Below are 125878 nucleotides of genomic sequence, written 5' to 3'. Positions count from 1 at the left end.
CTCAACATTAGATCTGTGTGGGCCAAAAGTTATTGAATACTAAAATACTAATACTGAAACTACTGTCACTTTGACTTTTTTCAATCTTATCTTAGTATTAGTATTTTACCAGATTAACAGCTATAGTTAATGACGTGTTTAATTTGAATAATTTAAACATTACATTAGCAGCTAATTATATTGAAAATACTATATTTTAACAAGATATTATACTTACTGTCATTTTTCATATTTCATTAACTTTATTATTGATTTAGTGATTTATTTCTTCTTATCTAGCTACTAAATTGAATAAATCATGGTGCATTCACTTAGAATTGTTATGCTTTAATATTTTTTCACTTTGCCATACTACTACCTGTTAGTAGGCTACACTGGAGGGTAACTGTCACTGTTTCATTTCAAATCAATATTGAACTCAAGATGGCCAGGATTGGCAGCTAATGTTGCAGCTCTCTAAACATGGGAACAGCATGTAGAGCAGCTGGAAACATACTTGTGAAACAACAGTTTAAAGTTGAGCTTTTTGCTGTTCTTGTATGTTCAGTCACTACTTAAAGATGAACTGTAAGGCAGGTGCCTTGTGGCTTAGCATTGGCAGTGGGCCAGGTTTAATTAAATTGGCAGGCTCCTGGCTAAACATCTCAAGGTGAATTATGATTGCTAATTCTGCTTGATCTCAGTGCAGGCATCTTAAGAAATTGTAGCAGTGCTCTGACAGGCGATAAGCTGCACTCCCCCTTCTTGCCCTCATCGCCCTCTACCTCTTTTCTCACTGGCTCCCACCACTGCATCTCTCCTCTCTGCTTTTTCACTCCCTCACAAACTTTACATTTTCAGTCTACCCTACACAGCTTTTTTTCTGTGCTAAAAAGCAATGCTAGCAAAAAAAAGTAAACTTTGAAAGTATGAAGGAGAAATGTGTCAGCAAACGAGACAAAATGCAGCACATGGTCAACCTGCTTTGAAGGTGATTACAACTTATCATTGATATTTGAGAAAACTAACCTGAAGACAAGGGGATAGCTACCAACAGCTACCAACATGACAGATAATTTGTGATCCCTTGCTACCACCTACTAATCTCAACCTAATCTGTGATACTCTGAAGAGTCAAGTCCCTTTCATCGTGTCTGCAAACACCTGTTGTTGAACAGATATCTGATCCTGCTCTTTCCCAGTTTGGACCTAAAATTACTGGGATCTGATATCAACATTGAAACAGAAAAACCTGAAACAAATTTCTCTTATAAAAAGAGAAACAACTTGTCTCAGTTGCTATTGTCAACTCAGCTACTCCTCCTGTATAAAATATGGAAGAAAACCAAAGCACTGAGTCTGGTCTGTTATTTAAAGCTGGAGTGTTGTACTTTTAATTAATGTCTGTTACATTCAAGCCCAAGCCAAGGTTAATCTCTCTGTATTCTGCAGAATATCAGCGTTTTAAGTCTGTGGTGGCGTCTGTGGTGACTTTCCTGTGCTGTGCACCAGTGTTTTATGTGTTTTGCGTCAACCAGGTAGTTTGCCTGGGCTGAAGAGGGCACTCTGTAGTGTATATGTACATTGTAGACATATCTGGAGGCTCAATTAAGCACCCGACAGACAGCTGTGTTATTTCTTGGACTTTTATGTGTCCCATTTGCAACACAGTACAACCTGCTGGAGGTTCCTTGGTGAAATACATAGATAGGAACCTGCAGCATGTACTGTGTTCATATAGACAACAGAACATGACAAAGATGGAGCAGGCAACTAGGAGTATGGTGGAACCTATGGTGGAAAAATCTAGGAATCATTCATGAAAAGTTTTTGATACGGCAGATAAACAAAGAAACTTGGCCTCCAGAGAAAGGATCACAGTCTGAAAAAGAAAGCGACCTCTGGTGTGACTTTTCCTCGCTGGAGAGCGCTGTGGTGTAACTATGTACTCTCTCTGCCAGAAGGGGGAGACAAAAGTTTCACGCTGCAGGTTTAATTCAACAGCTAAGCTAACTATCTTGTCGCTCCGTATTCAGAGAGCAGACACTAGAATGGTATTAATCTTCTCAGGAAACTCTTTGTAAAAAAGAGAAACACTTCCCCTCAAACTATTCCTTAAAACATATTCAATGAAAAAAATTCTTAGCATAATTTTTAGAAACTTTCAGATGCATGTTCCTTGTTGGTTCAAAGATGCAAAGTCAATGCTGTGCCCACCTTTGGGTCTTTTGGTCACAAACAGCTGATTTTTCCAGCGTTCATTCAGTTTCTTGTTCAGGGTGCTTACTGTTTCACCAATGTAGTGTTCCCCAAACACTACTTCAGTCTCCCTGTCCTTAGGCTTTACCAGCAAAAATCTTACAGTATTGAAAGGTTTCTTGTGAGTGATGACTCCTTAGGACTTGAAAAGTATAGCCAAGCAAGTACCCTGGATGATATTGTTGTCACTGTAATCACTCTGAAATCAAGCACTTTAACCTCCTTATCACAGTTTCATTTTAAATCCAGTACTCTGGAGCTCAAAGCGAACACAAACAACAGTGTGTCCCAATTCATTTTGCTGCTGAAAAGCTTATAGAACTTTACTTTTCTTTGTGGCCTTTGTTGTTGGTGGGACCTGAGGAGGCTTCATCTGACAAGTCCAGACCAAATAGGCTATTAAACAATCCCATAGTACACTAAATTAAATCTAACAGGGATTTCCATTTCCATATCAAACCCATCTTCCTTTATTGATTATAATGGCTTGCAGTGTGGCAATAAGAATCATATTTCTGGTATTACTTTGTACTCGTGGCTATTAAAATGACTGCTCTGGTTAAGATCACGCACTAAATCATGCACAGCAAATGATTTTGCACATGTCAGTGGGGAATATGTCATACACAAAATTATGTAGTAAAACTCGATATTCATTTCCCACCATCCAGAGCAAATTTGAAAAATATTTCGTTTTGCAACTCATCACTCTCAGCGTAGGTTGATTTCTTTCCCATGTGCCTTCAGCAAAATGACTGTTTTCATAACTCAGAGTGGTGCAAAGTCCGTGTGAGACGACATGACTCAAGATCATAAAATGCAAAGTGCTTTGTGGTAGAATTTAGCAAATAACAAACAAACGACAAAGAGAAAAATGTGGAGAAGAAGAGCCCGTTCACTGCACCATTTCCTCTGAATCAGACAACACAAGGTCCAACTCTGGTTTTTCATTCACTAACAAAACAGTGGAAGTCTTTGCCATTGCAGTCCTCCTCAGTGTGGTATAAATTGCTGCCGTGTCTGTTTCAATCAGGCAGGAAGCAGATGTGACCGCTGTTATCTTCTGTTTCACTCGATGATGATTCATTGATGTTTTCCCCATGATTTAAAAATATCTCACAGGCAGCGAGGAGGTGAGGTCACTCAGGGTAGGATATAAAATTCTTGACACTCGACTGTCTAATGCAGCTGTCAGTCACTCTACTCATGACTTCATTTTCCCCTGTCAGTTCTCACCCTGCTAAATTAACAATCAATATCTGCTCCTCTCTTCTGCTGTGGCCTCTGCTCTGCTTGATAAGTGAGGGTCTTTCTTCCTCAAGCCTCCTTTATCCTCCTTCATTGTCTTGTTTTTTGCTGCTTTTTATTCCATCTCTTCCATCTTCTTTCTTTTTCTGTTCACAGGAAATGACCATAGATAATTTTTCAACTTTTTAGGAAATGCAATTATTCACTTTCTTCCCAATGAGAAGATTGAAATCACTGTTGTCTGTGCTTTAAGTGGAACTACAGCTGAGAGTCAATTAGCTTAGCTCAGCTTAGCATGAAGAGTAGACACAGAGGGAAGCGGCGATCCTGGCTCCCTCCAAATTAAAAGACACACCTATCGACATCTCTGAAGCCCATTCACTCTCTCACGAACAGTCATTTCATTTTTTGATGAGAAGCTCTTTGTCTTAAGGGGGCTGTGTGTTTCCTTCAGTGCTGTTTTCCATCTGAACGTGGCCTGAGGAACTTATGTTGTTAAAAGGACAAATACAAGTATTGTGTATAACAGAGAACTACAGTATCTTCCGACATGGCTACATGGGGTTAGTATTTTAAATGAAAACTGACACAAAGGTCATCAGATACTGTACAGATAGTTGATATTGTTAGAGTGATAATCAAAATAATAGTAACAAAGGTAATAAACATAATGATGCTAACTGTGATAATAACAATAAGTAGTTATAATTGTGTTTATTGACTACTTCTGTGTTTAATAACCACTTTAATAAACACTGACCTACATATTTTCTCTAAACTTGTGTTTGATGTGTGTATCTTATCTAATCCATAATACTAATTTTATATTAGTTGTTAAGTGTATGTCTTGATGAGTGCACATCTCATTGTGTGTTGAATCCTTACGTAGACTCCAGGAAGAATATTGATTTGAAACCACAGCTAATATGGATTTAAATGAACAAACAAAGCAGCCAGCTAAAGATTAACTTGGTCAAATTTGCAAAACATGAGGGTAGCCCCTGCATGGTGAGAAAGAAGGAAGTTAGGAAGTAAAAGGGGAGATTGAGATATGTTCTTAAAGCAATTAGTGCGAGGGGAGTAGATAAGATTCAGAGCTTCCCTCCCTTACACCCCCTCCATCCCACTTCTCTGTTGTCTGATGGCTCTCTCCATCTGAACTGCCTCTCTCCTCCTCTCTCTGTGTTATGCTTGAACCCAGTGAACCAGCCTTTTCCCTACAGCTCCTGCCACAGCAACGAGGATGAAAGGCTCCTCTCTCCCTCCACTCTCTCTCCTCATGTGTGAATGAATAGTCTGACACAACCTCTCTGCCTTCTATCACTCCAGCTCACATTGACTTCTCTATCTGCCATCACAGGGATTCTGTCTGATCTGTGTGTATATGTGTGTGTGTGTGTGTGGTGTTTTATGTTGATGGGACCTGTAGTACAGTTGAGATACACCTTTATAAGAGGCCTGAGTGAGTCTTATATAGTGAAGTGTGGATACTGAATGGATTACTCTTCTGCGTGGTATGAGTTTACAGACATGATACAGCTACATGTGTGAGCATGTGTGTTTGGACCAAAGAACTGTACACTGTGTGTGTGTGTGCATATTTGTTGTGTTGTTTTTTTTGTGTAATGCAGAGGTTGTAAGCAAATCCCGTTTCCTGTATATGTGTGAAAAAGAAGAGTGTACACAGTGTAAGCAAGCAGATAGGTATGTGAACACTAGCTCACCTCAGTGCAGACTATCTGCTTAATATGTGTTGTGTTTGAGAGTGTGTGTGAGAAACTGAGAGAAAAAGTATGTTTGTGTTTGTCCTCCTGAAATATGTCAACTGACTTCATGACTTCCTCCCCCATGGGGATCAACTGAAGGAGGGACAGGAAGCAACATGTTTGTGTGTGTGAGGGGTAGATATTACAAACCTGAAACAACACCATGAATGTGTGTACCAAATTTCATGGCCATCCATCCGGTAATTAACAAAACATTTTGCTCAAAAACGCAAAAGTGGAGGAAAGTTGAGGGGCTCATCAAAATCATCAGCATCTATTGTCTGGCAACTATATATAAGCCTAGACTGAAGGGGTGGACCAACAGACTGACACCATCATCCCTGGACTCACAGTGCTGTCATCTGTCTGCGTGTCTGTGGGCTTATACTGCTGCCTACAGGACCATTAAACAACTGCTTGTAAAGCGGTGGTGTTGTTGCCACCTCTCCAATCAGAGCTGAAATTGGTGAGTAAAATGTTACATCACAACTGAGGGGAATGACAGCCAGTTTCAACATCTAGTCACGTGACTGTAGATGAATTAGTTTACTCAAGCCTCCTGGTCTCATTTGGCCCCTCTTTATTCCACAGGGCTTTAAAAACCAGGCAGTGACTTTTAATATAATGATCAAAAATGTTATCACTGTCACTGTGAAGAAAAAAATGCAAATTTTCTGGAGATTAAACTGTGGTTGCAGCAGAGTTACATGGGTCAAAAATTCAAAGTTTTGTGTCCTGAGATAATTAATTTTCTCCCTCTGTGAGTGCTGCAGGATCAGGCTGCCTGTAGCTGCCTATAGGATGCCCAGCTGTGAACAATGAGAGCTTATTAAAATGCAATTAGAGGAGACCATCAGGCCCCTTTTCATTGTGTGTCAGTGTGCACCAGCTGTAATCCTGAAACCTGATTGGTGTCAGATACTGATGATGGTAGTGTTTTACATTTCTGCTGATGAGTTAGATACTGAGGTGTTATCACACACACACACACACACACACACACACACACACACACACTCTCTCTCTCTCATTCATTTTAAATGGGGAACATGGTTTCCCAAACTTTTCGTATCTTCAGTCTAACTGAATGAGTGACACTGCTTGGGAGCTGAAAGGTGAAAACACAGACACGGTGATACTGAATGACTTGGAGACAAGAAGAGTTTGGCTTTTTTTTGTAGTCATGAAAACAGTGGCTTTTTAATGTAAACACTACATTCGATTGGTTTTTCCAGCACGGACATCCCACATGAAATAACAACCATTCACTAAAGAGGAGTACAGGGAGAGAGAGAGAGAGAGAGAGAAAAAAAGCTGCACAGAAAAAAGCATTCACTGGGTAAAGAACAGAACATAGAGGAGGTCAAATAAAAAATAATGAAGGTAACAGGAACAGAATGCCAAAAAACAGGTATATCATGTCATTATACACAGTTGTTTTCTCTTTTAAAAACTAGAACTCAAGAAGGCAAGAAAGAGAGGTCTATATAGATAGATGGATAGATAGATTGATGAGGGGTAACATAGATTAGGTATGAATAGATAACAAATTTCCAAATCTACTTATTGTGTCTGTATGTGTGTGAGTGCGAGAAAGTGTGTGTGCGTGAGACGTGAGAACTGTGCTTTTCATTGTAGACCTGGAAGGTGTGTCAAACTGAAAAGAGACAGAGAGAAGAAGTAGAAGTAGTAGAAGGAGAAAGGAGCATGACTTTATACAGCATTGATGTGTGTACATGCGGCGTCCCTAACTAGCGAACGCAGCGAGAAACGTGCTCTCCCCAAAAAAAGTGGTTTGTTTTTTTTTCTGAAATAATAAAAAATAGATATTGTTATAATATTATATTTAATCGTTCTGAGTCAGGCTAAAGTGAGGACACGGTTCTAATGCAGGGAAACAGGCAAAACGGTAAAAGGAGAGGGGGGGTGGGGCACAGTTCAGAGCATTACAACAACACGGGGTCGGTCTGAGATCGCCGCGGTTCCAAATCAGCTCGCTGTCCAACTGGAACCCTTTGCAAAACATCTTTTTATTTAAAAAAGGGAGATATAGAGAAAAATGTTCTGTAGCTACAAAGCACAAGAAAGATTATCTTTTGAGAATATTACAGGATCATCACGATCATCGTCGTTGTTGATATTGTGGTAATACCCATGTTTTATTTATTATTGTAGTGTAGATTTTTTGTCCTTTTTTGACTATGAATTCTACGTGTCACAGCAAGAATCCCAAAATCTACACTTCTTCTTCCAAACCTCCCACACGACTTTTCTTCCCTCCAAAACTACGACTCACTTTTTTTTTTTTTTTTCAGATTTGACCCCGTTCCATCCAAATCAGGATCAGGATCTACTTCAGTTGCTGCTATCCATCTTCTTAGCTCTTTTTTTTGTTTTTTTTCTCATCTTTTTTATTTACCTTTTGCAATTTTTATTCAAGTATTTTTTTATTATTATTATCTGAACAGTATTGATGAGAAGCTTTTTTTCTAAACTGGTCTCTTTATACAAAGGCTTGAGTATCTCATGCTATCTGTGTCAGGGCTTCAGGAGGAACAGGAGAAGAGGAGGGAGGGAGGGAAGGGTTGGCAAAAAAATGACAGGGGCCTTTGACTCCCCTGAAATCTGGGCGTCATGCCAAAAGAAGGCAAAACAAAAAAGAGATGGATAGATGGATGTGAGAGAAGTAAAGGAATGGTGGTGTGTAAATGAAGAAAGAGAGAGCGAGCGAGAGCGAGAGAGAGAGAGAGAGAGAGAGAGAGAGAGAGAGAGAGAGAGATTGGTATGTGTGGGACAGGTAATTAATCAATAAATATATTAATAAATTAATCAACCATTATCAAACCAAGAGTGAGGTTCCTTACATGGAGAATGTTAGTAGGTCTAGAGGTTATAACAGTGAGGAAGGTAGAGTTATAACGTTGTGTACTTGCTTCTAAAAGCGTAGCTATCTACAGTACAGTACCTCTGTTACATGGCACTGATAGGACGTGTAGCACATTTCCTATTGGCTCTCAGGCCCGGCCACGACCGACAGTTGGCTAATGGCCAAGGCCAGGTTCAGGATACAGGAAGCCTCACTTCCTGTTGATGAAAACCGGGTCTCGAACGCAGGGAGTAAAATGATACTCAAAAACAAAAGAAAAAGAAATTGACAGCAAACACTGTAAAATGTCTTGGCTAATGTAAACAAAAGACTAATGTTAAAATCGGTGTTGTCAGTTTCAGCAGGTCTCAAAAGTTGTTTTTAAGGTTTTGGCTGACCTGTCTGGTGTTTGTTTTTGTTATCGACATTTTTAAAGATTTTCGCAAAAAATCGTTATTACATAATCACTACTATAGCAAAAACAAACAAAATAATAACAAATAAAGGTGTCAGGTGAGGCAAAGTGTGAATAAAAATCAGTGTACAGACTTATACTTATGTAATAAATACACACATGATCAACAAAAATAAAACAGAAGTCATATTCATATTCATAATAATAAAAAAAAATCTGCAAAAAAAAAAAAAGGTTTTGTTTTTGTTATCAACAACACTGAGAAAGAAAAAGAGGAGAACTGGAACGGAGGCTTTCATCGACTTTGTTCAAGAAGTTTTCAAGGCTGCAGGGTCTCATGTTTTCTACTCAAACAAATTTGTTTACTTGGCAGCAGGCCAAAGGACGTCAGGAGGAGAGGTCGGAGCAGGAAGAGAAGAGACAAGAACTAAAAACATTATATATATATATATTTATATATACGTATGCCTATTTTTTTTTTTTTAATTATCCTCATTATTAATATGTACCTAGTTGCATTTTTCTTTCTTTTTTCTTTAAATAATCAGCAGAATCATCATCGTCATCATCACCATCATCATTTCCACAGCAGTGTCAAAGGAACAGGAACGAGGAGGGAGGAGGAGGAGGGCAGGAAGGGCGGGAGAGGGGAGGGGACAAAGAGGAAGGATGTTACGGGGTGTGTGGGTGTGCTCAGTACAAGCCACACCCTCGGAGATTGTTGGCGATGATGATGTCGGTCACAGCGTCAAACACCACCTGGATGTTTCCTGTATCCGTGGCGCAGGTCATGTGACAGTAGATTTCCTTGTTTGGAGAGCGATTCTTGCTCTCGAACTGTGCTTGGATGTAAGCGGCTGCGTCCTCATAGGTGTTGGGTCCTGGAGAGAGAAAAGAGGGGCAGAGAGAAACTGAGATGACACAGTTCTAATACATAAACAGAATTATCACAAACCCAATATTTCTCAATAATATCTGGCCCCATCTCTGGGGAAAACCCTTTAAATGGGTCGGTGTGTTGTGTACATAAGGGTGTGCGCGCCTGTGTGCTCGCTGACCACCTGTGAGGGCTGCAAAAATTGTAAAACAAATGCACCTCCTTGCCATCCAAGGAAGAAATAAGTGTGGCTTTATGTGCTCATTGTGACAATGCTGTTGAACATTTCAGCAAAAGTTGTAAAAGGCTGATGGAGTTGGTGTCTGGCACATGTTCAGCTAGCCAGCTGATGTTTATGCTAATGCTAAACTGGACGAGACAAAGTTTGATTGAACTGATAAGCGACGGTATCTGTGCATCCCTGTAACATCTGTCCCAGCTGAGCAGGTGTTTCCGGCAGCTGTACTAACATCAGCTACAGTGAACAATTCACAAGTCACTTCCATCACGTGGATAAGGTTGTGTATTTACACAATACCAGTGAAACAGGAATTCACCTATGTTTATTTTATGAAGTTACGCCTTTTTACTGCTGAAGGTTACAGCCATTTTGATAAAGGAAAAATGGGCCAGACTTTTGAATTGTTAGATATGTCCAACAGGTTTAATCTGTCATAATCTCTGCTCTCCAGTGAAGTCTGGATGGTGGGCAGCACTGTTTGCTCTAGTGTTTAATATTCTGGATTTTGCTTGTCTAGTAAAGCAGGAGAGACAGAAATGAAAAGGATCAGCCCAGAGAGCTGTGTGCCTGTGGTAAGGGCAGGAGACAGCTCTCACTCGCCATCTCCTCTCCTCTGTCTTCATGGCTGACCATGCGTGACTGTCTCCTGCTCTCTCACTCCCGGTCCCTTCTCTTCTCTGCCACAGCTGTGTCGGCATCTCACCTCCACATGAAATCTACTCTATTCTCGGCTGTTCCTTTGAAACACAGTCAAGTAAATCTTCATGTACTCTATATGGGTCTTTTGGCTGAACTGTATAACCTCAGTTCTTCAAACAAGTGACATCTAACATTTGGCTGATTTGTTTCATCTATCTCCCCTGATAATTCAAACTGACTCAGCGCTGTAAACAGCTCTGATTTAAAGCGCTGCATTTCTTAGTGTGGTTTATAACTCAGTGACAGCAAATGTTGGGCCTGGTCAAAATAACTCATCTACTGTATCAAGCAGAGGCTAATCAGTGCCCACAAACATGGGAGGAGTTTTAGAGAGCTATTTCATCCTGGGAATCACATTTAGATAGGACAGATGGTAGTCATTCATCCTTCATATAGTAAGCTTCACCCATACTACTTCACGTCATTTAAACTAGTGTTGCTCTCTTTTCTCCTGCCTCACATAGTATTACCTAAGTATCTTTATATTAGCTTTCAGACAGTTGTAAAACTCATGACACACATTTTAAAATCAAGCGTCTCTTAAAGACACTTTGACACTTTTGGAAATAGCCTTATCTGTTTAGATTAATACCACTCTCATGTCTCTATGATGAATAGGAAGATACCACCACTAGTAGTAGTTAGCTTAGCTTAGCATAGCAGAAAGACTAACTAGCTATTGTCTGTCTACCTATTGAATGTCTAACTATTCCTTTAAAATTAAATTCATTATGCACATGTCAAGCTGGACCTTTATGTGATAGTCCACCTCATTTGAAATGGTCTGAAGATGAAAAGTCCTGTAAACCTGTTTCCACGGACAAACCAAAAAATGATATTCCTGTTTTTTTGTCCATGTTTTCCTCATTTCTGTTCCCTACCAAACGCCTGTCTGCTATGGTATATCCAGTGCTGTCCTGTGTAATTGGATTCAGTTTCACCGTTTTGTGTTCTCGAAGAAATAAATTTTGTGCACCTGTCAACTTTTGTTTCTTCGTACGTGTTTTGAGAGCTGCTGTGTCTCACCACTGCACTCCCCCCAAATTTTTTTTAAATGCTTAAATCTTTTTTACCTGTGTATTCGGGGAAGCAGATGCTGAGCGGAGACTTCTTGATCTTCTCTGCAAACAGATCCTTCTTGTTGAGGAAGAGGATGATGGAGGTGTCGATGAAGAACTTGTTGTTGCAGATGGAGTCGAACAGCATCAGAGACTCGTGCATGCGATTCTGTGTTGGGAGAAGTAAGGAGAAAGAAAGGGATGGAAAAGATGGTGAAAGAATTAGAAAGAAATACATCTAATTTTCTGCACATTTGCTGCTTGTGTAATTAAACTAAATGCAACACTCTGCATGTACATTGTAAACTAAAGAAGATTCACTGCGGAAGGATTTATTTTTACAAGAAACAGTGGCAGTTATTAAATGAGCCTGTTCAGGAAATACTTTCAATAATTAAATAATTATAGTTGAGGAAAACACTGAGAGGAACGAGAAAGAAAAATATCATCAAACTTTCTTCACAATTAAACGTTGTTTAAAAATTTCCATTCAAATATTCAGAAAATACAAACACACACACAAAATAATCAGGTCACAGGAAAATAATCACAATTATTAAGTTACTCATGTGGTGCTTTATTATCATTTCTCTCATGTATAAATACAACGTTCAATAAATTATCACAGCAGTGAGGGAGTTACAGCAGATACATTTTACTCACAGTGCTCAGTAAAATACAGCACTCATTCACACACACACACACACACACACACACACACACACACACACACACACACACACACACACACACACACACACACACACACACACACACACACACACACACACACACACATTTGCTGTGGGTGATCTGTACATTATAGACAGGTGTTGGTTGGTACTGACGCAGAGTGAACAGATGGGTTACATGGACATTAAAGGCAGTTGCAGCAGTGAGAGCATGAGTGCAACAACATTTACCAGTTTATTCTCTGCCTCTTTAATTCTACAAGTTCATCGTGATCATGTGCCCCGCAGCTTTCTGACTTCTCTCCCAGTTCAGCAGTCGAGCAGGGATCTCACTGACTTTGCAGGGGCTTAAGTGCTCATTTCATCAGTTGGCAAAGTTGAGTGGGAACTGAACATATTACAAGATGATCCAAAAGCATTTGCAGGCAAAACTCTGTTTCTAAATTTAGCATAAATAAGTCAGCAAAAAGTCGGCAAAAAGACACCACAAGAGCTCATTTAAATCTTACATAGGAAGCATTTGATACTACATTTTGGATTGAAATTCAGTCTGAACAGTTCTTCATTTGGCTGCAATTGTGACATTTCAACAGCTTTTTTATGTTGCTAAGGTTTTGACTTGGCACAAGGTGCTAACATTGCTTTTGTAATACCACCTGCAGCCCAGAAAACCAGCATCATAGGACCTTTGTTATCTGAATGGACCACTGATTGTATTATATATCCCCACCAGGGCCAACCACCGAAAAACAAAAACAAGTGGTATTACCCATAAACCCTCCCTAGCTCCCTCTCTTCAGACTACACTACCCACAAATCTCTACTTCACTGCAGCATAAGGGAATCCATGATTTACAGTCGGGATTGATGCAGGACATAAACTACATTACCCACTATCCTCTTGGCCTCGCCTGCTGATGTGATTTCGCACAGGTTGTTTGGGGTTTATTGGCAATTCATCAGGAGTAGGGTCAGGTTGGGAAAAGCACAAACACATATATACTGGACACACACACACACACACACACACACACACACACACACACACATACACATACACACACACACACACACACAGTCAGTGACCTGCTCATAGTTCTTCTCTGTGGAAGCATCAATCCTGTCTTCACCTTACAAACCACTCATAGCTGTCAAGCTTCAGTGTTGCAGAGGGAAGCGGGCGGAGTGGATCAGAGACAGAAACTGAGGAGGTTTAGGTGTAAGAAACAAAGAAAATCAAATGATCCTATGTGAGATGAGACACCTTTTACGCTTGTGAAGGACTACACCTTTCTCATTTTGTGTGTCTGTCTTTCTCTTTAAAAGATAACACTGGGCTCAGTAAGATGAAGCACAAGTACAGCGCTTCATCGAACTGCTGCCCTCTATTCTCCAATTAAAAAGTTTGTTTTAGTAGCTTCTGAGTTACTTTTTATTGTAAGGGGCATGTTTTTGTCCCTTCTCTTCATAACACATACACTTTAATTTACAGTTCATGCTGGTGTTTTTGAGATTTGTGAAACCCTTGTCGCACCAACATTTAAAATGGCAAAGTCTTGCTGCAAAATTCAATCAATTTCAATGTAAATGCTATAGTAAGTGGACTGATAAAGTTTTGTCCAAAATTTGACTTTGTTGAACTCTGACATGCAACTTGGCACTGTGGACCAACGACAATGTGTAGTTTACCAACCAGCCCTGCAAGTAGTCCACATGTCAATTTAAATTTTGAATTTTCACACAATGGTAATGACTTTTGACAACAGTAAAAGTAAAACATGATGTTCACAATGCCTTAGATTACCTAAAAAGAAAATTTTAAATGTATGCAAGGTGACTTCATTGCTGTATAAAAATAAGTTGAATACAGTTATGGCCTATTCAAAATCAATTCCTTGCTAATCCAAACTATGCAAAATATTGTTGTTAAATAATGTGAATAAACTGATTAATTTATTTTTAAATGTATCTGATATCACTCTGACTGATTTAGGATGCCACTGAAGAATCTGTACAGCAGAATCATGGATACATCTCGCTCTGTGCACTGCCTGAGGTTAACACAGACATGAAAGAAGTTGGAAGACAAAGCTCGAACAGCGTGCTCCCGTTACAACCCTGAGGGCAAATAAATCATCGCAATGAGATTTGGAACTTTCCAAATTAGCGTGGATGGAAATTTCACCAGCGCCTTGTTCTACAGCTTGTGTCTGCTGCTACCAGTGCAGTACTGTGTCTACTGCTGGCTGCCCTTTAATCAAGGCTCATATCATAACAACTATTTAGGCGAGGGGTGTCTTCACAAAAATGTGTGTCCTCTCCTGCATTATGTGAGGATGATGTTAAACTAAATTCTTTACACAACAAATGCTTAATCAAACCCATGTTACAGGAAAATTATGTAACTTAACTGCACAAGGGTTAAGATTTAAGTCAAGTTAAAATTACCAGTGAATAGATTATTTTTTCTTTTCTGAGTAGTGCATTTGAAAGACCCTCACAATTGAAACATTAGGCACAGATGCTCATTGTTTTCAGCGCATCAGTGTCAAACATTTGTTCTTCTATGCAAATGACAAACAAAGCTGGACACATGCACACTTATGTACATGTGTATTAAAAAAGGAGGGAAGCTTCTACTGACAGATGGTGAGAAGAGAAGTAAATAGTAAATTAATAGAAATTGATTTTTTTTTTTTTCATTACACCAAATATATTTCAATGCAGCAACATCACTTCATTTTCACATTGTGTAACAGATGTAATAGATTAGAGGAGAAGATGATAAGCTAAATGTCTGAGGCACCAGCAGCAGCAGGCTGCTTATTTGGCAAGAGAACCACAAAACATCTGAGGCTGGTTGGACACGGTGGTAAATTCTGGCACTGGCAAGTAAGGTGTTGTGACATTTTGAAGTCCCAAGGGCATGTTTGTGTCCTCAGTGCATGTGTATGCATGTGTGTGCATGTGCGTGCGTGTGTCTAGGGCCTGTCTGTGTGGAAAGGGTAGACAGGTGCCTTCTGGGTAATTAATCCACAGATACTGACTCCACCACAACACCCATGGGCTGATGTTGTCTCTCTTAGGCAAAAATCACACACACACACACACACACACACACACACACACACACACACACACACACACACACACACACACACACACACACACACACACACACTTACCTTTCCTGTACTATCAACAGACACACATGCTCGTAACTATATACAATCTGTAAACACAGACACATGAATACACACAAAATAGACAGAAACACACGCACACACACAAAGCAGGCTGATCAACAGCCTTGGGCAGCTTTCTGTCTCTAATTAGGAAATGTTGGCACAGATGTGCTAGGAAGAGCAGATGACGTCATCTACCTGTCTAAAAAAAGTCGCAGCTTTGAGCAGTGGGAGGAGACACACACCCTTGCTGTTTGAGTGTGGAGGGAAGAGAGGAATAAAGCAAACACCTTGCTCATGAATAAATAAAGACGCTCTCTACCTCTGTTTGCCAGGGAGCACTCATACCTGCAAAGCTATAAACACAATCAGTTCAGCCGATTCAACAATGTCCCACAGAAAACAGGAGCTCAGTTTCGATTGATGCTGTAAACCTTTGCTTATAAAGAGAGGATGGAGGAGATGATGATATTTTCCTGGTATAGCATGCACCTCTCTGGCTTTAATACCAACACTCAAATTCAAACTGTTCCTACAAACAGCACACATCAACTTTCATTTCAGCTAAAATGTGCACTACATAAAACCTCAATCCTACAGCAGCTGTGGGACGTCTACCCACTGACAGACATGGACCTCATTTAGCACAAGGCAAAAAATCAGGGCTAAAACAATAGTCACAGGGTTGACATTCTTGTCCCAGAGGACAGTATGTACTCACACAATCTTTCAAAGCTCACCTCTGGTTTGTGAAGGCAGAGTGGTGGACTACAGGGATATGACACTGTGCAGCCCAACACAATGGATGCAGCCCTAAGGCCTTGTAAAATCAATTGTTTCACTAAGCATTATCTGAGAATTGTGTGGTTGAGTCAGCACACCAGCTCTTGTACCTCTTTGTTTTAAGTGACTTTATAGTGGACCAATACATGCCGCAGCCTGAGCGCCAGAAAATTCAATCAGCAGCCACATTCCCACATAAACAGCAACTTCCTCCAAGGGAACAAACAGAAACAAACAGATAAATTCTTTTCTCAATTTGATCAAAAGTACAGTTTCAACTAAAGTATTTTCTTCCCCTTAGTGAAATCCAATACTAAAAGATATGGGCTTTGGAATAACAACACTAACTGAAAGTAACACTATTCATTTCTACTACGTGATGCCTATGTCTTTTTTTTTTTCTTTTGATGCTACCGCTAGCAGTCACCAAAGTCAGAACTGGTCAAATCCTACACATAGGGGCTTTAAGGTGGGAATATTGGGCCTTTAAAATCTTAAGTGGTCTACCAAAATGCCATCGATTGAAATAAAAAAAAAAAACAAACAGAAAAACTAGAGACCATCTTCCGGGAGCAAACCAGCCGTGACACCCATCAATATGTTGACATTCTGACCCACGAGTACTGTTGTTAGATTATTCATACATTAGAGTATTCATGAGTTGGATCACACCATCTTCGAACTTGGCCTTCATTGTGATCTAAACTATGCACCTGTAAAGCTTCGTGATTGTATCTTGCACGGCTGTGACATTTTTGCAGTAACAAAATCTGTCCACAGACATATAAACACCTGCCACAGTACTCCAAACCACCTCTGTAGTAGTTCAACTACAGTAGGTGCCTCCAGTACCACACACACACACACACACACACACACACACACACACACACACACACACACACACAGACAAAAGGTAAATACAATAGCAGCCACATGTTGCAGCTGGTAAAGGAAAAATGTGACAGAAAATGTGACGAGAGCCATATTTTATAACTGAGATTATTTTTGGTCTCATTACATTTAGTATTCTGAACAGTCCACTCCCTGAAAACCCCTCCGCTCCCAGAGGGTTTCAGTGAGCGAAGCTTTGCTATATTGAAACTGACGTTAAGCTGTTATGATTCTACATGTTTCTCTGAGGCCTTTGAGGGTAGGATGAGATGAATAGACAGGGTGCCATTAATAAGTCCTATTTGTTGAATCAAGTGTTAACAAAGGTATCACACTTTTTTTATATGGAACTCCACAGGCCAATATCAAATAAATATATGTAGTTTTAAATAATAAAAAGACATTGTGAACTTAAAAATCATATTCGGTGGTTCATCTATTTTTTCTGTATTGCTGTATTATGGTTTAGGACATATTGTCTTTTATATATGTTTGCATGTATTTATTTTAGATTAGCCATTTTGAATTCGATAGTTCATTGGGCATGGCTAAAGGGAACAGTCTGACACTATGCAGTGTACTGCAAACAAACATCAGAGCAGGATCTCAGTTGGAAAGAATATCACAACATGGAACGAGCAAAACGACTTTGTTGGGAGGGTTTATGACATGGAATAAAGGTCCCCAGCTGGAAATCGTAATGTCACAGTTATATAGTATGTACCTTAACCACTAGGCTGCAATGGTGCCCCTGACATGCAGTGTTACTTTTTTTATGATTTATCATTTGAACCTGTTCTTGGGAGCAATCTTGTAAACAGTTTAATGTGTCATTCACATAAGTACCTCTGAAAAACACTGAACCTCTGAGCAAGACTTGTTCAACACAGTTTAAAGCAGTTGCATATTATTGGTCTCTCATGTAACTAAGGCACACATACACAACATATATGAGTGACAGCTAAAATTTAAATGAAAATAATTAGAAATACTTCTGGGTAGAAGAGTGATTCTCACTACATGACCACTCCTGGATCTCTAAGAGGGGTGCACTTAGACTGCATCCAGTCTAGTTCTTTGAATAAGGCACTGCTATATGTACAAATAGGTCTCAGGAACCTTGTGTCCCAGAAGAGTTAACTGAAGATATTGTGCAAAATTTCTGCAGCACACCAGCAAGAGATTTGAAGTTTAGGTACAACTAGACAAATAAAGTACAAAGTACCTGGAATGTGCCAGTGGTTCTCCTCTAGGAACTGACATGATGAATTAGAAAAGGCAAACACGATAAAACGTCTCAAACAACCAATCAATTCATTAATTAAGAGTCAAGTTGAACCAATGGTCAGCCTTATGGTTAAGCAGTATGACATCATGAACACAAAACCACACATCATATTTGACTGGCTGTCGGATGATGACATCACTGAAATGAGCCACACAACCTATGTGGTATGTGATATACCACATAGGTTGTGTGGCATATACCACATATACAAGTCAAACATCAATTTTGCATTTTGGCTAACATTTAATAGCATCATCAGTACAGGCCACAGCCCCGCAGGTTATTAGCTATGATGACATCAGTGACGGCATCAAAGACAAACTGGATGTTGTTGGTGTCTGTAGCGCAGGTCACGTGGGAGTAGACCTCCTTGTTGGATGACTTGTTCTTGCTCTCATATTGAGACTTAATGTAGGCTATTCCTTCCAAGTAAGTGTCTGGACCTAAGGAGAGAGATGACACATAGTGGGAGTTAGGTGAAGGCTTAAAAGCTGTTGTCATCTGAACCATTGTATGAGAAGGCTGTACCTCATTTTCTGCATCAGCAGGATTTTTCTGATATTTCCTGAAAACATAACCTTTGACTTTCTAGCTCAGCACACATTCTGCTGAACTCTGTGGTGCTTACTGCTGGCTAACAAAATATAATACATGGACAACTTTCTTAGAAAAAATGGAAGGGTTGTTTTGAGCAGACAAATGCAATGTAGTGGATGTCTTGATATCTTTGGCAAAAGCTGCCAGTTTCTGAATATTACCAATGTATTATACAACAGAACAAGACTGTGACAGAGGGATGAAGGACAAAAAGGATGGAGAATCATACTGTATATTGATTAATTTTACAGCAGTGCCAGATCTACTATATTCCCTTTTAGGTCAAGTCAATAATAAACTCTGAGAATTGGTTCTGCTGTAATGCAAGCATTTGGCATGCTGTGGCTTTAACCAGGAGCTTTACTTTGTTATAATGCTTTTGGAATGAGTCAGATCTCAGTGATTGGAGTAATTTGTGTTGGAAGTGTCACCAGCATCTATCTGGGTCTCAGCTATTAGCAGCACTGTGGTTTTTCTGGCTGCTCCAGTGGCAGCTTCATCAGAATAGGAGAGGGAACAGGTTCAGAATTCTAATTTTCTCTTTCTCACAGTCTTGCTGTTTTGGTTTCTTTCCATCTTGCTTTCCCACAGTCTTGAGCTGTGTATTTTTTTTTTTTTTTTTGCAATTTTCTCACACTTTTCTCTGGTGTTCTCACGTTCTGTTGTTTCTTGTCCCCCACTTCTTCTTGTCTCTCTTACACTCAAGCTCCTCTTGTAACACTCCTGATTTCATTCAGTTTCATTGGTTTAACTTGTTTGATTCTCATTTTTGTTTTGTTCCAGAGTCTGAGCCAATCTGCTTTGCCTTCTTCTCTTTGAGTTCCTGCTCTATTTGTCCTCTTCTCCATTTCTCCTTCATCCCACAACCTCTTGCGAATAAACTAGTGTGCATATTCAGTCTGTTCCTGCCTGTTGAATAGCTAATGCTAGCAAGCATCTGCAGATAACAAACTAATGTAAGATAGAGCAGTTTGCAGACTCTTCTTCTCTATCTATGCTGAAACAGATTATGAATGTGGTACTAAGTTGTAGCATCTGCAAAAAATTACCCTAAGTCAACCAAAAAAACGTAAAACTACTGGAGGTACAATTACAACATCCATATTTACAATTAAAGCATTTTTGGGGCCATTATAACTAATTTAATTAGGTAATCTAATTGGAATACTTATTTTTTGTTAGTTTACATGCACACATAATTCAACCTGATGAGAGCTCTATGGAGCTATAATGAGCCACTTTGGGAGAAGCAGCATCTCCACCATGAGACATGATGCCTCTCAAACAGCAGCATTGTTGTCAAGTAGCAACACTTTAGGAAACACTGCTTCAGCTTTGCATGGTGCAGTTATTTGAATATGCATGTAGTGTGTAGAGTGTAGTTCTATCACAGATCACTGAGATCAGCTCAAAACATGGACCCATTTGAGGCTACACATATTTAACAGGTCACAAAATCTCTCACAGCAGTGACCTGACTACAAAGCAGACTGGCATCAGACTGGGTGAAACCTAAATTTTCAGCTGGTTTTGGTGTTAAAATACTTGGTCAGTAACTCTTTAGTAAGTTGCAAGTCTTAAAACCTCAGCTGCCACAGTGTCTCCTAATGTCCATATAAATATACAGTATGTATTGATGAACACTGACTCTGAAGTATATAGATATATACCAGTGTATTCAGGGAAGCAGATGGACAGTGGTGATTTGCTGATCTTGGTTTCAAAGAGGTCCTTCTTATTCAGGAAGAGGATGATGGAGGTATCCTTAAACCACTTGTTGTTACAGATGGAATCAAAGAGCTTCAGAGACTCGTGCATGCGGTTCTGTAGGAGACATTAGCATGGGCTTAATGGGCTTTAAAACATAACATATATTCTCACACACACACACATAATGTAGATTCTGAGACATGTATTTAAATGAAATGTAAATGTGTTCAGAAAACACATGCAAACTTCTGCACACAAGCAATCAAGATAACACATACCGCGCACACACTATTGAAACAGAGAGGAACAAAAAGAGCAGAACAAAAGTACTGTGGAGTTCCTCTTGTCTATGGACACAATGTTTTTCTGCTGCATGTTGAGCATATATTTGTCTGTGTGTGTTGATCACCAGCAACAGGAATTATTAATAAGCTGCTTGCTGCCAATGAGTTAAACAAAGCCATGCAATTTTAGCTTGTTAGCTGTGCACTACTGTCTGCTCTTACTGAAGTTCACTGAATAAGTGATCACTTAAAGATACCCTGTGGAGTCTTTGACCACTGGGGACACTGCAGAATAATGTTTTGTATGAATTGCATGTTCAGCATATGCATGAGGACAAACCTACTTGCCATGAGCAAAAATGTATGTATACATTTTAGCAACTGCAGAAGTCAGCAACAGTTTTGTGGAAACAATAAATTGTAAGGTAGCAGTGTACCATAAAAGGAAGAGAGGCAGAAGAAGAAAACTGATGTCAACAGTGCACATTACATTAAAAGCCTTGCAAGTGTTTTTTGGATGGCAAATTGAAATACTTGAACTAACTCAAAATTTTTAGACCAGCTACACACAATGTAAACAAGATTTCAAAAATGCTGTTTACAAAGAAAACTCCACAGGGTTATAATGAATAAATACTATGTTAAAAACAATATATTATTCATAAATGGAAATACTGTTGAATTTTAAAACTAAGCTGAAATGGTTACAAAGCATGAAAACTTCAGTCAATCATTGAAACTATCGCTAAAACATTAAAGATTTAATTAATTTTAGTATTTGATTTTTTCATCATTAGGCACTTCTTTATATGATGTTTTTTTTCCCACTAAACCACTGCTTCTCTAGATTGAGTTGTAAGCAATGCTGCAATTCTTTGTTAACAAACGTGCTTTATAAATCAGACTACCTTGACTTTTTCTCACCAGAATCCACTGTTGTGTTCGCTAATTAAATCTGTTAAAAGCAAACTAGCTGTTGGCAATACCTCTTAATGCTCATGCAAAAAAATAAAATATAAAAAATCTGGAAACATCAATACACATTCATGACATCTAGTTGCACTGCATGGAAGTGCCTAATGAAGAAAACAGACTGATTCATTTAAAGAATGAGTTGAAAGCAGTTTCTCTTTGGTTGTGATCCTTTATTGCCAATGAAGAACAGATGATTGATGGGGCTCATCAACCAATCAGATTAGTGGAAAAACAGAAATGTTGCTAATTACTGCAGATTCAGGCAATGCAGTCTCATATACAAAGGACTGACAGAAGACAGGAGGTTTGAACAGTTAATAGTAATTTAGAGGAGGAACTTAGGGATCAGACAGAAATACACACAGACACACAGAAGTAGATAGATATATAGATAGATAGATAGATAGATAGATAGATAGATAGATAGATAGATAGATAGATAGATAGAATTCCTTGGTTAACAACACAAAGAGGCACTGCTTTCAACTCTTGGTGTGTGTATTAACCTATCAGGAGGTTTCATACCTGTCTGTGCGTGGAGCATCTGTAGAAGATCTTACTGCTGATTGTTAGAGAGGACAGTCGATGGCGAGAGTGACAGGAGGAGTGGAAGGAGCCAGAGATGCTGCAGGGCGGAGCTTAGAGCAGGAACAGAAAATGCAAGGCCCCCCCCCCCCCCCCCCCATGATAAGGTCTGACCAAATTATCTAACTGCTAAGGAAAGGTGCTCCTCACGGCAGCAACATTCAAAGTGACGCACCATTACATGTCAATAACATAATTACTTAGCCTTAGTGCTGTTGGATTCTCTTAGCGCCATGGTTTTCTTTTCCTAAGTCCTTATGAATCATCTTGAATGAATTCTCACATCTTTCCTTGACCTCATGATGTTTTCCATTGAGGTCAAGGAAAAGTGGTTAGTAAAGTATTTTTGACTTTTCAACCGCTGCCCATGTCTGTGTGTCTGTGTACCAGAGTGTTGTCAGAGAAACAAGACAAAGACAGCCAGAGGAAAACACAATGCAAGCAGTTCTTGAATAGAAGGAAGTATGTAGAAGTATGTATTATAGAGGTAGTGCGTGTGGCACTGGATGTGTTTGTGTTCATACGGCACACAGATGTATATATCGATATACAGTTAAAACCTCTAGCATGGGGCCAGTGGTCTATTATTTCTTTCATGTCCTAAATAAGAACAAAAGAAACCCACAAACCAAACTGACATCCTTTTCTGGCACCTTATAAATCTTGCGGTAGCAAATGTATATATTTTAGGTACTGCACTCTTAATCTCAAATTTTTCATTTATCTTCCTCAAAAAAGGCCTTAGAAGTTATTAAAAAGTCCTTAAAGGCTTTGGTAGATGGAAATGTTGGGAAATGTTGAGAAATGTTTTTGAATTTGATTGCAGGCTGGTGGGAGACATTTTACTACTGCCAGCTGCATTAGCCAGGAAACCTGTCTCATAATAGGGAAGTGTAGACTTTAGAGAAGTCTTTTTTTGGATAGTGCATCCATCCATGTTGTTCTGCTTTTCTGCTCCAGGCCACGTTAACTTGTATTAATTATATCATTAGGAGTTACTATATATGCTGGTGGGAAAAAGTATAAAAAAATATTGGTTTTCCATTATACGTTCATACTTTGGCTGATATAATAACATAACTTGGTGAACCATGCAGAAACCCTGAGTGAGCAGCAAAGGAGAATGCTGGATGTATCTGACAGTAGAACTGACAGAAGACTTCTGAAAAACATTTGGTTATTTGCCTGGTAATTGTAACTCTTTTATAACAACACATAATGTTGCTACCATTACCAGACCTACAATCGTGACTGGTAATTTTCCTTTTTGGCACACATCTTACCTTGTGTACTTCTATTTCTGTTAGGTTTAGTGGATTTCTCAAAGACACAAACAAATAACAATGGAAAAACAATGGATCTGAACTTGTATTTCAGTTGTGTACTATGTAGGTGTAGGGTAACAGAACTCAATCACATTATTATGGTAAAAAAGCCTCTTAATTAAAATATGTTTTATCATTGCACTGCACTCTGATTGAGTGAGGAATCTATATTAAAATATGCAACACACAAACTACAACCCGTTTGTGAGTATTTTATGATGGATAGTTACGTTCCTCATCTGACGTTCTTCTGGCACTCCCAGCTCAGAGGGAGGCTTGATGACATCTGCATAAATAGAGCAGCTACTGAACACAATTTCCCTGCCTGGAATTCTCCAAGGATACACTTCAGGCTTTTAAATAGCAGTGAGCACTGTGCATTCAAATCAGCTTATTTGTTTTAGACGACATGGCGTCATCTTTATAGCCACATGGTGGGTTGTGGCCTTTTGTTGAGGAAATACTACACCATTGTAACTGCTTTACCATTCACAGACATTTATTTTAATAAAACATCAAATCGCCCAGAGCCCTCGACGTTCTCCAACACTGACTGTTTTCCGATGTGCAAAAGTTATTGTAAACCAAAAAGAAATATTTATTCAGTGATCATATATTAAAGGTATTTAATTCTAGGTTTTCCTTTAAGTTAGGTCAATAAAGTATTTTTCAAAACACACTATGTATTTCAGAATCCACACTCACCAAAATTTGGCTTTAGTGTAACCTAATGTATGCAAATTACTATACCTGTCCTTCCCATTATTTAAAGCAGATCATTTGCTCTTTCCAGACTGCAACTAAATTTACAGTGTCTATCCAGGCAACAATGTTTTGCATAGAGAAAAATAACTCACAGATACAATTATCCTTTGTATTTTTACACAGGAACCATCCAGCAGTGTGTGTACCAGAGCTGGAGCACTGTCCAATTCAATGTTTTGTTAAACAAACAAACAGTACTTTCAGTGGAGCCTTCAGTTGTATTCGGTTGATTTATTTACATGTTCTGTTAGTCAGCACGTTCAGCAAGAGGAAGAGGAACAGGAAGGTGTACCAAAAGGAGATCCAGAGGAAACACTGTGGAATTCCACAGAATTAATGTTGTGTTTTGATAGTGAGAAAAGTATGAAGGCAAACCAGTGTGATAAGCCTATATGTCAGATGATGTGACAGATGTAAAATAAGAAAAGCAGAAAGTCCGCCTATAAATCCTGTCATTCCTAAGTCATTCTATAACATGAATATCTTTCATGCCTTAATTTATGTAGCAGCTCATGAAAGAGCAACAGAGACATTTATCCATTCCTGTCTCAGGCTGTTACACAGACCATGTGTTTAATGTCAGCTTACATGTTCATTCTACATGAACAAGCAAACACTCTGTCCTTATACTAGCTATTATATAGCCTGTGTCAATTTATATTAAGAGACTATTTGCAATGTTGTTCCACATCCTAAACATACAAAATAGCTCTGGATAGACTACAATACAACTCTATTTTTATATAGTGTCTGTCTTTTAACGATGTGTTCCAATATTTACCGTATAAATGGGTCATAAGGCTACATAGTGACAGAGAGAAGGCCTCAGTGAGAGGGGCAGAGACAGAGGGAGAGAGGGCATACATGTGGACATGTGTCCTTACCGTGGTCTCGTCCTCATGCAGCACCTGGTCGTATCCGCTGAGTGCCACACAGAAAATGATGGCTGTGACATCCTCAAAACAGTGGATCCACTTCTTCCTCTCCGACCTCTGACCTCCCACATCAAACAGCCTAGTTGCCACAGAGAGAATGCAAGATATTTTTTACATGTAACTATACAGAGGCACAGGGTCTCATCAATTCTGTCAGTTTTTTTCTCTTTGTAAATTCTATTCTTGAATGTGCCAGTAACTAGTGCATTTTGATGTGTAGCATCACTGGGGAGATTGTGTGACATTTCCTCTAACCTGTGTATTTGCTCAGTAATACATTGAAGATAAGACGGCCATTACTATGTCCGGGCCATTGGAGATTTACTGACAATATCTTTCTTTTATGGTGCTTTTTGGAAAATGATGATGATTTAGACCTGATTTATACTTCAGAAGATACATTGAAATTACTTAATTTTAACACAGAATCATACATAAGGTACACGAGTCTGCTGTAGCATTCATTTGACCTCTGATCAGTTCAATCTCTGAATGATCTGTGTGGCTAGGAGAGCATTAATCTTTATGGGTTTGAATTGCTTGATGGAGACTTGTTAGCTAGGTAGCTAAGCTGTAATAACTGAAGAAAACAGTAGCAGCGCACACAACTCCTTACACTGATGATGGCTTATGGTTGAAACGCGTTTGTTGATTGTCCCATATTAAATATTAAGTCTATTTCAGTATGAGAACGAACATCTACTTTGCTGTCTGATTTGTGATCTAGTAACTATAAAGTATAAATGAAAGTGTTTTGATATCCAGTTTTAATATTCCATTCATATTTTTGCTGGCCAAATCAAATGGTGAGACAGTGAGACTGTTCTGACCTTAGGAGGAATTAGTCTGTGAGTGCTGTCTTACGCTGCACCATAATCCACAGAGAGAGAACAGTGGCAACACCACAAGTCACTGGGCAACTTCTGACAGGACAAGTAAAAGACCATCTGATGGTACATGTACAGAGCACAAGCTACGGCCTTATGAGGAAAACAGCAGAGCTGAACCTGTCAAGCTAACTCAACAAGAAAAAATAGCTCACAAACAGGATACGTTATCTGAGACTACATTCACCTTTTCAAGTAATCACCTCATGTCTTGATAAGATGGGAATGACCACTTTCTCCTGTATAAGTTGTATTTTTGAGTTCTAAATGTGACCAGTATAATGGCAGGTTAATGGTTTATGCCCAGTACAAGTATAGTGTTGTCTCCCACTCACTGCCTCAGTGTCAGCAATAGCAACTGAGCTGACAATATTTAGGCTTCTAGACAAAACACACCCTGCGCACCGCCTACTCACCTGTAAGCGTAACAGTAGAAACATAATTTAGCAGAGCTAACATCGATCTGCATGTTTAAAATACATGTGTGCGTCTGAACAATAAATATGGTGTAAGTACATGACAAAGACTGAGACAGACAGCAAGAGTAAAAGTGAAAGAAATATCATTAACAGAAGAGGGGCAGATGTAGTAATTAAATTAGAGCTCAGGCTAAGACACCTCCCCTCTTTCCTCCTACCATCCCATAATGCCTCTCCTCCTCTCTGCTATCAGTCCCATAGCTCCTTGCACTAATTGAATCAGATCTTATTAAAAAGGCAGACAATCATAAATATAGACACATGTTTAACGCATTTAATTTTATTAATTACAGACTGGAGTTCCTACTGTAAGCATGGATAGAGGAGCGGACAGATAGATGGGTAAAAGGGAGTACTAGTGAAAGTAGAAGAAAAAGGGGACAAATATGAAGCTACAAATATCACTGACTGTCAAGAGTTAATTCTGACCTGAAGTGAAGGTTTTTGAAGGTAAAGTGTGTCTCAACGATGCCTGTGGTCTTCACTCGGGTCCTCAGGATGTCCTGCTCTGTCGGCTGGTAGTCTGCTGCACCAATCCGATCTAGGCTGTCTAGGTAGCTGCACAGACACACAAAGAAGCTACCATAAGGTACTGTAACAAAGCATAGCAGGCCTGTCAACCTTTGGGTTCCTTCACATGCTGAAACTGTGTGCATTGGGTTGTTGTGAGGGCAATACTCAGTACACAAAGAGTTTGGCGGCTGGTATCTTTTTATAGTTTTTCCAAAACCAAGAACATGATGGCAAAAGCACAATGAATGGATTAATCTGCACTCTAATGTCAGCTGCAGTTGTTAGCATGTCTGGCTAACTAGTTTACTACCTATAGAAGTAACTGTAACCTAAAATTAAGGTTTCTTTGTTTAAAAAAATTCTGCGAGGGTAAATCTGGCCGTTATCATTGTAACCTGTACATTTGCTGTGTGAAAACTGAAAGCTTAACGTAGTAACAGTTACTACCGGGAACGGGGCTTCAGGTCAATCACTAGCTCCATGCATCTCACCTCTTAGTCTCATTTAGTGTAGGAGTATGATTACTTCAAATGGATCTATCTGCATTCAAGTGTAAACCTAATGATGTATGTTATGGCTCAGGTGGGCTCAACAGTTAACATTACATAACAAGCACAATGAGACAGCCACCCACAGGATTACTGTCATTAATAATGAGAGTAAATGCGCTTCTCTACTTTCCCTCTATTGACGGCAGTTTCTTACCTCTACCCAGAGGTCAGAGGTCATCTACAGATCAACACTGCTATAACAGGTAGGGAATCTATGTCCTTCTTATCCCTGTTGGACAATTTACATAAAATGAAATAAAAAAATCTTTTAATTTGCTTTAGATTGCTTTAAATTTTACTTTGATTTACTGAAAAACAAAAGAATCTATAGTAGTAACGTCAAGGATTGCATAAATTTCCAATGATTCAAATTTCCTGTGTAAAATACGAAGAGAAACTAAGTTTGCACATTAAGTAGCCACTTGATAAGCGGTGAGAAAGGGAAGAAGGTAGGCGAGATGACTCTGTTCAGTTATGTAATGGAATATCCCTGGAAGTGGACCTTTATTTTTTAATGTAGAAATATAAATCAAATAATCCTGAACAGCCCAGTTCAAGAGATTCCTTCTCTCAGCACTTGGAGGGCGGTTCTCCTGCACATAACTGCATCGCTGGCACAATGCAGCATTTAAAATGACAACACTGCAACTTGCAGGTTTAAAATGACACTTCAGCAGTGTGGAGGGACGCCAGTGAGAATCTTTTATTGGGATCACATGTCATGCATCCCTTACTTACTTTTAACCCCCTGTATTTTGCCTCTGCTGAGTTATAATGGTGTAACGCCCTCCTTGGAAGGTTTTATCCTTTGCATATTCTGTTCTGATAGACAGCTTCACACCTAAAATCAGGTGCAGACTGAGGGCTCTGCAGCTCAACCATACTAATTATTTTTCCACACAACAGCTATTCAGACATTGGTATTCTAGGACTGACAGTCAGGCAGTAAGTCAGAAGAGCAGGAGAGAATATAATATACCCACATCATGCATCCATCTAGTGTAATGGATGTTTTTATTTATAGATCGGTGAGAGTGTTGTTTGAGAGCTTTTAAATGGATGCAGTTACTTCCAAGAGCACAAGAGAAAAAGATAAAGGAGATATTTGGCTGATGTTACCAAGAAGAAGATGGCGCGCGCGCACACTCGCACACACACACACACACACACACACACACACACACACACACATTGCACTTGCACACAGCTTCAGTGGTAAGAACTATTGATTACACAGAAAGGGGATATGGGTTAGATCAGGGTTTGGAAAAGAAGCAGCTAAGGAGAGTTAAAAGGGAGCAGACAAGGCGAAAGCATTTTTCTCCTGGGCCACAATGAAGCGATCTGCTGGACCTTTGACTTGTTTTTAAATTGAAAATAAATACAAACATGTAGCAGGTTGTAAACAAATCTGTGTGCTGCACTCATAAAGAACCACCTGTCAGGATGAATGACAATGATTTGGTGTCATGACACATTTAAATTTGCAAAATAAAGGCAGTCAAACAATTCAGAACACCTCATTACAAATGCAGTCCTAAAGCAGGATCACTTTTAAAGCGTGCCTCAGACCTAAACTAAAATATGTGAAAAATACTGTGGGTATATTTTATAGTCAAATATATTCCAATACTTTCTGAAATGTGAGGGATCTGACCCTCATTCCATTACAGGACTGCATTAAAGCCAATGAAATTGTAATTCTTTCTTGTTTAGTTTTTTCAATTCTTCACCTGTGTAAAAATTAGAAATGTTAATTTTGTTTTGTTCTTATTTTCCAATGATAGTACTGCGGTATACTGTATTCTTTCTTACACACAGACAAACACTGCTTAACAAGCTGTATAAGTAAAAACAAAACAAAAACTGAACGCAATGTTAGTGATAATGGAGCAGTTTAATGAGCTGACCAGGCTGTCTGTCCCTCATGTTACCTAATGATGGCTGTAATGTACATTTTTGTTGACCGACAACTGAAAGAAGAGTGAGAAGTTTAGAGGATTTTTAGCAAATTTAAATGTATATTTCAGTGTGGACAGAAACTTTTTCAGAAAACACTTTGGGTAGCTGAGAAAAGGATATTTCATAGATGAACAGATTTTTCAATTAATACTGATAATAATTGCTGGATAAAGCCCAGTATCTGCTCTACCATGTGTCAACTTTTTTTTCCTGACAGATTGTCAAGTCTCCAGTATTTTTAAAGGAACTATTAACACCTAAAAATGTTAGTCGGCTGCAGTGAAATTTGCCACTATTGCTGGAGCTTATTGCTGTCACTGTTATGACCTTTACCACCACAGGAGGTTGAACCCTCTCTGAAAAGAGGCAGTCTGCTCCTCCTGCTTGCTGTTTTTACTCCACAGTCACTATTCATACAAGTATTTTTGACATGAACTCATACTAACACAAATGCTGACATTATTTCATGCATGGAACTGCTGTCCCCTGAAGATTTTATCATTGTGTGGCCTGGTTTGTAGCTGGCATACAGTATGTGGACCACCACTGCATTAGTCTTTTTCCTCATCCTGACACTACTCTTCATGGTGCACTAAGTCGATTAACACCATGCCCCAGTGTATGCTTGTCTCATTTCCCTGGTGATGTGCAGCATTATAGATTATCACTGAAAGAGTGTTGGGCACAAAAGAGACAACCAGAGAGAATGTTGTCTTGGAGGTGATAATGACAAGGCCAAGTGCATTTGTGTGTTTCCAGCATAAGAAAGCTACTGAGTTCTCCTGACAAGCTGTGATATTCAACACCACCCCCTCAACAGTCTGTTAACACACACACACACACTCCACCCCTCCCTGTTTCAGAGACTTCTCTGCCTCCAGTTTTGTTAATGTGTACAAAGACTCATCACACTGACCACTAATTAACATCAACTAAAACAGTGACTTGATGCTAAAGTGGACCGGTCTTTAGTGCCAAGTTAGAGCACAGTCATATTGATCACTTGCTGTAATAACTCAAGTGCAGTGAGCTTATATTAGCCAATTACACTGGCATGTGGTTCACCACAGAAATAAAATCCATCAAGCCAGGGCAACAAATTATAATGCAGTAGCTTGCCAAGCCTACATTCACTGTACTGTAAAAGAACAAGGCAGTTTACATCAAAACCCTTTGATCTATCAGTATAGGTGACACTTCTTCAATACATGCCAACATACTGTATCTGAAAGAACATGCAAAATATGATTTGCCAAAGCAAATATATAAAAATTATGCCAATACATTTGCCTTGAAATAGGGCATATATAAAGAAATACACATTAAAGCATGACTACGATTTTTACCCAGGAGAGGTCGGCTCAACTGTCCTGCTTGATAGCTGTTGCTAAGGAACCAGCTTTTAGATTTTTAGATGTCTCGCCTGCTGTGATGTTCTGACACATATTTACAACCAGCACTTGTCACTTCTACAGAAGCTGCAGTGACATGATGCAACATGATACGACCTGGCCACAATATAAAAGGGACCTGAATCAACAGAGGAATAAACCCGTCATTTTTTAGCAGGGAGACGAAGAGGAAAATTAACCAGGAAACTTCATGCAAGCAACGAATTCGCACACCTGACAAGATCCTACTTAAGTAGCTTTGCATTATGGCCTGTTGAGATGTTCAATTATGTTAATTAACCAAATGCAAAGCATGTTGCAGAATCAATATCCGTAGCAAAGAGCTGAGAGTTATGCCATTTCGTCCAGCATTTAACTACAATGCTAAACAGGTACACGGATTGCCTGCTATTAGTGAGCACTATGCACTTGATCAATTTCATGTCATTCATTTAATTCTCTCTTGCAATGTAATAAACCAATGCAACGAGGCCACGCTAATGTCCAGAGTCCATTTAACTACTTCATCTGACATTTTAATGTCATTGCATGTGTGTGTATGGAGGATGGAGGCCAAGTGGCTACATGCACACCGTTGTGTCACAAAGGCAGGGGATGTAAATCATAGACAGAGCATATGTGTATTGTAGTAAATAGGTCAGTACATGCAAGGCATTTGCACACAGATAGAGAGAGAGCAGTGGCTTCAGGGAGTACTTTCCTTTTTCAGAATAGAGCTTTCTGCTTTCTATGTATTAAAAACTCACATTACATGCGCGTGCGATTACAAACACATTCCCACACAAAACCCCCTACTCTTAACATAACTTTCTTCACTAAATTACCAAACTGATCTGACATCTGACAACCCTAACCCAAAAGACTGACAACATGTCTTAACTTTGGAGAAATATCAGACACACACACACACACACACACACACACACAGTCAAACTGAGTGTGGTCTGATCATGTGATATCTGTCCTATCAGTTCGTTGGCTGGTTGGCCTGTTCTACTCCACAGGCCCCAATATAATAGGAAGTGCGCATCAATCTTTAATGTGACATTTAACATAGACACACAAACTGACAGACAGACACACACACACACACACACACACTGAGCCAATGTTGTTTGAGTTAACTGACCACATGTAAATGTTGATAGGAGTCAACTCCTTCCAAGACGTCTGCCCCAATGAGAAATTGGTTCTCTCTCTTTCTCTCGCCATCCTTCTTGCTCTCTCCTCATTTTGGACTTATTGACTCGCCCTTTTCTCCTTTTTAGTCCCATTTGTCCTGCAGTCTATATCGTTCAATCATGTTTTCTATTCCTACCCTTCTACACTTCTGTTTTATTCTGTAAATTCCTCATATTTAACTTTCTTTCCCTTATCTCACTCTATCCTTCCACTATATTACTATATCCTATCCTTGTTATTATAGTGATCCACGTGATCCAAATAGGTGCACTTGCTGTGATCTCTATAGATTTGGTTTTTTATTTATTCTATTCAGTTATCATGTTCGGAATTGAACTGCTGGTCGTTTGCCTCCTATTTATAAGTAAGCAATAAGACACAACAATGAACACTTGCACAAAATAATATATAAGATGTTGTTCCATCAGACATGGCATGAAGCAGAAGTTCTGTTGCTATGGTTACACTGAAAATGGTGGCATATATGATTTTACCAAACACCTATTAGCCAGTCACAGACAGTTAATTAAAATATGTTGTATGGAGTTGGTGGCCATCATGCAAATAATACAGTGCCTTACATTGGTTTGATAGTATAAGCTATGGTCACTTCATCCATGGCTGTAGCCTGCTGTACCAGAGAGGTGTATAGCATGTGTACTGCACACAGAAACATCGATCAGTGACTCCCTCCATCATTCTACTGCAATGTTCCTTCATGTCACTCTGTGTAATTTCTCTGGATGTACGGTACACAGTTAAACTAGGGGAACACACACAAACATGGCACTTGAAGGAAATTACCCCCCCATTTTCGCTCCCTGTGTTTTCCCTGCTGCGCCTCTCCACCCACACACAGGCACTCAGCATAAATCAGGCCTGGTAGTTTGAATGGTGATTGACTGTGTGTCTTAGTAGTACAGTGTATGATTGCATTTAGAAGATTATAAATACATAGAGGTGTGTGTATGTGTGCATGGGTTTATAGTGGGTGGGTGGATTGGGGGGGTAATGACTGATCTATTGATCTGGACTTGAAATAAGGAATCAGCTGGGTGGGTGAAACACACACACACACACACACACACACACTGTGCTGACTCAGTGATACGGTACTCCTGGGAGTGCTATACAAACATCACTACATTCAGAACACACACGTTTTGTCCAGTCGTCCACTGTAAACACAAACCTACATTAGTTCATAGCCAACAAAAAGATGGTAAATGTGCCCAATTTCTAAGATGATGGTGTGAATTACATGTAAATTATGAGATGATAACAGCAGCCACAAAACTCAGGAGCTTCATTTGGTTGTGATGGAGCTGAAGCATCTTCAGATGAACTGTAGCTCAAAATCTATTTTACAGCTAACCTGACACACACTAATCCAATTGAATAACTTTTCAATTACCCACCCCTAACACATGCATTATACACAAATAAATGGCCACATGTACGTACTACTGTGCTGAATCATTGAGCTGGTACTCTCGGGCGCGACTGAAACACTCCTGGATGCCAGAGTCGGACCACAGACGAATCATGGCGGAGAGCAGCTCAGCGGAGTAAGGCTCCGTGTCCTCCATACGACTGACGACATCACACACCATCTTAGCATCCGCCTAAAGGTGACACAAAAGGGAAGAAGCAGCAGGTTAGTAATCTTAGCAGCCTGAGTAGGAGCAGGATCTTTTGAATGACTCTAAAGGTGCTGAAATGTACCATTATTAAAACAAACACAAACATCACACTGAGACTGTCAACCTGTACCACGCATTTTGAACAATGTGCATCTGTGTAAACAAAGATTATTTGTTCAAGTGTTCTACGTGAGAAACAATGCATGCAATTTGACTGTGCATGTGTGAAAAATGTAAATGTAGAGCTATCAGAAACAACAGAAAAGCTAGAAAAAAATTTGTGATCCAAAACGGGAGGGTTAACATAGATGGAGGAATAAAAGGAGAGAAGAGGAGGTTAGTGGTAACAACTACTACAGAAGGTGATTACTGTAGATGACAGAAGAAAAGAGCAAGATTAAGGGGAGAGAGAAGAATGAGAGTGTTTTCAGTTCACTTTGGTCCATTTTCTTGGTGAAAAGCTTTCACAAAAGCATCATTTAAAATCCATGTGTCATTACAGACCCTGAGCCAGGGCGGATACAGAAACACCACAAAGCCACTGCAGTTTATGGAGAGGCACGAGTTTAAAATTCTGTTGTAGTATCATCATACTGTAGTGTGGGCAAACCTTGAAGAAAATGCTTAACCAACTCTTTTAAAAATCCTGCTGACTTGGCTTGGACAAAGGTACAACTTCCTTGTCTTTGTGTAGCTGCAGAAGGCCAAAGAGGGGGCTGTTGTCATGCAGCAGTGATCTGGTTCTGGGTCCTTCAGGGGCAGAGACTGTTGGTCTGCACTGGGCCCCCTCCAGACAAAGAGGCAGATAATTCAGCTGCTGGTAACTGACATAACTGAAAGGGAGTCAGTGACTTAAAACCTAAAGCTGTTTGGGTCATATGATTATTGACAGTCCAGTCAGTCAAGTGCCAAGCTGCCAGCTCTGGTTCTCATTAAGCTATTTAAATAGCTTTTGACTACTTGATTTAATTCATATTGTAAAATTTAATGTCAGAGAAAGAGATAACATTTATTCACCGAGATGCTTTTGGCAGAGTTTAATCAGTATAATTTGTGATTATGCATATTACATATACATATGCATATACAGTGCACTATAAGCATCTATTTAATAAAATAACTTCCTTGTTTCTTCAAAGGTTACAAAATCCTGCCCTGTCTTGCATGCATGAGTGTTACAAGATGATTTCTGAAACATTATATTTCATTGTTCAATTTATTTTAGACACGTCATCCTGTGTTTATGGAAAATCTTTCTAGCCACTTAGCTATGAGTAAACCTGCTGCAGAGACTTCAGTTAGATGCCTCTGCCATTACCAGCGTCTTGTCTGAATCCAGCAGTGGGTCCCCACCCCCACTTGCCTGCTCTCCTTTGCTCTTTGTGGTTATTGATTTCTGTTCCTGGCACTTGCCTCTTCCTACATGATCATTCTTGCATACAGTAATATTCCTAGGGCCCTGACCTTTGTACTTTATACGTTTGGTGGCTTCATATGCTGATAAACTAGAAAGACTTTTACAGCAGCACACTGTGTACACAAACTCTGTGCAATGGCAGAAATATTCAGTACGATGTAGACATATTTCAGCAGATAGATATATGTAAATGAGCATCATATATGTTTATATAGATTAAATAAACAAGAAATAATAAGAAATTACAAAAAATAAATATATTTAACATAAATTATAGTAGTAAAAATAATATCTCAAATGATAACAGCTTTGTGTTTGTGGTGAGTCTTAAGGCATCTACTGTTTGTAAAATATAAATTCCATTAAAAAGACATTTGCAATTAAGAGAATGAGAGTTACAAGAAAAGGGGAATGGTTAATTCATCATTTATATTTCATGAAATTGTAACAGAATGACCACTGTGCAAGCATTTAATTGAAAACTGCCATATATCACGACTAATTCTATCCCTGTCTGTATTAAAAAATGTGCACTTAATTTATTACAGAGGTAGATATTACGTAAAATCTAGCGATGCACTGTTTCCGTTTGTCAAGTCTGACCTGCCAAAGTTTGATTTTGGCTGATTTACTTTCTAAGAATAGTAATTTAAAGCTAAGAACATTTTGTAACTTTTCTGTAATGGACAATTCAATCATATGTTGTGTATATTTAAAACAAATTGACTATTCACTATTAAATAACTGTTAAGGGCACACTCTCTCTCTCTCTCTTATCTTAATATGGGAATATCTACTTTTTAAATAAATAGGATACAAAAACTAACTACTTTGTATCAAACCCACTGGCTCAAATTCTCTGAGTGAGCAAGCTTGAAATATGACCCATGGTACAATACACCTGCTGTACGGACACACACATAGGAATCAAACATACAAATAATGTAACATTAGTCCAGTATATACAGTTTCAACCTATTTCTATACATGTGACATATTCAGCAGCGCCCTAGAGATAGCTGAGTCAGCAAAACCAAATACATAACATAGTGATCATAGTTAAATATCTAGGCTACTGTACTGCACTGAAATCGATGCGATCGAACGCTATACCTGCTTAACTCCATCGCTGGAACAATAGAAGAAGAATTCAATCCTTTTTTTTAAACCAATGAAACAGTATAACATCAGGATGAGTGTAGTCATCCCCCTTACTGTAATTTTATCCAGACATTATAATTAGATTGCATAGCACTCACACTGAAATTACAGTAACTGCAGGCATGATGTGTTTGAGTTTCCACATTGTCCTGAAATTAAAAGAGTGCAGAGCAATCGGGAGGAGATAATAACAGGTCACATGAGTTTGGAGATCTGACAGGGTATGCATATGTTCCTCCAGCATCACCAGGCAACAGTGCCAGGCTAACCCTGCGTCCTCTTACAAAGTCAAGAAAGCTAATGGTGTCAGCAAAGGCTTCTCCAGCAGGCAGGACATTACCTCCTCTCTTTCCTTTCTTCCCTCCCTTTTCTTATTTATCTATTCTCCTCTTTTTCCTTTCTCCTCATGTTCTTCTCTTTCCCTGTCTCATCATTGACAAAATCAAGGCCCCTCACTGTTTCTGTAAACAGTAAAAAAAACAACTTTTAACTGAATTTGTCCTCTAAACCTTTTTGTCTACAATGTGTAAGCAATTGTGGCACCTAGGCAGCTTTCACACCAAACGTGTTTGGTTCATTTCAAATGAAGTTTACATCTTCTGTGTGGTTCGTTTGTGCTGGTTTAAAAGTTGTCATCAAATTCTGGTGCAGATCAAACAACCAAATGTTTCCATAGTGACGAACCAGTGCGGTAAGATGGTCCATATATGTATAAAAGTCTCAGACCACTTTCTAATTTACATATATATATATATATATATATATATATATATATATATATATATATATATATATATATATATATAGAGAGAGAGAGAGAGAGAGAGAGAGAGAGAGGGCAGCAGTGCTCAGCTGAGGAGACAGGCTTTTATATATATTTCAGTGGGTCACAAAAATAAATCCTCTCATGTCCTGCTTGACAATAAACAAGGTGACTATTTTCCACAACAACTTTCTATTGGCCCCTCACCCTCCATCTCTCTCTCTCTGTTCTAATCAAGGGGTTGGAAACAGACTATTCTGAAACAAGAGGGGGAAATGACATGTCTTATAAATAGGCTCACTAAAAGAACAGGAGAATAAAAGAATTTGGTCTACAATCTTTTCTGAGTGTGTGTGGAGGAGAGAAAAAGACAATTGTATTCTGATTGCCTCATAGTTCTTACACTCAGTAGAAGTCTTGGTCTTTTCTTGGTGGAAACACTGTATGAAAAAAATCTAAACATGAGAGGGGCAAGGCATGATTCATTTGCTCTCTGACACTGTGGCCAGACCTGTCTTTGAAAAAAGCAGCTATGGCAGTGACAATGTCTATAAGCCACATTTAAACCCAAGTCCACAGTCTGATCTTTGACGCGCTGAGACACCATGACACTCCAAACATGGTGTCTTTGAAACATTAAGCTGAAGCGCTCCCCATCTGCTGTCCTCTGCTAGGCAGCGATCCCTCTTGAAGGGATTTGACTCGATGTAAATGTGTTTTTAAGCAAGGGGTAAAGCTCTGTCCCAGCTTCCTCTCTGCCACTGTCCTCGGTCCTCTCTGTCTGCAGCTACACAATGCCTGATAAGGAATGAGAAAGAGTGCATGTGTGTCTACATCTGGGTGTGTGGGTATGAATGAGGGGACAGTACAAGGAGAACTGAGCCTGATTTCTGTTTGTTCGTGTGTGTGTGTGTGTATGTGTGTGTGTGTGTGTCCAGACAAAGTGTGTCACAATTTAAGTGCTGGGCAGTGGGCCACAGACACACTTTAAACCCACAGCCAAAGCCAGGGATAGTGTCTAAACAGGCATATTGGAAGGCACAGGGACAGTATGTATGTCTGTGTGTGTGACAGTGTGATAATAATGGGCTCATTATTTTCCTTTACAGCCATCTTTGCTCTCTACTCAAAGTTCTACACATAGAGACATAAAGGAGACTGGGAAAGTAATTATCTTTTAACCTTTGCACAATTTAATTGCACACTCTTATCAAGGGAGATATAACTGGATCTATCTATAATATGAAATGAGTGAAACACCAAAAGCACACCCCTACCAAGGTATGGAAAAAAAGAAAAAAGATCCACTGAAGCATATTGCAATTTTAACCTTAACAGCCATTTACTGTAAGAAAATTGCATAATGACACACAGTGCAGTCGTAAAGTGTTCAGACCCCTTCAGTTTTTTTTTACATTTTCTTATGTAACAGCCTGTTGCTAAAATAGAAATAAAGATTCCCTCATTAATCTGTACTCAATTATTAAAAATGAAAAACTGAAATATCACACTGACATAATTATTTATGACACTTTTATTTATTTACTTTAATTTAGCTAAGATGCCTCCCATTTCTCCTGATCATCTTTGAGATGTACACCTCAAGTCCACCCATGGTACATTCAGCTGATTGGACATCATTTGGACTCTTTGAATGCACAATAGGATTATGAGAATTTCTTTGATTAGAGTTTGCAGTTGACAAATAGTCTGTTGCTCAGACTCTTTTCTGAAAAGAGTTTGCACTTTTCCTGTCATGGTTCAATATCATGCGCATGTGAACGTATTATAGACTCTGCAACTCTACAACTTACTCAGTGGGAATTCTAAGGTCGCACAAGTTTATGGCTTTATGAGTATTTAGTAACTACAAGGACATAAGGTTATAAAAAAGCCTCTAACAAGAAAACAACACTTACAAGTGAAGTAATCCTTCACATTTTTGTGAGTGATCCCACTGTTCACCACAAAAAAATAAAATAATCAGGACTTATAGAGAAGGAATTTGCTCATCCTCCTAAAGTCAGGGCCAAGCCACTAACCATCTGAAGGGATTATTAGGATTTTATCTATATCTTGTCCATACCCTTATTGATCCAGCTCATACTATTACTGGTTCTTTTTCATTACTAAAGAATTGGCTTTTAGATAAGATAGATAAGATAATCACTTAGACTAAACAAATAAAGCAGAAACCAGAGGCCAGAGATTCAGCATGACCATGAATGATAAAATAGAAGATAAATAGTGTATGTGGCAGTCAATGTGCCACAAATAAATCAACGTATAAACATTAAAACAATTAAACAATTGCGACAGCCCTAATCACATATCCCCAGCAGAATGTAGCTGTACTAAATGGGTTTCTTTTAATCCCCATTAGGTAAACCAAGTTTCTTCTTAACATCATGTTTTACAAATGAAATCACTGCAGGAAACTGACAATAACCAGATGACCTGGCTGCATATAAATAAGCTAAATTGGAGTACTTCCCATCGTGTAGGCCTTTTTCTCTGACATGTAAAAAAGCAGACATAAAGATGATGCTGACATAAAGATGATCTTGAATCTGCCTCTTGGGGAGCTGATGCATTATTCTTTTTGTTGGGCAGCCATTTATCAACATTAATCATGTGACACCAAACACTGACTTTAAATTATTTTACTACAAGCTTGAGTAATTTAGGGCCTCCACGGTAACAGATGTGTAATTTGTTGTGGCAAAACATATGGCAAACTAATTTAATTCTAAATTGACAAAATTAACCTCTTGACTGCTGATTGTTTAATTACACATGAAACAGTTACATTAAGTGTGTTTTCAGAAATAACATACCTTAGGATGTGTTTATGTGCCAGCTTAATGGGCCACAACTAGGCTAGCTTCGTACTGGTGCACAATAAGTTTCTGCTAATTGTGTTCATTACATCTTATGAAAAGTGAGATTAAACATCTGTTTTATTCCTCTGTTATCACAGTCACACAAACCATTTACACAGACACACAAGATCACTCTGAAAAACTTAAGTTACATAATTTAGGGATAAATTCAAGCACAGGTGTTTCTGGGGTGTTCAATTTTTGTAAGTCAAGGCACAATTAGCGTTCAATAACAGATAAATATTCAAACAGGTATTTAAATGCTTGTTTTTCACTAAGGATGACTGTTACTTGCCCATATAAGCTACTGTCCTTATTGAGAGGTTTATATGGGATTAGACATTTTACTATTTCTGCACTCAGTTACATTTATTAAGTCATGACATTGCCACAGCAATCCCTGCCCTCGTTACCTTACACAACCATCACTCCAGTAAGCTCCATGCAGTAAAGCTTAAAAATTTTAAACGTGAAAAAACAGAGCACTAGTACTGCACTGGTATTCAGTATTGGTACACACTCTGAGTTGTGGTATTTAAATCACTATTGGTATTAAGCAATGGATCACTGCATCCTGACTTTATGATGTCACAATAGTAGACTGTCAAGATGACCAACCAAAAGAAACTTTGAGTGTAGAACGTAGTAGAACTGGAGCAAACATATGTATATGTTATATGTTAAAAATCAGTAATTATAAACAAATCATGGCAGCACCTTCAGTGATGAAGACCTGCACATAGGCAAGAAACATGAGATCATGTGTTGCCTGTTAGCACTGGCCAGATGTCAAAGGCAACATACAAATCCCATTTGTTATGAAGCTGACATGTATGAAGGAGCACAGACACAAACAGCACGTATAACACAGTACTATGAATGAAAAAACAGACACTAAGGAAAAAAAGACAATGTAACAACAGGCAATGAAAACTGTGAGTGTCTGTTGATGTCACAGTGACCATCAGGAAATCAGAAAAACACAAAAACTATTTGTTCTCACTCCACTTTTTCTCTCACATCCCTCCTCTTCTTCTTGCTTTTACTTCTGTACTTTACACTGTCAATCAGTTTCTTCTGATTGAAACACACACACCCAACACCCCCACCCACCCCGACACACACACACACCCCTTGTCTCTTATAGTCTAACGATCATTATTCCTCCTCCAGACAGGCATCACATGACGTCACCATTAATACAGAGGCCTACAAAACCATCAGCGATAAATAAGTACACACTCGGAAACACTTGTGAATGTTACACACACCTCATGCATTCTGTCTATCCCTCCTTTTCTATTATTTCACCTCATTACCATCTCTTTCCCCTTCTCTCCTCCTCTGTCGTTTGCTAGCAAACCCCACCCTCCTGCTGTGTCTCTTTTTCGCTCTCTCTCACACCTCTCTCTCTCCCTCCTCCGCATCATGTGACTCTCAGCTGCAGTTGCCATGGTGACCATCCTCATTTCCCAGGAATGCAATCGTGTCTTTGATTCTCTCTCTCTGTTGCTCTCTCTGCCCTACCCAGCCATTCTGCCGCACCCTCTTCCTCCTCTTCCTCTTCATGCTCCATCAGCATCCTCCTTGCCTTTCCATCATCTATCCCTTCCTCCCCCTTTTTCTCTCGCTCCTTTCCACCTTCTTCTCTCCACCCTCCTAAATATATAAAGTTGAGAAATAACAACATATCTAAAAAGGTAAAACATAATTTTCTGCATCATCTTTTATTTTCAATTCAACTCATATCATAGATATAAATGTCAGATGTACTGCCAAAGCATCCTGAGGTACACACACCGCCTCCATCACCCTCTCTCCCTGTCTCGGCCCTCGTCTCTCCCCCTCCCTGCCTCTCTGTAGCAGCTGCTGAATAATGAAAGTGATGAAATATTTAATTGTTGTTCAGCCTTCCTGTAGACTGCCCCAATGGAGCCCTAACACTCACTTAGACAGACACACACATATGTATATATCTGTGTGTGTGTGTGTGTGTGTGTGTGTGTGTGTGTGTGTGTGTGTGTGTGTGTGTGTGTGTGTGTGTGTGTATAATCCATCCCACTGGAGCTTCCGTTGCCTCCCTCACAGGGCATCCTGCAACCACACCCAATATGCCACACATGCACACGCACACGCACACGCACACGCACACGCACACACAGAGAAAGGAGGTGGCGGATATGGGGCATGTACAGTATGTGCTGTGAGTGGATCGTTAAAATACACTTAGTCAATAGCAACATGAGAGCACAGTAAAACATCAATCCTACTGTCCCCACCTCAACCCCGAGGGAAACAGAGAAAAAGATGGAGAGGGAAAAAAAAGCAGCCTCGCTCTCTGCATCACAAACTGAGTGTGTTATCACAACAGCAAATGGTGGATGTGCAGTGAGCTTTATGAGCATGTGTTCACAACATTTGGGCTCTGATCTCAGTTCTGAGAGCTCAGATTTTAATTTGAAAAGGATCATCTCTGCTGGGAGTGCTGTTTCACCGTACATGTCATAGCTGTTTTTAAGAGTCTGAGCCACCAGTTTATTGACTATTTGCTTCGTCATCCATTCTGCATCCAGCTTCCAGCAATAGCTGTACCAATCAGGATTGAGAAACATTTGAATAAAATTCTGTGATAATCAGGTTAAATAATTAGTACCTTTTGTTTTTTATCTTTAGTGAAAGTCTCCACTTTAACTGTTGCTCATTAAGTCATGAGAATTTGAGTGTGAATTCAATTTAACTTGTGGCATTAGACGAGTATAACAAAGGATTCCTGAGAACAAATCTAATAGCTCTGTAGAGTTATGTTGCTATGGAGCTGATGTTCTGCTCTGCTTTCTAAAACCAACACTCACAAATACACACACAGACACACACACACACACACCAGCTTTAATGTATGTGTGTGTGCCCATGCACACATCTAGCCCAACAACGAGCTCACCTGATAGAACTTATATTCCAGGCATCAACAAAACACATTGTCAGCTGTGTGTACACACAATCAACCATTAACTAACAATGTTTAATGAATCATTTACCTGCAATTCTCATGGCACAAACACTCCTGTCAAACTCAGAGTAATGACTGCATGACAGAGAAAAATGGGTCACATGTATATTAATACAGGAGGCCTGTATGGCATAAAATCATTCCCTGCAAACACACGTGCACTCACATAAACACACATACATCCATCAGGATCTCCATCTGTCTTTGTCAAAGGCCAGCCCCCTCCCTGCTCCCACCATCTAACTGTTGTCTGTTCCTACCTGTGCTGGCCTAGCAATTATATTAAAGATCTCCCTGCTGGACCCAGAAGACTGAGGCTGACTGTTTGCTGGCCAGTCTCTCTCTCTCTCTCTCTCTCTCTCTCTCTCTCTCTCTCTCTCTCTCTCTCTCTCTCTCTCTCTCTCTCTCTCTCTCTCTCTCTCTCTCTCTCTCTCTCTCTCTCTCTCTTATCGTCTCTCTTTAGTTGTAGTTTCCAGTTTCTGTTGTTTACTCTGCAACATATGACCAAGTCCGTTATTTCCTTTCAGTGAGACTGTGGTTGGTTGCGTCATACACACATACACGATATGATTAATGAACTGTTTCTACACCAATGCTGAATTAAGGTTTAATGGTGAGATTTTAACAATTCTGTGATTTTAATCTATGAACAGGAAAGCTCTTTATATTAAATGCCATGCTTTTTAAATGCTTTGGAAACACGTGAAAGGTCATATTTGATCATATTATTATTATTTTATAATGAAGACAGTCATTGTAAGTCAATCTACTCATGTACAGTAGGCAATCCACTGTTTCCCATCCTTTCAAATCCCTTTAAGATGGGTTGAAAATGTATTTTTATTATTTTTCTTTCCTTTCAGTAGTGTGCATTGCTTATTTATTCTGCTTTATCCTTAAAATCCAATGTGATTTTATCTTCCCACTTGTTTTCTTTTGCAGAGCAACTTGATTTTGCCACAGGGATCAATAAATCTTGAAATTCTCTCCACGTCTTTCTTAGTTTTTCCCACCTCAGATTTTCGGTCTTTTTCAAGCTAATCCCCCTTCCTCTATTACTCTCTTTAACTGTCACCCTGTGTGCTGTGAGCTCTGTTTCCCTCTCCCAGTTTCTCTCTTGTTGTGTCTTTGGAGTATCAGTCTCTCGCCCAATCTGCCTCTCTGTCACTCACTTTCTCTTTCTTCTCACACTTCATCTATACTTAGACCCAGGAGTAAGCTATCACCCCTCCTCTCTCCAAACATACCTCAGAGTCTACTGGTGAACCACACACACACACACACACACACACACACACACACACACACACACAAAATACAAACCATACTGACACTCATCAAAACAAAGTGAATATTAAATAAACCCAGATGAAACATTAAATGAAAGTTGCTTGATCAAACACTGGAAAACTGAGAGGTAATAGAGCTCAAGTCACTCCCAGCACACCTCTGTACTTTGGCACATGGGCACATGGGCACATGGGAGCTGTATAAAGCAAAGATAAGCAAGTAAAGAAGAGCTGTAATATTTAGGATAACAAGTAGTTCCCTATGTTTGGGTGTTGGCTGTCTGGCAGTTTAGCAGGCTAATTATACACATTATAGATGTGTCTATTGCTGCCTGTGTGTGTATTTGTGCCCTGTTGTGATCCATGCCAACCATCAGTGTTGTGGATTCTTAAATTATAATGTTTCTTATCACCTGTGTTGTGGCAAAGTTTGGCAGTGCTGTGAGCCATTTGGTTCCTATGCACTTCCTGTAGCTGTTGAAAAACGACAACGTTCGCATTTGTCAATAAAGCATTTTTAGAGCAGGCTTAACTGGGATATTCCTGCTTCTGACATTAATGGACAGGATTTCAAAGCAAAGCCAAAGTCTGTATAGAGTGAATTCTGGCTGTGATTGTCTCCTGGAAAAGGATGACCTTCCCCTGGAGATAGGGAGACAGCAACTTGGAGCTCAGTAATTCAAAGGGAAGTAGGCAACACACTGCGTCACACTTGCTCGAGCTAGCCAAGGTGGTTCAGGGTGAAGATCATCGTCCAGTTACATTTCCATTTCGAACTGTTCTAGGTATGGTTAACTTGGCAGGAGGCTTCAGGAAAAATCCATCACACACACTGGAAAGACTACATTACTACAATACATTACTACATAGGAGTAATAGGAAGAAGCTGCTCAGGAAGAGTACTAACGAACTTATCTGCATGTGCTACGCATAAAGTATGGAAATGGAAGAAATGTAGTTGATCACTTTAAAGAAAAATATACACTTTTTCAAAAAGTAAAATGGTCATTGTCAATAAATTCCTGGGTTCTAGCATTATCTTCAGTTCAAGTTCAAGTCCAAGTGTCTTTATTGTCATCATTAAAAAATACAAGACAATGTTAATAATAAATAGATGTAATAAATAAACAGATGTAAGAAATGTCCCCGTTGAAAATGCAGATTAAGGCATGCAAAAAATTCAATTCAAAGACATCAGACATCCAACATTTCCAGAGACAAAAATATAGTTGAGACTATTAGTCAATTTACATAAAATTAAATACTAACTATTTTTATAGTTGTTGTTTTTCTCAGTTACATATGATAATAATCTGAACATCTTTGGGTTTTAGTTAGGGAACAGGAAAGCACCACCTTAGGCATTTTTCATTATTTATAGCGAAAAGTCATTTATAGACAAAAATAACTGAAACCAATGAAATAACTAGCTTATTATACCAGTTCTGCACAATTCAGAACTGTGGCAGTCTATGAGCTTCAGCTCATATCTCAGCTGTTCAAACCTTCAGGTCATGAACATCAGCAAGTCACAAGATCATGTGGGAATGGGGGCTGCACAAAGTAGCTAACTTTGTCTGCACTTGTGTTCAGCTGACTGTACCAAAGGAGACAACAAATTCAGGCTGATCCATGTTCTGGAAAAGTAAGAGAAGTTGTTATGAAGACGAAAATTGATTTATTGTAAGTGGTCTTAGTCTGGAAAGGTTTAAATGTGAATCCATGCAGTGACTGTAGCATTAAGCTGATGAATACGATCTCTGTGTTTGCAGAGGGAGACAGACAGAGAGAGAGAGAGAGAGAGGGAGAAGGTAGGGAGAGATGAAGAAAAGGAGAAGAGAGAAAATAGAGCAAAGGTATAAAAATGAGAGGGGAGAGAATTTGTTGGGGCCCCCCATTTCAACCATCGGGATGTGAGGAGATGTGGCCAAAACACAGCATCCAATCATGTGAAAGATAGGTGGTCAGGTGACTGCATGTCTGCGTGATCCATGGAGGTGGCCAGCTAGCCTGGTTGCTATGGTAACTGGTTGGTATCCTAGAGACTGTCAAAGGGGCTTATAGACAACTGGATGGTAAGACAATCAGAGAAAAGAGAGAGGGATGGAAAAGAAGAAAGAACCGGTATCTCATACAGGAGAATTTAGACAAGCACACACGCATTTAACAACATGTATGTGTATGTGTGTGCGTGTGTGTTTGCAGTTGTCTGGCCTTTAGCGATAACAGCTATTGAATCAGATTATCTTATTTTCACAGCTACACACAGACGCACAGTAGAGAAAGCACAGACAGTACCACTACAGTCAGGCCCAATACTTCATTCAACTATAAATAATGACAGTCCACACACACAAACACTCAAATGCAAGAATGCTTGATGAGCCCAGCCTAGATATGCCTGTGCATGTATGTGAATCATCTGTCAGTGAAAAGAAGTACACAGACTGCGTATGCATTAGTGTGTCTCATCTCATCCTGAGAACACATTGTCTTATGTGGTGTTTTTCCTTAGAAAACTTTTAATAGCTGCTTTTTTTTGTGTTTTCTGTGATGTTTTTATACCATATGACCATGGTTCATTTGTGCGCTGAGAAGTACATAGGTAACTATTGTTTGTTTTGGACAGTTCCACAAGTTTGACATTAAAGAGTGAATGCATAGTAAATGATGATGACAATTCCACTGGGGATAGGGTAAAATGAACTCCAGGAAGCTCCGCCTTGTGGTTTAATTCTCAGGTGCTACTTTAAATTTCATGGATTCATCAGGGACACTGAAAGACTGCAATTATTCCTGCAAGGTCAGCCCTGACCACTGAACCTTTGAACAACTTAAAGATTGTATCTGTTTAATGTTCCCCTTTGAGAAACAGGTGATGTTAGAGGCTTGGTGACATGGAGATAATTGACAGAGTTGGTAAACTACTGTAGCTGGTAAATTCATAGCTAACATGCTAGCCATCGAGCAACATGCTAGTTCAAATCAGTCATAATAGCTCACTGAGCTTCTTGTTATTTAAGTGTATTAACTTGGTTCTTAGAGTTGCACAACATCTTATTATATAAGGATTTCATGGTGGGGGAGATAAAGCTCTCTGAGCTTACTTGTTTGCTAACTGTTATCAAGCAAACAAGCAAATCATTAGCTGACTAATGAGTCGCTGACAGTTTATACTTTGACGGAAGAAGTTAAATTAAAAGTGGATGGTGCAACACAGATAATAAGCTGCAGTAGTTTCGCCGTTCTGGCTTTCTGTTTCCTCAAAAGTCAGCACTGTCAAGACAATTTGCTGATGATCGATGGCTAAAATTCATATGTCAAATTTCACTAAAGCTGAACACAGGAGATTCATGCACATTTATTCTGCCCCTGAGAAATGAACTGACTTTGTTATTTTACATGCTTGTGTGACTGGGCTTTTATCCAGGAAAGATTTTCAGTCGTAGGACGCTATTCAGACTTTCTTTCAACAGGTTAACACAAAACGGAAAATGCATAAGAAGAAGAGCTCTCGACTGTGTGTGTGTGTGTGTGGTGGGGGGCTGTGGACCACAGTGAGTGTGTGAGAGCCTATGTGGGCGAAAGTCATAAAAATGCTGACACTTGTCCAACACTTTTGTTAGCATGATAAAACTGTGCTGTTTGTGTGTGCATGTGTCAGCACCCTGTGGGCAGTACAAGACTAGAAAGCAGTAGTGATGCACTAGCTGCTTGGCTGACTGGGCGCTTTAACACACACACACACACACACACACACACACACACACACACACACACACACACCTTCCATCCTTTTTTTCCTGTTTCTCTCTCTCACCACTCAGCTCATTACTCTGGTCTATTCAACTGCCCCCTCCCCTCTCTTTCTGTAGGAAGACTGAAGAATACTGAAGAGAAGCAGCTATGGACAGAGAACAGCTCTACCACACACACAACCTCACAGAGAGAGAGGGGGAGCGCTGAGGCCTATTACTGTGTGCATGACAGCACTCATACAGGACTCACTATAGCAGTGAACCCATAAAGAACACATGAGATCATATGCACGTTAAGTCTTACTCTCTCTTTCTCTATCTTCCAGCACCTTCCCCATGAGTCACCTTTTGCTTCACAACAGCCTCCAGTTCAGTCTTTATCTTCCATACTAAGGCCCTCAGCAGCAGCAGTGTGACAGCGACTGTCACAAGCCCTGTGAGTGTGTGCTGTGACACATGTACTGAGAGAAAACAGCGCAAGCATAACTGAAACTGTAACAGTAAATTAAAGATATATAAATTATTTATCCGAGCTGATATAGAAGAACAGGTGAAAAGCCGCTGGCCAAAAACAAATAGATGAACACAGTTAGCAAAAGCAAGAGGAAGAGTTCTTGGGTGTGCCCGAAGGTAGCACAGTGAAATTTATCTCCGTGTCTGTGAAATATTTGGTTGTAAAAGCAAAGTGACAGCTTGCAGGGCTAGTGGATAAACTACGAACCGCCAACTCGCTAGTCAGCTGGGAACATGCACTATTCAGTCATAACAGCTCCTCATTCTATTTTCTCTGTAGCCTGTACCATTTATTCCCTCTTGGCGTTTTTGGTCTTTTGATTGTTAGAACAAGCTACGACAGCTTCTTCCATTTTGGACCTCCCTGCTCTCCGTTCCCTCCAAGGTTTGAGCTGTCAGGTCAGCTTGCTGTTTCTCAAACAGTGATTGATAAATTTCCTTCACCCATGCAGACTTATCTATTAATTCCACTGAAATTAGTGGATATTGCTTAAATTCGTGCCACTTTACGTGCTCATGTGGGCAAGGCTCTGTTTTTCAGTCATTTATCTATATAACGCTTTTTCATTTTTCCCAATCCAGAAGAGAGATCTGTCTCTCTCTCTCTGAACCTGTGTGCAAGGGTCGGGGGCAGGGTCTCTCACACACACTGCAGCACTGTGTAGTGTGCACACACACACACAGACACACAGATCCTGCAGAGGTTCCTGTGTAGACGGAACGAAATGTTCAAAAGTGTGGTTACACATTGAGCTGATGCTGACAACGTCCGTTGCCACAAGTGCAACAATCTGTCGAAACATTTAGTAAAAGTCCATGATGTATAGGCAGAGAAAAGCAGTATTCTGTATTCAATTTTTTACCAGCACAATGTACTATGTACTTAGCCTTTGATTCGTACATAATGCTGGATAGTTTAATGAATATTAATGCATCATATTTTATTTGTTATATGTTGAGTAAAATCTGTTCAGAGTGCTCTGATCTGAGATCAAATAGTTTTTTGTTGTATGAACCAACCCAGTCCTCTCTTTACTACCACCATTTTAATGATGTAGTAGTATAGACGGGTCATATGTTAGTCCCATCACTCCACAATACAATGCACAACAACACAGTAATTCAATAATGATAATTCAACACCTGAAAACTATATAAACTATATCTTTTTTTTATTCTAGGGAGATGAGCAAGGCACTCGACCCTGAGCACACCCCTCCCTGCAGGAGTTACCTCAGTGACATATTAATTCCTACCTGATATGGTGTAGAAAAGTCAATGTGATCACTGAGCTGACCTCAGGGTGGACCTGCCTTAGTCAGGACCACTATCTCACTGTCTCACTATCTGACTGTGCACCACACCAGCCAGGCAGTGTACACATCACAAACCAGCAGAGTAGTGGCAGAGGAGGTATCTGACATTCTGGAGAGGTTTGAGATAGAGCTGAGCAAGACTGTAGCTGTGACGGTTTTGTTGTTGCTGGCATTATAGATGTTGCAGTGTTGAAGAGGCTACACGCATAACAAATACAATGTCTTGCACACAGATAATCTACCAAATTACTTCCACTGATAAATGGGAAGCCAACTTCTCTTGCGGTTCAAGAGATCCTAAATGTCCAAAACAGTCTTGAGAGAAGCAGCGCCTTGGTAAGAGGCCTGTTCAAACCATTTCAGTATCATTTTACAATTTAATTCAATATTCAAGTGTGTGATTATAAATTTATTGTTTTTGTTGTTCCTCAACACTCACTGATCCGTCATTTCAAGAACAAATGCTACGCGCTCCATCAAATGGTGAGAGATTCATGGAGCAGTAACCAGCGATCCAAGCAGCAGCCTTGGACCTACAGCTGTGAAGCATGATTTGAATGGAGGCCAGAGAGTGACGCCACGTGGGACAGGCTGAGGAAGGCAACTGTGACAGCAGCAACATCAGGGCTGTCAGTGGAGCCTTGGGTCTATAGGCTACCACTATATTTTAAATTTCCATCATTACAAAATCAGACTATGATAGTGATTTGTTCAAAACAATGCTGTTGCAATTTACTACTCAAGCATGTTAATATTTATGCAGCACATATGAGAAAATAAAGAATAGCTAATTCTGTTTTTAATTTCATAAATAGTTTCTTTTCTCTTAACAAGACGATACCCATCCCCAGTGTAGAAAGAGGTGAACGTTGCCCCAGGTGGGAGGGTCGGTGAACTGGTCAGTTGGTGCACAAGAAAACAAAATGCTGTCCTGGCACAGATTAATTCCATGGCCATCTTGCTGGTTTAGTGGTGAGTGAAGATTGGAGAAGGAAGGAAAGGAGGAGGAGAGAATAAAGGACAGAAGATGAAAGGGAGGGAGACAGAAGGTGAGAGACAGTAGGACTAGAGAAAGAGGGAGGTAACCAGGGATAGTTGAAGGGTTTCTGTTAAAAGTCTAGACACATGGGGCACTTGTTATGCCATTTCCCAACACACATACATAAACAAACTGTCTCTCTCTCTCTCTCTCTCACACACACACACACACACACTCACACACACACACACAGAGCCACACAAACCCTTGAGCCTTTTTCTCCCCAGGCTGATCAATAGAAGCAGCACTTTAGATTGCTGCACAAAGAGAGCTTGAGAGAGAGAGAAAGCCTTTTGAGGAAGAATTAGGTCTGATCCAGCAGTGAGTGCTACTTAAATCTTCAATTACAGTCTACAGTGTATGTACACGTACAGTATACTCTACATAGGCTAACCGATGATATTACCTTATATTAGTACAGTGTACAGTAAGAAAAGCAGGGAAATGAGGGTTGGACCTGGCAGCAGGGTAGACTGTGCAAAACTGCAAAACTCCAAAAAGAAAAAAAAATAATAATAATAGGAAATCGACTCAAACCTAATAGAAAATGTGACTAATTGAGCCCACATTTAATAAGATACTGAATTAATGGCAAACTTGATATTACTAAATCATATTCATTATTACGCAATTATGTTAATTTACAGTACCAATGAAAAAATGCTGGTAACATCTGACAGTGTTTTGATATCTGACTGACAACCCCTGATCATAAGGATGACAGGTCTGTATTATACCTTCACAGACTAACAGGACAGTGCGTCACAGCCCCGAATCCTTAAAATGATAACATGACAAAGTATAAATGAGACTGACAACCTGGGGTCAGTCTTTTACACTATAACTGCTCGGTACCTGCTGAAATTGACAGGAGGCAAGTATGAAAAAAAAGGACTTTCCACCCATTCTGCTGGTGTGTTATGAACAGTAAAAAAGATCAGAGACCATTCCTTACGGTGGTGGTGTTACTTCTTCCACAAAAACATCTTTGGGTAGCTTAAATGAGCAGACACTGGCTTACAGAGAGTTTATTAACAAGACTGCCAAAAATTTCTTTTTTGCTGTTTGTCCAACTCACAGAATTAACATTAATTTGCTACAGCTGAGTAAATTTTCAGCTGCTACACTTAAGACAATTAATTATGCAAATAAAATTGTAGCTTTTGTAATTTTAAAGTTTCATTTACTCAACTTGCAGTTACAATGGATTATTCTTTCAGCCCTTGTCTGACACCACATTTGAAGGAACTCATATATGAACAAAATGTTCTTTTCATCAGGCCAGACATGATAAACTACAAATCAATTCTCACTTTTTGCCTTTTCAATTGCAAAACAACTCTTTAAACTGTTGTAAAATGAGTCTTTAACCTCCCTCAGGCCAACATCGCCAAGTCTGCATCATCATTTATGAAAACATTTGTCCCATCACTGTTGATGGATATAACATTTTCTTGCATGTTTTAATTAGATTTATGAAGTGATAAAACAAAGATGGTGGGACAACTGGACAGAGCGAAGAGATAGATGGATGTTTTCGTTTCTATCTGACGTGTGCACAGGGGAATGGGGCTTACGCCCACACACACGCACCCACACCCACACACACACACACACACAGACACACACACACACAAGGGACACCCCATTTAAGGCTAAATTATTTATGAACAGACAGATGCAGCTTTTTATGAAGTTAATAATTGAAAAAAGATGAATTAGAGGGTTGTGGGGGGATGAGTGAGGGGAAGGACTGGAGAGGAGAGGAGGGAAAGAGAGGAGAGACAGGAAGGGGGAGGAAACAGAGGTGATTTACATTAAACCAACTCAAAATGGAGGGCTGGCCTCCTCACCCTCCTTTCCTCTTACTTATCATCTATATTTCTATTCTAGTCTATCTCTCTGTCCCTTGACCTTCCTCTCTTCATTTTTTCCACATCAATATTGGTCATCTTCATTTTCTCTTCAGCCTCTCTCTATCTATCTCTCGCTCTGTCTCAGGTGTCCTTGTTACCATGGCAACAGCAGACATCATATTTTTACATTAGATGCTAAACATCTAACCTGATGGTTATCAGAAAACAAGGCTATCAAAACATGGCACTGAATAGGTGCATTAATCAGTCATGTGGGAGATGTGGCAGGGGAAAGTAACCCTATAGTTGCATCATGCTGCCTTCTACCAAACCCCTGTGGAATTTCAGCTGATGGAAATTTTCACATATTAGCAGATAACACTCAATGCCAGGAGTTGGATGATGCGGTTCTTGAGATGGACTAAAATACAGCTGTATCGACCAAGGACAGGAAGAGAGAAGGGCAGAAAGAGAGAGGGGGTGGGGGGGTGGGGGTTGTGGGGTGGGGGGGGGGAGAGTCATCCTGATGGTATCTGCTAACCTTCAATTAGCAGCAGTAGTCAGCAGGGCATTGATTAGCCTCTAAATGCCAGAGCGGTGTGCAAACACTAACATCCACACACACACATATATACACATGCACACACTCTCTCTCATGCACAGGTACAAATTAATGCCACAAGTAAATTCATAGGGATTAGATGTTCAGAGATATGATTGGTGAAATGAGGATCAAAAATAATGAAAGAATTGTGTTGTAGCTTCAGCCACGATAAAAGTCACAACATCTGCATTAATCTTGCATGATGAGCACACTGGCAGTGGTTTCGTCTACAAAAAATAGCATAATAGTTCCTTTTAAGACAGGTGTTGACTCCGCTCCATGTATAGCAAATCTAAAGAGTAACTGAAGTTATGAAAAGTTTACATTCACTGCAGGGATTTTGTACTGGTTTGTATTAGAGTGTACACGTGTTAATGTGATTGTCTCTAACATCCAGTGTATACTATTAATAGGATATTCTTCTCAAACACCTGTTATTGACCCAGTCTACTCTAAATCTGTTCATAATTTCTTGCTTGACCCGACATCCCTGAGTTAACTGCATCATAAAACTGCCATTTATTTCCAAGGATACAACCGATTTTTTTTGTTTTTGTTTTTTTTTTTTAAGCAATTTCAATCCAGCTGCACAGCATAGCACTGCACTTAAACAAGTGATTTTTTTTACCTTTGTGCTGCTTTGGACACTTCAGATCATCTTAATCAGTGCTTCAGCATCTTTAGTTAAAAATGGTTTAAAGTGAGAGGATGTTTAGTTAAAGCTCAGATTATCATGTATATAGATGACCTGTGTGAAATCCCATATACTGGAAAAGAAAGCTCCAGAGACAGGAACCTGTCCATAAATCTTAGTTCTACTCATTTCCCATGAATTTTACTGATTTAGTAAATATAAGACATGTTACATACAGTATGTCTAGTATTTGTTGTTGTGTTTGCCTCCCGTCTTCTCTTGTCTTAGCTCTTTTGTTTTGTTGTTTTATTCTCAGCCTTCCTCTGTCACTTTCTCTAACTGCTATTCTCTCAAGCTCTCAATCTGTCCAGCTTTCACTGCGTAAGAGCAAAAATGTGTCCTTCAACAAACAGAATTAACAGCATGCTGACTGTGTTGCTGTGTGTGTGTGTCTGTGTGTGCGTGTATGTGAGAGGTAAACTGTGTGTAAATGTGGCTAGCAGGACGTGTAAGCCTGTAGCAAAACATTGCATGTCATATGCGGAAATGTGACTGTCCTTGTGTATATGTGGACTGTCTCACCTTTGACGGTGTGTGTGTGTGTGTGTGTGTGTGAGAGTGCATCTCTGTGTCAGTGTGTGTTTGGACACGTGTGTGTTTGCAGCCATAGATCAGGATAGACAGCGCCTAGCTGGAAAACAACTGAGTCAGAGTTTCATTACCTGGTCAGACAGCACCAAGACCAAGCACTCATACATTATGCTGCCTGGCACACACCCACACACACATAGTTTATTGGTCACAGCATGGAAAGACATTTGTGTGTCTCTAGCACTCTCATATAACCCTTGTCCACTGCTCAACTCTAGTCGCCTTTTTTGGTTTTTCATCAGGCAAAAGTTGCGGATAGTTCCTTGTAATTTTTGGTATCATGTATCATGTATCATGTATCATGTATCATGCATCATATATCATGTATCATGCCAAAAGGTGACTACAGGCTGCAGACTACTGAGCGGTCAAAGAGAATTGTCACTACTGTGTCATTGTGTGAGACGGGACGCTCTGAACAGCCAAGCAACTACACACTGCTCACTGTAGCCTCTTACATTTCTGTTAGTTATTGTACTATATTTTACTGTAGTATGGTTTTACAGGTATGGAAACCTGCAAAACCATGCTGTGGTCAGTTGAGGAGGTGTGGCTGTTTCTCCGTTCGGTATCCTTCATTATCCTCCATCGTTCGTGTGTGTGTTGCAGTTAAAAAGATGACACGATAGCTTTGTGTGTTCTCACTGTAGTAACGACGCTGCATTGAGGGGAGACTATCTGCAGTGGAAACAGAAGCACCTGGTTCCAAAAGCAAGTCGAGTTAAGCTGGGTTGGGTCGGTACCATGTCTGCTAATCATTATAGCAATCATCACTCTGATTTGGGATGACCCACTCAGTTTCAACAGAGTAGTGACAGCTTGGGCTAAACCATCCTTACCCTCTGAGATTACAACAACAAAGTAAACTCATCACTTGACTTATGTGACGAAGACATGAGAGAAGATTTCATCTGCAGTTTAAGCACTTTCATTTATGTCAAGAGGATCTGCTGTAATGACTAGAAATTCCTTCTTGATATAAGCAATTTTTGTGTGTGTGTTGGTGTGTGTGCCTTTTCATTTCATATCATGAATGGAATTTGAAAAAAAGCTTATTATTTAAGATTTAAGTAATTAAAGTGCGACTGTTTCGTTTTTGCCTTTTAACTTTTAATGTTATTATTGTTAGCTATTCTTTGAGAACTAGCCATTGCATTAATACTTGATTTTATATAACAATTTACACGAAAAGGAAAATGATAACTTGGTTTCATAATAAGTTTCCTCTGAGCGTGTTGTCATCAGTATCTTGGGCGGACAGCCTCTACTTGATCTAGAATCAAACTACTTATAGACATTTTTCAATACAACCTCCAATATCAGTTTGCAGCTAGGCCACAAAATCCATACTTCAGCCAGTAAGAAGACAGGCCACCACACACTCAGTGTCAGCTTGTTGACAATCAGCTCATGGATCAGTCTCCTTACAAACCCTGAGTCCTGCTGCTCACCCCTGGCCCTGGCCTCTCTGTCTACCTCTGCTCCAACTTCTCTGGCCAAGTTGAGGACAATCAAAAGCTAGCAGTTATAATGAGGACGACAGAAACAGGGAACAGCTCTCTCCTTTCTGGGCAGGCAAGAGTGATAAGACCAGCAAGGTCACCAAAAGTTCAGTTCTGACTTGCAGCGACTCAGAGAGGAGAGCATGCATGCCTGGCATTTACAGGGTCCCTGCCTCATCCCTCTTTGCCATTCCTGTGCAAACCTTGTTTTGATTGGTTATAAGTTGTATTCAACCTACATACTGCTGTCACTTTAATCATTTTTAATTAACAGTTGAATTATGACTTATGAATGTTATATTTGTAACTAAAACTCAAAATCCTTGGTGAAGAAGTCTCCTTGTCAGTTCTTCAGTATTAAAAAGATCTCCATTTGAGAACGGCATGAACAGATAAGTGTCTGCGCTGACCACACGGCACAAAAATACACAGCAACAATGGGTGTGAAATTCAATAGGTTCAACCTTTTACCTCTTCAGTGCCTATGAACAGACACATACATACACTCACATACACATACAATGGCACACAATGGCCACGTACATGTACACACACACACACACACAGCCGACGCAGCCACCATGTTCTGCCAAATGCCTGGTTTCTAAATAAGAAGCAGTCATGAAATATAGATTCAAATGTCCTTCATAATTTACATCCACAAGGCACAGCAGGCACACACACACGCACAAACACATACATACCCACACTACCATTGCCCTCTCTCTGTGTGTGCACTTTATGTGTGTACAGGGAAATGGGAAAAGTAGGACACAACAGATTATAAAGGAAAGAGAGGAAGAAAAGAAAAAGAAACATATGAACAAAAACTGTTTCCTCTCTGTGACCAGATATGACCACGCACTCCCTGTGCAGCTGGCCTCTCTCTCTCTCTCACACACACACACACACACACACACACACCGACACACACACATGCACATGTGCATGATGTACAATCTTTGCCATAATTCTGACATCAAAGAGTGAGTCAGTTTTCATATAATGTTTTAAGTCAGTTGCTTGTGGGTTTGTAGCTTGTAGGATTGGAGCAGTGCTTTGTCAGTGAGACTGAAGTTTCAAGATTTTGCCTGTATGTGTGTGTGGTGGCTGGCTAACTGGGCTAATGCTTAGTGAGAGCAATAAGGTGACCACCATCTGTTTTAATATCTGCAGTTGATTCACCAGCACTAAGCTACATTGCCATAGACCATGTCTACCTCCATGGTGTGAAGCAGAGGAGAGAAAATGAAAGAATGAAAGGGGAAGAGGAGGCAAAGAAAATGGAAGGTAAGATTTTAATTACATTAATTCTTATCGCCTTGAAATATTGGGCTTTTAGTAAAACATTTTGTAAACATAGATGGATTACAATGAAATTCTGTAGCATGTTTATGTCCCAATCAGGATAAAATCCAATTACCTAGGTGGCTCCTTGAGTTTTCCTAAGGTGCCACAATCAGATCAAAATTTAATTTTATAATTAGTTTATATAGGATTTAGTTTATGATCAGGTACCAGCAAAAATCGTTCTCATCAGCTTCAGCTGTTCTTAAGTAGTAATTAGCAAATGTTAGCATGCTAACACGCTAAACTAGCATGGTGAATACTGCAAACATTATATACATTTAACATGTTAGCGTTGTCATTGTGAGCATGTTAGCATGCTGACATTAGCATTCAGCTGAAAAGACCACTGTGCTGAGGTACAGCCTCGCAGAGCTGCTAGTCATGTTCAACTTTATCAATTTGTGCTACTCAAGTTTTTAATCTTGACCGTGACTCTGACAAATTCATTCTGCTGGTTTCTAGTACAGCTGTCTGTCAGAGCACAAAGCACTGTGCTGCCACGTGGCCTTACTTTAATTACATTAGTTTCTATTTTGAGACGGGTATAATTAACAGGCTACCTACTTTCACAACAGTACAGTGCTATTTATGGGCTACTAGTAGATCACACTCAAATATATGTTAATGCTGCAATGAAAGCACAATGTGAAAACTTACATCCATGTAACAATAAGCCTCATATATTTTTGAACAACTCCCTGTTTTGATTCATTTTGCATCAAATGAGTAGCAACTCAAATGTTAGGACCACTGTCACAAAATATCAGTAAACAGGGACTTTTTTTTCAAATTGATATTTAAATCAATTCCAAACCGGGTTATCTGGTTCACTTAACCACCTTCTGAAAATCATACTTTGGAAAAATGATATGTTAATCTTATAGTCAGGTGTCTATTTTTAGCCTGGCCTAATTAGCTGCACCAGCAGTTGGCTGACAGATTGAACACAGAACAGAGAAGAATTCAGCACAACAACATAGAAGAATGTCAGTAGAGAAAAGTCTAAACTGTATGACATACAAACACTATACACATTTGCTGTTTTCTCACAATTTACTTTGTGACAAACTATCTCAGAAATTTTTCAAACTTATATTAAACTTGAAAGTTCAACGAACACTTTGAGTGTCACTGACTGTTGTTTATCGGTCTGTCAGTATATATAATTTTCTTACAGTGGCAGCAGTATATTCTGTGGTCGGTGATAAATGATGAGTCATTTTCTTAGAAATGCCATTAATAAAAGCACTTCCAATAGATAACCACATGTTTTTTGCCTAATCCAGTGAATTAAATATCTGACAAATCCAGGTAATTCATCTGATGGGTAAAAATCTTACACAGAAAACCCAAATGCTCACAGTGGCCTTACAACCAGAGCTATTAAAGGCATAGCTAGCTTGGTATTAACAGTAAAGCAAAATCTGTTGCAGCTGACAAATTTATTTTACCTCATGGCATATACTGTATCATCCCATAGCTCCACCCTAGTGTGTGCCTGTGTGTGTTTGCAAACAGCATCTACTGTATACAGAGCGCTGCAGTGTACTGTGGTCAGAACAGCAGCAAATGATGGCATCCATTCTGCAGAGGAAGGGAAATGTGATAACATTAACGCAGGGTGCTTCATCTACCTGATCTGTTCTATAAACCCTAACAGACACATACACACACAGGCACATGGTGGTGTGCCAATGTGCAAACCTCTACGGACCATCTCCCAAGCTATCTCCCTCCCTGTGCTCCTTTTTTCTCTCCTCCATCACTCTATTCATCATGCTTTACACCTCAGGGAGAATATTTCATTTCTTCTCCCCCCCTTCCTCCCTCCCTCTCTCTCCCTCTCAGGGGAGTATAGTCCATGTTCTGTCTCTCTCAGCACCTGAGATCCCAGCCCCTGATGTGACTTACACACATCCCTTGACACAGCTCTACTACTGGACACACACACACATATATGTAAATGGCAGCTGTCTTCACGGCTGACTGATCACAAGCCTATCTAATCACTCACTGACGTAAAACTACTTATTTTACACAAAATAATCACTCCAGACTTTTCTTTTATGTTTTGTTGTTAGGGTGGTCTTACAGAGAAGGAGCATATGCAAACAGCTGATCTAACGCTCCCCTTTTCTCTCTTTCTCTCTTCACATCATTCTTTACAGATATATTCTGCAGGAAAGATTATTATTCTTCCCAAGTTTGGCTTTTTTATGATCACACTACACCTGGCAGTCACTTTTTTCTTTGCCCTCTTTGCCCTCTCAGTAGTAACAAGTCAAGTTCTCAATCTCAGCTGGCCTAAAACTCTAAACTCCCCTCTGATCACTTAGAGGTCGTCTTACACACATACAAGGTTTTCAGTCGTTCTGTAAAATCATGCATGTGTGTTAGATTCCTGCAAGTATGAGGTTTTTCTCCGCTTAGCAAACCAACACTAATGATTGGCGGCCTGGGTAACTAGGGGCGACAGTAGCAAGGCATCATGGTCCTGTTCTTAGCAGCGCAGCGTTGTGGCATGGTGTGGTGAGACAGGTCCATGTGCCTGTCATATGATGCTGGCAGCACCAGTCTGGCAAGCACAGTGAGGCGGTTAGCAAGAGAGAGGCTGTGTATTAAGTGTGTATGTGTGTGTGTGTGTGTGTGTGCATGTGTGTGTGTGTTTGTGTGTGTGAGTGTGGTCGGGGGGGGGGTCTGTGGTTTTAGAGCGCTACAGGGCAATTCATGGAGCACTGGCAGAGAACTAGCTGTGTGTGGGTGCTTGTGTGTATATGTTGCCTCCCCTAAAGGGCCTACTCTGGGCCTCACTGATGTTATGCACTCTGACGTGTTTTTCAGACTTGATCTAAAAGGCGCTGTTGGTTCACAGACACACACACATGCACACGCACGCACGCACGCACGCACAGACGCACGCACGCACGCACGCACGCACGCACACACACACACACACACACACACACACACACACACACACACACAGGGAAGACACAAGGGCAATGCAATGAGAGGCTGTAGCTAAGTGCAGTCAAAAAAGTGGGTCGCAAACACATGTACATACACCCCATGTGTTTCTTCTCAGAACTAATTTTACCCTCTGTGGCTGAAGAAAGAATAACAAGCATCATTCTGTCACTTTTCATCACTCTTTGACACTATCACTCATAAAACCTGGATGCCCTGTGACAAATTTAATGAGATTGTCTCTTATATGTGTGTAAGAGTTGATTAACTGATAAATAAAACTATCAACTGAAAAAAAAAAAGGTTTGACCCGTAAAGAATATCTGATGCTTTTCTTTGTCATATGTGATATAAATTTTTCATTTATAGGATTAGGCTTTTTAAGACTTTCTGGTCGAGTAACAAGACTAAAACACTTACAGAAGCGTCATGCAAAGAAATACTGAAGGCTTTATTATTTATACTCCCTTGCAGATGCGCACACAGACAGCTGCGAGCACCACGGACAGTCGCATAGTTGTTATGTTGTTACCTTATAAATTAACGTTACGCAGATGCGGAAAGGATAACACTGGCTGAAGAGTTTACATTAGTTTCAACACATCCTCACAATTACAATGTTAACATGCCAATGTTTAGTAGATGTAATGTTTCTCATGTTCACCACCTTAGTTTAGCATGTTAACATTTCCTAATTACTGTAGCACTAAACACAAAGCACAGGATGATGTGAATTTCATTGTTTTTACAGGTATTTGGTTACAAACCAAAAATATTGGACATATTTAAATTTGGAATTTATGATGTTACACATGAATGTAACCAAATTTCAGCAATCGATTCAACAGTTGTTGAGACATTTTACAAAAAACTACAATTGTTAATCTCATGGTGATGCAAGGGGAGAAGTCAGAGGACCACCAAAGTCATTATGATTCATCCTCTGGGGATCATGAATGTCACAAAAATGACCTGGTAATCCATGTAACAGTTGATGAGATAGTTCAGACCGGACTGTTTGCAATCAGAGATCCACAGGTCGCCTAACCTAACACTTTAATGACACATACACACTCTTGGGGAAATGTATACTGCTTGTTTCCTCCTCAGTAAGTATCACTGAGATGCTGCTGAGTCAGACATCCATCCATTTTCTAAATACCTGCTTAGCCTGTTCAAGGTCACAGGACACTGGCGCCTGTCCCAGTATGCAGGGGTTGCCAGTCTGGACCACACAGACAGACACATTTATACTCATATTCACACCTACAGGCAATTTGGAGTGGCCAATTAAGCAAACCTGCATGTTTTTGGACAATGGGCGAGTGGGGTGAACATGCCAGCTGTACACAGGAAGGTTCCAGCCAGACAGTGAAACCATCCACTGAACCAAGCCATGAAGCTTCGGCACAGCCAACTGTGGGATATTGTTGTACAAGGCAGCTTCTAGTATCCACATGAAACTGAGCATTTTCAGATACAGTAAGAGCTTAGCAGACTTGGAGGTGGGAGGTGGCTGCTTCTTATAGAGCCACATTCAAACAACCATCCCTTCTTCTGTGAATACTGGAATCGTACAGCGCAGAACAGCTACTGTATACATCATTAAAGGCACACTGTGATGATTATAGACACACATGGAAACAAAGACACAGAAATAGCACACTCCCCAAATCTCAGGTATGGGATCATGGTCCTCCCTGTTGCTAGGATACAGCTCATTTCTCTGCTGTGACAATCTCACTTTCATGATGCAGACTCTTTATCTCGCCACTCCCTCTCTCTGCTCACATCCACACACACAGCTGGCCTAAAACCCGCAAATGAAGTGCGCTTGTGTGTGTGTCTTAATTAGCCAGCTGCTTTATGCAAGAGACTAATGACCTCTCATCACTGGGGAGTGGGCTTACAGATTGAATGTCTGATGAATTGATTGAAATAGCCAATCAGGTGCTTTATAAAGAGCTTATAAATTGATCTATTGGGTTTAACTGGATGAAGAGAAAGGATCAATGTGCGTAAGAACATGTATACAGAAAGTGATAACTCCTGTGACAGCGTTAAAGGAGAGAAGGTGAAGAGAGGGAAGGGGAGATAAAAGTAATAGGAAGGAGGAGAGAGGGGGTGATTGAGAAGAAGAGGAAGGACAAGAGAGTAAAAAGGTGAAATGATGAAATGAGGAATGAAGTGAGGAAGAGAGACAGAAAGAGAGAGGAAAGAAAATGAGAGAAGCAGAAGAGGAGAATAAAGGAGAGAGGATGTGAGGAGGGGAGAGACAAAGGGAGGATGCTGAAAATAACAAAAGAGGAGGAGGGGAGGGAGGAGAGAGGTGTGCAGGAAAAATCAAAGGCAGCTCAGCACTGCAGGATGGTGGCAGACTGGCACATACTTCAAACACACACACGCTCACAGAGAAATACACAAAAACTTCAAACATCTGAATGTGAGTGTGTGTGTGTGTGTGTGTGTGTGTGTGTGTGTGTGTGTGTGTGTAGTGGAGGTTGTGTCTATACAATGACCTTCTGAACCTGGCTGGAAGGAATCTATAATGGCAGACACACATAAGCTGATTCAAAGCTTCACATACGCTGATCAATAACCACATATGTGTGTGTCACTAGTTCGGGGACACACACACACACACACATACATACACACACACACACATGCAGATGCTGTGGACACACACATTAAGGCCTAGTGTAGCATCAGCATGCTCTGTTACAATTACAAAGCTGTGCTGAGACCAGAGGTCACATGCACCATCATCAATGTCCATCTTTAACCTTTTTTCAGATACAGCTGATTCATGCACAGCTGGAGATGATCCAGTCATGTTTTCCTGTTTGTTCTTTACAATTATGAAGTTTGCTAATATCAACTTTTTAATAAGCATTTCTCAAACTGTTTTCGTGGGCAAAAAAAATTTGGGTCAGACACATTCTTCGGGTCAGTCTGCACCTGAGCAGCAGATTAGGAGGAGCAACTGGTTCTAAATCTATGTTATTATTATTGTATTATTATTTTCAGCACTGTGTAGTTGTAATTTTTACTTTTAAGATAATCAACAACCTCACTACCCAGTGGCGTCCTTTATAATTGACCAATTTTACAAAACTATGTTAAATTATTTGCTGCTTGTTGGCAACTGTTTAGAAAAAGGCAGTTGATTGGATGAACCATCTCTCTATCACATGACAAAGCATGAGCGCATGAGAGCGCTGAAGGGAAAACACAACAATAACAAACCAGACTGAGGAGCTTTGTAAGCTAGTTAGCATGTCGGTACGCGATTTGTTTGGGAATTTAACACATAAAAGGCTTACACTCATATCAAAACTGTCCCTTCTCCGTAGCTGCCTGTGGTTTTAATAGTCCAGCTGCCTCACAAGGTTAGTTGACATTAAGTAAAATATCAGGCTTCTCCTTTAAAGTGTATGAATGAATGTTTCTTACAACAACGTTCTCTGGGTCTTGGAGTTGAATTAGTAAAATCTAAACTCAGTTGTTAAAATCTTCACACATAAAGCAAGACTTTGTCCTGAATACAGAAAGAACTGTGTTGCTCTGTAGTGTTGAGTGCATTTAGTTAGGCTGCAATAGCATTTGGCTAAAGCATTGCTTTGCAACATTTTACACAGAAGAAAATGGTTATTGAATAGTCGTATGACAGTCAAAACATGGGAAGCAAACTTCACAGCAGACCTGTCATATTTACCTCCCCTTTAAACGACACTGAAGTGAAGTGTGTCCACGTGAAGGTCGTTATATTCCTTCACGAGCAGAGGGAACATTATCATCAGAATTAACATACCCACTCACACACAGACTAACCCATGAGTATGACTATCTAGTTTCCACAACAACAGGCCAGCTCCATTTTCTATATCTCTCCTGTCTGCTCTGTCTTTTCCTTCATCTCATCCCTCTGTTCCTTCCATCTCCCTCTGGTCTGCTTCCTCTGTCTCCCTCCATCGTCCAACGTCCATTGAGACACAAAGTGTTTTTCTGTTATCAGATGTTGTGCATGTACATGCGTGTACGTGCCGCAGTTGAACAGCAGCTGCGTCCTTTATTTCCTTCTCTTCATCAGTCCATCTATCTTACAAGTACTGTTGAAAATGTTACTAGAAACTATTGGTTCCCCCTTTTTTTTTTTTTAGCTGTTATTAAGAAAGATACCAAAGAAAAAGCTGATATGACAAAACCATGGGAATTGCTTTCTGAGGTTTTTTTTTTTTTTTTTTTTTTTGAAGCCGCCACAAAATGTGAATAAATATCTTGAACTGGGCTGCTCCCCATCTCCAGCTTGTGCTGTTTGTGCAGCATGTATGTGTGTTTTTCTACCACTGACTTCATTTATGTCTACAAGCAGGTCTAGGCTTTGAACAAATAAGGTTGAGCATACAGGCGCACACATAATGAAAGGCTGGTGAATTGTGAAGATGCATTGAAGCAATTACTGTATAGAAAGTGAAGCCTAAGGCCAATGCATCAGTAATGCACAAGCTGGTGCACAAACAAAACATAAATAAATAAATAAAAGCTGGCTATTGCTCTAGGCTCATTCTTACAATCCAGTGATGCTATTCAGAGAAGTTCTGTACATCCAGAACAGTAGAGGTGAAAGAAAGCTCAGCTGTGCCTTAACAAACAAACAACGCAAATTAATAAAGGCCCACTGATAAACAGGCTGATATACAGTGTTGGCTTATTACCAACATACAGTACTGGTATTAGTACCTCTTCAGGTGATGAACCATGGAGAAGACATGGAAATACAGAAACAGCATTTTTTTGGTATTACAGATTATCCATAGCTGGTCCTATTGTTAAAAGAGTATTGCATGAGCAGACTGCTTCATGCAAACACAGCCCTGTATAGGTGCTTAGCTTACAGGATTGGACAGGCAGGCCAGAGGTTACATTTATGCTTTATTGTTCATATTTTCTTACAGTGAGGTGCACAGGAAACACACAGTTTAATCCGTTCCCTACACTTTTACCATCCAAACTATATTTTATTTTATATTTTTGAGGAAATCTAAAACTGTTAAGGATGCTACACTATTAGGCAGTCGCAGTTCGGGGCAAGGACTTAGTGAACGGTCAATTAGTAATTACTGCAACTCTGAAATTAAGAGTTGACCTGAATTAAGTTTTTATTAGGGCCAAAATACCTGTGGAGATTTGACCAAATTTTCAAAATTTCTGCAGTAGAACCTCTTCTTCTTTGAAACCTGAGGGTGAAAACTGAAGGTTCATACACCAGTGACAACATGCAGCCTATTTCAAGCCCGCTATCGTTGAGTGTAACTTGTGTGTAAGTGTATGTGTCACATCGCCCTTGGACATGGGCTTGCGGAATGTATTGAGAGGAAGGCAAAACACTGGGTTGCCACAGCAACTAGCCAAGGCCAGGGGAAACAGATGGGGGGGGTGTCATCAGGAGACGAGGTGAAAGGGAAAAAAAGAGCAGGACAGAAGGAGTTGAATATATAGTACGGGAAAAAGAAAGGGTGAGGGAGAGAGCTAAAGAGAGAAAGCAAGCCAAAATGGGAGGAAGGAGAGTGAAAGAATATACAACCCATTTTACATTTTACATTAACATAATCCACAGCTGCAAAAGAGCTGTAATTTTTTTAGATGTATGAATAGGCGTCCCACTTTGGAGCTATTTTCCCCATCTTTTATTGGTGTGAGTAGGATGTCTCAGAGTCTTCTGGTTACTTTGAGGGGAAGTCAAATGTAGAGAGTAGTTTAAACACAGCTTAGTCTGGTCTGTTTCTGCTTCTTGTCCACTGTCACATTCTCTCCATTCTCTCTTAAATAATCAGCTTTCTCCCTCTTTCCCTTCTCTTCTTTTTGGCTTTCGTATCAACCACAATATGTCTTTCCTCTTTAGCTCTGTCTTTTATTTTTTGGTGACACCATTTTATCATCCTTCACCTTTAAACTTAGTCCTAAAACATATCTTTTTTCAACAGTAACTAGTTATTAAACTAGACAATTCCTTTTTTATTTAGTAGTGACTATTATAATAGAATACTATTAACTATACTTTTGTCACATGTGTGAAATTAAAAGGGTTGCTCATCCTTTAACATCGCCAAACTCTGTATCGGCAGGTGTACAGTACCCCAGATATTCCTTTTTTGTGTGACAGCCATTTGATCTTTGTCTAGGTGATGATGATGAAGGGTTTAACGAAATCTTAACAAAGAGTCATGGCAGTCAGAAAAAGTAGCCACAACAGAGCAGTAGTCCCACTTTATGAACATGTGGCTGTACTTCTGTTTTCGTTTGATTTTAGTCAAGGAGCCAGGAGTTCAATTTCGTAGAACAAACCTGTGATGATTAAAATATCACACAGTAAAAATTATTAAAAAAATACTATCTAAGCATGAAAACACAGAGCAAAGCTTAAGAAACTAACTATACTGCTTGTATATTGTATGAGTTCTCTAATTCAGTGGGTATAAGCTTGTGTATGTAATATTTTGGGGGGAGATGTTAACTACGACTCCCTAGACGCATTTTGGCAGGAAACATCCAATCACAGAGTTTAAAACTTTGTCACGAGCTGTTAGTGGTGGCACAGATCTAAAGATTGTGTTCTTAAGTAAACTGAAAACATAACATACACCTTAAATCAGTTTCCTTTCAAATTCCAACTCATTTTTCCGCAGCTACAACAACCAAATGTTTTGAATTCCCTCCAGTTCCTCGCCTCCGACTAGCTTCTTCTCCATAGCAACAGCACCCGAGGCTCATGGATTTGGTAGTATTTAGAACCATCTGCCAAAATGTCAGACGATTTCCCAGACATACGCCCAAAATAATTAAAACTGGTGGCCATATAAAATAAACCTACAGAGACATTAGATTAAATGAGAGAGTCCCGTCTTTCTGTGTTGGGTAGCATTAAAGATATCACAGAATGGGGAGAAACACTTCTGGAAACAAGTAGCCCCTCCCATGTCACATCTCTATACCACAGTATCACAGTGCAAACACACCCCATATTTAAAATATCAGTATTTTTCTCCCTGTTAGCTAGCTTATCGGGTCCAGTGCTCATGAGAGGAACTAACAAGTTGTTTATTTGCAACAGTTGTACAACTCAACACCTCTGATTAATGTGGCAGTGTAACCTGGAGTCGGAACAGGTGTGATTTTTTCTTTTGCTCAAGTGTAAAGTCAACTATTGACAGTATATGTTTATATTTTCTTTCATCCATGATCTGGTGTAGTAATAAAAAAAAAAAACTAAAAAAAAAAACTACTATGATAACCCTGTGTAACCCAAATGTGTGAAACAGGCGCATTCATTTTTTCTCACATTACTTCGATCCTTTTCACACTGCGACCATGCTCAGTGATTTAATCCCATGTCCTTTATAAAGACAGATCTGCTGCTGCATCTCAGTGTGCAGCTCATTCTCTCCGTCAGAACGGAAGTATGGGGGAGGAAAGGAGAGGGGATGAGGCACATAACCTCTGACACATCCCTGATAAACACTTCACCAACACGCACACAGTGCTTTCTTTCCTAAATAACCCTATAGCAACAATAATGTGTTATACCTCAGGCCCTTCCCTTCACCTCCGACTAGAAATGCAATACCAAGATATATTAAACACACAAACACGCTCACATGTACAAAAAAGGCAAGTGCGTACGCACAGACAGACAGACAGACAGACAGACAGACAGACAGACAGACAGACAGACAGACAGACAGACAGACAGACAGACAGACACACACACACACACACACACACACACACACACACATATCATATCCTAATCAATAGGTGTACTGTTATTTCAGCCTTCTACTCTGAGTATCAATAGCTTTATTGTGATTAAAAATATACTGTGCCTTTGGATAAGGTTGAAACCAATGACACGTCTCTGTTAGTGTGGGTGTTTGTTAGTTTGTGCGTGTGTGTGTGTGTGAGAGAGAGAGAGAGAGAGAGAGAGAGAGAGAGACATAGAGGGAAAGAGACAGAAAGAGAAAAACTTGTAGCCTCTTTTTCTATAATATTCAAGAAACTGGCTGTTAGTAGGGTAAACACAGCATTCACTGAAATACTCAACAATATTCAACTGTGACGATGACCGTCATCATCAGCACATTAAAACATTGATTTTCTAATTCAAATTGATCTTCATTTGAATAATCTGACATCTATCCATAAAATTCTGAGATTGTTCTTTTAATGCACGTTTTATACAATCTATGGCCTTTTCCTGTGGATGCGTGAAGCCGTATCCCTCTTAGTCTTGTATGACTAGCCTATTAGCAACGAGATCGATCTGGCCATGTGAGAGACAGAAACACAGCATATGTGGCACCACTAAAGGAAATAGCGAGTCTAAAGCTAGTTGTATGGCTGCACTTTAGATTTAAAAACTATAAATAACTGCAGAGAGCTGGACAAAAGAAAATCCATATGCAAGATCTGCAACAAGAAGCCGAGAAAGAAGAAGCCGTGCGTACCTGTGCACAAACACATTGTATATTATATTATAATATTAGCAACACACATTAGTTACCTACCTATTGTTCCTAGAAATGTGTGTCTAAACCGCTGGTCATGTTAAATAATAAGCACATTAAAGTCACTTCTTTGGAATCCATTCTTAATGTAAACATTAATATTCTTAATAATGCACCAGGTTAAAGGTGCTGCGAACCAATTTACAGCTTTAGTTCTCTGAGCATCTCATTCATATCCAAGCTAAATTTGTATTGTAGCTGAAATATCTTTCACTGAATCAAATCGAATGGAATCAAACTGGAAATTGCATCGAACTAGGACCTTTTGAATCAAGATCAACCGACAATACCCAGCCCTAATCATCTTTATTATTGCCAAAGTAATCTTCATCATCACCATCAGCAACCAAACATCACTGTCAACAGTCTTAGCATTTGAATCATGATCGCGTAGCCCTCATGAAGTTACTTGATATGCAGACTCTGCTGTATATAATCCAGTATTTCCCACAGGGAGAGGGTTGTCATTTACTGTACATGACTGTTTGAAAGTACCTCTCCAGATTTCTAAGTCAGTCTACAGTTTTCAGGCAAGTCTATTAATGTTGGCTGTAAAAATACATTTTATACATCAAAAATACATACATGCAAACCATTTAAACCTCCCTTCACAACTCATACTGAAAACTGGGTACAAACATATATATATATAGCATATTCACAGCTTGAAAACTCCAGTGGACTGAAGTATGAGAACTTTGGGACCTAAAACTGATGCATAGGTCAGGAGAGACTGGTATAATGCAACACTGTGTCTTCATCACCCTTACATATCTAATTAACCTCTTTCCATCGCTCTGTACTGAGATAGAGGTGATGCTCTTCTGTGGATTAGACACATCATTCTCAATTAGCGTATCATATATTGAACTTGTGTGCTTTAGGATTTAGAGGACTTAGAAGTATAACTAACTTAGATTGGCATGAGGGAATTTTGGCACGAGTATGACAGGGTTGGTTGGCAGGCATTTGCGTTTCCGTGCTGGTGTAGACAGTTTAATAAATAAAGGGCCCAGGGTGAGGAACAGCTGAAAATCAATTACAGAATCAAAGTCTGTGCTCGTGTTCATGCCCAGCAAGAGGGAAAAGACTGTATAAATCATAAAGAACGTTAAAATGTGACACAAAAGCTTGATTAAGTAATATTTTAGGAAAGCATTCATGTCATCTGCAACTGCTGTCAACGGTAAACAGTATTACTTGATATTATATTGGATCCTGTTTTTTCAGCTGTTGTCTCATGTTAACTCCAAGACGAGACGATACCTTTTCTGATTCCATTTCATGTATTCAACAGAAATAAACTGCCGCCATTACTGCATCTTTTTTCATTTGTAAACAATCAATATGTTGCTGTTACTGCTGTGCATCATGGTTTCTGCCTGAAATATTCATGGTAAGCACCAGTTAAGGATGAAAACAAAAAAAGAAAGCTGAGATTTCACCTCTGCTCATCTTTCTCCAGCTGAGAGCACAATAGGTGCTGTGCTCCTGAAACAGACACAGCTGCACGCTGCTAAATATACATGTTTAACCAGTGGGGATCCACTGACATGAATATGTTCATTCAGATCTAATAGCAAGGTGCTAGTTTGATTTTATAGAAAATAAGCACAAATATTTCACTGGAACGTCTGACGCACAAAAACAGTCTGTATCATTTCTTTATCAGTGTGGGCGGAAAATGCTAATGCTGTGAGGATCTCACACCATCTTTCAGCTCTCCACAACCAAGTACTGTAACACCAGCTGTAACATGAACAACACCTTCCAACTGCAATACACTGCATGGTTATTGCACACATGTACAGATGGGTGACAAATAAAAGGAAAAAACCAACATGGAAAAACCAAGTAAGGTGTTGGGCCACCATGTGCCACCAGAACAGCTTCAGTGCACCTTGGCATTTATTCTATATGTCCCTGAACTCTACTGGAGGGATGAACACCATTCTTCTTTGATGGTAGTGAAGAGCACTAACGCTTGAGTCCAAAAGTGTTAATTGGGTTAAGATGTGGTGACTGTGAAGGTCATTGCATAAGATTCACATCATTTTTTCGTGCCCTATAGATGGGGGCATTGTCATCATGTTTCTCTGAATTTGTCTCCCATATGTACCATACACATAGTCACCACATTGACAAGCAAATGTGCATGTTAACTACTATTTTGCTGCACTGACCATGACAGATTCACTACAATTATACTGTACCAAACAATATTCTGCTGATCTACATAAAGAGACAAGAGGTCAGAGCAAGGACCTGTAGCTGGAGGAGATCGGTATCTTGCTCAGAGATAAATTATCAAGGCCAGTACAAGAGCTGGACTCCTGGTGCTTTGGTTGAAAGACAGTAACTCTGCATAAAGCACATGGTGTCCTCTCCCTTAACTCCATCAGTTCTTATGGCATCTATCCAGTGGCTACTTGCTGCACTCAGGACTTGAGGCTGAGCATTTGGAGCATTAGCTCAGTGGGTTATGTTGAGTGACATCTTCAATTAGCCTTATTCAGTTCACAGTTTTGGACTTGAGAGTACAAACATCTTGAGACATTTCCATCTGTGACGGTCTTGTGTCTTCGCACATTTGAGTCTGACTGTGTGTCAGCATACTACGGATTTGGTGATAGTATTTAGAAATGAAGTGTACTGAACTGTATATGTATATAGGACGTGTTTATAAAATATGTGGACAATGAATGCTGACCTTGCGCTCTTTGTCTCCATACTCCAGCCCCAGTGTATCCATGGCACGGACGATGGCAGCCAGAGATTGGATGGTGTTGCTGTAAACGACAGGCTTGTACTGCTTTACATCGTCGCCAGAGAAACCGTCCTCGTGGATGATCCTAAACACACACAAATGTACACATCTTAGTCAGTGGATCAAGTACAACATGATTTGCTTTTGAACACATACACAAATAAAAGTTATAATCTTGGATTTTTCATTTATAGTATATAATGACAAGGGAAACACATCAGTAAACAGAAAGGCGGAAAGTACAGTAGGTATAGCTACCAAATGTGCTGATGGGCTCCTGGCATATATTAGAAGGCTTATGTAAATAAAAAATGTATTGGAAGAATTGAGATGGGAGGTTAGTGAGAAACACAGGTGGTTGAAGAACTGTTACAACGAAAACCCAAAAGAGAGCGGGGGGGGGGCATAACCAGTAGGCTAAGCTGACATTTAGGCACACAGTGCTGGCAGCAGCCTATCCTGCTGTTTCAAATGTCATGCTATCTTCCACTGCAGCTAACGCAAGGACACGCCAACAGACAGACTCAAAGACAGTTAGACAGTTAGGCAGGCAGACAGAGTGTACGGACAGACAGATCTGACAAAGTCAAACGGAGAGAGATGACAGAGAGATGAGCAGCCAAGAACAATACACAGGACACCAGAAAACAAATGCCTGATACACACAGACAGATACAGGTTGGGGCAACATTGTGAGGCAATTCAAATAGACAAAAAACCGCAACACATAAATTAATCAGGGTCAACAAGCCCTCGGTATAGAAAGGACTGAGGATCAAACTCAGGTCGTTCTTGAAACTTCAAATAACTGTATGCATCACTTTCACACTTACATTTATCTAGCCCTGTATCTCTGACTATCCCCCCTGTATCTCTCCTAAAGCCTCATGACACACCAGATTAGACGATGGGCACATCACCCACTCAGGAAACACTCTTTAACCTCTCTGGCTATAACATGAAAGCCAGGCAGCCAATCATCCTTCTAGATCTTAAAAAGAGCACACTTACTGACTTGATGCTAATGAGATGTCAAAGCTCTTCAGTCAGCACCATAAAAGTACATGTTTTGACACCCAGCTTCACTTTTGAACAGATTAATCCAAAAATTCACAAGTCAGTCTTTCAAAAAACTGATAATAATTCAGTGTGATTTCATCGCAGACATTTTACTGGCATCTCTTCCTCTCAAACATGCACAAGCAAACACACTTGCGTGTGCACACATACAGTCACACACACACAAACACACACAGTCCTCTGTCTCCAAAACACCTCAGCAGCTGCAGGCAGTGTAGTTAGTATGCATCTGAGCTCTGTCCCTGTGTGTGTGTCTTGACATCTGACAAACACGTGCCACTATACATCTGTATGCAAGTTTATATGTGTGCGAGCGTGTGTGTGTGAGCAAGTTTATGTTTTGTGAGGGTGTGTGTGTGTGTGTGTGTGTCTGTCTGTTCGCGGTCTTGAGGACAACACAGTCCCACACAGGCAGTGTAATGTTTCAGATCAATCAGGCAGCCTGCCAGTCTTATATAAATACACCAGGCATCTATTTACATCGCTGACTTTCATACAGCGGGCCAAAGCGCAGATCTATACACAGGAACGAGGACGGATAAATGGTTTATTCCTATCTGTATCATGTGCACATCAGCTAACAAGTCCAACAAAACTCCACTGAGGTATGGATGGGTGTATACTGCATCACTGCAGAAAACAGATACCTACATTTTTTGTAGCTCTATATGTGCCACTCTGACTTAACTCTTCACTCCCTTCACTCACTCACTCTTAATGACTTGCCAACCAGACACTTTTTCTGAAAGCCGTCCTTCCACCTTTTCTTGCACCACAGAGGTGAAACGAGGACAAGCATCTAATTAAGAGTATTGGATGCCTCAGTCTCTGCAGAAACAGCATGTTGAGCTGAAGATGCCAAGAAAGAGGTTGATGCTTGTTTCACAATAAGATGAAATACCTAAAAAATAGAACCAGGCACTCCTGAAATCTGGGATCCCAGTGCATTAGCAGTGTGTCTTTCTAACATGAGACGACACATGTGATATACAACCTGCTCTCTAGTATAATGACAGTAACATCTGTGTGCTATGTCAAAATAAGGGTATTGTACTAAAAAGAGAAACAATGCACATTGAAAAATATCTGAAATGTGTATTCAGGACATATTTTCCAAACATGGCATGGACATTTTACACTTCTATGCTATCTTTGACTAGTTCAAGTAGAAATCAGTGTTGGAGAGTTAATGGATAAACATAGCAGAATCATTACTGTCTTCCTAGACCCTTATTAACCCTGGGAGAGTGAAAAAATACAGTACAATAGCTAAAGAATAGAAATTCGATTAAGCTAAGATTTCAGATTAGTGTTGCAGCAAGTGTTATTTGAGGTGTATTGTAGACTTGTTTTTCGTGTGGGTGTGTGTGTGTTGGGTTGGCTGGCCTGCTGACGTGAGCTTTCATGCATGAGGACCTTTTCTCATTACCCACTCTCCAAGCCCTTCTGTCAGCAAAGAGAGAGCACTATGTGTGTGTGTGTCAGTGTGTATGTGTGCAATTTCTCATAGCTTTGGCACAATCTGCACGGTGACCCGAAACATAGTTTAGTTTCACACTGAGCCAGACAGATGGACAGAGAGACAGACATATGGGCAATTTAACCATGACATTATTCCATGATATCATTGTATGGCTGTGATTTTGGAGGCCAAATAGCAGGTGTTCAGTGTAATGACAGATGTCAGCAAGCAATCAAAATCACATTAAGTGATCAGTATTTGTGTTGCTCCACTGTAATGCTCTATGAAATTTGATAAAAACTACATTTTAAATAAATGTAACTTCATCAAGTTTATATTTCATCTAATCTTTCTTGGCTATGTTTAAATAACTAAGTACAAAAGGAAGGGATTCACTTCCTTAACTGGACTTTTAATGCTGGTTGTTTATTTTAGATTCTCAACTGTGCGTGTCACTTCTAACGTGTGTTACTGCTCAACAGTGATGCGACAGGTGTGTTTGGGGGTTTTGGTGGCTTGATTAACACCTGACTCATTTGGCTGGCACATGCTCAACCCACCTCAACTACAAACATGAACTCTGTTGTATCAATGGCATATTGATTTATTGGTTAGTAAAATCTACTATTTAACCGTTCTATAGCTACTAACAGGAAAAGATACAGCAAACTTCAGGGAGAAAAGATTCAACTTGGAATCGCTTTTGTTACTGACGGTGGAATAGAATTCATATTATATTCCTATTGGATAAAAGGTACAAGGCGAGCATTGCCAGAGCCAATATCCAGACACCACACCCATATATTAATGGATGTGCTCCAGTCTCTGGAGAGGTTTCAATGGAAGTGATAGGGGATAAAATCAACAGTTCTCAAAACACATTCTAGTTTATCTGAAGCTAACATGAGGCTTCAACAGGCTGAATTAGACAAATAAAATGGGTATCCTGAAAAGTTAAAAGCCTGTCTTGTGCAGAATTCTGTACCTCAGCTCAACAAGGAAACACTGTGTGGGACAACATAACCATTATGGAAGATACCCACTTGATATGTCTAACTCAGATTTGGTGTTCAATCACTTACATGGGAAGCACTTTATAAAAGGGATCTCTTAACGGCAGTATGAACAAGAGGAATGATTACGACAAGAAATATCTGTTTCAGGGCGAATGTAAGCACCTGATGTAATTTAATTTATTACATGTAATTTATTTAACTTTTTCCCTGCTGCAGGCAGCTCCTCCATTTCCTATCTGAATGAACACCATCAACAAAAAAAAAACTGATTAATCAAAAAAATCTCACAGGCCAGATATTATTACTGGCCAGTTTTGGCCTGTGGGCCACAAGCTGCTGACCACTGCTTTAAGGCTTACAGGCAATTAAGTAATGACCTTCTTTGTCAATGGGACCTGGTGTGAAACCTTCAAAACCTCCCTGAGGAACATATTCGTGATGTCAGAGAGTCTGAGTCCATATTTTTCTGCACTTCATTACAAAGGCAGGTTGACAAAGTACAATGTCAGTCCTTTGATATGGTTTTCAACCACAAAATGGCCTTTAAAATAAAGATTTATATACAAAAAGCACTGAAATCAAGGCTCCCGTAAAATGTAGAACCAGCACCTTTTGTGTGAAGGTGACTTTGTGGCTCTTTTCATCAAGCTGACTGACACACAAAAGCTTAAAGCTGTGGCATTTACATTTTATCTAATCTAAAGCTAAAGAATATTCATACTAAGTGAATTACAATACACAGCTGTGCAGAAGGTCAGTATCTCCAACTACCTTCAACACACACTGCAGACAACACACACACACACACACACACACAGTCAGCATCAAACACAACATGCTTGTCTTTTTCGTTTCTGTCTCCTATTATCCCCCACACTCATATTTTTATCCTCACACCTACTCATGTTAACACACACAGATGCACACTGCACTGTGTAATTAGGTCTTTATCTCTGTTTTGCATTGTTGCTAGCTGACACTGTTTGTCCTGACACACACACACACACACAGACACACACACACACACCCTGGGATGAGTACCTTATCACTATGCTGTGCATCCACTTACTTCATGGTCATTGTCGACAGAGCTCTTAGTCATGATAAAGTGCACGCTGACCAACTCCTGTCAGCGCTGCTGGACATACTTTCTAACAGAACATATGTGTGCGTATGTGTGTGTGTCTGTGAGTGCTCAGGAGAGTGTTAGAGCGAGTGCAAAGAGGAGAAAAGGGGGATAACAGTGTGATGGGTGATAAAGGGTATGAAAGCAAGCATGAAAGAAGAGGAAGATAATCAGAAAAAAGAAACTATAAATAACTGAAGGTGTCGGTAATAGAGCCCCCACCCTGACTGACACACACACACACACACACACACACACACACACACTCCCTAACTGACACACACACACACTCCCACACACACACACACACACAGTGAAATGGAGGCATCAGCTGCTCCATCATCTGGCTCCACTCACTTGCCATCACACCTTGAGGTCAAGCAGCAGCATCCTGAACACACACACACTCACACACACACACACACCTCCATGCCCTCAGCTCTCTGTTTATTTTTCATCAAAGCAGAAATAACCCATTTTTTAAGCCATGACAGTGGAATGGCTGCAGGGTCAGTCCACCAGTTTGGTCCAAACTGAAATATCTCAATTACTGGATGGATTATCAAGAAATTTATTATGGACACTGAAAGTGTCCAGAGGATGACTGCTACTGATTTTGTTGATCCTCTGACTAATCATCTAGTGCCACCATAGCATTGACTTCTGTAGTCTTCAGTAAAATATCATTAAATATGTTTCCAAACACCTGTTTCTATGCACATTTCCAAATTGAACATTAAAAAGCTGAGTGGAAATGCTGAAAATTCAAAATCAACTCAAAATATCTGAGGTGGAAAACTGGGTCATGCTAATTCAATGCTAAATGTGTCAATTAAAACAGGCTTGACAAATAAACAATGAGGCACAATAAGTATACGATTTAAACCTCCAATGAACCCTCTGCTTCACTGAAGAGCCTAAACACAGCAGCAGTCAAAAACATCCGATCTGTCAGGAGCAATGAGGACACTGTAATGTTTCTCAAATCATTATGTGCCGATGAAGTAGCTGATAAAAGTATCCGATAAAACCTGCTCGCTGCACTGTATGACTTGCATAATCTATTAAGAAAAAACACATTTGTAATTATTTGCATACTGAATTACAAGTAAGGAAAAGAATCCTCTCAGGTAGAAAAAGCTCATGTCTTTTACTTGTGTTCAGTAAGTATAATATGGAGAGCCACAATATTTCCACAGTGACAGGTAGATTAGGAGTTTCCTCCCCTGTTCGGCTTTTCATGCTAACAATTGTATCCCCTACTGGAGAGGAGTTGTTCTGGCTCCAGGTTTGGCCATGTGCTGATGGAGTGTTCTTGTGCCAAGGGACACAGTCTGCCTCACTCTGGTTCAGCTGGGATGTTAGGAGCTGCACACACATGCGTATTAACCCAGGCAGACAGGAGAGCAGAATAATTACAGTTCAGTATTACATCTAGGAAGACCTCATTAAATCTGTCTGCCATTATCTCTCCGTTTCACTGTCACATGTTATCTCTATCTGCCTCTCTCTTCTGCCAGGGCCTCTTTCATCCTTTATTACTCCTGTGTCCTCCCTCTCTCTCCCTCTCTCTGTAAATTTTTTACCTAACATCACACTTGTTCTCAGTCAGTCCGTCCCACTCACTCATACATTCTCTTTCACCCCTTCTCACTCCTAACATCTAATTATACCTTCCTCTTTTTTTTTACTCCTCTCCTTCAGCTTCCGTTCCTTTTCCATTTGCAATTAACTATTAATTAAAAAACACTGTGTTGATGCATAACACAGCCTTTTCCCCTCCCCTGTGGCTGATCTCTACAGGGAAAAACAAATGCATGACAACACACACACACACACACACACACACACACACACACAAGTGCTCACCTGGCAAAGCTTAGTGTGACAGTTGCAGAGAGTGCAGTGTCATAAACATTGCCCAATTAACAGTTAGGTAACAACAGCTGCACAAAAAGTCACACCCAAAACTTTGCACTGAATTCAGTTTCAATTTGCGTGGATTTTTTTAAATGAATATTTTGATGCTGAATAAAGTCAATAATACAATCTGGAAAAGCCCAAAGAAGCATTTGTCTCCACACACTGTACTTCTGAATACATAAGTCTAAGCTTATTAAATACTCAGCCCCTATGCAGATACTCCCATCAGAAATCACTATTTGGTATTGATGAGTGAATAAAATGTAAACCTCTATCTAGTATTTCAGTTGCCTGACTATAATGATACAGCTGCTGACATTCAAGGCCATACAATAAGTGATCCATTTTAACTGTGGTGGGTTCATTTTAGGTTGAATCTTGGCATCTTTAACTGCTAATCAGTAAAAGATCCCAGTTATATATGGACGTTAAGGTTAGGGAGAAAACACTCAAGATTCAGTGATGTCAGAATAATGGTTTAAAAACCCAGCTATGAGCACCATCCTCTAGCCAGCTACCATTGAGCACAGTGGGGTAGTTTCCTTAGTGGTTAGTGGTTTTCTGGGAATTTTGTCTCTGTATCTGCCTGCTACACAGTGTATTGTTTAGTTTTTATTGGAGTTTCTTGCAACTTTCAATTTAATCTAGGCCATTTATTGACCCAAGATCATTTGTGTTTTACATTCACCACATCTAAAAGACATTGTTATTTCTAAAATCATCAGACTTAAAGGAAAAGAGAATATGCAAATATGCCTTATTGTGAAATTCATAAAACTCAACAACCATAAACAAGTATGAGTAGGGGAGATTCTCCACGATCGGGCGTGGTTCAGACCTTGGTTGAGTTCATTTTGTTTTGGATTTTTTTTTTTTCTTGGTTTGTTTTTTTGTTTTTACAATCAAAATGTTCCCACACTGCTGACTTGAATGTGCCCGAGGGGGTCATTATCCATCCTGAGCTAATTAAACTAGCCTAACTTATACCACAGGCATAACCACGCGACCATCATTGGACCAAATAGTCATGCACAGTTGGAAGGCAATAGGTGTGATGTTTACAAAACACACAGCTTGCCCCAACTTTAAATACAATCATTTTGTGAGTACAATTAATTGATTAATTAATCAATTAATTTTTAATTGTGAAATGAAAAATAAGCTTTGTGTCATGCACAAAGTGATGGAAAAGAAACAGAGAGGTGGTTATTTCCAGGAGCAGCTGATAACATCAATATTACAGCCTGGATAAGGCAACATCTGCTCACTTACAGACAATTTGAGTCACTAGTAGATTGATGGATGCAGGTTGTTGGAAGGAACAAGACAGAGAGGGAGAGACTGAGAGAAGTAAGGCCGCAGGTTTAATCAGGTCATCCCATACGAGGTTGAAATGTAATTATTCAGCTCTCCTGTCTTCCCCTGCGTCAATATTAATTACTTACTTCGTGGGATTCAAATAGCATCCGAGGAAAGCCCAGTCGTCTAGCAGAAACAAAGGGGAATGGGGCCTTCCTGAATTCCAGCAGCCAGATAGATGGCTGTGGCCTGGCTGAGGCCCAGCAAAGCACTTAGTGGAGACTAAGGATTTTCATTTGAAATTTGAACAATCATATTAACATTGGGGAAAAAATAATATTCAGTCTGTAATCATCTGTTTAAATTCCATTAATCTGAACACATTAGATGTTTGTTCTAATTTGTTCCAATTTGCTTATTTATTAGTTTTGTGGAGGCAACAGTCAGTAGGTTCCCCACTTTGATTCAGACTGAATAATCTCAACAGCTATTGGATGGATTGCCATGAAATACAAAACAGATATGACGCGTAGAGTTTGAATCAAAATTACTTTTCCTGTAATATCAACCAAAAGACAAATTTTCCTAGACAAGCAATTGTAAATACTTCAGTGATTAGCTGACTGTCATCTCCATGCTATCATTAAGTTGAGATTTGTGGTTCTGAAGGAAACCTCTCAACAGCTACTGACATGAAATTTTCCGTGGACATTCATGAACGGATGGACTATCATCTATAAGGTGATTCCTCAACTTTTAATCCAGTGCCATCATCATGCAGCTTCAGCTTTACTTTGTGTTTAGTATACTATATATACAATAAAAGAGCTACTTTTTGTCAGTGATAAAGATACTAATATATCCATCTACTTCCTGTACTGACCAAATACCAAAATTAAATTTAAGAATCATATCAATGCTAGAAACAGGATTTTCTAGATTTACAGAGTGAACAGAAAAAAAAAATAAAAACACCTGTGTGATGTAATGTGGAGCGCATTATTTACATCCTCTATGTGGAAAGGGGAAAAACAACAGAAACACATTCCAATATAATTCAGTCCAATACACCATCACAAAAGCTGCTGGAAATATACTTATTATATGATTAAACCAAACCTTCTACAAGATAGAGTCCAAAAAAAAGTGTCACAAAAAAATCACAAAAGGAGTATTTATTATGGATTTCTGTACAGATTCTATAACCCTTCTGTCTACACTGGTTTGATGCAAACACAAAAATACAGACATGCATTCAATATACACTCTTCCAGCTACAAAACCAGCCAGAGTCCCCATCAGCTGACTCTATATCAGCTGAGTGTGGTCACTGTAACAAGCCTCCATTGTCTTGCAGGGTGCTGAAATCTGCCAAATAGGTCTAACACAAAAAAAAAAAAAAAAACACTCACTCACACAACCACATCAACATATGCACACAGACAAAAGCATGGACAGAAAAACCACACTCTCAGTTGTGTATAAGTGTAGACACATACACACACACACACACACACCGTTTCCTCCCACAAAAGACCTTTGTTTTTTATAAGAAGCCCCGATTAGCATGCGGACCACACACACAGTCATATTGACCTGGTCTCATAGAACTGTGCAAACCAAGAAAGAGATGGCTTGGAGCAAAAACAGCCTTTATTACACTGAAAAAGTAACTGAGGAAGAGAACAAAGAAAGACATGAACGTAGAGGACAGGACAGGACAGGACGACAGGGAGATTTGAATTATCACCAGTGACTAAACAGCCACTGTGTTCTGACAGTCAGGTGGCTCACGTGTTCTGACAGAACACATCGTATAATTATTGACTATTGATTATTTACAAGCTCAGACAGGAAGTCCTCACCTACAAATGTGGAATACTGTAAATCTGATGAGCTGTGACTGCATGAGGGTTTCTGTCTCCAGAGCATTAATTATTTTCAGAGAGGGGAGAGGAATTTTAGGGCCGATCCAGATCATCAGTTTAAATGTCATGAGCATCAGCTGATCTGATACTAACCACCCAACAGATCCTGCAATGAAACATTTTTGCAGACAGCTCCTGCACAAGACACCTGGAGGAAGCAACAACCTCTGATTCTCTTTTATTAATTATGCAATTTATTTTGGATCAACTCTTACTGTGGCACTCACTTCAGGTGGTGGAAATGCATTCACTCAAGTACTGTACTTAAGTACAGTTCCTACATACTTTGAATGGGTACAATTAGCTTTATGCAGCCAGCTAAATAATTAAAATGGTGTTTATATGATAACACATGAGTAGTATTAGTCCAGCACTATACAATAATATTATGTAAAGCTGACAGAACCTGCATAATTAGCAGTATTTCTCCACCACTGAAAAGATAAATGCATACAGATCTCAGTTTACAGAGCATACTTCAAGGGGACTGGGTGGCTATCTGGTAGCAATCACATGTTCGGCAAGGAGAGAGTGTAAAAGGAATCTGTGCACTGATTACTGTTCACAGTTGTGTTTGTTTGATGAGATATAATCTAGCCATGGCACTAAACAGTGTACTGATTGTTCTGTGTTTAGTCTGCGCCTACTAAACAGACCTAGCTTGCTAGCTCGCTGTCTGAAGAGGTGAGACTAATGTCTTTTTAATAAACACAAACATGGGGAGAAGATGTGGACAATTTTCTGTTTCTTTCCCATCTGTGCTAAAACTGGTTGGCAGCAGATTTGGGTGCTCTCCCTAGTTGCAGTATTTGGTAAAAACCTAAACATCTATGAAGACTGTTAGTCACCAAGATGATAGGATAAATAAAATTCACCCAAAAGTCTCCATTATTTCTCCTCAGAGAAATGTAGAAAATATGAAGCCTTGTCAGAGGGTTTATGTCAGTAGAGCTTATCAATCCAACCCATGCAGTGATTATGAATTTTAAGGTGACACCTTGATGACTAATGGTTGAAAGCTCCTTAACAAAAACAGGTGCAATAAATAGGGGATCGTCAACTCATTGGTCATATAGATATGGTTTTGGTCAATAATAGCACCAAAAGGGCCAGTAGTACTCAACACAGTCTAGAGTGTATTATAAAAAATACACTCTTGAATACTGCTCTTGTCACAAGAGAACTCCTTTTTCACAAATGTACGCCAAACATTTATAATGTTCTTAGTGATGTTTTCTGTCAAAAGCAGCTGCCTAAATCTTTGAATCTATCCGTAAATGCTGCATATGTGTCACGATCTTTAAATTGCGCCGATGAGCTGGGTTTTGATGTTAGCAGTATCCTTTTCAGCAGAATTATTTTAGAGAAGTCTGAAAGCTCAGCTGAGCAAAGTTGTGTAGAAGTACACAGAGACAGCCAAAGCGTGAAAAACACAGTGTGGAAATTTGTATCATGTGGAAAGAAGGACGGAAGAAAACAGAAGAACAGGGCAAATGAGGCAAGTTAAAGAGAGCTGACAAAATGAGATGAAAAAGGGAGGAACGGAAATTGGAAGTTTCTTCATTTAAGATAATGGCTCTGTGTCTAAGTGTGTACATTCTCATAAAGTTTTGTTGCTTGACATTAAATTTAAAGTCATCCAGCCTCCCATTCACAAGATGCAAATGGGATTCAAACACTAAATACCCACACGCTGTTATTGAAGACTGCTGGGACGTGCTAGCGGGCACATGCACACACGCAAACACAGCTATCACGATGCCTTGCTGTTTTTTCACAGCTCACTGAGGCAGCCAATCAAATCATTCCAGTGATGAGCACGCCCAGGGCTATATTTAACCAATGAAGGATGACTATCTGGCTGACAGACTGTTTCAGATGACCAGTTACAGACTGTCTCTTCATGAAAGACTTGAGTTGGTGCCAACATGAACCCCACTCCCTTGCCCGTCCCCTACCCCCCTCTTTCTCTCTCTTTTCTTGCCATGTTTTCTCTCCTTGTGTCCAACCATCCCTGGAAAAGAAGCTAATAATTATCAACGAGAACAGATTCCAGGAGGGGAGGGCCCTTTGCACTCTGTCCTTGACTCCTCATCTCTCTTTGTCATTTCCTCTAACTTGCTTCATAAGTGAGAATACGTAACTCTCTACTTGCTCAAAATGGCTTCGCTTCCCTCCTCTCACCTCCCCAACCTCATTCACACTCATCCTCCCTCCTCATATCTTACTTCACCCTCTTCCCCCCTCTCCTGTTTCTTTTCACACACCCACATCACTTTGCCCTCCTCAGAAAAAAAAAGATTGAATTTTTCTCCCTGGTTGCTTCCGCTGGGTGTCTCTGTAACTCCTCTCCCTTTTTCCTCCTCACTGAGTATTCTCACTTCTCTTCTCATCCGTCTGTTCGTCATTACTCCTCCCTTTCCATCCTTACTTCCACCACTTTATCATACTTGCTATTTTCTCCCTTAAGCTCATTCCTTTCTCTCCCCACTTGTGGACTGCCCCCCTCTTTCTTTCTTTCTATACACTGGGCATTTGTTTTCCTTCATTAAAGCTCCCTCCATCTTTAACTCCCCTCTCTCTCTCTCCCTCTGCCTCTCTGCACAAAACACCACCACCTTTTTTTTCCATCTTTCTCCCCTTCCCCCTTTTATTCTCCTCTTCTGAGGCTTAAACCTAATTATCTCCTGTTCTAGTGAAACCACAGACACACACACACACACACACACACACACACACACACACACACACGGTGGGAACAGCCTGTGGGAAGCAGTGCAGCCGTGAGGGACGGGCAGCGTTTGTTCTCCCTTCGGCCAGTCGCCTCTGATCATGTCAACAAGGCACAAACACTCTCACATTGTAAGAGAAAGCCGAAGATGAAGAAAGAAAATGAGAAGTATTGCAAATTATATACACAAGCAGTGACTGATGTTTCTTTGCTCAAATGCTAAAACAATGACACAGGTTACTGCGATGAAATAGTCATTTTTAGTAAATCCACAGATCCCTCCATTAGATATATCTTCTCATCTTTGAGGGTAATGGGGGTAACACATAACTTCTAAGAAATATTCCATAAACACAAAACTAATATTAATAGAAAACCTTAACCACAACCTAAAACTCCACACCTTTCAGTAACCAATAAGCAAAACAAAGTGCACCAAACAGCCTACAGATGTAAGACTGGAGTTGGAAATAATATTAGAAACACCTTTTACAGCTGTCTAACATAATACCATTCAAGAGCAACACAAACTACAGCAAAAGATTCCAAAATTACAGCATGACTGCAAAGAAAAAAATAAACTGTTTGGGTATAAATTACTTTATCAGATCGTGTGTTAATTTGGTTATTTGATTTTGAAAATTCAATCACTGCTAACCAGCCCTTTGTCAACTGTTAAACAGCTATCCTTCTGACTGTAGCTGGCAACAGCAGTCCTTGTTCTGCTCTGCAGCCTCCAGAACCAGTTCTCCACCAGAGTAGAATAAGAACTACTGTCACCAGCTGCAGTCCGTCCACGGGACAGGAAACCTGCCTGCAGGCAAGGATGCATGAGGTGGGACCAGACAGGGCAGTGGCTGAACTTTCTACTGCAAATACTTGAATATAGCACCTCATAAATAAATAACAGCCCTGTTCAAAAGAATGCTCAATATGAACTAAGCAAAAATTAGTGATTAGTTGTGACAAAATTATGAAACAGGAGACAGCATTGTGAATGAAGAATAGCAGTGAACAGGCAAAAGAAGTGCCAAAACACCAGAAAGTCCCAAATCCGAATCACAACTTCCAATCCGAACTTTCACAATAAAATCTGAGCAAAAACAGGATGCAGATCATGATTCCGATCGTGATTCCGATCGTTGATTGCGATCCTACCCAAAAAGATTGGCACATCATCTTTTGGCCAAATCGCTCACCCCTATGCTGAACTACATTGTTACATTGTTGTGTGAGCAAGTGGGGCCATCTCTATTGCTGCTATTCACCACCTGTAAATTGCATTTATTCTATGACGTCTTCTGATCATACGTTTATATAGTTTTATATGGGTTTATAGACTGTTAATGATTGAAAGAGAAATTACCTGGAGATTTTATCAGCTATGAAAAGATGTTATGACTCCTCTGGCTAACATGTGGCTTAGAGAGGTCAGGGAGATTGTGCTCACCTTTTCAAGGTGTCTGGCCCTCTCTGCCGCCTCTCTGATTTACATCAACAACTGATATCAACACTGAGAGCTGATATCAAGTCAAGTCCAATCTTTCAGGTTTTTTAAAGTAACAGTACATGTGACAAATCTACTTTCCTGTTACTTGATTACAACATGACTCTGAGCTGGATTTAACTCTATTGAGGGGAAAAAGAAAGTAAATGAATGCCTGAATTCAAATATTTAGACTGTAGCCTTCTATCCTCTCAAGATCTGTCTTACTCCCCTGTGATGTTTATACAAATGACTAACAAAACTAGCTAAATAAGAAATAATTTCAAAAGAAGAGCAACTTCAGTTTCTAGTTAGAAACTGTACTTTAATTCTTTCATGAACAGGACATGACCATTCTACACAAACCAACCTTTTAAATTTCTTACACTATGCCTAGACAATATATGTAACTTACAAACACATTATGTGAGTTACTGCTGGTTAATGAGGTAAACCTCTAAAGAAATCTTATGACTTCTGGGCATGTTAACCAGGAACAGTTCCTGGTGGCTTCCTCGGTCCTGCTCACTTATATGAAAATATTACTACATGAAATTGTTTTTCTCACACACTGAGCACTGTTTGAGAGGTCAGTTTGCCAGCTGGGCAGCGAGAGAAACCTTTGCACACGTCTAAACACACACAGGCTCCATAAACAGATGGTGTCTCCCACACGCACGCGCGCACACACACACGCACACACACACACACACACACACACACACACACAAATGCACAGCCAGCTCTGCGCACAAGACAGAGAGATATGTTGTTCACACATGACCAAGTCCCTCGAGTTGCTGGCCCAAATATTACACTCACTGATATTAGATCATTTATACACAAACTCACACAATTCAGTCATTCACATGTTTCTCTTTTCTTTAGATTCCCTTTTTCTGCACAGTCATATATTTCAGCTATCATGTACATCAATTCGTCATCCTTCCCCTTCCTTGTCTTACAAATGTAATCCTACATTAGACCACGCTGTGGCTTCGCACCTTGGTGATTCACTCATCCATACACAACTGTAACCCACTCTCTCTCTCACACACACACATACACACACACCTAAGTGCACTTGTGCTCCAACAGATTTGTTATCAGTGCTTTGTCATGAGTTATGGCCACTCAGTGATTGCATCATCTAATAATCTGTGTTTCATAGAAGAATAGGCAGAGTTTTGTCAGACACATGTACTGTCTGCTAAATGATTTTAGCCTAAGCACATTTCGAACAAAATTTCCTTGAAGAGCCTGCAGAATAGACTCAAAACTACCAGGCTTTACGGTGAGCATAGTTGCTATATTTTTCTGATGCACTGTACAGAGTGATAATGGACTCTTTACTTCCACTTACTGAGATCACGCGCACAGCTGTGACACACACTGCAACTCAATATACACACCATAAAATCTAAATCTAATCCACTTGTCTCTGTCTCCCTCTGACAAAAACACGCACACACACAACTGGTCACTTGAGCACGCCCCAGACGTTCAAAGCACTGCAAAAGAAAATGCAGTAAGGGCTTTCCACTCCTCTGATGCCGTTCCTGAAATAGCCAAGCGGCTCTGAACACAACATAAAGGCTTCCCTAGCAGGGCGCCGTCCACCACTTGAAAAGCTGCCTCCCTCTCTAGAAGATCAGATGCCCTTTGTAAAGAAATACAAACACTAGAATTTATGTGAAAAAAACAACATTTAGGCCTCAAATAGCACCACTCAAGAACTTATTCCAGTTTGGAAGACTTTTCATGGTTTAAACAGAAAACTAGCTCTCCTGTCCTCAAGTATTAACAGTATCAGAACCAGTTTCATCATCTCATCCATTAGCATTAATGAGAATAGCTTGTAGACTGTAACCAGACACACAGAGGTGGCTTGGCTGGAACGACTGAAAAAAATGAGTGTGGTATTAACCAGATGAAAGAAAACCGGCTTCCAGTCTGTCAATAAATCCAGTAAAATGGATTTAACAGCAGTAATCTCATGTGTGTCTTCCTAATATAACAATGAGGGTGAAGAAAAAACTCTGTTATCATGCATTTGTATCAGTCGTAGTCACATACCAGTGTGATTTACAACAGCCCAATGCAATCAATACTTTCAGTTGCTCCATAGGTTGTGGCCTATTTGACATATTCAATGAACCTCAGTGGGAGCTTTGCGCAGTCAGTGTGCAGAATGTGCTGCACGGCTGGATTGACCATTAACAGCTTAGAAACTGGCTCATCTGGATCAACTGACCCACGTCCTTCAGATGTGTCACTGTACAACCACAACCAAAGCCTTTATCGACTACAACACGCTCAGCTGTCAGCAAAAGACCCAGCAGACGTGATAGAAGAAAAAGCATATGTCATGACTGGATTACAGATAAAATGACACAGTTTGGGGGGGGGGGGTAGTAAATCCTCTTGGTAAATTATAGGATTACTCCAGTGATATAGTACAGACAAAAATACTATTTACTTATAAATATGTTACTTAATGCTTGATACTAAGTACCACAATCCGTATATGAGTGGTATAATGATAATGAAGAACAAAACAATCAGCTACTTCAGTAACTGAATTCACTGCTGAGGAGCACAGGTACATGTTAAATCCCTACAGGAGTAAGACAAGAGGACTGTGGTGGTATTTTATCTGAGCCATATTGGACTGACCACTGTTTAGTAAGTAGGCCTTCACAAACACTGACACAGCCAATAGGCTACATGGTTTTATATGATAAGAGTTTCAGGCTACAATAGCCACTGGTAACTGATGTTGCCATAACAATAAGCAGTGCTTTCATATTATGGGTCAAAACATATTAGGGCTGCAACTAATTATGCTTCTCAATTACCCAAAGCCCAAGGTGATATCTTAAAATGTCTTGTTTCCAGCGACAGACAACAGAGAAAAGCAGGAAGTCCTGATGTTTGAGAAGCTAGAACCAATGAATGACTGGCATTTTTGTTAGAAAAAAGGACTTAGATAATAATTTCATTAGTAAACAAATTGCTGATTAATATTCTGTCAATAAACAAATCCATAAATGGATAAATAGTTTAAACTCTAACAAATATTTAATTAATACTGTAGCAGAAGTAGGATTTTGATCATTAAGATGCACTGGTAAAATGTCAGTGGTGTGGGAATATCATCAGTGTTTGTTAAAGAAAGTGGAATATATTAAATTCCCTGTCTCTACACTGACTAACCCCTCCACACTGTACTACAATAGCTTTTAACAATAAAAGAATGCAGCATATACCATAGCAGCAGCATTAAAGTGGGAATCAATTGCACAATTGTGTGACACAAGGTTACCTCTGCACCTGACATCACATAATCATTGACATGGATGAGGAAATCGAAGTAGATCTTAGGCTGTCTTATGCTACCCTTAGGCGTCCATACCCTAGATCTACATGATATCAGTTACACGTTCCTCCTGTCCAACTACTATTATTAAAATAAATTGTGTGTGGGCATGACGAAAAGGTTAAACTGACATTAGCATGCTTATTCTAATTTGTTCCAGGGTTACTATTTTTATTTTGGTGAGGTCTGGTGACATGGCCACACCTTAATCTTTTCACTAATGCTAGCTTATGCAGGAAAAGTAACAATTTCATACCAGTTAAGTACATGCTACAGGAGGAAGCATTGGACTTAAGTGAACATAACAGAACAGACTCTGTGCGTATAGCACATATTATATGACAACCCAGTTCATCTAATTTGCCAACATTGACAAACAATTTCCATGCATACACAGCAGCACAGCAAATCACTGCACCTGCATTATGTTTTTTTTTCCACACCCAGTGTGGTACCTCCCACACACACAGAGCAACATCAGCTGTTCAACAAGGGTTGAAAGAGTGATGCTTGGTTAGACGTTTGACATGACCAGTCACAGTTTGGGTTAGGGTCTGGGGTACTATAGGATCAACAGTAATGGACAAAAATCTAAGATTATGCTGCTAAAGACCATCAAGCAACAGCTAGAGGCTCATCTGTATGTGTGCGAAGTTTGTGTGCGTGTGTGGGTGTGTGTGTGTGAAATAGACAAGAAGAAAAAGTGTGAGGGGGACACACATACACACTATAGGGTTATTAGACCGTGGTTATTAAAGACTTACTTCATCTGTTTGACGATGGTGCTTTTCCCTGACTCTCCAGCCCCTGAGGGATAAGAGACAAGAAGACAATGTAAACAGGGTGTGTGTGTATGTGTGTGTGCGTGTTTGTGTGTAAGACAGCAAGATGGAGACAGAATGAGAGAGAGGAGGGGGTGGGGGAAATCGAGAGAGAGAGAGAGAGAAAAAGAGAGGAAGGGAGAATCAGCCTCTTAAAAACCTAAGTGAATAAGGACAGCAGCAGCAGCAGCAGCAGGGTGGAGATAAAAAGATGGAGAAGGTGGCTGCACCCTTTCTTCCTCTACATCCCTTTTTATTCTCTCTTTCCATCCTCCATCTTTTAATTTAACAATTTCAATAGATTAAACAGGCTGCTTACAAGATCATTTCCCACAAAGAATCAATGAATCAATCTCCCACCCCAAACCAATGAACCAACACTGCCTGTGCTTGGCCCTCCATTGCTGCAAAACTGCCATTTTTTTTCAGGCATCCATCTGCACTTATCATCTCTGATGTGGTTCCCACCTTTTACCAACGTATTCTGCAGAATAACATTTTACCCACCTGTCACATCGTTAATGGGTAACGTCCTATGATAGCGGGTAGCATGAAAGTGATATAATAAGAAGGCTCTGTGTTTAAGGGGTACAATCAAGCACATCAGTTCTCTCTTTGCCCATTCATTGCATCTTTGTTCATATCGTTGTTTTTTTTCTTTCTTTTTTCAGCTTATCACAAACGTCATGATTTTTTATCCGTGTGTTCATTTGTTTATTTTTTTTCCACCACTACCATCAGATGGTCAGCTCTTACCAAACGCCCACCCCCCACACCACACCTTTCAACACTCCCAGGCGTTTAATGTCTCTGCCGTGGCCCTACAGGCCCCACTGTAGGCAATTAAACCGACTTCTCTTACCGAGCAGCAGCAGTTTAACATCTTTGGCCGCGGTGAGACCGTCCTCCTTGAGGTTTTTCTCGATGGCTTTGCTCCGGTCCAGAGCCGCCCTCTCCTCTGCGCTCAGAGTACATCCCATGGTTAGAGAACACAGCTTGATAGCGTTACCGGTACCGGGATCCACGGAAGAAAAGGCAATGAAGAGATGAATTCAGTGAAACTTGTGCGTGGAAACAAAGCTGCAAATCCTTTTTTTTTCTTTCTTTCTAGGTTTATTTCCTCCTTTTCTTCGCTATACCTTCGATCCCTCTCCCTCAGTCTCTTTCTTTCGCTCTCTGGGCAGCTCCCTCTGTCTCGGTCTCAATCCGGGGGTACGGCACCGCTAAAGCATTTAAATCAAGGATCCACTCGGTTTGATCCACAGCGCAAATTAAAAAAAAAAACCAACACAATGTAGCCTCCGCAGCTTGTAGCGGTTTGTTTCTCAGGCGTGTTCTCGGTGGTGGTCTGTCGGTCCGTCCGTCCTCCCTCTCTCTCTCTCTTTTTTTTTTCTTTTCTTTTCTGTCGGTAAATCACGGTAACGGTTCACTTCTTCTCACTTCGTCGACAGTACGTGTTACTGGGCGGCGGTGAGCAGCGCTGGCATCGTTTGGTTCTCACGGCGGCTCACAGTGGACCTTCCTCCGTTTGGTTCCTCCGGGGCGGGCGGCGGGGACTTGCTCTGTAACACTACTGCCTCCCGGTAGCTCCGGTAGGGGCTCGGTCCTTCGTTAGTTCATTCGTTCAATTGCTGGTTGCTGACGTCAAAACTGTTAAAAAAAAAAAAAAAAAAAAATGTTTGAAGAGAGGGAGAGAGCATCCACCCTCCCAGTGGCGCGGCCTGGTGGTGCACTGTGTAGTAGCCCTACCTTTGCAGGCTCCTTTTCTCGTACATTCAGCTTTATATTGAACAGACATTGCTACAAAACTTCAGTGTGTTCAAGAAATATTTTATGTAATTGATGACACACTTACCTAATGAGGAAAGGACCAGCAAAATAGAGTTTGTAACATTAGCAAACAAGCGCAGGAGCACTAGTCCCCACCCCCAAGTCAGTGCATGAATACTTTAATCCAAATTAAATGTTATGCGGTCAATTAGAGCCAATTAGAGCGGAGGTAGGTGTCTTAATTTTCTGACACCTTACATATAGTCTATGAATCTCGATATTTCACCCATACAGAAAAAATATTTAGGGCCTGAATTAAGGTTCATATTTGCCCCCAACAAGACGTTTTTCTGAGGCTTTCAGCCACTTCATTGGCCTTTGTTAAATTGTTAAATTGTAATGTAATTGCAAGATGGTTCAGCTGTAGTTGTTGTCATGTGACCAAAGTGTGAAAGCCACATGGCTACATGATAAGCAGTGGTTGTTCCAATAATCTTCTGGTTCCTTATGTTTTCTTTTTAAAAGGCTACATTTTAAGTCATGTAGGTATGGTAACTGTTCAAGAGATTGCAAAGTCAGTGGGTCTGTCCACCGGTCCAGACAAAAATATCTCAGCAACTATTAGAGGAAATTTAGTACAGATATTCAGATATATGAACATAATCTACGGTAATTGAATTAGAGATGCTAGAGGAGGCAGCTCTTCCACTATGAGTGAGTTGTTCTCTCCATACAATCACCCTGTTCATTTGACTCATCATATGAGATTCCTCCCAGTGATAGTGTGGTTGGATTAATAAAAACATGTCTGTCATCATCATCGTTGACAACATCAGCATCAAATATAATATTCATTACATACATCACTTTTTGACTATGTGACCGGGGTACATTATGCACCCTTGACAGACTGATAATGCCCATATTTATATGAAAACTCCACCAACCTTCAACCACAAGACCTCTCTGTCTGCACAAGAACATCTATAGTGTCTTTGCCCAGTCATCCAATAATGATACTGCTCAACTGTAAACTACACTGTGAGCCTTTATCAAAATCTCACTCACAAACACTTCCTTTTCTTTCAAACGCACAAGCATAAATTATCTTAAACTATGTATGTAATGCTCTCACTGAGTCTCCCACCACCTAGCACCTTGATTATGATGTAGCTCTTTTGTTGTGAAACTTTACTTGGCTATAGGAACCAAAAAATCAACGCTTTGTGTGTGAGCATGCTCCCTCTTGAATTGATCAGCAGATCCCATGTATGTCTATTTCTGTTTTTCTTAGTATGCTTAGCCCCAGAAAACAACAGTTCAATCTCAGCAGTGATGACAAATGTACTAGCTATCATGGATTTAAGAGAACTAGTCTCTCAGTGGTTAAAGTAATGGCGCCCAACCAACAGCTGAAGTGAAACTCGGATGATACTTGTCCATCAGCACTGTCTCAATTTTTACATCTGTGGTATTACCGAAGATAAAATCTACTACACTTCCTTCCCACAGCAGTGGTTTTTGATGCCTTTGTTATAGCCGGGCATGGTTTAGACCCATTTAGATCAATTGTAGGCTCCAGAAAACATTGCAGACTATTCTGTGTGTTTAGTTTATCCTTTGTTAATAATTTAAAACCTGAAGGAAGTGGAATTAATTAATTAGACTGAGGTGGGTCATTTTTAGCCAAAACAAAACATTTTTGTTTTAATCAGCAAATGTACAGAAATCCTTATGTTTCAATTGACTTTTTCAAAAATGGTTCATAGATCCATCTCTGTTTTGTACTACTGCACATTTTCTCATATAAAAACACACTGACATGTTTTTACCAGAAACAATATTAGAAATATGTGTTTTCATCAAATAACAACAATTGCAGCCACACAGATTTTGGCTCAGTTTATAGTGATTGATGTTATGTAAAAACATTACAGTTTAGGTCATTTTAGGGTTACATTTAATTAATACAAGCCAAGGTGTCCTGGTTGAGTCATTGCACAACATTTTGGACAAAAAAAGGGCATTTGTTGTTATTGAGCATCTATCTCTGTTGGTCTGTGCAACTTTTATCTCATTGTTTAGACGTTCTAGACTGCACAAAGACTATAGGGCTCAGTGTCAGGGCTCTCATCTGTTCCCCTCGGCAGCTGCTTCCTGTACACCAGCTCAAACATTTTGAGCGTACACTACCCTGCCCAGCATGAAACGGCAGTGAGCCAAAGTGAAAAAGTGACTGGTGCAGGAAGTCAAGCACCAAGCATTTGCTAACTGGTGCAGTAGCCACATCCTGGTGTGATTTAAAGGAAGATTATTTCACGACAAAGATAGAACGTAAGGATGAAAACAGAAACAAAACCAAAATGACTCCAGTCCCACACATTTAAAGTTTAATTGTATGACACAGTATTATGGCTGTTATCAACTTGTTTAGCTAGTGTATATGCAACGTTCTACTTATTCATTCATTATTTACCTCTTCCTGTGTCTACATCAGCTGACAGTCCACTTTATTCTCATACAGAAGGGTACTCGGTCTTCCTCCCACAGTCCAAAGACATGCACGTTAGGTTGATTGGTGACGCTAAATTGCCCTTAGGTGTGTGAGTGAGTGTGTGTGTGGTTGTCTGTCTCTATGTGTCAGTCCTGCGATGGACTAGCGACCTGTCCAGGGTGTACCCTGCCCTCGCCCATTGTCAGCTGGGATTGGCTCCAGCCCAATGTTTACATAGTGCTTATACATGCTAAGTAGTAGTAATGTAAATTAAGTAATGGGAAGTAAAGTTTGATTTAAAGAGTCCTCTCCCCGGCTCATCTGTCTTGACTGCAAATAACCCCTGATCCTCATTGATGATGGTAGGTTTTTTTCACCTGCATGAGTAAAGAGAATTATACAGTACAATAGTGTTTTTTTTTCTGTTGGAGACACTAAAACACTTCCAGTTCACATGCACTATTTTCAAGTAGGCTAAGGCATTTGATACTCAGGACAGATTTGAGATATCATATTAAAAACCTCACAGAAACACGTGTGTCTCAGCTGCTTATTCAGAGTGAGCAGTCTAAACATAACCAGTGGAATCTGTATCAGCTGATAGGAGCTGACAACCCATTTTTCTTAAGGAACATATCCGTGGTCACAGCTTTGGAAAAGAAAATATTTACACATTGGTCTTGTCATACACAGACTTTAAGATTTGTCAACATAAAGTATTTTTACAGGAATAGGTTTTGGGAAATACCGTTAATTTGTTTCCTTGTGGAGAAGTAAGTGAAAAGATCAACTTTCTTATAGTTGTTTTCTAAATACGATGTCTATCTCTGTCCAAAGGTTAAAAAAAGTAATAAATAACGACTGCCAGCACCTCTGAAGCTCACTGATATCACATTGTGTCTCATTTCTCAATCTGGGTGGGATTAGTGGGAGCAGAGGCTTCCTGGGATCTTATTACCTCTATGAGGTTGCCGTGGTGTCATTGTTATACTTCTGTATATGGATTAAACCAATGAGATGTGACTTATTAATTAGTGAGCTTTAGAGGTGATAGTAGGTGGACATTTTAACCTTTGGAGAGAACCTGGCTAAGTGATTCTCCCTGTTTCCAGTCTTTTTGCTAAAATAATCTGTCCTGACTGTTAGAAAGCAAGTACATGTGTCTCCCACAATGATGAACTACTCCTTTAAAGGCGAACACCACCAATCTGTAACACCAAGGTCTCCAGATGTTGGGAATATGCCTCTTGTGGCTCCAGAGAGAGCAATACAAAATCTGATAAAGTGCCTCTACTGATGTCACTTGACTCAGCGTTGGGTGTGTCTAAAGAATACAAGAAGATGAAAAAAGTGTTCTTACCAGCAGCCCTCTCCTTGTCTGTGCTTGAGGTTAGCAGCTATAGTCTTCATTAGCTGACCATTTTATTAATATTTCTTTCAAACTGTCATGTGAGTCCCCAAATATTATAGGAATAAATGTAAGTTACAAATGTTACTCAATGTTACATATACCTTTTTTTTGCAGTATTTGATTTTTAAACTACTTATTGTGCATCTGTAGCATTCATGAGTCTCATCATGAGCTATTTAGGAAGAATATCATATCTGCACTACATACATGGAAGTATTTTTTATCTATAGTTTGTAGCAAACAACATATTCACTGATATTAGAGCACTGTTGTTGCAGTTCTTTCTCTTTTTCCTTCCTTCGTCACATCTGGTCTGTTAACTAACATAGGCTGTGGTTACACACGCACACACACACACACACACACACACACACAATCAACAGTGATATGATGCAAGTCTTCCGAGCAGAATGTAAGAACTGCACTGTTGCCTCAGACTCAGGGTGGGATCCACTGACTGGGGACAGAAAAAGAGAAGAGAGTGTTTTGCAACCCATTAAATAGGAAATCTGTTATAGCAGTTGCTACATTTAGCATAGTCAGTGTTACAACCAGCCCATACAGTCATCTTGATAGTTAGAGAGCGTCACTGATGATTAAAGCAACATCAAGCAAATTGCAACCTAAAGCATGTGAGCAAAAGTGTAGGGAATCGACTGAACAGTGTCTTTATCTGCTCCAACAATCGTTAGCATGCCTGGCTAACCAACTGAGCATTATTTCCGAAACCAAGAGGTGCATCATTAATTTAGCACATTAGTTAATGTAAAAACTGTTGTATACCAAAGCTAAGCAGTCAAACAGAGATTACTCTGCAACACAAGCACAGTGCTGTTTCTTTATTTCCATGTTATAGCTGGTGAGGATGCTGACTTTTTTAGCAGGTACCAATTAGGTTAGATTTGTCTCATTCATAACATGATTTCATGTACAGTCTGTAGCCATCAAGTCCATATTTAAGACCTTTCTCACCCCCTTCTAGATGATTCAGTCGATCACTACAGCAACAATCATTCCAGCCAGCCAAAGAAACGGTTGCCAGTTAGAAATGAGAAACCTGCTTTTGTCTATCTCTGTCTGAAATCATCACTGTTTCAAAAATCACTCAGTTAAAAAGTTTTATGTGGTAAGTCGGCCTCTGTTATCATCATAAACTTCATATGTGCTGTGTGAGAAAGGACGGCTTGACAGGAGCAGCAACCGTAACTGTGGGCAGCAGGACTTAGTGAATGGTAATTTGTAGGTACTTTTATTGGAATAACTTGTTATAATTATATTATGTTATAATTTCAACAAACAATTCCACCAAATAACCCTGTTAAATTTCTGATGAAGAGTGTGCAGATGTTTGTAGAACACCTACATCTTCTTTTCAAAGGGAGAGCATGGAGGCTGTCGACTGATTTTGCCAGTGAAAAGCAGGATGTGGGAAGAGGGCTCACTTGAGGTGTCAGGCTGTAATTTGCTTGCAGTTTAACATGTAAAGAGCGGGATTAAAAAAGGACAGAGTGATGGAAAAAGAGACAGGTCTAAAGAGGAGGTGGTGAGTGGAATAAGGGGGAATGGTGTGGAGCAGTGAGGAGGAAGGAAGAGACATTATGCTCTCCATGACCATGTCTTATACAATGACTGCAGAACTGAGGAAATAATCTAGACAGCAAAAGAGGAGAGAAGATATATTATCTTCTTATTGATATCAAAACCTCAAATAAAACGAGGGACCTTAAAATGATAACTCCTTCCACTGAGATACTGAGGTGTCTGGGTATTCTCACCATCATCTTGGGCAGTCATGGCTTCGAATTTTACAGATGTTGACTAAGTATAAAATCTGACTTCTCTCTTATCCTCTCTTGAAAAGGGTGTTTCTGTTTTTTAGAGTAGCAGTTATTACGCTGGTAAACAATCAAACAAAGCACCAAAGCCCTGGCTGATCTGAGGGCACTGCACTGTGTGGGCCTTCAAAAAAAACAAAACACACCTACACCGGCTTCCTGAGTGAAGCCTGCACAGTTTGGAAAGTTGTGGGGTTATTACAAATATTCCTTTAAATAACACCAAATCTATTGGCCATGAAGTTGTGATGTAGTCTACCACACAACCACCAGTGCTACATTCTGATTTTGTGTAGGGTTACATAAGAAATACAGTAATGTTGATTATGCAATATTTAATTTTTCTAAAGCTTTTAATGATGTTTATTATATCCAGTAATTGTTATTTTTTTTGTGCTACATTCTGTTGTGTGGGGGGTATTCAGTGTGTGGGTTTGGAAATTATTGTTTGCTTCATGTCTAATGCAACTTGTCAAAACAAACACCCTTTGGGGTAGTGAAGGAGGCATAGCAACACAGAAGCAGCAACGTGTATAGATTTTACTTCATCCTAATTCATTTTACTGCAAATATTCTGATATGATATGAATTTGTTCTCTAATATGATCATGGGCAAAATCGTACTCTGAACCTTATTCTTACCCTGAGGTGGTTTATATTACATTTCTAATCTTAACTGTCATCCAGTGGTTGCTATTAAATGCCATCTTTGATGTACTGGTCTTTAATTGGCACAGGATGAAAGTGTGGCCAGTTAATTAGAAAAATTGTGTAAGCTCATAGTAATGCAATTAACTGCTCATCCTCAGTGTATACTGAAAGAGTGAAAAAATAATGTATACAGGCTGTAACCTGGCAGCCAGAGAGTAACTTAATTTGTTTGTGTGTAGTCTGTGCTGCTGCCCACATGGAATCATCATCATAGAAAACACTGCAAGAATTGTTTGTGCATGGAATATGAAATCAGAAAAGAGAATAATTAAAATCTTAATTTTCACTTTAAAAGAGAATACCCTTTATAAAATAAACTGTCAACTAATTTTAAACATCCATAATCAGAACAATAATCAAAAATATGTGTACTAATGCTCTAGCAAGAAATTAAGTTAAACCGCAGTTTATGATTGTGCCGACTACTACTGAAACCTAACAGTATATATTGAAAAATAACATGTCCCATCTGAAAAGACAGATATGTTTCAAACTGTATTATTATCCAGAAATCTTAACTGTCATTTCTTTGCCACCACTTTATCATAGAATTATTTGTATTTATTGAAATAGTTTTCCCCCTTAGTGTTACTGAAAGTGAAGCTTGAAAACTGAACAGTATGAGAAACAGAAAACAACTTTTGACAATGAAGCTGTCTTTATGCAAAGGAGTAAACATGAGGAGAGATTAAAAAGAAAGGGAACAAAGTGTCACACCCTGACTTACCTCCTCCTGAGTGACATTCACAAGTTTGCCCTAAAACAAGACAAAAGATCATCATTATCTCCAGCCGACAGGGAATATGGCCTGAGCTATCAGATCCAGCCTAGAGAGAGATGATGAACCCTGACCGATGAAGCACAACACTTTGCCCTCCAGGGAATAGCTGGAGGAGGAAAAAATGAGTCAAACACAGAACACTCTCAAGGTAAGTGAAGATGGAAAAGCTCTACTCCTGTCAAGGACAGGAGTGGAGCCTAATGAAATGAGAGATGTGTTCGCTATTCTGCAAGATGAGATGTTTGTGAGGTTTACATTTTGACTTAATCCAAGGACTTGGTTGATCCCATATTGAACCAGTACAACTTAAAGTAATCACAACATCCTGCAACACTATGGTATATGTGGATGTGTGTGTTTATAAGGCCCCTGTGTGACAGTATTTTTCAATCTTCAGCCTCATATGGCTGTTCTGACTTTGGGTTATAACAATTTGCTCTCATTAGCTTCAGCTTACTTCAATAAATGTATGTTGTTTTGCTGGAGCTGTATTTCCTATAAGTGTGGCAGTGAGTACATAGTTAGCATGATCCATAGTCAGAACATCCTCAATTATGAGAATAAGGTTGAAACCAAGGTTGAAAAATATTTTTATTTCATTTTCAAGACTTAAAAGAACAAACAGGGACTTGGAACTTTGAATGACTGTTCCTGTCCATGCCCTTACTGTTGGTGACAGAGAAATAGCTATCATTTGGTAATTAGAATTAAGAAACTGAGAAACAGTCCACTGACAGCACTGACATGCTGCTAAAGCTTCCCTGTGTGAATTAATATTTTGTCTTAGTTGCTTTTCCAAGTTATTTAGGCTTATTGAGAAATTTATGGCGGTCTCTCTTTCACCTGGTCTTGAGGCAGTGTTTCTAAAAATGTGGGTTGTGTGTAATTTTTCATCATTTTAATCAGTTGCTATGAGCCTGAGTTATCAAGGATTAGTTCTGTCAGATTGTTAGTGAACATAAAAGACACTTTCACAGTTAGCAACCAAATGAAACTGACATTTGACCATTGTGGTTTGACAATGACTGTGTGGCTGTCAGTGATACATACTGCAAGCTCTTTATTCAATGACTGCTTTCATGTTCTCCAGTTTATCATCCAAAGAGCAACATGATGTGAAACTGCTTATTTCCCATTATAGTTTTAAAGGTCACTGTTGCTAAAACTTTACACTGTGAAATTTACTGTACACTGGAATAATACAGCTATACAGCTGTGTTCTTTGAGATCTTCTGTGGGCAAATATAAAACATCACTGCTTCTGTATTCCAGTCTTGTTTGACGTCAATAACCATTTCGCTGACAGCCAACTTGCATCCTCACAACATGAGCAGGACTATAAAAAGACATTTTGCATGAAAAATGCAAAAGAGTTTCAACCCTGATGCCCCAGTCACATCATCATCGCCACCACCAACACTAAGCCTGACTTTTTTCCAAGAACATTCATAGCTCATGTCTTTCATTTGTGTTCCCAGTAGTTCTTCTGCACAGCTCTTGGGCAAAAATAAAAATATTTCTTTAAAAAAAGAGCTTTGGCGTCAGAAGGAATTGTCGAGGTGTCACAGAGGCAACTATTGCAGAAAAAAGAGGGAACGGAACAAAGGAGACATCTGCCAAAACACTCAGACGTTCACTTCAAACTGCAAATGTTTTAGGAAAAGTAGCACAAAGGCTTTTCTGTTTCTCCCAGATCAGCTGGGATTTCACACTTACGGGCTTCATATGCACTTCACCGCCATCTATTTTTCAGCTCAGCCATTATCTCCACTTGATATTATATGTGGAAAAGGTTTAATAAGCATAGCTCAATAGCTCATTTCAGAAACATTTTATATCTCTTCTTGCCTCCCTCTCTCATCTGTTCCTCCTCCTCCGTTACTTCTACACATCACTAAAGGTGCTGGACTGTCCAGTGTCCAGTGTTTTTTTAAGCAATTAAATATGCAGGGATGTTTCTTCTTTTTCCTTCTCCCTGTTCCGTGTTGTAAGGCTGTGGTGCCTGCAGCTGAAGTGCTTCAGCTCGGTGCTGCTGGTAGTTATAAATAAAAGACGTCTTGTTCTGTTGTAGTCTGGTCCTGGATCTGCCTGCAGCTGCTGTTTAAGTGATCTCTGAGGACCCCTGGCTGGTATTTGGGGAAGAAAGAGAAAGGAAGCGAAAGAAGGAGCATGTGTGACATGGCAATTGCAAACATCTTAACAGTCAACTCGGTCTGCAGAAAAATGTGAGGATTGTGATTGTACATGTGAATTCATGAGTCTGACAGAGTGTATGTGTGAGCAATAGTCTGACCTTATGCATGTTTGTGTGTGTGTTTTTGTGTTTGTGTATCTGGTGCAGTCGGGGGGGTTTGCAGGGAGGAGCGATGCTCCATGGAGCGCGATGAGAGGAGAGGTACTCAGGGACAACACAAGCCATTCCAAATAGCACTCAGTCTGAATAATGCAGCACTATGGAGGAGGGAGGAGGGGAGGGAGGGGGAGAGGGAGAGGAGGAGGAGGAGGAGGAGGAGGAGGAGGAGGAGGAGGAGGAGGAGGTAAAGAGATGAAGAAGAGGAAGAATTACAGGAGAGGGTGTTAGAGAGATTGTGTAGTGAGTTGCAGAATGAAGGGAGCACAGTGAAAGGTGCAGGAGATAAGAGAGGAAATTAGGTGCAGGATGAAGGGAGAAGATGAAATGGAAGAAACGTGTTCAGATGGGGAGGACGGCTGTTTCGCAATGATACTGCAGGCGCAGAGGTGGACAATCAGAGTGAAGTCAGGAAAGAGTAAGGCAGAGGGGGCAGGAGAAGAAAAAGGGCACAGAAACAGAGTGGAGATGGATGTGGAGGCAAGAGGAGTAACAAGGGCAGTCTGTATGTGAAAAGTTAAAAAAAAAAGCTTCTTCTCTGAGAGCTGAAAAAGCTTTTCCTAAGGTTTAACAATAGTTCTTCCTATATCGCCCTAGTTTCCAATCGGTGGAGCTGAAAGAAAAACATCTCAGTCTAGAGACTGACTAACTTTTTGACTAACAACAGGAAAATCATCCTCTGCACTTTGTATTAAGCAAGAAACTATAGCTTATACTGCAAGCTCTTATGACACTGTATAAATAACACTACACTGAAGGAGGTTGTAGGGTTGTAAGCACTATGCAACACAAGTACAGCAGATTACTATCACTATATGACTGTATATATGCACACACACACACACACACACACACACACACACACACACACACACACGCACACACACACACACACACACACGCGCGTCACGTACGTGTGCATGACGGCTGTCTTGCTGAGCCGCTGCAGCTCGCACGCACACACAGCCAGGGCCTCAGTCTCTCTACATTGAGTTTGCCTTGAATAATGTCCAACAATAATTGAATGTTTGAATTCTTTTCATTATAAACCTAATTAACTCTATTTCCTCTCGTCCAGAGCAGCACACACACAGACACACAGACTCACACAGTGAGAGAGAGAGAGAGAGAGAGAGAGGGAGCACATGGGAAAAATACTGCCCTTTATCTGTGAAATTATTGAAATAATGTAATTACTGCTTATACTGGGTTTGTGCTATGGCAAAATGTGGCCACATACAATTGTTAAAATGGTTAAGAAAATATAATACTGTATTTATATTTTTTCATGGCTGTGACCTACAGACTAGAGATGAAAACTATAGACCCTATAGAACCTAGACCCTCTTTATGCACCATGAGGCTCATGGCTGTGTAGCTGCTCTAGCCTGTTAACATGGGCGCTGAAATAAAAGCCAAGATGTTCCACGACTGCCACGCACACATATCGCAGCCAGTGTGTCCCAGGCCTTACCATCTGTTTTGTAGAGCATAAATGGTAAAACAAGACAGAGAGGACTAAGGGATAGTAGAGGAAATTCCCTAAGAGTCCAGTTATGATAACTATAGTGGCAGTGACGATGAGTGGCTGCCAGAAGGAGGGGGTTCAGCGAATGCTCGCAATAGTGACCGTGGAGCTGAGGGAGCTGAGGATGCTGAGGGAACTGTGTATGTGCTATCTGACAGCACTCGAGGGCGGCACAAAAGCAGGAATGACTGGGAAACAAACACAACCAGTTTAAGAGAGACTTCCCCCCTTTTTTCTGAGAACGGAAAGTGAGCATTGAGGGAACAGAATCATTACCTTTCTCTGTGCATCTATTCCCTGCAGACCTGAGATAAATACTGCACAACGAAAAGGACCCCGAAAAGGAAAAGAAAATCTGGCAGTGACAAAAGAAGAAATGAAGACTTCTCAAGGAATAATTATGGTCATGTCATACCTCAAATACCCAAGATTAAGAATGTAGTGGTCATCAGAGGAGGGGCTTTGTCTCAAATTGATAGCAAATGCCAAGCCAGCCAACAGATTTGAGCAGATTCTGAGGAACATTCACTCTGGGGATAATTATACTCAGGAGCCAGAAAATGCTGATGAGCTCATCAAAATCAGACGAGTGTTGGACCTTCCATTCAGCAGTAGACCCTGAAGAATTTCAGTTGTAGAGGAGATTATTCCCTTCAAAGGCCACAGGTCTCTGAAGCAGTACATCCCCAAAAAACCCAAACCCAGGGGAGTGAGCGTGTGGGTGAGAGCAGGGTCCAAGGTTCAGCCTGGGCACGGTCAGGTCACTGGATCGGGAATCGATGCAGATGTAGTCATGGGCCTATGTGATGACATGAAACTAGCGTTTTTTTGACAGTTTCTTTTGAACCTTTCCACACATTCAGGCACTGCAACAACAAGGCATTTGTAACACAGGCACATGCAGAGTTGACAGGCTCCAGGAAGCACAGCTTAAAACGAAGAGCGAGAAGCCACTCAAAGAAGAGGGAAGAGGAGCTTGGTCTGTCAGCAATGCTGGAAACATCACTGTCACATGTTGGTTAGACAGTTCAGTGATCCACATGGCTTCTTCCTGCATTGGTCAGTCCCCACCAGATTTGACCCAGACATGGAGCAAGACAGACAGAAGGATGCTCAGTATTCAAAGACCATTTTCTGTAAGGCTGTACAAACAACACATCGGAGGAGTAGATCTCATTGATGTCAATGTGTCACAATTTATCCTATGTAACAGCTGCAGTAACAAACTGTGGTACACCTGAATGCTCTTTCACTTTTTGGATGTGACCGCTGTGAATCCCTGTCTGGATTGGAAATGAAGGATGTGCATTTCAAGGCATCTGTAGCTCCTGTGCTAATAAATGCAGGCTCCCCCCAGGCAAACAAAAGAGGAAGGCCCAGTGGGGCCCAGCCTCTGTTGAAACACAGAGCGGTGACCGAGGTACCCCCTGAGGTCAGGTTTCACCATGGGAATCACTGGACCCAGCTCACCGAAGCGAAAAATGTCAAGAGATGCTGTGCTGCTGCATGCTCACAAAAAACCAAGAACATCTGTATGCAGTGTCTAGTGGCTTTGTGCCCTGAGAGCTTTGCCAACTTTCATAGCAACTGATAAAAGAATCAGTTACACTGAAGAGACATGGAAAGGGATACAAACAGACAGGGATAGTCAGTATAACCTTGCTGTGGGAAACAGTGCTTGTGCTTCAGACCTGACTGCAACTCTGATCAGAGACAGCAGCGTTTCCTCTGACATCATTACTGTAAGAACATTTTTGATTCTGCAGGTAACACTCTCAGGTTGATGGCTGGTTAAAAGGGAGGAAATCTAATTTGGAGGATTCGCAAATGGAATATCTGCTACACCAGAGGTGTAACTGGAGATGAGCGCAGCTCAACCGCCATGAAACAAGGAGAAGACAAGTCGAAGAGACACGTTGAGGAGAAACAATGTTGAGGAGAGAGGTAATGACATTTATAACAGCTATACTTCCCATCTGTGTGTGTGTGTGTATCACTCACACAGTATAATTCATATATTATAAGATGCTGAAATAAATCAAAACACTATTTTTGTGTTTCTATTTTAATGCTGGGGGTTGGCATATTCAAACCAATGATCACCTTAATTTCATGTTTTGTGTAAAAGTGTGTTTGTTCTAAAATACACCAGTAGGTGTCTGTACATGTCTGTACAGTGATGCTGTACATTGCGTGGTTACAGCATTAGCGGCAGGGCAGAAAGTGTGTTTGCCAGTTTCAAGAGCAACTTAATAGCAACCTATTTGCTGATATCTGGTGGTTTGACTTCTCACTGTGATGACTTGTCCTTGACACACCTAACTTACTACATGTTAATCTTGTGACGTGAACTCAAATGGTCATATTGATCTGTTTGCTGCAGCCACTAGACAGATGCTAACTTGTAACTGTATTACAGGAGGGCTGCGACATATCATTGTTGATTTATGACAGGAGGTTTAATATGGTAGACTGATGTAGATGTATGTTACATACAGAGCTAAAGTGAATTATCCTCGATATTGAATGTTTGACAAAAAGTCTATTCACACAAAATGACACTGTACCAACTGTTTCTTAAATATGCATTTTTCAGGGTCCTGATATCTGACAGCTTTGGAAATAATTGTCAAAGGTTTGTTGCAGACTCGTCTTAAAAAGGACACACTACGGCTTTGCAGCCTCAGGCCAGATGCTGGTTCTTTGTGCCACAAGGAGGACAAAAGATAATTGGTTTTCCTAAATGAAAACTGCTGTGGTTATTATAGATGACCCCATCTCAGCCTCAGCTGTTTGTCCTCAGAGGCCACTGCAAAGATAATAGCTTTATTCGTGTACTGCTGCCCAAAATATGGTTTTCCACATTAGGTTACATTACAGAGAACAACAGAGTAGGAAAACTAAACAGGCAGAAGTGGAAAAAACTAATCAGAATATAACAAAGGTTTTGATTTGTGCTTTTTAGGTAATGAAGGTGATGACAGTTATCTTTAACCATGTATTTCATTTATGACATTATTCAGAATAAGAAAGTGTGGAACAGTGGAAGTCCATTGCTACACAGCAAAGCTAATAGCCATTAAAAGTCTAGATCAAAGAATTCAGCATCTATCTTCATTCCTTTACTGGTCATGAGCTGCCTCCAGCTGTGGAAAGCAAACCAAATTAGACAGAAGAACCTCTGTGAAGTTTATCCTCATGTATGTGATGCAACCTGATTTTAAAATCAACTATTTTAAAAATCCTGTAGTCTGAGCCCAGCTACAATTAATCGTCAGTTGCACGCATAAGTGTTACTAACCCAGCTTTCCCCTTTAAGAACAGAGGCCTTGTGGGTAACCTGTGGGTGTGATGTGGTCTTGGACTGGTTAAAGGAAGTGCATCTCTCTCTTGTGTCTGTGAGTTACAAGGTACCACATGCTATTGCAGCCACAGTAAAATGCCACAGGTAGTCATTAAAAAGTGTCTAGATAAGCTTAGGATGGCGGCATAAAAGTGTCGAAAGGCCAGAAACTGTGTTTGCTGCCAGCAAAGTTATCGTGCCTCAGCAAAGCGGCCCGGACCGAAACCTAGTTAAGGTATGGAGCCTAACAGCGGGAAGAGGTAACACATGGATATGCATTCACAGATTCAAATTCAAGCACCAATTCAAAGAGAGAAATCAAAATGCCTCTTAGTTTGCCTTCTTTCACTTTTATTTGTCTTAACAACTTAAATATTTCATACACAGGTGGAATACATGTTCAGTTTCTGTGACTCTGTGTAACAATACACTTTAGTCTTTGCAAAAAACCATTTAAAACAATTCACATTTTCAGCAGGTTGTGGCCCACTTTCAAAAGCATCTAAGCACTAAGATGTCTGAGTCTTCACTGACAGCAGCTGTACTTTGTTTTAGCAGGAAAGGTTTTCACTGTCTATTTTTGTTCATATATTGTACATATTGATGTAGGCAAGTGTTGTCCTTTCATAGTGCAGAGGTGCTTTTGGGATGCCAGGCTTTGTTACAGCAGATATCTTTTCACTCAGTGAACAAAAATACTTCTTTATCTATTTGCAATCCTGACAAGCATAAATGTCATTTGAACACACATCTGTTTATTTCCAGTGCAAATGATTAAAATGGAAAACAGAATAAATTAAGAACACAACAGCAACTGAATGTGTGTATTTATCACTCCTTGAAAAAATCATTAACACTCATATTATCATGAGGAACAAGAATAAATGCTATCTCTAAAATGTACTGTATACTCTCAAATATCATACAACTGTAACTTTTAGTGCAATTTCACTTGTTATACACCACAGCTTGCTTTTTCTCCCTTCTCCCTAAAGCATGCACACAGAAGGAGGGTCTGCCACAACAATGTTAATCTGCAAGGGGCAGTTTGCATTAGCTTTTTAAGTGACAAATTGAATATAATGTTAAGTCTACATATTATGAACACATTCTTTCATTTTTTCAAGCTACTCATTCATAGTTTAGTGGAATATTCTTTATCTCCTAATGCATACATGAAAAAATCATGATCTAATTATGTCTAAGGAATTTATTTTCTAGAATCACACTGTGTTTAATCTAGATGAAAACTTACAACACTATTAATTTAGCAACTATTAATAATGAGAGGGTTATAGTAGTCGTAGTCATAGCAGTAGAAGTTCACAACAGATTCAAAAGTATATCATTGAGAAAATGCAATGCTTTGCCCTTTTCCAAAAGCTAATGCAAATCACTACCTGAAATTTCAGCCCTGCCAGCAGCAGCTTGTAGCCCTGAAGATGGAGTTGCTGCTCAGCTGGTCAGTCAGGTGTTTCAAATGCTTTTGGTCTAAATCAGTGTAAAGAGAGAGCTGAGGGGACAAAATGCATTCATCAGGCATTTCTAATAGTGGATCCATTCCTTATAGTTTTGCATTAAGGGGTGATGGCGTAGCTACAGAGCTACGTAAATAGCTGCAGCAGCCTGGTCATAGACTCACCATGGGCTACATTGCAGGTGAGATGTGCCTCCCCAGAAATTGAATTACAATTTGAGGCTATAGTTAGACTCAGGGTGAAGAAGCTAGCAGGGCCTTTAGATTCACAGGTTAACATTATCCTTCTGCAGTGCATCTTACTACACTGTGTTCCAGTCCACCACTCACAGTTGTCGTTTCCTACATTCCTATGGTCATCCATGTATTGCAATTTTGTAAGTTCTCACAGTTCTGTACAGTATTGCACAATTCAACTCATCTCCAGGAGGTTTCCCGGAAGTATATTTAGCACTAAGTTAATATTTTAACTGTTGCCTGCAACCAGTGCTGGGGACTATTTTATATCGAATGGCATAATCAGTTAGAATTGTTATTGATTTTTAGTAATTAATACGCATTTTGTCAAGCAGGTATACATGGTTTTATAACAGATTAAATTTTCAAGTAACCACCCCACCAATGAAACATAGTTGACTTTTTAAAGACTGATTCCCGGACAGTTGAGTTTTTGTTTTTGTTTTTTTTTTTCTACAGAGTATGAAAACCAGCATCCCACTGTCTTGACTGTTTATCAGAGTTTCTATGTTCCACGCACACTCATGAAAGTTCTCATGTCTTGACTCAAAATGTGGTCTGTGTTTCCAGATGACAACAGTAGTAACATTCAGAAACCTCATGATAAAAGACTAAATTTTGCCTTCAAGCTTTAGAAAACCCTGCCACTGAGGCCGGTATCTCTTTTGGACACGCATGTGTAGAGCAACATTGAGTGTTGTTCATCTACAAACAGAAAATGATTGACCTTTTGTCATAACTATATGTAACTAGTGATACGGATTGTGCAAAAATGCAGTGGTGTTCATGCTTTTGTCAAATGAGAAGTCTTTTTAATATCTACTTGAAACCTCACATTTAAATGGACAGAAGGGGAGCAACTCTAAGTCTCTGGCTACATGTCAAGCCTGTGCAAAGATACATTAGATAAATCTTCAGGTATGTACAACCTCCAACCATGATATGCTTCAAAAAAAAAGGTTTCTCACTGGAACCTTTCATATCACGAAGGTGACCGTACCTCTCATCTGTCTCAACACATATATCATGATGCAAATGCATTAATTATGTGAGGAGCCTTACACAGACTGAAAAAAATCACATAACTTGTAATATATTCTACTGTGCCCTCCCAGTGACTTTTTTCCCCTGAATACAAATACAGTATTTTTGTAATAAGCATAAAATAATAAAAATATTCATGTGTATACATCTGTAATAGAATCTTTATAGGAAGAAAAAAAATCACCTCCACAAGCAGGAACTCCCTCTCACACAAAGACTAAAGTGCTGGAGCCACGAATGCACTGTCTGCATCCAGCTGGCTTAATACTGGAGTCTAGATATAATAATGTCATAACACACGTTTTTTGTTTTTTTTTTTTGGTTACTTAGACCTGCATCTTTCCAATGTAGGCAGTGGTCGTACCCACAGAGCCAATAGCTGATACAGCCAATGGCAGTCAGCTAACCAGGAAATGTGAGCTCTGATCAGTTCATTAAAAAAATCCACATTATCTCTACATGACTCTACATCTCTACATTTTGTAGATATGTGGATGTGTAAATAATGGAAATAAAGCCATGTGTAGGAAAGAGCCTGGCAGGGCCGTGGGATCAAACTCATGCAGAGTGGAATAATGAGGGTAACAGCAGCTTCTGTGGCCTGAGGAGAGAAACAAGGTAGCAGCGTCAGGAAACAACAACAACAACAATAATAATAATAATAATCTGTAACTCTAGGTTTAAAATACACCAGCAAAACTATATTTCCCTCAGTAAGGATCAGTGTGGATACAGTTTTCCTCTCTCTCCAGGCAAACATAACAGTACACTCATCCAAGACCACAGATGGAGTTAAGAACCTTTTCATTTTAAGGATAGTTCCACATTTGTTCATGTCTTCAGATAATTATATGCCATATGTAGAGTTACTGGCAACTGTAATCATCATTCCTCTCCATGCTGATCCCTTCCTGACATGACTAGACTGCAAAAAATGAAGTCTTTAGTGCTCACATGCGACTAACAGGAGGTAACACTGTGCTGCAGCTCAGCGAGGAACAGAACAGACAGCCGTACATGATTACTTAATGGCCAGTATGGATATAAAGAATAATCATATATAAGTATTGATCTAAGTCAAACTTGAACTTTAATGCTCTAACTACAGTATTTTAATACATAAATGGCAGGGCTGCCACATGTCTACAATACAACTGCTTAAAATGCACCTGCATAATGTTTGCTTGTTACCATGGCAATGTGATTATCTTGAAAAGCAGCTTCATGAAGGCAGTTGGACTAATCTCTGGTGTCTTGGAAATAAATTAGTTGCTTGTATATATGATGTCCAAGATATTATTCTCTTGTATTTTTGTTTTGACAATAGTCTATATTTTTAATATTGTCAGCAAATCCCATGAAAAGATTAAAACCAAGAATAACCTGACCTTACTAACTAGTACTGCCTGTGTAGCCAAAGCCTAATATTGTGGATTCCTGTGTGACACAGATTAAAAACACATGAATGAGCCATACTGTTGAAGTGGGTGACATTTTCCTTCATTATCATGAACATGGGCATTTGATTTTGATTCACTTCAATACACTGTCATGCTGCCATGAATACTCATCAGTGCATTAATCAACATCCATTTGTCAAAAGCTGCAGTGACCCGCTGTTTAAGGAAATTATTATCCTTTAGTCAAATAAAAGTATACATTCACAACGCAGTTTTAAAGATTTCTATTTTCAGAAGGAAACAATGGTCTTGGTCCACAATGGCAGAAAAAAACATTCTGGGTTTTGGTGTTTTCATGGGATTTGCTGAAATTAACAAAAATATATAATATTACCAGCCTAATCCTTTGATGACTTTAGGATTAGTATGTCCTCCAGCTGTGAAAATACAGACCGCTTCACCAGCAGATTCAGTCACAGGATTGTTACCTTCCACTTCAGAAAGGACAGTCCACAGGTCTGATCAGTCACTGTTCCTCGCAGCCAGCAGCTGGGAAAGCCTCCGCTTCCTGGTTCTGGAACATGTACTATAAAGGAGAGCATGTGCACACACACACACACAAACATTTAGTACTCCACTCTCAATTTTATAACAAATAATAAAAGCTTACTGTCTATACTATGTGTAAACACAACAAATGCATGAGCAAAAGTACTTTACAACACTGTGACAATGCACATTCATCAGTAATTTTCAGCTTCATGTTGTCCTGTGAGCAATGATTTCAAAGGTTTCTCTGACATCTGGATTTAGCTACAAACCCCTAAAAACCTCCTGATCAATCATATTGAATTGAACGTCAATCAGAAAGAAGATGAGGTGAGTTGAATAAAGAGGAAGTGACAATATTATTGTAAAAACACCAAACATATGACTTTTAGATGAGGGAAGAGATAAGACACTGAAAAAACAAACAAATGTAAAAGCAACACTGACAGCTAAATTAAATAAAAGACTTTTTGGTTAGCAAATATGTTTCAGTGTCAATAAACTTTAAACTTAGCTTTGCAGTTTTGTTTCCAACTCCTTAATGTAGGTACCTGATGTAAAATCTATTAACCAATATTTTCATCATGTGTTCACTTAGCAGTCATCACTACAGAGAAATGTGCCAAATGTTTATTGATTTCCATCCCATAGAGCAGATACTTGGCAGCATGACCCAGTCTGACATTGTATCTGCTTACTCCAGTGGATGGCCCTATTGACTTGATAACAGAGTAGGACAAAGTACATAACTCCATTACTTGAGTCAAAGTATAGATACTCCTGGTCAAATATTACTGCAACACAAGTGAAAGCTGTTCAGTCTTTTTTTTTTTTTCATGCATTGTTCCATCGTGCAGTTACACAACCTTATAACTCTGAATTTTGACATTAAGAAGGCTCCACAGAACCTTTACCTGCTGCCATACATCTAGCACACCCCATCAAAGCAAGCTGTATTCACTTATGTCTATAACATCAGCTGAAATCATCAGCAAACAACATGCTAGCCGGGGATGGCAGCTGATAGCTGATAGCTGGCAGCTAATGTATATAACAGGATCACCTGGTTTAGCGTCGATGCACTGGCTTTACGCTTCAGAGTTGACTTTAAAATTTTATTATTGACTTTTGGACTGGCCCCAGAATATATCATAGACCTCTTAATATTTTATGAGCCCAAACTTGACTAAAGTGATCTTACTCCTTGTTGTTCCTAGGTCCAATTTTGTGGCTAAAATAACAGGGGATGCAAATCTTGACAGCTACAAAATCAGTTCTACTGAATAATGCATCCACCTCTAACGTTTCTCTCCTGACAGTACATATTCAACAGTGTGGGTTTCATACATTGAATATAAGGAATGCATTACCCAGCAGCTACTATTAGTTTTACCAAATAATGCATCCAGCCTTTACAGTCACCAAGAACTCTTCAAATGAAAGTGAGATTGGAATGAAATGGTGTTATTACTTTGACTTGAGTGAATTTTACCTCTGACAGTAAATGTTCTGCATCTAACAACCTAATTTTAGAACAACACTTTAGTATTAACTCTCTGAAATGTTATTCTATAAAAAAAATCACACTTAATAATATATATATCTATAGCCACATTAAAACTAATTTCTACTTTCATTTATCCACCACATCCTCTCGCATTAAAGTGCCTTCCCGTAAGCTACATTCATCTGTCAACAGTTCTGTGTATATCTGCTCCATAGAGCCTGTCTCTGAAGGAAGTGTAGCCTGACAAGGAAGGTAAGGTTGTAGAGCAACAGCAGCAGTAATGAAGCAGCTAAGGATGGAAAGAGAGAGAGAGATAGAGAAGGCACCAGCAGGGAATACAAAGAGATATGAATGTACGGGAGGAATATCACAATTTGTCTGCTGGGCCCAGACTGCAGTCAGAGAGAACAGAGGATAGTGATAGAGACAGACCTAACGCAGCGATGCCTAAATAATATTCAGTGTATGAGGTCAAGAATAGAGATTTTCCCTCATGAGCAAAAAGTGAGAGGCTTGGTTACAAAATATCTTCGGGTAAATGGCAGAGCGTATGATAAATCACCAGAATATGAGGCCACCAAGGCACACACTCAGACTGTAACTTGAAGTGGAAAAACCTGAAACACTCTCTAATTAGTGGGAGTAGTATTGACTGTCAGCTGCACCAACAAATTCAAACTCGGATAGAGGAGAAATGAGCTCTCTTTTGAACGAGATAGTACACCGAGCATCAAGAAATCTGCCTTTTAGAAAGATGACTACAGCTCTGGATTATGGATGATAATGACTTTTTCTAGCTACACAAGAGCTGTTGCCATGTTATGATCCACTTCTACTGAAGCACTTACAAAAACATGAGGCATAAAAAGGACTTTGTTATTATCTCAGCCCAGCTGTTAGGATCAAGACTTCCCAATGATATGATCAAGATGGCTCTGCAGAGGACATGGTTATGATATTCAACAGAAAATCCTCTAGAACTATCTGATAAATCATCGGGGTTCATATGTTGTATTTAGGAGTAATGAACCGCTTGCTTTGTCTTTTTAACTTGATTCAATCAGGTGGACCCGTCCAGCGGATCATTTGACCTCTGATCAACTGGGAAAGGGCTACATTTATTAACTAACTATTAAAATGATGAATTATTGCCAAAATAATTAATCACTGACTTCCCATAATTTACTAATAGGTGAGTACCTGGCTGATGGTCTATAAGTGAAATAGCTCTTCTAACACTGCAAAACCGATGTTATCTACCCTTATTATAACACTTATTGACATTTATATTATAACTGCAGACTTCATGGCAAATTAGCAAGTAAGAAACTTGCAAATGTTCATTAATGATTTAACTATTAATGATTTACCAGCACGAGAGATTTGTCAATCTTAAAGTTGCTCTAATGAATAGCTATTAACTAATTAATAAAAACGTTATAAGTAATTCATTGCCATCATTAAAGTTATTAGTTACACCTCGTACACCTTTTAAAAAGGACTCCTAATAAATAAATGGCACCAGAAAATGTTTTAGGTGTTGACTTAGCCTGTGGCCTTTCCTTAAAGCAACAGTTTGACATTTTGGGGAAGGCATTGCATGAATAGTAGAAGCAGGGGGTGGCAGCTAATCAAAATTTAGCCGTATTAGCACCTTTAAAGCTCACTAAATAACAAGTTAAATATCATTTGTTTAAAAACAGATAAGTAAATATAACAGGTTGTGATTTTAACTTTAGGCCTTTCTCAGTCTTGTACTTGCATTTTTGTGGACTTGTAAAAAGGTCATCAGTCACAATCCAAGTACTGTTCCAATTTGAAGTCTATATCCAGCAGTCTGAATGACTGGAAGGGTTTTGCTGTGGACACTTTACAAACTGAATCCCAGCATGTCTCCTTGGCTGCCCCAGGATGGATGCTGGTGGGGGGACAATTTGAGCCAGACTCAATCCTGTTATAATTTTCATCCTACATCTGTTTTTGTATCGTAAAATTTTGATATTTTTTCAGGTGAGAAAAACATGACCATTTAATATTCAAATATGTGGCCCATTAAATGTAACAATACCTATTCGGAACACTTTCAGAGATGTGAGGACCCACCAGGCAGGTGAGACCGACCTATATATTTTCAATAATTTCACTGCTTTATTTTGCTCTAATTACTCAAACAGCTGATCTGCAGTGAAAAACACAGGCGTAAGTACACTTATGTCTTCAACAGTTAAGACAGATTCTTTCACTTTAAGAGCTACTTAAAGTCTCTCAGTGCAATTGTCCTTCTCACTATTTGGATTAACATATTGCAGTGCATTGTTGACAGAAATATTCTTCATTCAGCAAATATTTTTCTTTATTTACTTTTTTTTTTTTTTTTGGAAGCTGCCAACACTGGTGCATTTCAACATGAGTTTCTCTGTGGAACCACTTCTGTGACAATAGTGACACATGTTGCATCCAATTTCCACAACACATGAGCCAGCACAGGACGAGAAAGCATTTCCATGATGAGAGGGCCAAAGATGAGACAATTCAAGAGACAGCTAACGGATCAGGGTCAACGATGAGAAAGAATTACATGACATATCAGGCAAACAAACATTCACTGATTGAACCAGTCACAGAACCAATTTCCATCCTATCTTCTCTCCACTTCAGCTGTTAAAGGCAATCTAGCAGATGGCAACAAATTTTTTGAGTGGTAGTGTACACTATTATAGGCTGTTTTCACAAAGCACATAGAAAAGTATTTAAGCTCTACAATATGTCAAGACAGACTGAACAGCCTCACTGTCCTGTCAATTCAGTGCAAGGCGGCCAGAAAATCAGACTTCAGCGACATTATTGATTGACTTGGCCAGCATGGAGTTTTAGCAGTGGGCTCTCTGACATTTGAGGCTGTGAGAGGGGAGGTGGGGTGTAGAATTTTTTAGCAATGGCGCAGTTTGTTTTGTTCCAGATCCTAAGTGTGTTTGTGACATTGGACAGTTTGATCTTCTTCCTCAGCTGCACAACTGACTCTTTTTTTCAGCTGCGTGTTGGAACACTATTCTCGTTTGGCAGAAACCCCCCACCCGGTGGAGCTTTTCCACACTGCACTGATGTGAGTGCTGTTTACATAGTCATCTACAGTGTGTCTGTGCAATCAGTGGGTCTTAATTGTTTGCTTTAAGCTGCATTCAGACTGCCAGTAATATTTCATCAAAAAACCAAGTTCAGCTTCTGCTGCAAAAAAATGCAACAGCATTTGACGCAATCAAATACATGCAGGCACACATTCCTGGTAGATTACCATTATTTATCCATTTACCTCACAGCTGAGGAAACCTGGAATAAAATGGGGATAAAATGATTGCATCTGACAATCCTTGAGACATATTGATATGTCACGCAGACTGGGCCTGCAGCAAAAAATGCACACCAACACAGAACCATACATTTTTCAAGCACAGTTCTTTTGAGGCTAAAGGACCCCCAAAAGGCAAGGATCTACCAGTCACAGTGCAATGCATTATCACCTGATTCTGCAGTTCTCCGCAGCTCTATAAAATGTGTCAGCATCTTTTAGCTAATTCTTTTGGTTGTATGTTGACAACTCCAATGTACAGTTTTTCCTTAAGGAGTTTGTGGAAACAAAAAACAAAACTAAGAGTGAGTGAATATTTGACTTTTGAAATTCGACAGGTGGCTGTAAACACGACTACAAAATAATGCTAATGTTGTTAATAACTGCTTGACGTTTGCAGCACGTTGATCATATCAACCTTATAACTTGATGATATGTCAGTGCTGTGTTGCAGTGCCCCAGGTGGCCAAAAAATCAGTTTATGCAGACAATAAATTTCTTATTAAAAACTCCTCAATAAGACTTTTTGTGGTGGTGTAAAAAAAATCTGCCTACCTCCACCTTTGGTCGCGAACATAAAAATTCACTTCACTAACAAATGGGGATTGCTGGCGTAGTCTTAAAAAGAAACTCCATGGGGATGTGTACACATATACATGTTGGGTTGCCATCATGTAGCATGATTAAAGGTGCAGGTGGTTACTCATCCTTGATGCTCTGTTCACTTGTTATCTACAGTATATAGCTGTCACACTGTGTGACTTACTGATTTGAGGTTGGACTCCATCTCTGTGAAGTTCCATTCAGTCAGAGGTAGGCTTAAACTGAAGGGCTACAGAGACACAGGAGAGAGAAAGAGAATGAATTCATTTATCGTTAAATAATAGCTCAGTTAATTGACTGCTGTGTCTGAAAAATGTCAGATACAACTACCAGTTTGAAATGTTAAATATCAGTCATAGAGTCTATTTGCAATAGAAAAAGCTGCCTGTCAGTATATTTCTGTTTGTATGTCTCTGTACAGTGCAGATCTACTGACATCCATAACAGTGCTGGTCCCAGCTTCCACAGCACTCTGCTGATGGCTCCTGAGCAGCAGCTGCTGCAGCTCCTCCAGGCTCATATCCACATTCTCCACTGTATCTGAAACCTCCACTCTGCACACACACAAAGACACACAGGGTCACTACTTACTTCAATGTGCAGTTTTAAGTCTATTCAAGCATCTAAATATACATGGCCTTTTCTTTTTAAAGTTATTTTTAATTCCTTTATTTGTTAGGGAAAGTAAAGAGAGACAAGACATGCAGGAGAGTGGGGTAGAGATATGCAGTAATGGGTCCAGCCAGCTGGGAGTTAAACCAGGGACCCGCTGCACATTATACCCATATGGCCCTCAGCACTCAGCCATCCGGACCCCCCAACATGGCATTTGCTATGTGTGCATTCACCTGTGATCTCATCTGAGCACCTACCTGTCCAGGGCGGGTCTCTTAGTCCTCCTCTCCACCACAGAGGCTGCAGAGCCCCTCCCCTCCAGAACAGACTGGACCATTGCAACAGGGAGGACAGGAGGTTCAGAGGTGCACACTTCACAGGAGGAGGTCAAGGCTACGGCCTCTCCTGCCCCTACACTGCCTCCTTTTCCTCCTCCTCTCACTCCTGGACTCACAGGTTCTTCTTTGATAAGCATCATGCACTTCTCCCTATTAGAAGAGTCAAATACTGTGAGTCTAAAGTAGCAATGGTGGGCCAAGAAAACATTGAAATAGAGTCTGTTTTTTCACAATGCCACAATAAATGATGTACATACACAACTCCATACTGCAAACTGCCTCTAACAAAAGTTTTATTATTATACGTTATCCATGACCTCTTTCAAAATATTCTACAAAAAAGTTGCTGCAGTAGATGTGAATCTGATGGCAGAGGTAGGCTTTTATATTGGAGAATACTAATAGTGCATTTCCATCACTCACCTGGTCTCATCAGGCTGCATCTGGAGGGCCATGCTGGCCTGAGATATGTCAGTAACATCTGATATGATTGGTCCTCCTGTCAGCCCGCTGGTAGAGCAAGAAGCAGTGTCACTGGATGGCTGAGGACGAGGAGGAGAGGACTGAGGTAACTTTTCTCTTCTTGGTTCCACTGTGTTGCTCATTTAAAAATGAATGAAGCTGCTGGTAATGTGACATCAGAGATTTACAGAGGCTCTATATTCCACATGTATACTGTATGTGGTAAAAACTGAGTTACTGCAAAACCAAAACCTGAGTTTTATCATTTGAAAATGTTATGCCATAAAAATGTGTAATTTTCTGGAAAACAGAATTTGCAGCATTTGGTGGCAAATTAGCTAAAGCCCAAAGCCAAACCAAAACTTGTTCTGTCTGTACAGGTATTTTACTCTGGTTGTAGCGCTACCCAGTAACTCTGTCTTGCTAATATCTTTGCTATAAAACTCATTACTGCACTTAGAGCACTGTCACAGAGAAATAGACGGCTAAACAGTTAAAGTAAGGGAGGTAAACTAAAGCTAGCTTGGGAGACAGCCACCGGGAAGCCCTTAACTAAAGTTCTCTCTGTAAGTGAAAAATCAATTTTGATAAAGCAACATTTTAGTAATTCAGATTGATATCGCACACATATAAATGAGACAACAGTTACAGTCATGAAGAAGAAGAAGAAAAAAACAGCTGTAGATTCATTGTATTCATTTCAATATATATTTTAAGTGTAGACAAATGCAAAATAATGATAACAATTAATCCCTGTGAAACTATGATTAATAAAGAATTAAGTTAATTTACTTTAACAAAATAGTTCAAATGGATGAAGGAAAGCTGGAATAACACCCTTTGACCTGTAGGTGGTGAATTTTTTTGGAGCTTATGCAAAGGGAGAGCGCATACCTGGTATTATTTATAGTCTATGACCGTGACCTTTTGAGGTAAAATAGTCAGCATTAAAATGAAGGCATTACAAGGTTTCTATCTGCTCAGTAGTATGAGGTTACCAAACCTGTAGTTATCCCTCTTTGCCTTTGTAGGAGAGACTTCGTGTGACATTTCTTCCCAAACCATGTACAAAAACAGTCAATTTACATCAGTCCGAGGCTTTCGCTTGTATAGTGTGCGCACAGTCACACACAGCACATCTGTAGCTGTGAAGCTGTCACTGCGCGCTGCTTCCCTCTAGTGTTAATATACCATAACAGCTACAGAGACTGGTGGCTGCAGGGCCTTCACAGAGATTTATGTCCTTTATATAAATTCACTGTATCCAGTATATTCACTATGATGTTGTGGATATCATGTGTCAAGTACACTTTCTTGAGATGCTGAAGAATGCTATTTATTCTGTATTAGGAATGTTTGTATGTGTTAAATCAAGTGGGTTCAAAGATAAAATCCCAACATGGCCGAGCACTTACAAGCACCAGGCAGTGACTACAAAGCTGATGTTGACTGCCTTTGGCTGCCAGCACCATTTGTGCTCAGTGTGGAAGGTCAGCAGCACAGTGGTTTACTAATTATAGTTCACAGCAAAATGTGTCATTGAGAAAGGCAGCAGAGTATTAATTACTATACAGGAGCTTAATGTTTTACTACTCTAGTAAAAACCAAAATTAAGATATTCTTACTAATTTAATTCATGCTCACTGTAGGTGTTAAGAAGCAGCATTAGATTTGTCACTGGTAAATTAACACATTAGGTGTATAATTTGTGAATTTTCTCACCGACTGAATGTAGAAGGGCTCATGCATGGGCTCCATTTGGTGACTATGGCTGAACTTAGAAGCAGGAGGGCTGGGAGAGCCATCATCCAACATCAGGGGCCTGCAGCGAAATTACGTTTTCAATCAGTCACACATCTTGGGTCATAACAATTATAAAGACAGCGGAACATCATCATCAGAGTACTGACTAATTAATGAATAATAATGATTACGGATGTAAGGTTTATTGCGTAGACATCTGTTCAGTTTATTTTTGGTGTTTTTTAAGGTGCTGAATGGCACAAATGTTAGATTTCTATGTTTACTCTATAATGACACTAAAAGTGTGTCTCCGGTTTATATCACTACGTTACCACTCTGCTGTATATCTCTGCTGTTAAGCCACCACAGCAACCACAGGATAAATCCTTTGGACTCTTTGGAATCTCCTAACTTTTCAGCTAATGTCAGGTCAAAGTTTTAATTTGTCCAGCACTTTGGTTCATGACCAAATACTTGCTGCTAATTAGCAAGCATTAGCATGCTAACCCTCTAAATGATGGTAAACATTGTAAATGTTATACCTGCTAAACCTTAACATGGTAACATTGCCATTGTGAACACATTAGCATTAGCCTCGGACATTAGCTTTGTTACATCTACATGGCAGTAGACTCAAAGTGTTTTTCAAGGTTTTTGTAGCACTTTTTGCCTGTTCAGATAGTTAATGGTACAGAAATGACGGACAATGAGGGGGGGGGAGTGAGGGGATGAATGCATCATGAGAGAGTGGGTAGAGATCGTAGAGATGCTAAACACAGATTGTAGACATTCAGTGAGAGAATGAAAGCGAGAAGGCCGTAAATAAATGTCAGTAAAACACAGGGCAAAATGACTTCTGTCCCAGGTAGCACACTGACCCTGATTTCTTTAGCATATTTGTGTTCCAGCGTGCCTCTCCTTTCTCACGTCGGCCTTGTTCACACTCAGCGGCAGAGCTGAACCAGCATTTTACACACACAGGCTGTAGCAGGGTCACGCACTCTGCTCTGCCTTCACTGTGTGTGAATGTGTGTGTGTTTGTGTGTGTGTGTCTGACTGACTGATTCAGCACTTGTCTCCATTCACAGCGCTTGTTGAGTTAGATTGTTCAGTTTGTCAGCTGAGCCAGCCCTTCCCTCTGCCCCTCTGTGGCCCTGTTTGTCTCACTTTTGTTGATTGCTCCACTGTTTGTGTGTGTATGTGTGTGTGTGTGTGTGTGTGTGTGTACGTGCGCGCACATGGGTGCGTGCGTGCCTGTACTCACAGCTTTCTCTTTAGGCCCACAGTGCTGGGTGTGTTGGACTGCATCTGGCTGAACAGAAACTGAATCAACTGGCGGAGAGAGAAAATGCACAGCATGAATCAGCATCTTCACTTGGTCTCACACACACACACACACACACACACACAATGTCTTATTATATTCTAGTTAAAACATAAAAGCAGGAACAGGAAAATGAATTACATGATCCACCCTTTTTCATCTAATCAAAACATGTTAGACATCTTGTGATATGAGAGCCTAACAGACATTGAACCGTTTTGGAGTCTACCATATACTGCAGTTGTAATAAAAAATACATCTGGAACAATGAGGAAAGAAAATTAGATTTTTAACATTTCACATAAGAGTATGAACAATCATAGCAGGATTTATTAGGGTGGACACTTTTGAAATGTTGCAAACAACTGCTAGTAAAAATTTTTGATCCAAGTAGAGCATTTGAATAAATATACTTGTTGTTAATGTTTGAACCAATCAGAACATTGGGTTACATGACGAAACATACCACTAAACAAAGTTTAATCTCTCAGCACATGAGAGCAATACAGATATTTGTGTGTCAGTCTCACAGGGAACCTAATTAGCATCAAGATCCCAGGATGAAAAAAACAGCTTCATCATCTTCTGAGTGGGAAGTGATTTTCTGTTACACACAACTGCAGGTGTCCGGCTGTTGCATTCATTATAGTTGCAGTCGTAGTGGTTGTAATCGTAGCACAAAGATAACACAATAAGTAGTGATGCTACAAAAATATACCTGCGATTCTTTTCATGATATTGAGTAGATGAAAATATGTGCATATGCTCAAACTGCAGTGTAAAACACTTCAGAACAGACAGATCAGATCAGGATGTGGTTCACTTCACCCAGTTCGACTTAGACATGACTTCTTGCTCATGCCATTCAAACACACAAACACACACATACACACACGCACACAGACTGACCTTGTTCATGACTTTCTGTTGCTGTGTGTGGTTCTGTCTCAGTGAGACCACCTCTCTCCACAGCACTTCGTTCTGCCTGCAAACAGGGGGAAGAAGATGACAGAGAGACCACGTTTAATAGGAATCTTGATTTGGTGTAAAAGTTGTTTTCGTTTTCACCTGATTCTGCTTTTCGTTTAAATGTATTCATCACCGTTCACCTATTCACACATTCTGAGCCCCAGAACTTAAATGATTTTCAACTATTACTACTAAAATGAGCCCAAATTGAATGAAACTGTGGGTTTACACATAGTGTAGGGAGTGAGATGAGTTCTTCCGTCTTTCCTTAGTGTGGACCATCTATGAATAGAGGCAATGGCTTTCAGCTCTAAAAGTCTAGTTTCTAGGACATTTTTATTACAGGTGTCACCCACTAACCTGACACTGAGGATCGTGCCTATTCAGCACTTTGTGACCTTCCCTCGCCACTGCTCCATGAAATATAAACCTCATTTACTTGTTCTCTGTGACAGATAGGTTCATAACAAGAGAGCGTGTGATATTACTCCTCTGCCCAGAGTCGGTTGTCACAAACAGTCCGCACCAGCAGAGCTTTATTTTATTTGTCAGCCACTACTACACACCCCCACAGAGGGAACAACCGTGTGAGGAAACACAGCGTGTTTATCGACACTCGCTACTGTGTTCAAAACACCCACTTTCCCCTGGAGAGCTCAACACGGTCCACCCCAAGGTGATGCACATGTGATCTCCAGTTTGTTGAGAGACACACATAAGAGCCTAATAAGTGATTTTGGGTGTCCCACTGTGTGATGGCACCATGGTAGGTGCAAATGACTCTGCTGCTAATTACCCTACCTGCTAATTCCCAAGTAGGCTACTCAAAAGTATTGTCAGAGATATGTGGTGGCTGGAGAGATGTGGCAGGCTGTGATCTTGGGAGAGGGAGGACGGTGTTTTTAGGATTTATTAAGTGCATATTGAGCCCAACCCTCAAAATGTCATGACTTTCAGGAAGTGAGGAGGATTGAGATCTCTTTCTGCACAGCTTTTAAAGCAGCTCATTTCATTCTAATCACTCTTCACGCAGTGTAACTTCACATGTAATATCTTTGTTGTTGGTAAACTGTCTTATCTTTGGCACAACCAGTGTTGGATGTGTTCTTTCTCCAGGTCTGGGTCAAGCAATTGAAAGGCAGAGTTGTGAATGAGCTGCTCAGGGACATATGAGGTCTGGCAGCTCACGCCAGACTGATCAATTTTTCAGGTCAAACCTAGTCATTGTGTATTGCTTATGCTGGTGTCTTACACTGTTGGACTCTGACAAGGCCTGTTCGGTCTGCTTGGCAGAGAGTGATGTTTTTACATTGTGCTTACCACCTTCTGTTTATTCTAAAGAGAGTTGGTTATTTTTAATTCCCCTGGTGTAAGATGGTTTACAGCACATCAGGCTTATTTACTATAATGTTGATCGTCCTTTCTCTTTCTTACTCCTATGTTCACATTACATTACATTTGTAAACACATCTTTTTTTCTTAGTTTCAGCCCTCTATCCAGAATAAAACTACATTTCTCTCCTCCCGAAATGCAGCTTTTCCAAAACAATTGGATTTTGGCAAAACAATGACATAAGCCAGCCCACTGAGGACTGGGGCTGTGGGCAACAGTGCCAGTAAAGTTTAGTCACCTCTGTGATCATTCAATTGTAAATGCCAGTACAGCCAAATACACAGTACAGCTGGCTGTTATCATCATCCTGAATTCATGTTGATTTTCTCAGATGGTTCTGTAATTGTAAAATAAGAATTTTCATCACCTCAGAGTAGCAGCCTGGGAATGACGAGTTGTTCACATGTGAGTTTGTGTTTATGGGCTGTGATAAACTCACTATCAGATCAGATTGTGATCTATTCTTTAGTATTAAATGGTCTCATATTGATTGACTGAGTGTACGCACAAATTTTCCACACACAGCTGAAAGGTTGAGCCTTACAAGCCCCTCATGTTCATGCTCATGTTCATGTTCATAGACCTAAGTATGTAACCATCATTTCTATTATTCATGCTCATGTCATGTATCAACCATGTAAAGAAATTTAAAAGTGCACATCTCAGACTTTCATCTAGTTTAAGTTATGATGATAAAATACAAAAGACAGAGTCTGTGGTGGAATATTTTCTGGGAGCATTGTCCATACCCACAGGTATGGCCGTACATGTGTGTGCATGTCGTTAGTCATTACTGTTCTGTGTGTGTGTGTGTGTGTGTGTGTGTGTGTGTGTGTGTGTGTGTGTGTGTGTGTGTTAGTCAGGTGAGCAGGTGAACATTCTCTCCTCTCATTAGCAAACAATACTGAGCACAAAGCAGCTTCATCACACAATAGACACACAGCAGCTATTTTCAGCAACAATGGCCTCTAGAGAAAAAGTCAGTTCATCCACTGGATAATTTGTTCCAACTTAGCAAGATGAATAATAGACAGGTCAATTGCTGTTCTGAAAATTTCCCCCTAAAACAGGACTAAATAATAGCATGGTTGGGTGCATTTAAACTATAAGGCATCCAAACTGGTTTTGTGTTTGTGAGTTTTAAGGCAGTGCAATTTTCTTTGTTGTTTAATATAATCATGCTTTCAGTTGAAATCACAGGAAAGGCTATGATAATGTAAGAATGAGACCATGTGCTAGTTAATTGCTGTCGAATGTCAAATTGACCTCACCAGAGAATTTTTATGTTCACTTTCATAACTTACATACCATGGCCACATTAAACTGTAAGGGGACCCATGGGATCCCTCTGACACCTACTCACTTTTAGGTCCCCAGCTTTCTGACAGAAAACAGTCCTGCATTACAACTGCAAGGTGTTGCGTTTGTGAGAGTGTGTTTTCTCAGGTACCACTGAGATAATGAAACAGGATCCAGGAAATCCAGCTGGAGTAACAGATCTATCAAGGCTTAACAAACACCAAAACACTGCACAGATTTATAATACTAACAAATAACAATAACAATTTAATTCAACACTAGGATAATAATCCAAAAACTAGGTTTTTAAGACAGGGCCTAAAGATTATGTATGAACATGGGGCCTGTGTCAGTCAATACTATGTACTAGCCTATATAGCCTATAAACTATAAATAAATTTGCCATTAAAAGAATAACATTCAACCAGTTTACACAAATCAAACCTGTGAGCTAGCGTTAACTCTTGCTCCTCCTCCTGTTCAGATGGCTGCAGGGCTATTTACCTGGAACATCTGTGGGTTGAGCGCCATGATAACTCATAACTCTTGTCCCAGTTAAACAATGAATTTGAACCTGCTAATTCTACTTGATTCACATGGACAGTGTAAAATATTTTCAGTAAAGAGAACATGTTACTACAATTGAGCCCTGCTGTACATTAAACCATTGCTGTGGCAGTGTCATTAACACAGAACACTTGTTTCAGCTCTAAATGGGGCCTGGAGGGCCACAGCACACATGTGGCCCTATTTTTGTGGCAGCACAACAACCAGTGCAATCAGTGCTCCGACTGTTTGGTATTTTCCTGACATTAACATTTGCTTTGCCCATCTGTGTGATATTTTGGTGCCCAGTACAGAGTGCATGGTGCACAGATGGGAGGAGAGATGCAAACAGGTGGAAGGGTCATTGAAATGAGGCAGTGCGAAGCGAGTTGGTGGTATTTTGGACTAGTGCTCAGATGTTCAAGGGTTTTTTTTTCCCTCAGTATATACT

General features: G+C 39.9%; 2 protein-coding genes and 1 long non-coding RNA gene across 9 annotated transcripts in view; all 3 read right to left on the bottom strand.

Moving 5' to 3' along the window:
- Positions 1 to 6421: 6421 nt before the first annotated feature.
- LOC139637140 (guanine nucleotide-binding protein G(o) subunit alpha) lies at positions 6422 to 92297 on the bottom strand. 4 transcript variants are annotated; one of them, XM_071505715.1, is made up of 9 exons: positions 92208 to 92284; positions 91215 to 92002; positions 90296 to 90338; positions 72045 to 72186; positions 33877 to 34037; positions 27222 to 27350; positions 25376 to 25505; positions 11424 to 11577; positions 6422 to 9414 (listed from the first exon to the last, which is right to left on the bottom strand). In XM_071505715.1, exons 2-9 carry the CDS (start codon positions 91330 to 91332, stop codon positions 9227 to 9229), a joined length of 1065 nt encoding a protein of 354 aa, XP_071361816.1. In that variant the 5' UTR covers positions 91333 to 92002; positions 92208 to 92284; the 3' UTR covers positions 6422 to 9226. The 4 variants fall into 4 exon arrangements, with proteins under 4 accessions (XP_071361816.1, XP_071361798.1, XP_071361827.1 ...); XM_071505697.1 differs by lacking the exons at positions 6422 to 9414; positions 11424 to 11577 and adding exons at positions 14697 to 18693; positions 20518 to 20671 and having other exon boundaries at positions 92208 to 92282; XM_071505726.1 differs by lacking the exons at positions 6422 to 9414; positions 11424 to 11577; positions 91215 to 92002 and adding exons at positions 14697 to 18693; positions 20518 to 20671 and having other exon boundaries at positions 92208 to 92297.
- Positions 11956 to 13817, bottom strand: LOC139637155 (uncharacterized). Of its 3 annotated transcripts, none has more exons than XR_011694548.1 (2): positions 13141 to 13817; positions 11956 to 13102 (listed from the first exon to the last, which is right to left on the bottom strand). It is a non-coding gene; the product is annotated as an uncharacterized lncRNA (long non-coding RNA). The 3 variants fall into 3 exon arrangements; XR_011694547.1 differs by having other exon boundaries at positions 13145 to 13817; XR_011694549.1 differs by having other exon boundaries at positions 13149 to 13817.
- A 14606-nt stretch (positions 92298 to 106903) lies between the features above and the next one.
- Positions 106904 to 125878, bottom strand: part of hsf4 (heat shock transcription factor 4) — a 25449-nt gene continuing 6474 nt past the window's right edge. Inside the window, exons 5-13 of one of the 2 annotated variants that reach the window (XR_011694550.1) lie at positions 122130 to 122205; positions 121161 to 121228; positions 119876 to 119975; positions 118115 to 118233; positions 117611 to 117841; positions 117175 to 117292; positions 116902 to 116967; positions 111128 to 111319; positions 106904 to 109934 (exon numbers count right to left, since the gene is read on the bottom strand). Coding sequence is in view for 1 of the 2 variants with exons in the window: in XM_071505757.1 (XP_071361858.1) it covers positions 111260 to 111319; positions 116902 to 116967; positions 117175 to 117292; positions 117611 to 117841; positions 118115 to 118233; positions 119876 to 119975; positions 121161 to 121228; positions 122130 to 122205 (838 nt within the window). In the remaining variant the exon portion in view is untranslated. The remainder of the gene's footprint in view (positions 109935 to 111127; positions 111320 to 116901; positions 116968 to 117174; positions 117293 to 117610; positions 117842 to 118114; positions 118234 to 119875; positions 119976 to 121160; positions 121229 to 122129; positions 122206 to 125878) is intronic. The other variant, XM_071505757.1, reaches the window with a different exon arrangement.

Source organism: Trachinotus anak, unplaced genomic scaffold, assembly GCF_046630095.1.
Source record: "Trachinotus anak isolate AG129_WGS33_773 ecotype Australia unplaced genomic scaffold, CSIRO_AGI_Tana_v1 ptg000002l, whole genome shotgun sequence".
NCBI lineage: Eukaryota > Metazoa > Chordata > Actinopteri > Carangiformes > Carangidae > Trachinotus > Trachinotus anak.
Note: the sequence above shows the minus strand (reverse complement) of the source record. Positions and strands in the feature narration are given on the sequence as shown.

Excerpts from the sequence above, each read along its gene's own strand:
- LOC139637140 (XM_071505715.1), bottom strand. The coding sequence starts at position 91,332 with ATGGGATGTACTCTGAGCGCAGAGGAGAGGGCGGCTCTGGACCGGAGC. Across the intron at positions 72,187-90,295 it reads ACCATCGTCAAACAGATGAA|GATCATCCACGAGGACGGTT; the intron begins GTAAGTCTTTAA and ends GTGTGTGTTTAG. Across the intron at positions 27,351-33,876 it reads CTCAATGATTCAGCACAGTA|CTACCTAGACAGCCTAGATC; the intron begins GTACGTACATGT and ends GTGTCTGTGCAG.